Raw genomic sequence first — 144,179 nt, 5'->3', positions numbered from 1 at the left:
TTTAACACACATTTTGGAAACACCTAGGACAAACATTTTGTAATTGTAGAGTACGGGGAGATACATACACACACTTTTGGAGTCATCTGCTGACTATCTACAACTCCGGTCCTGGCCTACAATGGCTAAGCAAGCCCAGTGACATCATGTAGCCCAGGGCTAAGCAGCATTTACTGTGATGTAAGCCACTATGAAACGCAACACACCACTGTGACCTTTTGAAGGGCAAACTACTTGTGCATGATGTTCAGACACCTTTAAATTCATGCATATTTAATTGCTGCATATGGTCCAAAGAGGCAACTACCATGGTACAAACTAGACCCTAAGACTTGGGTGACAATGAAGGGGCTGACATGGGTGTCACTGAAAACTTCTTCTCTGTGGAAGTGTGGACATGTGATCTACCTAACTGATTCTCATACCACTTCTGAGTGGGTTTGTGTGGTATGTACTGGTATCACAGGAGACACCTTCGACCATATCTGGAACTCCTAAAAAGAGATGGCATTAAGCATGCCAAGGTATGTTTGGTCTGACTGGTTGCATGTAACAAAGTTAGTGATTCACGTCATGATCTCCTCTAAATTAAACAACTATCTGCACTGTGGGTTTGTCGCTCTGGTAATAGGCCTGTACTGCACAAACAAGACTTATGGAAAGGAGACAACAGACCTGTGGGAGTAAGAGGCCAGTCTTAAGTAAATGACACACATTGACAATGAGGGTCAATGGAAATAAGTATCAGGCCAGGTGGTTACCTCAGTATCTATTCCAAATGTAGCCAATGTTAACGCAATTGGGCCAAACTTTGTTTCTGAAGGCTCATTCTCGCCATATCCGAAGATCTGTAGGTCTGCAGGGAGTGGGCCTGGTGCCTCAGATGCACAGACAGTTACTGTGGTCCAGCCTAGGCTATGTTGCATGTTGGGAAAAGGCTTTGACAGGCCTTGCTCTCTACAGGCTAAGCAGACAGAACCTACATGAGCATCACATTTCTATCACTTCCATGCATGGCAGTACATCCTGTGGCATCCTATATGTGCATTCATGGTTGTGTTTCACTCTTCAGGGCTCATTGATTTTACGTTGTTCTCATGCGACAGTTTGCCAAGACCTGATCTCTGCTGAGTGATCAGTGGGACTTTACTCATTGCTAACAACATTCTCAACTGACTCCAAACAGTATACATACACAATGCTGTAATGCAAATACATTTGCTGTGTCATTTACCATCACCAGATATATTGTTTGGCTTTAAGGTTTACTTGCATAGATGTATGAATGCAACAGGAGGAGGATCTAGGGATCATCACACAACACAGTGGTCATTTGAAATATACAGAGTACAAGGTGCCACAGTCCACAACCAGCACATCCTATGTATGGACCACAGAGTGTGACAAAAGCACTCAAATAACTCACTGAGACTCAGAGGCACACTGTGGACTATGAGGAAAGAAAGGAAGGTGTTGAATAGAATCAAGGATGCCAGTGAGGTAGTTATCTGCCTCTGGTGAGCCATAAAGCGGTCAATACAGGGAAAGGCATCTTTCAAGATTTTCTCCAGCTCCTCTGGAGAGAAGGCAGGGGCCCTTTCACCTGCTCTGGCTGGCATGACTGCTCACACAGGTGGCACACAGCAGCTGAAGTGCTGGAGGTGTTGGTGACCGCAGTGTCAGGAGGCAAGCAAGTTATTTTACAAATTGCAGCATACATGTAAGCCACATATGGGGTCATCACCGTCAATAGGCACAGCCATTCGACTGCGATCATCGCTGTCAACAGAATTAGCCTATGGCTGTATCTAGGTCTCGGATGAATCTGCCCAACCCATGGCTGACTTCTGCCGGTGGCAGGAGGTTGCTGAAGTCCAATGAACGAGGTTAGGTATCCGCCATTTGGGCAGTTGCAACTTCAATTTTTGGTGACTGTAAATGTGTCACAACATCTATAAACGTATAGTAACATCAACATATGTAAAGTTCCCTTGATATGTATATACTGTCAGACCTGACAGCCTTAGGGTGGTCACCCCTAACATTTTGCCTGCGTCCCTCAACTTTTTGGACACTGTTTTTGCTGGTTTTAGAACTCTGTGTACTTTACATTGCTAACCAGTGCTAAAGTGCATATACTCTGTCTCCCTTTAAAGATGGTGACATTGGATCATACCCAATTGGCTTATTTAATTTACTTATAAGTTCCTACTAAAGTGCACTATATGTGCCCAGGGCCTGTACATTAAATGCAACTAGTGGGCCTGCAGCATTGATTGTGCCACCCATTTAAGTAGCCCCTTAACCATGCCTCAGGCCTGCCAGTGTGTGCAGCTTCACTGCCAATTCGACTTGGCATTTAAAAGTACTTGCCAAGCCTAAAACTCCCCTTTTTCTACACACGTCACCCCTAAGGTAGGCCCTAGGTAACCCATAGGGCAAAGTGCTGTGCAGACAAAAGGCAGAATATGTATCTGTGTAGTTTACATGTCCTGGTAGTGTAAAAATCCTAAATTCATTTTGCACTGCTGTGAGGCCTGCTCAATTCAGAGGCTAGCATTAGGGCTACCCTCATATACTGTTTGAGTGGTAGCTTCTGATCTGAAAGGCGTAACAAGGTCATATTTAGTATTGCCAAATGGTAATACACAATCCTGCTGACTGGTGAAGTTGGATTTAATATTACTATTCTAGAAATGCCACTTTTAGAAAGTGAGCATTTCTCTGAACTTAAATCCTTCTGTGCCTTACAATCCATGTCTGGCTAGGTTTAGTTGACAGCTCCCTTGTGCATTCACTCAGAAAAACCCCAAACACAGGATGCTCAGTCCCACCTGCAAACATCTGCATATTGAATGGGTCTTCCTGGGCTAGGAGGGTGAAGGGCCTGACACTTGCATGTCAAAGGACAGTAGTCTGCTCTCACGCAAAGGACTGCCACACCCCCTACTGGGGCCCTGGCAGACAGGATGTAACTGAAAGGGGACCTTGTGCACTCTTTGAAGTCTCCCCCACTTCAAAGACACATTTGGGTATTTAAACAAGTCCTCTGCCCCTACCAACTTAGACACTTCTGAGGTAGACACTTCCACTTCACAGACACTTCCTGGAGAAGAACCTGAACCAGAGTGTGCAACCTGCCAAGAAGAACTGCCTGGCAGCCTAAAGGACTCATCGGACTGTTTTTCTAAGAAGGACTGCTGCCTTGCTGTTGCCCTGCTGCCCTCTGACTCTGCTGAGAAGAGCTCTCCAAGGGCGTGTATAGAGCTTGCCTTCTGTTCCTTGAAGTCTCAGGCCAAAAAGACTTCATGCTGCAAAGAACTTGTGCAGCAAAAATTCGACACAGCCTGCCAGAAAAGATGCACAGCCTGCATCGCGGTGAGAAAATCACACGCCGAACCAGAACGACGCAGCCCAGCTCCCCAAGAGGAGATTGATGCAGCACCATCGTTGTGACCAGAACTTTGATGCACAGCCTCCTGGACCGACGCATAGCCGAGCCAGAAAGATGCAGCCAGTCTTCCTGCGAGAAGAATCAATGCAGTGGGTTCAGAGTGACAAATTTCCCTGCATCGCCCACTGGATCGACGCAGCTCCTGTGACTTAGTCCTGCATGGTCCCCAAGACATCCAAATACCCCCCAACCCGAAGAGGATCCAAATCTTTGTGCTGGAACTAGAGGCAAGGCCATGACTGCGTGAAAAAATAGAGTGTGCGCCCAGAGAAACCAACGCACATCTCCCCATTTTCCACGCAACTCCTCCTTTGCGGATAACTTCGACGCAAACTAGGTACTTTGTGCTTGCAAGAGACACTTGTTGCTTTTTAAAGACTAAAAACTCCTTTTATCATTCTCTGAAATATCACTTCAATGTGTACTCAAATCGTGAACATTTTGACCTGCATTTGACCAGATAAATATTCTATATATTTTTTAAACACTGTGTGGTGTATTTCTGTGGTGTTATACTGTGTTATTGCATGCTTTATTGAACAAATACTTTACACATTGCCTTCTAAGTTAAGCCTAGCTGCTCAGTGACAAGCTACCAGAGAGTGGGCACAGGATAATTTGGATTGTGTGTAACTTACCCTGACTAGAGTGAGGGTTCTTGCTTGGATAGGGGGTAATCTGACTGCTAACCAAAGACCCAATTTCTAACAATTCTCCTACACAATCATCAGTGTGAGGCGTTGCTGGTCACAGATGCCATATAAGCACAGTGCAATGTACCGTGATGGTATTTTTGGTGGTTGGGAAATACTTTACAATATCATAGGACACAAGAGGAGCAGATGAGTGTTGTATGTGCATATGCATGTTGTATACACGTCTAGACAACCATGGGGATCTTAGCTGGACCTTGAGTAGTAGACAGTTTTGATTTGTAATGTATTTTCAGACAGTGATGGCTTTGGTCTTAATCAGATTTGTTTGTCAGTACACAGTGACTAATGTTCCAACTCATTTTGTAGTGTAGTCAGTTTTACGTGTCCTTTGCGCATTAGCTTCAGGCTTTAGGCCTTTGTGCATTTTGCCCTGGATGTATTTTATTCCTTTGCCCGCAGCTTAGAGCCTCCATGCACTTTGCTCTAAATGCTTTTTATTCGGCTTCGTACTGTTATTTTTCAAATAGCCAGTTCTACGGTCTTATTTTATATTTCATATCACACTGTTTAGCCTACTTCACACATTCTTGTTCACTCTGTGCTTCAGTCAAGGATACAGTCTGGGACATTGCCGATAGACGTGGTAGGAGTTTAGTCTTTGACATTCCTGCGTAGGGACATTTTGTGATCACGCTGACATGTTAGTTATAAAAACACTTCCTTGTCCCAAAACACGCAAGAGGGAGATTCCAACCAGGGAACCACAACCAGACGCTGACTGCCTCTTTGCAGATGCTGAACCAGATCACAGGCCTTTGCTCAGGTATGAGGGCTTATGTCTCCCGAGGGATTCAGAAAGGCAAGTTAGAAGCTTAACATGCTGTGCTCGAAATAGAACTAGCAGAGGGAGAGTAGAAACTGTTAAACAACATGATAGCATTTTTCTTATGTTTTACTCTCCTGGTGACTATTTCAATCCTACTGTGTTGTATGGTTCTGGTTATTGCGGCTCACGCCTTAATATCTAAAATGCAGTCGTTTTATTAAAACATTATATAAAACTTATACTGCCTTTGTCATTTGTATATGAGATCATACTGTAAATGAGAGAGTTGGTTTGGATCTGAGTGACCACGACTTCCCTGAGAAGTTCCAAAGATGTCATGCGCTCGGCTGCCCAATCATCTCTTCCCTTTGGAAGAAATGAGGCACTGCTAGTTAGCCGGAGCAAAAACCGGATTTAGGGTGACAGAGTTCCTTCCACGTGGGTCAGACTTAGTCCCCCACACCGTGATCGATCCTGCTGCCTAGAAATCCAGTAGTCTCATTTAGGATAATGAGAGCCCACGCGACATGGCGCCGCCAACGATTGGTCTGGCTCAAATTTTTGGGTCCGGCTGACTCTCTCGGTCTCATATATATTTTGACTCCTCGGCTCTGTAAGCGGAGACGTCCGTGGGGCTGAGGATTTCCGCCGCCACAAGATAGGTGCATCCTATTACTTAGTGGTCGGTAGTTCAAGCTTGAACTTTGAAAGGAAAAAAACCCTTTATTGGTGTGCCTTCTCTACCCAGGTGCTGTTTATGGTCTAGATGGCAAATCCTCTAGTGGTGCAAGTAGCGCTTAATATGCGCCAACCGCTCACTGGACATCTATTAGCACATGGCCTGACAGTCCAGGGGGGTCCGGTCACTTTTGTGGTGGACGCCCATGCAGCCTATAGAACAGAACCTTTTTATTCTTGGGTCGTATTTCCAGCAGTTGATGGGTGTTCAAACACTTTTCACGAATACACTGTTGCGAATGTCCCTTGACAGTACAGTGCATATGCATACTTAGAGATACCTTTATCTTATCAAGAACACCATAATTGGCTTGATGGCGCCCTCCCACACACTGTAGCACATGTAAGGTTGGGTCCACTGAGTAATGATGGTCCGACCTGGCCTTTATTGGCTACTTACACACCATATCCTGCGGTTGCTAATTTGGCAGTGGCTGACGTGCGTCGTTTATATATAGACTTAGCAACTACATACAGAGGACTGGTGCAGTTTGTAATGCAGGCATTAAATACTAATGCAGCGCGTGCTGCTCCGACGCACCCACAGGCAGTGGTTCCGGGTATCAATCCGGCCACTGTACACTCAGTTATGGGTAAGATGCCAGCTAAACGTGAGGAAACACCATTTTGGCTGGCGCAAAAAATTAATAAGCTGGAAGCAGTATTTCCCCATACGGGACCTCAGGATAAACAGAGTATTGACGATGTGTTTGTAATACCTGGGGCACGGTGTTTGCCGCGCTCTATACTACAGCACACGGTACACCAACATTAGCTAATCTACCGGAAGTGCTTAAACAAATTCAAGATGAATATGGGGCTGCCCCCGCCTTAGATTTAGGTATGCAGTTGATGGGCAATTTTGCCGCAGTTTCTTCTATTATTTTGAGTAATCTCAAGGGAGAGGCAGTAGCACTAGCAGTGCGTATGCGTCTTCGGGACGTTCCGCAGATTAATCAGGAGCGGGAACTCACGAGAATAACAGCAGAAACTTATTCCAGTATTGGCCGCGATAGCCTAGGGGCTAGACCGCAAAAACCCCAATTACAGGGTAAAAATAATAAAGATAATGCTAAACAGCAGCAACCTGAGGGTACTAAAAAGCGCTGGGAAAAGAAACAGCAAACGCCTAAGAAAGATGGGGTACAATCTCCGCAACCGGAGACCCCGCAGACTAGGTATAATCTCAGGAATAGGGATAATTTGAAGACGCCCGATAGATATCAATATACTGATACACGCCAATCTCGTTCCTTTCAGGACTCCTCGGACAAGAGAAGTGAGAGAGGTGGGCGGTCAGAGCGGAGAACTGAGTACGTGAAACCGAGACAGGAATCGCAACGCTCATCAGAGGTTTCTATTAAACAGGAAGAGAAACCGCTCCAACAAAAGCAACAATTTAAAAAGAAGAAGGTGGCAGCAGTCTCAGTTAGACATGCCACTCAAGAAGAACAAGACATGGGCGTTAGCACTGTTAGACAGCGCGGCAGAGGTCACAACAGTTCGCCGGAGTCTTCTAGAGCATCTGGAGGTGAAAGCAACTGATGACTTCATACAAGTCGAAACGGCAGATATGCGGGTCTCTGATCCTGATAGAGTATATAAAGTAACTCTGCAATTAGAAAGGGACATTGACCGCATTGTACATGCCATCTTTTGGGACCATGTGGTAAAATCATGACGTTCTGCTGGCCGAACATGATTGGCCACCTGACTTTGTTCGCGATTGTCCAGTTGGGGAGGAGGTTATTGTACCTTCGTTCTCACCGCTTGTTCTGCGAGAACTGACGGAGTCCTATAGTAAATCATGGGCTCTGGCACAAGCTCCCGCCCTATATAGAAATAACTTGGGGTGGGATAGACAATCACCTTATCATGTAATTCCAATAAAGGGCGAACCTCAGCCGCAGCCTCAGTATCCTATCAAATTTGAAGCAAGAGCATTGGTTAGGAAAATTCTTACACAATTAGAGTACCAGGGTGTAATAGAACCCTGTGTCTCGCCAATGAATAATCCCTTATTTCCAGATGCTAAACCGGACCATTCATATAGGATAGTGGTGGATTACAGACACTTAAGTGGACATACACGCACATATGCAATACAGAATTCACACAGCGCAGCGCTTATGAATAATATAGTGCGTAAAAAATACAAAACAACATTAGATATCTCGAATGGATTTTTCTGCCAGAATATAGCGCCCGAGAGTCAGGACTATACCAGTTTCAGTGCATTTGGCTCTCAGAAAAAGTTTTGTCATTTGCCTCAGGGGTATAAGAATAGCCCAGGACTATTTTCGGCTCGTGTAACTGAAATTCTGCATGAGTTGGACCCTGAGGCGTTATCATATGTTGATGATATATATTTGACAGATGATGAGATTCTGCAACATCTAAGGTGTGTAGCACGCATTGTTGTGGGGTTTGCTGAAATTGGATATAAGTTTAATTTTAAGAAATCAAAGATTGCCTTCCTCAGCGTCATTTTCCTGGGATATGAGTTGTCGAATGAGGGCAAGAGCTTAGTGCCACTTTTTTGGAGAAATGTGCTCAATTGCAGCCTCCTAATATGGTTCGGAAGCTCCAGTCATTATTGGGGTTTCTGAATTTTGGCAGAACTTACATTCCTGAATATGCTACACGTATAAAACCCTTATACGAGTTGATTCGCCTGAATTTTTCGAGTTGATTTTGGACGATTGAGCATACACATATACTTCGAGATTTGCAAACTGATCTCTTAGCAGTTAAACATTTACACACACAGGACAATAAAACTCATTTAGTCATCAGGGTGATACCTGGGGCTGTCGGGTTTACATATGTCACCTTTAATGAGGGTGAGACAGTCCCGATAGCATACAATTCCCACTTGTATTCTGCTGCAGAACAACGATTTGCACAAACTGAGAAAATACTCACTGCAGTACAGATGGCTGTGATTAAAGAAAGACCTCTTGCCAAGGGCCAACGCATTATTGTTGTTTCCCCGATTCCAGCCTTAGAGGCTGTTACAAAAGCGAGTGTTCCTAATTCGAAAGCTTTCAATGGGCTACGTCTTTGACAGCCACTGATGTAGATTATATATTTGACCCTAAACTGCAGACTCAAGAATTTCTCCAATATGAAATGGAATACCCAGTTCCCGCTGACACATTGCCTATTGACCAATATCAGGTGGTCATGTATACCGATGGCTCTGCGCAACCAGCGGTTGGGACTAAACACCAGTATTCTGCTGCATGTGCGGTAGTGAGCGGCACTATGGAGGGGGAAGTGTTCTGCCCCCGACATACTTATACGAAAATCTTGGGAGATTGTACGGCACAGCTGGCTGAGCTCAAAGCTCTATTGTTAGCATTGGAATACGCGGATCCGGCGACTTTAACCTTGCTGGTCTGTGACTCCTACTACTGAGTTCAGTCTTTCAATGAATATCTACACTATTGGAGGTTGAATAGGTTCAGAGATTCTAAAGGCAACACCATTAAACACAAATTGCTGTGGGGTAAGGTTGCGGATCTGAAAGAAACACTTCCTAAAGTCCATGTTGTACATACACTTGGACACCAGCGCGTTGGAATACACGTTACTGGGAACACTTTGGCTGATGAAGCCGCGAAGTCGGCAGTGGCTGTTGCCACTGTGGCCGCAGTGACTCCTTCGAGTTCCAAACCAGACACAGAGATTTCGGCTGCCATAAAGGCTACGGCTGAATGCACGCCATTTCCTAAAGGATTCCCTTCTAAATATAGTTACTGCTTGGGTAGTATGCTAAATGCTGTTGTTAAAATTCCTGGCGTTGGTGTACGTGAAATGCCCAATAAAATTGAGAGACCTCGATTGATTTCTGCAGCACATGAGGGGGCGGCATCTGCACATGATGGTGTGGCTGCCACGATTTCACTTTTACAGGCTCGTTACTGGTGGCCTGGTCTCTATAAGGAGACAAAGCAGTATGTCCTTTGTTGTGACGTCTGTCAGCAAATTGAAGCTTCGACGGCTAGGCGCCCGCAGCAGACGCCCCTTCTGATTTCAAATAAACCTTTACAGTGTGTGTACTTGGATCATTGTGGTCCGCTGACGCCAGATAGTGCATACAAATATATTTTGGTTGCTGTAGATTCGTGCTCCAGATTTGTGTGGGTCTGGCCACAGCGCTCGGCTGACGCTTGGACTGTTATTAAAGATTTGCGCATCTTTGTCGATTCATTTGCAGTTGCGGCTTTTCATTCGGACCAGGGCCCTGCTTTTGCCTCTAAGGCATTCAGGGACACCATGGCTTCGTTGGGGGTCCAGCTCCAGTTCTCGTCTCCATTTCATCCCGAGGGAAATTCTGTCGTGGAGCGTTTAAATTGTGATTTAAAGCAATCCTTAAGGGCCAGAGTTATAGGTACGGGTCGTAGTTGGCTAGCCCACCTGTATGGAGTACAGAAAGCACTTAATAACTTGCCTAGAAGGTCCCTGGGGGGTCGTACTTCATATGAGTGCCTGTTTGGAACACAAATGTATGTTCCTGATCTAGATGGTCCTGGTGTGCAGGCGGCAGATACGCCCTTTGACATAAATGATCGTGTCACTGTTTTACAGGATTTACAACAATTCCGTGAAGATAACTCTTCTGCAAGTGCTGCCTCCACAGGAATTAAGGATGAGCCAGTAACGCCTACTGGTTGGATACCCAGGATTGGGGATCTAATGCGTGAAAAGATCGCAGTAAAGAAAGAATTTGTTCCTTCTTATCAAGCACCAGTCCCTGTGTTAGGGGTTAGCGGCACGAGAACTGTGATTTTACCGCCGCTGCACGGGGCCAAAGGAAATAGCTTTGTTTCCATTGATAATGTCAAGTTACAACATGTGGCCGATTCTGCACAGCAGACCAAGAGGGACACCCAGTAGTTCCGGAATCATTCTCACTACTGGGGAAGAAGTCCTGCTGCAGGTGATTTGCACCGATGCGGTTTCCTCTCCAAGCTTGGGGAGGGTGGAAGCTGATCTTGCGATTGTTCCACAGACGATGATTAATTTGGAATCTTTTGATCAAGTTGCTGTACTTTCTACTGATATTTCTGAACATGTGGTTTATAGCGTGCCAAGGCGAGAACCACCATCTGCTTCTTTGTTCACGGTTGCAACTTTTGCAAGAACTGCCTCTGGCTGCTTCAACGACACTGATGATGCCATGTCAGACTCCTCGTCCTCACTATCTTCAATCCGAGGTCCACGTAAGCTGCTGTGTTGGCTTAAACGCACATATTTTGTTTTTCCTTGGAACTATTTGTGGCTTTTTATGGCTGTAATGAATTTTTTTGTGGTTACTTTTTTTTTTTTTTTTTGTGATACATGGTCATTTTCTTCCTGAACAATCTGACATTGAGCACGTGGAGACGGTGTTGAAACCACATTTTTCGTCTCATATGGTTCGAAGAGACTTGTCCAATGTGAACATTTTTGCAATACCGATTCCGGATGGGATTGTGTGGGATAAAGTGATGTTTGATATATATGGTCCCACTGAATTAATTCAAATACCGTATGTTCTCAAATTATCAATGAATGATATTGTTATACCAGGCATTGTTTCTGATGATTGGGATGTGAAGACAGTAGATTCTATGCTGACAGAGTAACAATATTATACTGTCTACGACGAAGAAGATGCTTACCTATTTAGAGATAATCATGGTGACATGTTTTGCTGCAATTATTATGGACACCACTTTATTCATAAGGCGAGTAGCCCTAAATCGATAGTTGAATATGTGCAATGGGAACATTGCCCGACTCCTCCACTGGGGAGTTCTAAAACGTATTATAATAAATTTGCATATTTTTCTGGGCATACTCAACAAAATGCTAAGTCTTACTATTTTAAAGTTACTCCGTATGCTAATAAGCAAATGTTATTGACCAATACTAAATTACTGTATTCGAATTTGTTTGTATCTAAACTTTCGGTTGAGGGGTATGAATATTGGTTTAAGACTGTTGATTTAAAAAGTGTCTGGGGAATGAAAAATTGGCAAATGCAAGGCAAGGACACATTATTTAGGGCATGCATTATCCCTGTGAAGATGATTTTCCTCAATGACACAGTACAACAGACTAGCTGTTTTGGCTTAGCAACGATTAGAGAGTTTAATTTGCCTGGTATACCTGTCTCTTCCAAATTAAACGATTGGCAGCGATAATTTAATGTCACGTTTAGTGAGTTTACACACTGGGTCCAGAATGGTACGCTTAACACTTCATTGATACATCCGGGTGGGTGGTTATTATGGCCTGTAGACACTAATAAGTGTCATCAACGTTTTGTCACCTCTTCAGAGGGGTTCAGGACTAGTAGGGCAAACCCTCGCTATATATCACCAGAACATGCTGATATCATAACTACATACAGCGTGGGAAAGCTTTGTCAGCAATGGTTAAAATCATCCACGCTGGAAGCAGTTAAATCACATCTCACGTTGCTGTCTAATGATACTGACTTACAAGATTTTTTGTCAGGACCAAAGCTGCCTCGGAAGAAACGTTTTTTATATGAAGTATATCATGAGATTTGGAAGCTTTCACAACAAGAGGCAGCAGCCCGGTTGAGACAAATTGATCAGGAAAACCTGATACAGGCTTTGTCTGTTGTGGATAATGGGATACATACCTTTTCAGACCGTGTTTACACAATTGACAACATCGTTTCCTCTGCTATAGACATTATTAAATCAGACATGTCTTCTTTATATCACGTGCAGAATCACACGCGGTCCATCATGCAGCTGGGTTGGACTCTACAGACCTTGGAGGCAGGTCGTGTCCTGTGGCAGCACATTCGTGCCAGGGAGATATTTGTTTCCTTTAATTTGACTCGTCAACAACAGCTGATGGCTAAAAAGGAAGCTACGTATGTTATGTTAAATATTGAAAAATTGTAGAAACTGCCTTTTACGGTTGCTGAGATTCCGTCAGCTGAGTGGTTGATTCATGGGGTTATTAATCTGCCTATCTCCACTCTGCAATTTACTTCTTGTTTGAAGCCCATTCCGGTAGGTAGATACGAACGGTTGGGAGACAGTTATATACACGAGGTGTGGGAGCTTCCCTTTCTATACAGATGTATTAATGGTTTGAGCGAGGTTTTTCTTAGCGGTAGCGAATGCGAAACTTCTGTCAGCCAGTCCATGCTTTGTAAACAGCTGTCCTTGCACGGGTTAGGTAATGCTTCGATTGCTAACTTAGCTTGTTATCTGAAAGGAGTTCCAGTCCCAGTTATTAAAAACACTTTCCAGGTGCTTTCTAACGGCAGTTACATTCTTCTTAACAGCGAACACTGTTGTGGCATGCATGCCAGAATAGTTTACATCGTTGTTGTCACCAAGGCAGTTACGTGCTGCGGGAATGTGTTGTTTCCCCCCACTCAAATTAGGGAGGTAGCAGACATCTGGCCTCATATTGCTGCTTCCATCTACTAAGGTAAATTTCGACAAGTTGAGTCGATTAAAGGCTCTATTGTTTCAAAAGCATGTGGCCCTTACATCTGCTAGCGAGACCTACGCACTTCAGGTGGCAAGGTCATCAGCAGAAATACAGTCCCTTTTGAATACTAACTTTCCGAGTCACTTTGGTGAACTTGTGGGACGTATATTTAATGCATCCAGCACTACTGGAATTGCACATTTTTTCAAAGCCGTTGGTGTTGGTTTTGCTCACACCTTCTCTTCCATATTCGGTTTAATACCTTTGGCTATACACTCTATTTTCGGAAGCATTTTTGGGGGTTTCCCGATTACTTTGGCTTTATTGGCTGGAGTCTTGCTTTTGCTGCTATTTTTCCGCAATGGCTGTCCCGCCGCGACGAGATCCCATATTGGCGCTCCCGTCAGCGCAGCTGTGTCTTGAACGCATGATGCAGCATTTTGGAGCGACACTCCTGGGACAATTGGAGTGTGACTGGTCTCTGACATTCCGTCCGGTTTTGGATTGAGTGCAACCCGTGTTTCGGTGCCTCTGGTGCTCGTTTGAACATGCACTGGCTCTTCGTCTCTCACTGCAGCACCCCCCAGTGGTCGATGCTGATCTGTTGATGTTCCCGATTAGGGCTCATTCCCAGACTTGTGCACTGCGGTTGCGTTTGCTTCGTGAGGCAGTTTATGAGATTCCCTTCCTGGAGGAAGATGGTATTGTCTCATTCATAGGCCCTGCACGGGGTGCCGCCCTGAATGGTTTTGGGGCTTTGGAACACACCTGCTCCATGGTACTTTTTGGCGTGGATCTTCCGATATTGACATATATCGAAGTGGAGGAACTCCTGCTTTCTATTGCTTCTGTCTGACAATTGGATTTTTTTTTTCTCTTCTCAATGAAGCAAAAATTTACATTATATTGGATTTGACTTTATCGTCACATGCTTCCCAAATTTATGACTTTGTTATCCTCTGACCTTGTCGAATTGTATCTTTTTAGGTTTTGTTTATATCTGGGGCATATTTTTATTTTCTTGGAACCACTTGCTACCGACAAGGGGAGGGTGTAGTGTGGTCAGTTTTACGTATCCTTTTCGCATTAGCTTCAGGCCTTTGTGCATTTTGCCCTGGATGTATTTTATTCCTTTGCTCGCAGCTTAGAGCCTCCGTGCACTTTGCTCTAAATGCTTTTTATTCGGCTTCGTACTGTTATTTTTCAAATAGCCAGTTCTCCGGTCTTGTTTTATATTTCATATCACACTGTTTAGCCTACTTCACACATTCTTGTTCACTCTGTGCTTCAGTCAAGGATACAGTCTGGTACATTGCCGATAGACGTGGTAGGAGTTTAGTCTTTGACATTCCTGCGTAGGGGCATTTTGTGATCAAGTTGACATGTTAGTTATAAAAACACTTCCTTGTCCCAATACACGCAAGAGGGAGATGCCAACCAGGGAACCACAACCAAACGCTGACTGCCTCTTTGCAGATGCTGAACCAGATCACAGGCCTTTGCTCAGGTATGAGGGCTTATGTCTCCCGAGGGATTCAGAAAGGCAAGTTAGAAGCTTAACATGCTGTGCTCGAAATAGAACTAGCAGAGGGAGAGTAGAAACTGTTAAACAACATGATAGCATTGTTCTTATGTTTCTCTCCTGGTGACTATTTCAATCCTACTGTGTTGAATGGTTCTGGTTATTGCGGCTCACGCCTTAATATCTAAAATGCAGTTGTTTTATTAAAACATTATATAAAACTTATACTGCCTTTGTCATTTGTATATGAGATCATACTGTAAATGAGAGAGTTGGTTTGGATCTGAGTGACCACGACTTCCCTGAGAAGTCCCAAAGATGTCATGCGCTCAGCTGCCCAATCATCTCTTCCCTTTGGAAGAAATGAGGCACTGCTAGTTAGCCGGAGCAAAAACCGGATTTAGGGTGACAGAGTTCCTTCCACGTGGGTCAGACTTAGTCCCCCACACCGTGATCGATCCTGCTGCCTAGAAATCCAGTAGTCTCATTTAGGATAATGAGAGCCCACGTGACAATTTCATTCCACAAATAGGTATCCTTGAAGAGGAATGAGGCAACAACCTCCAGTCTACCCTCCATTTCCAGATCTTAACACCATGGAAGAATGCGATGTAATAAAGCAAATCCGTTTGAATAGGCAAACAATACAAGATTTATGTCATCAGTTGGAGACAGATCTCATACCTCAAAACACTAATCCGACATATATAGCACCCATTGTGAGACTCATGGTAGTATTACACTTCCTGGCAACAGGGTCATTTCAGTATACAGTGGCTATACCTGGTGGTATGTCACAACCTATGTTCAGTTTTTTTTTTTTAAAAGAGGTGCTATCAACAATGATGAAACACATTGACAGCTATCTCAGGTTCCCCAGGCGTGAGGATTTAGCCAATGTTAATGTTGATTTCAATGGATTTGGTTGCTTCCCTCATGTTGTGGGAGGCATTGATGGAAGCCATATTGCATTGGTACCACAGTGTGTCAGTGAATAAGTCTCTCGAACCAGGAAGCACTTCCATTCTGTCAACATGCAAGTTGTCTGCTTTTCAGATCTGATCATTTTGAATGGCTGTGCCCCATTCTCAGGTTCAGCCTATGATTCCTTTGTAAGGCGGAACAGCACCATACAGCAGCTGATGTCACAACTGCAAACGGAGAGAGTCTGGCTTACCGTTAAGTCACATCTGTCCTGACCTTGTGTGTGCGTAATGTCAGGTGCTACAATCAGGAAGTGAGTAACTCATTGCAGCGCTTACGACTCATTGCAAAACAGGAGACTCAGCATATCCCAACCATCCTTGATGGTTAACACCGCTGAGGATTCCAACTAGACCAGGGGAAGTCTGCTTCAATGAGGCCCATAGAAGAACACAGCGACCAGTTGAGCGGGCTTTTGGGCTTCTGAGGGCCAGATTTCTCTGTCTGGACAAGACTGGGGGAGCACACCTCTACTCACCCGGGAAGATGTGTCAAATCACTGTGGCCGGCTGCATGCTCCAGAACACCTCCCTGTGAAGGAACATCCCAGAGGAGGGGGAGCCTGCAGTGCCACGGGTGAGAATACGGAAATGCCAAATGAAGAGGATAGTGGTGAAGAGAAAGGAGCTGACTTGCAACAGAATTGTGACAAAGGACCTCTTTTGACATAGCCAGTGCCCCAATTTGGGCCTGGTAAATTATGTGGTTTTAAACTGTAAGTGCCTTGGGCCTCTGCTAAACAGGGCTGGATCTCTTTCCCCAAAACAGTGCTATGTTTGGCACTTCAGCCACCCTTATAAGTCCCTAGTAAATGGTATCCCTGGTACCTAGGATATGGGTGCTGAAGAGGGCCTCCCCCAGAGCTGCAGCACCAATTGTGCCACTCCGAGAGGTCCTACACCAGCCTCATACATACTGCCATTGCAAGTGCATGACAAGGTGTACACAAAACTGAAAACTCAACATGGCCCCCACCAAGATCGCCATGTCCACTAACACTGCCACTACCTGCAGTATAGGTAAGTCACCCCTCTGGCAGGCCTTACAGCCCCAAAGAAGTGTGCACTATAATGCATGTGAGGGCATATGTGTGTATGAGCAAATATTCCCCTAGTATGCCTTTGTCAATTCTTAGACATAGTAAGTGTACAGGGAAGACATAGCCAATGCATGTGCTGGACACGGGTCATTATGAATTTCCCAGCTACATGATAGCCTCTCTGAACCCTAGGTTGTTTGGTATCAAACAACTTTGTATAAAGTATCCTGCACTGACCTCAGTGTGGGTTTATTATTCTATGTGCACCTTAGCGATGCCCCCTGCAACAGGCCTGGCATGTTTGCTGACTGGTCTTAACCAGTCTACCACCACCAGACATGATTCTGGACTCCTGGGGTGAGAGCCTCTGCTCTCAGGAACCAGAACACAAAGCCTTTCCTGGGCATAGGTGTCACACCTCCTTCCCCAGCCAGGCACTGTGCAACCAGCAGTCAGCTTCAAAGGCTTTGCACCTTTGAAATTTGACCCCTGCCTCTGCTTCTAGCAGCAGATGGCAGCCCAATGGTTTTACCCCTACTTTAGGTGGGAACACCAGTGGGAAACTTAGCAAGATAAGGGGGAGTGGCCACCCTCAGCCTGCACCACCCCTCAGCTGTGGCAGGCGAGGTGATCAGTCCATTTTATTTTCATCCATCTTGGATGGTAGGAAAGATAGTCAATCAAGGTCAGGCATGTGTCCCCTTCTCACAGGAAATGGTCACTTAGTGGGCGTAGACATCCTAAGGTAGGTGGCCCATTGGCCACTACCAGGTACTCCCCCAACATCCCCTAAATGCAGTATTTAGAGGGCATCTCTAGATCAAGAACTTTAGGTTCAATGGACAAAAGAAGACCTGGCCAAAGAAGACCAAAGGCACGAGAACTGAAGCCGTGGTGCACAAAGATAAAGGCACCACACGCTGTCTGCTGCTCCAAGGACTTGACTGTCATCGCTGAGGTGTCACCAGGAAACCTGAAGGACTCTACAAAACCCCAGAGCACCTACAGCCTTCTAAAAATAGCCAAGACCATCCCTTTGAGTGAAGGTATCACTCTCCTGTACCCTGCAGGCAAGGAACCCATGAAGTCCGGTTTACGGACCAGCTGCTGACCAATGACCTGGACCAAGAAGCCCAGATAAAATCTGGGCAACAGCTCCAGAGGACAAGACCTGCCACTGTGCCAAGTTTGGTGGTGGCACCAGGTCTTTCAGGGCTGTTGTGTACCACTACCCTGGGTACTGAACCACCTATGTCAGACACCATAAAGAAGAGTCCATTTTGGACTCCCAAAAAAACAGGATCAATCACCATTTGATGGACTTCAGGACCCCCGAGATCCACCCCCTGAGTGGCCAGCTGACCTACAATCCACCCTCGAAGACACCTGCCCCTGACCACGAGGACTCCAAGACGCACAATGCCTGACTGACCAATCTGCATTGCACCCAGCCTCCCTGGTCCCTCCACTGACCAACGAGCTATGATCTGGGGTTCCAAAGCCATTGGGATCTCAACCCTCGAAAAGGAAACAGCAGGCTTACCTTTAAGTCCCTCTGTGCAGTGGGCTTCCAAGTGACCCCCTTCTTTGTTTGCCTGCTCCAAGACCTTCAGCCATTGCTCCTGCTGGAACCAGGAACCACCTGAACTTCTCCAGCTGGCCCATAGCACGCATCCACAACCTTGAGCTAAAAACAGAATGTGACACTAGTTGGAACATTGCCTGATTTTATTTTAATTTTTTACATCTATTCCTATGGTCAATAATTACTCACAAAAACAGAACATTTTCTAAACCTTGAAAAATTATAACTAAAAAAAGTACTTACCTTATATTGGTGATCTTGGTCTTAAATTTTATAAAAATCTGAAGTATTTTTGTAGATTGGTCTCGAGTTATTTTTCTGAGCGTGTGTCCACAATTATTGATACTGTGAGTACAGCAAATGCTTAGCACATCTCCTGGATTAACATAAGTGCTTGCCTATACTACCACAAAAACAGAGCATTAGGCAGTCTGCTTGTTACCTCCGGATACCAAAGTGGGGTTGCTTGGAATCTACACAGTGCATGCCATTTTCATACACTATATAGAGAGACAGCCTCCTACAAAGATCTCAACAGCTTATTCACATGAGTGTATGCCATAAAATGTCATGACTGGCTGTACAATTAACTCTTGTTGTGATGATGTAAGGACTATATTTGTTGGAAATGTTAGGAAGCTGAAGCTCTGGCAAATACACAAATGCTAAACTCCCAGGGGAGGGTACTTCATTTAAGAGATGGCACACAGGTGTCTTTGGGCAAGTGCAGCATGGTTTGTTTGTTTTAGTTACAGAAACACAGGCCTCCTGGTAGTTGTAGGCATGTCACTTGCTGACTCCTCACACTACACGAATGCTAAAACCTCGGGGGAGGGTACATCATTTGAGAGATGGCACCCAGGTGTATTTTGGGCAAGTGCAGAATACCTGTTGGTTTGAGTTATAGAAACAGGGTCTCCTGGTAGTTGTAGTCAAAGCAGCCTCTCGACTTCCCAACACTTGACAAATATTTAGTCTTATATATTTGTTGCCACACTACAGTTAGGTTGGCCCATATATTTACAGGTTCACATATACCATGGGTGCTAGGATGATCTTTTGATAATGAAACACTTACAGACCCCATTCCAACATATGGCATGTAATGGGGATTGATACGTGCAATGTTATGTACAACAATATACATTGACAAGCTTACATCTCTGCTACTCTGAGTATTGCATGTTGGGAAAATAGATGAACAATGCAGTGGCAAAAGGTGCGATGTGAGCATGCAGGACACTGAAGATTTGTGACAGTTTTTGTGTTGTAACTTACCAGACTCCGCCTCCCCATGGTATTCCTGTCAACCCCTCTGGATGCAGGATTGCCAAGACCTTCTTCTCCCAATGAAGGAGTTGTAATGGGGCACTGGGAAGACATCCACCAGTTTTATTGGCATCCATGTGTTGCCTGGAGGACAGGAAATGCACCTTCCCCATCAGGTCATTCCACCTCTTCCTAATGTCCTCCTTTGTGCACAGGGTGGTGGCTTTAGCATTTACTATGTCGACTATCCATTGCCACTTTTCCATATTCCTACTGAGAGAAGTATGCTGAACCTCCAAACAATTTTGGCTCTGTTCTTATGATTTCGTCCACCCTAACAACTCATCTTCAGAAAAACAGGGAGTTTTGGGACGTCACATGTAAATTAACGTGTTCGACAGGGACTACTTAACAAGAAAAGTGATATAAAGGGATAAATGGACAAAAAAGTGTGTGAAAGCTGTTACATGGGATGGTGATAAAAAAAAATGGATGTATTATCTATCAATAAAACAACTGGTCTCTGGGCTCCTGCTTGCAGTTCTGTAAAGGAGAGGGAAAGGATCATGGACTGGGAATGGGGGTGTTTTGCAATGTGATTTGCCCGTGTCCCCACTGGTCCAATGTATGTCAGCTGTGTTGTTTTTTTCAATTCATCCAATGGGCACTTGTCTGTTGCTTTGATGAACGAGTACCACGGGTGCCGACCGCCGCCAGTTAACCGCCACAAGGAAATCGCCACATCCACTGTGTTTTTGTAATGGGCTCGGCTGTTCCCTGTGGCCATGACGGTGACAGAGTGCACACTGCCAAGATTGCAGGCAGTGGCATAGATGGCATGCCACCATCTGTTATGAGGAGTGGTGGTTCAGCCTTCATGTACCGTAATACGGTGGTCTGGAGACCGCCGCTGCAGCAGTCTTTTTGCAACCACCCCTGCAGTGGTTAGGCGGTCCAACAGCCAAACTCGTACTCTAGCCCATAGATTTAGAATAGGACCCGAAACAAATCAAGACACTTACTTGGTGATGCACAAATGATTTAAAAAAAAAAAAAAATTAATAACAGGATTTTAAACACATGCTAGATAGCAAATTTGAGAGCTATACAGTTTTATCAATGTCATGTCTATGCAATTTTAGTGGCAATTTCAATGGAAAATATGCTATCCTCAATGACAGTGTGATGCTTTAGTAATATACTTGTGACAGTGTGCTCCAAAACGGACAACACCCTACATGCTACACCATTGCTGTGGGAAACTAGGATTTGTTACAATCCCTGTAATTTCAGTGATGTAACTCATGCCAGCACCACCACTCTGAAAACTCTTCCAGCACGATTGGTGCAATGGTGCTGAACTGTGTCATGTCTGGAAGTCCAGTTTTAAGACAAACTCTCGCAAATCCTCCCAACAAGACTCTTGGTGAACCTTTAAAATAATTACTGTTGTTTTTTACTTCACAAAGCTATTTCAACAGAGAATATGCTTGCTCTGTGTAATCAAACATAATTATCAAACTTTTGTTCCGCTTCCACGCCTAAATTGAGAAACATGGATGTGGAATAATGACCTGAGCAACCAGGTTCAAATCCCAGCGTTTGCTCTGGGCAAATCAAATAGGGCCTGAATTAGATCTTGAGAAATACGTCACCGTTGTGATGGAGTAACTCATTTACCAAGACTTACACCATTCCCTTAATCTCCTGTAATGGAAATAAAATGATTTTGACCATATGTAATAAAATCTTGGTGCTCATATAAAGCATGGTTCGAGTGCCAGTGTCAAAAGTATAGGTTGGCAGGGGGAAGCCCTGTATAGTTCCTCTCTGTAGACTAATAGGTATGAATAGGCACCTCCTGGTATGTACATGGGCTGACGGGCTAGTATATAGCAGACCTATCCAATCTAAGCAGGTAGGCATCCTCATTCTCCCCAGCAAGGTGAGCAGAAATTCCTACAACAAGGAGTAAACTGTCTTGGCTGCATCCAAAAATAATGCTATAGTGTCCAGCTGAGGATGCAAAAAGCGCAAGAATAGAGAACAGAGAATTTGAATTGTGGATGGGCTTGTACAGATTCCAATGGGCCGGTAGTGTCAACTTCAGGAGCACAGACATCAGTCTGGTGGCTATTATTTTGGAGACGTGTTTATGAAGGACATTGGTCTCTATGGACCACAATGGTCAATCAATCAATCAGGGATTTATAAAGTGCACTACTCACCCGTGAGGGTCTGAAGGCGCCGGGGAGGGGGGAGAAAGCAGGGGGTGGGGGAGGAGAACTTTCCTGAAGGTAAGGAGGAGTTTATTCTGGTGCAGGTGGGTGGGAAGAGTGTTCCACGTTTTGGCGGCGAGGTGCGAGAATGACCTACCTCCGGTTGTAGTTCTAAGGAAGTGTGGGACAGTTTCGAGGTCGGCAGAGCGGAGATGCCCGGTCAGGGTGTAGAAGGAGAGTCGTCTGTTGAGGTATTCTGGTCCTGTGTTGTGCAGTGCTTTGTGAGTGTGGGTGAGGAGTTTGAAGGTGATGTTTCTTGTTGACTGGGAGCCAGTGCAGGTTTTTCCAGTGGTCTGTGATGTGTCTCTCCCATGCCTCACCACAGACCATCTTCAAATGGGGCACCAGCATGGATACAAACTGCTTATAATACTCACTTATTGGACAATCCTAGTCAAGAGCCTTATTAACTTCCTGTATGTCTTCTAATGAGACAGGTTGTGTCAAACATTCACACCAACTACTGCTTAGCAAAGTCAGAGCAATTCCATGCACAGTCAGTGATCTCCTTACTGGCAATATATAGGCATGAGTCATATAAATCTGTGTCGAATTTAGTAAAATCTGCAGCTATTTTAGTGAAATCATAGTGCTCTATGCCAGTGAGTGATGGTATTTGGATGGTGCTATGTGTCTAAAGTGTTTGCAGTATATTAGCTAGGTCCCTTTCTGGTTTACCCCCCTCACTCTAAGACCTTGCTGTACATCATCTGAGCTGGTGGATGAAATTAGTTTCTAGCATGTGTGAGATGGTTTTTTTTATGCCTATTGAAATATGCCAGTACTTGTCTCATATGTTTTGGGCTGCTGAGACTCCTAGCATTCCATGATATTAGTGATGTTCTGTGTCTATGTAACTCTGACATCTCTCATGTCTGTGTAAAAAGATATCAGCAACACTGTCATCCTGGTTGTATGCCTGCCAAGAGCCGCAATTATGTAAACTCATGCTGTACTGATTTTGCAGCACTGACATGCTCTTGTATCAATGCAACTGACATAAACAAACCCCTCCAAATCCCTCCCTCCAACCACATAGGCATCTCAATCATGCTAATGACATATTCCATTCCAACAGGCTACCAGAACAGCTTGCACAACAATAAACAATCAAAATTGTCCAATGGTCGAGGGCCTGCAGTACTAGCGAGGCCAGAGGGCAATGTCCAGTTGGGTGGCTATCAGAGCTGGGCAATCCCTCCACATGTGCAGAGGTGATTGGGCCATAGGAATATGGGGGTAACTGAACCAGACAGTCATGCCTAATATTCATTACTGGAACTGAACTGAAGATGGCTGCAAGAGAAGGAGCATCGGAGACAAGCTCCTGAGGGACGGGACCACTATTTGTGAAAATCTTGGGAATCCCATGGACATCATCTCAACAAATGTCAATAAACTGCACAAAAGTGAAAATACTGCACAAAAAGTGAAAATACTGCACAAGAAACTAATCTAGTAACAGAATATCTGAGTATACCTAACTGGTGACTCACCTAAGGGCCCTCCACCATCTGCTGTTGCTGCTAAGCCAATCTGAAGCCACGAGTTGGACACTCGTCAATGCTGAATTGAGGGCCATCTGCCGTCGCCGCAGGGCCGACCTGGAGCCACAACTTGGACCCCGTCCATGCTGAAGTAAGAGCCCTCCGCCATCTGACGTCACTGCGGGGCTGACCTGGAGCTACGACTTGGACCACGCTGCAGCCTCTGCGTGGCTGAGATGGTGAAAAAGCTGAAGACCCCAGTAAGGTAGGGTGATCGTTTTGGCCAAGCCACTACATCTTAGGGACTACATCTAGGCTCCATCTTAGTTTTCTCTCCTCTGTTGGTTGTTTTTTGCCGCTTTTCGCTCTTTCGTTTTTTGCTTTGTTTTACTGGTTATATATAACGTTTCTTCCTTAACAGATTCGCTGCATTTGTAGATTACTCCCTCTCTCCTAGACTTTAATTTCCAATATATTATGGGCTAATGCCCTTTAACATTCAAACTGATGATTATATTACCTGTCTTACTACTGCTTATTATGTGTTCTCTAAAGGTAAATCATTTTCACAGCTGGTTATAATGTATCCCTTGCAGATAATGACCATACCAATTTATATACACAATGACTGCATCATAATGCTGAACTTTATCTGCAGGGTATGTCTGTTTCATAATTATACATTTTTCTTTAAATATCATTAGCTTAATTATTAACCAATTTTTTCCTTGCACATTTCGGGCTACTCTCCCGTTTCTCTATCTGATTACATGTTTGCATTTACTGGCACTACCTATCGGTTTTATGGTTTGATTACTCACCCTTTAAACTTTTCCCAGTTCCGAAGGTTAAGCTTATCACATCTTTTCAAGACTTCACTTGGCCTACCAACGGACTTACATTCTCTCTTTAATCATCTCTCTATAAGTTCCAGAAGCTATTGAGCATGTGAAGTCTTGTTTTGGTTTCCAATTCTTATCCTATATTTTTCTCTCACCTTTCATCACCATTGGGCTCACGGATCTCTTAGTCTTGGGACCAAGTGCATCTGAGAAACAAATATTTTGCACGTAATTCAAACTTATTCACCTCTCGGTGTTGCTTCACCTAATACAATCTTTCTTTTCTACACCATTGCATCATTTTAGAATTGGATTCTTCTTCTTTTCCAGCCTTGAGAAAGACCCAGCTTATGCGCCTGAGGGGGCGAAACACGTGTTGGCTGACCCTTCATGTTACCTTTCTGGATTCATTTTTGATGCCTTTTGTCTTGGAAATATAACGTTTTCTATGCAACAAATAAATAAGTTTAATTTGTTCAACTACGACGGTCTTTGTACCTCTTGTTAAATTGCATCTACTGAATTCATGGTGTTTGGACCTTAAATCATGACCTAAATTAAGACTACTTCAGTGGGACTTTACCTTTTTCTACAGTGTATTCTCTTTCTGGAGGACGTGGGTCCTTGTCCCCCGGCAAAGTTCCCACACCAACCGTATGAACCAGGCATTCTACACAGGAAGATAGTGGCACTGGACCCTCTCCATCCCTTGGAGTTAGTTTGTAAACTAAACCAGGGATGACCTGCAGGCATATCAGTCCCAAAACCGTCAAACCATCATCCCCTGAACGGCCGACCTTGGGAGCCTCTGCATGACCCTCTCACACGTCCAACCCTGACCTGTGGCCCTGTGGGTTGTCTGATTCCGCCGAGGCTCGGTATAGGCTCCGAGGCCCCCCCTTCAGCCACAAGGGAAGCGAAGAGGTGAGCTGTGGTCGATGCAGGGCTTCTTCAAAGCCACCCAGGCCCTGGAGTCAGGCTCAGTGCGGGTTTCTCATCCACTTGCCGAGCTGAGCATATCGCAGGCTCTGGGGTGGTGCTGTATGACCTCCATCTCAGCCCTGGTCACTCCCTGTTAAAGATGAGAGGTCCTGGCCTCCTCATGGTGTCTTGGCCTACGAAGAACTGAAGAGGGAATCATAACCACCATCTTTATTTTATATATTTACATTCTCTTTTTGTCCTCGATACTCCCCAACAACTCGGGGTCTAGTATCAACAAAAAAAAAAAACAGCAAGACTCTGGAATCACCAGCTTCACCTCCAAACAATAGAAACAAAAAGAGGACCAGCTGATCACAAGCCTTAGCAGCACCATGGAAAGAAAAAAGGTCCACCTGAATACAAACACCTCCTCACTCCCAGATTGGTGGCCATCTTTGAATGGGCTGACTTTTGTCCCTCTCCACTAAAGTACACTACCCTCAGTAGCTCCTCCTTTCTCCAAATAGACTAATATTCTTTAATGGAGAGCATACCTCCTCTCACTCCAAGTACATTAACATTCTTTAATGGAGAGCCCACCCCCCTACTCCCCTCCTATATACTGCCCGCACAGCAGAGCATAGTAAAGCTCACAAACCTCCAGCCATAATTTACATCAGACCCTCTAAAGAGTACCTAGGAAACTTGCCAGTCCGCTCTCAGATAAAAGTACAAGTTCCACATAATAGGAACTAGGATGGTGGCCCCCACAGAACCGCCCAGCCCTGCATTATCCCCCCTCCTAAAACCCCATGGTCCCAACTCCTTCGCCATCACTCTTCCCCCAGTCTCTTCCCCACAGCAGCAAAAAATCTCAAACACAAACTGATTAAACACCACCGAGCTGCTAATTGCTGACATTTATTTCAACACTTCCAAATGCCTAAAAAGAACAGACCTCATTTTCTACACCACACGCCATGCGAGATGGAATACTTTCCTAACTAATTACCTTTGTATCTCCAAACCCACCAACATACCGTATGGTCACAAACTTAACTACCTCCAACTCGCCCACGCTACTGGGCAATGCCAGCATTACCATCTTTAGAAATGGAACTATCATGATACAAGCTAATGATGCCAACCTACGCCTCTTTTGAATCTATATTCCCTACACTAAAAAGAGACATATCACAGTCACAAACCTCTCTCCCCCAGAGACCTCCCCCACAGATCTCTAACCAGAACAAAACAATCACCAGTCATCCCACAAACTCCACTCCCTCCGCCACAACTCACAGTGCCCTCACCCCTGCCAGTAATGAACAGAGCAGCTCTGGCCACCCACAGGTCCACATCACTACAACTCTCTTGCATAATATGGTCTACTCTCTCACCAACACTTTCCTTATCCCAGCCCAAACCTGCCGCCCAGTCCTGAACTCCTACAAAAATCCCATCTCCCTATCTAACAAATCCCCCAACCTCCGTGCCCTCACACAAACTTCACCCTCTTCCCCTGCCTCAAAGACCGCGCAGGAGGTCGATAAAGTGACTCATGCTCCGAACTCCTTCTACCTATCCTCCACTAGTACACTAATGTCCTCAGCTCTAAGAGAACCACAAGATTCCCCCCCACCCCCAAATCTCATCATTAAAAATAAAGGTCCTTATAGCATTTCTAACGGCACTACAGCTGTTACCTCAATTCTAACTCCCACCTCTGAAGAGCACCATCTGACTCAGGTTCATCACACCTCATTCAATATGAAGTGAAATACGCATACTTCCCCATCAAATCACACACCCATTTCCAAACTAAACGAGCGACTAATTCACCTAGAAAACCAACCAGAGATAGGGTATCAACAATATCACAAGGAACCTAAAGCAGTATCCAAATCCTACACTTACATACAACAACACACTATACCTTGGTAGAGCCAAACCACAGTCAGCTGGACCACAACGCCCCTCAACTTCAAAGCTCTGAGACATAAAACAACGAGTGCAAGAATGTCGCAGAGCGAAGCCTCGGAACTAGTCCATTCGTATAACCAGGAACCTTCCAAAATCAACCCCTCATCTAACACCCAGGTCATCATGGGACTAGGTCAAAACCACGCACCATCGAGCTTGACCAGGCCTCCAGCACACCTCATCAATATCCCCCTGACGCCAGACACTCAGGACCTTAAGAACAGAGGATAAACCAAATGCGTGCTCAAACTGCAGGTCTGCAGTCAATCATGTAACAGAAATAACAGATGCAATCCTGAACCACAACATTGACATTGCTTTCATCACAGAAACTTGGCTAAATCAATACTCACAACTGATCATGGACATTCTAGTCCCACCGGGATTTTCAATCATCAAAAAAAGACAGGAAGGACTGTCACGGTGGAGGCATCGCTATTATTCACAAGAACAACATCAACATAGGGGTAAAAGACACTTTCAACTACAACTCATTGAATATCTCAGCGCCTCCAGAAGGATGAAAGATAACACCAATACGATCTGTCACCTGCTCTACCACTTGCCTGGCAAAACTCTCCCCTTTGAACACCTTGCAGATCTAATAACACAAAGCTCACTCTCATGCACCAATAACATCACCCTTGGGGACCTCAACCTCCACTGGGACAATGAAATCAATACTCTAATCCAATCCTTAAATGACCTCTTACACAGCAAAGACCTCTCCCAGCTCTGCAAAAGTCAAACCCACAACAAAGGCTCAACACTGGATGCTAAAATAGCTCAGGAAGAAACAATAATGATCGAAAACATCCTCCCTGTCGACTGGCCAGATCACCACATTATTTTATTTCATATCAATAAAGCATTCTAACACCGAACTGGCACGCAAAAATCCCTCCAATGAATAAGAAACATAAGACAAATTCCAATAGGAGTCCTAGAAGAAAGAATTAGATCACTTTTTCCCCCCCTCCATCTTATAACCTCCCAACAACTGAACTCACTGCCCACCAAAACTCAACAGTATCCTCCATACTGGACCAAGTAACCCCTATGAAATTGAAAAGGGTGAGAAACACACCCTCAAGAGCTTGGTTCAATAAATCTCTAAACACTGAAGGAAGGCTATTGAGAGTGGCTGAAAGACTTTGGAGATTGAACCCATCCACAATGCACCTTGAGCAACTCAGTAGAGAATGCAGAAACTACAAAAAACATCACAAATGAAAAAAAAACACATTTTTCTGCAATGTACTAGATAGGGCCAAAAACTTCCCAAAAGAGCTTTTCAATGCTCTTGAAACAACAAACATCCAAACAGCCCCCAATAAACCCGCAGGCCACCAAGGAACAGTGTGACAACTTTGTCAACTTCTTCAAAGACAAAATCACAAAGATTGAGCTCTCCCTCGAAACTCGCAATTTGTCAACCACGGAGAACCTTCCTCCCTGAAAGGAAAACAATATTAACAATTCTTTTTTTTTCTCTCTTTTTCTCTCCCTCTCTCTCATACAAGAGCCTATTCTAACTCCCAGAAACTGGAAGGTCTTCAACACACTCTCGGAGGTGGACATCTCTACTCTGTTGGCTACATCCAAACCATCCTCTCACCTGGCAGACCTCCTCCCTGGCAAAAAAAAAAACTCAACCACACTCTTACCCCCATCTGGACTAAGATTATTAGCAGCTCCCTGCAGACTGGTGTGATACTAGACTGCCTCAAGCTTGGTCAAGTCACGCCACTGCTTAAAAAACTGGGAGCAGACCCGAACGACCTCAACAACTTCAGACCTGTCTCCAATCTACCGTTCCTTGCCAAAACTCTAGAGAGGTGTGTTCTCTCTCAGCTAAACCAACACATAAAGGACCCTCTTCAATAAGGATTTAGAAAGGGATGCAGCACAGAAACAGTGATTCTGAACATACTAAATGACCTTCACAAATCTCTAGATACAGACCGATGCAGCTTGCTCATTCTCCTAGACTTATCAATGGTCTTCGACACGGTCGATCACAAGCTTCTCTTGGACTACCTCCAAAAAAGCATTGGCATGGAAGGAGTGGTCCTACACTAGTTCTCATCTTTTCTATAGAACTGCTCTCAACAAATAAAAATAAACAACATGACCTCTGACACAACTGCAGTCACCAGAGTTGTTCCACAAGGCTCTGTCCTCTCACCTACAATATTCAATATCTACATGAATCCCCTTACCGTCATTCTCAACCGAGCAAACATCCCCTTCCATCTATACGCAGATGACACCCAGCTTTACATGGAAATCTCCTCAGCTAAATTCCATCCTCAAAGAAGTACAACTACGGCTATCCTGCAGCCACCCAAAACTCAACCAATCCATAAATCCATAGACTCTCTTAAATGCAACCTTACTCCAACAGATTCTGTGAAGTCCCTAGGAATCACACTGGATAGCAATTTGAGTATGAAGGACAATTTAAAGAATAGTGTGAAGAATGCTTTCTACAACCTGAAACTGCTAAACAAAATCAAACCATTCCTACTGCAAGATGACATAAATGCCACACAAGCGCTGGTGCTGTCCAGATTATTCTACAGGAAAGCCATTCTCACAGGCATGGCAAAAGTCCATCTTGCACCCATGAGATCCACTCTCCATGCAGTGGCCAGAATGGTCACAGTAATGAAAAAATATTATCACATCGTCCCCATGCCCTGAAAGGTCTAAAGTGGCTCCCAATTGAAGGTCGCTGCAGCTTTAGTACTGCCTGTCTAAGCCACAAAGCCCGGCTCACTGGGAAACCAGCATACCTTGCCTCTAAACTCAATAAGGCAGGACAGACAAGTAAACTAAGAAACTCAGACACCCTACTCCTTATCCCGCCTAAAGCCCAAAAAGAAAAAAACCAAGACATATTCCTTTACAAGCAATGCCCCTAAAATGTGGAACTCCACTCCAATACACATCAGGTCAAACCCCTCCTTCCAGCTCTTCAAGAAGCAGCTGAAGGAGCTCCTTCTCAACCAACATCTTAGCTAGAAAGTCATCCATCACCCACAAGACCTATTTCCATCCACAGCGATTTCTCCACCTAACTCCTATTTACACTCCAATATGTGTAATTATGGGAAGCTATACTTTTTATACAATCGATTTGTTGATAACATATACTATTGTAAAGCGCTCTGATACCCTTGGGTTTTGCCAGCGCTATAAAAAAAAAAAAAAACTCCAATTAAAATAGTCTATGGTTAAAGATTAGTGGCGGTTTTACCATGAAGTATTGTTGATTAGCATGTCTCTACAGTGTGTACATAACCGATTATATATTCAGAAGATGTGGTGGAATGCCTTGCTTTGGCCTACTGGCCATCCTGCATTTCCAAATGTGATAAATTCATTCTTAGTCCCTATGCTAGCTCAAGGGGGGAAAAAAAAAGAAAATCAGACGCACGTCCTTTCTAGATGTTATCTCTGTATAGAAAGGTAAAAAGTGTGTGCAGATTGTTGTGTTGTATGTTGTTTGCAAGCTATGGTGATTGAGTTGTGCGGACAGAGCATGGCACATTCATTTCCGCTTGTTCTAATTTCTTCTTAACCAGTAAAAATGTACTTCTTGCCTCCTGCATCGCAAGTGTAAAATCCGGGAAACATTTTATGGAGAGATAGTTAGTATTTCCTTTTTTCTCATGTGAGATGAAAGACTGTCCCACTCCCAAAAGTTCAGAAGAAGGGTTATTTTTGTTCAAGCCAGAGCTCCAGGTGGAGGGTGCGGAGCTGGTGAGCAGTGGGCCTGCTCCACTGCAAACAGCTGGCTGAGGTGTTCTGTTCAATCATGTAACCTTTGAACTTTCCAGTAATCGCCATTTCTGTAATCCCGCAATGTGTAGCTTATTCCTGCATGATCATGCTTCCAGATCTTCAGACTATGCTTCGATGACTGTCCCTCATTTGTTCTTCCTCACCTGGATGCTGTCTTCCATATCTGATATATGCTGTTCTGTTGCATTGATCTTGTTTATCCATTTTTAGTCTCCATGAGATCAAATCTATTGGTTATAGCACCAATTGTAATATCAATGGAGAGAAGGCTAAGCTGTATCGTTTGAAGGAAGAGTCAGGTTGTTGGGTACTGCTTGAGATTGGTCCTTACATAAGTCCATGGTGTATTTCGGTTGAACCTGATCTAGCAGTTTATTTGGGACTGTCAGATCAAAAGTCAGCCTTGACTGGGACGACTAAGCTAGTCCCTGTACATTGCAGCTACAAGTGCATTGACACAACATGATTAATGCAGACACTGTACGACTCATGCGCTCAAGGTATGTGATAAGGTAATCGTAACTGAAACTAGATAAACCATTTACAACTTAACAACAGAGCAGATTGGTGCCAGCTGAGAATGCCAGCCAGTTGGGCTTCGCAAATCTGGCTCGAGAGATCTTGCCTTCAATCCGTTAGCTCACAAGGAGAGGCATGAGGAGGTCCAGACCATATGTAATCTCACAGCACCAGAAACCAGAGTTAGTGGTTAATTCAGAGGAGCGCCTATGTGTGTTTAGATTACAATCTGCCTGTGATGTCCTCAAAGGCGTGATGGTCTCACCTCAGATAAAAGCACTTTACTAAAAAGTATAAACAGTAGCACCACGCTAACTGTTGCAATTTGTTGATACACAGACTGCCAACTGTAATAAAAGGGCTGGTCTAGTGGTAATCGCTCCACCTCTCCTTATTGTATTCCCTCTTGCCCCACACACATATGTGATTTTGGGCCAGATGTATCAAAGGGTTTTACCCATTCTATGTCTATGGGAAAATGTGTTCGTACATATGGCCCTTTGTCTTTTCAGAGTGGCTACCTGTGATGTCACACTCTAGTCCAGCACAGATCTGGCAGTCCCAGCAGGTTTTCTCCCAGCCTCATTGGGGCCTCTGTGGCACTTCAGGCAGCTGAAACTTCAGCGTCACGGCCAGCACCTCGACTCCCCCCCACCTCTATCATGCCCTGGAGAATCCAAGCATTCTAGACCCATTTCTTGGTACCTGAAAGCCGCCGCCCACTTACCTCCCACCCAGGGCAGTGTCTCCAGTAGTCCAGGAATGGCCACTCTCTTGAGCTAGCTCTTCTTCCACTTTCAATCACACATGCCAGCAGTTTTCAAGATGTAGCTACAGTAGGGTCTTGTACAGCTTTAACTCCAATGCAGCACAATTCACAAGAAATATTGAAAGTTAAGAAGGGTTGAAAGGGACTGTGCTCAATGCATTATTCCTGTATCTGGACAACTTCTTCCAATCTTTAAAAAAAAAAAAGAATATATATATATATATATATATATATATCTTAATGCCACCTCCAATAATATTTTACTCCATCAAAGTGCCCCCAAGGCTCCATTCTCACCCTCTCCATTTTCAACTTCTTCACAGAGCCACTCGTCCCCTCTCTCTAACTTCTCCAACATCATAGTTCATTTATGCTGGCATCTTTCAGCTGTATTTGAAAGTTACTTCAAGGGATATAGAATTCATTGCGTGGATACTTGCAAACATACAGTCCTAAATGCCCCAGCATCACCTTAACCTGAATCTCTTGAAGACGTAATTCAAAGAAATCACTCTTATATCCTGGCTAAATGCGGCTAGTGCCCTCAATGGCAGACTCTCCATTTACTGCACAAAATTGCTATGCTTTCAGCTAGACAAAAACCTGAACCTTCAATCCCAAATAGAGTACTTGATCACAGAGCTGCAACTTCAAATCACTCCTTTATGGAATGAAACACCTCTTCAACCAGAAGGATTTCAAACAGGTGGTTCAAACAAATGCCCACCCAAGATGGACTATGGTAATGGCCTAACATGGATTTCAAGACTCCAACTGACTCCCATGAATGAAGCTCTCCATGCTGCTGCCATACTAATATCAGGTTTCACCAGGCCTAAAAGTGGATGAAAAAAGTGTGGAAGTCTCTAAAAGATGTGTGCCCTGTGTAACTAAGGGTGTGGCTTTAACAAGTGGACTAACTTTCAGTGACTCTGCGTGCCACCCAATCAACATTTTAGTTCATTTTAGTTCATCTCTGAGCTTTCTGCTACTGCATCCAGATATATAGCACAACCGATATACATCTCAAACCAAGTAGGACCATTGGTTTTGTCAATCGTTATTAGCTGTTTAGACTGCTCATTGTATCTTCCATGTCACCCCCCCCAAAACACAACACACCTACTCACCTGTAGCCAATGCATTGCCTTTTTCACAACTGTGTATACCTTCTGCATACAAAGTGGCACAGAATCACAATTGCTACTGGAATAAGTGACCAATACTCTGTGCTTTCTGCAGAGAGGATAAAGATATGATGACCATGTATTCTGAACTACTAAACTAGTCGTACCCTCTGCTACAACACTTGGAGATGACTTGGTTCAAAGTATGCACTATACAAGACTAATATGTTATCCCAAAAAAATACAGAAATGCAACATTTTTGAAATAGCCAATGCTCTTAGGGAATGCAAAAATTAAAAAACATGAACTAGAAACAGGATCAAAACTGCTGATGTGGATTACCTTAATCTTTTTACATTCAATGTTCAGAAATTGATCTGTGTTTTTGCCAGTAACGGACATGAATATAGGGCACCATTTCAACGTTCATTTGCAATAACTTCTGTTTCTGAAATCTAGGGTGACCTGGCCCACTTACAGCCCTGGGTTTTACTGAACGGGCTACCAAGTGAAACAAGAAGTACTCTGAAACTGGACTGCATTTTTTACAAGTCTTCACATGAAGACCATGATCCATCGCTCTAAGAAACTGGTTGCTTTGGGAGGTCAACATCTCCATTGTAGCACCAATAACCTGCTCCTTGAAGTTCCCTACTGTCTCGGAAAAAGAGCCCTCACACAAACATACAAAGGATGTGCTCCCAGGTTGTGAATTCAACCATCCCATCAAGCAGAACAAACCTAGTCTAAACCATCTCTTGAGGTCTTCAAAACAGAGATGAAAACGCTACTCTTCCAACAATGCTTCCCAGATGGCTCCATTACCTTCTCCAAACAGCAAGCTTACCAGATCAACAACAATGGCTGCATAATGGGACATTCCTTATCATACTACTTTCCCATCACTAAGGTTGGATTTGATATGATTATGTCCGTTTGCCGCCTTTATCCTATTTCTTAGGAAGCGGTCACTATGAATATTATTATTGTATATCGAGGGCAAGTTTCCTTATTGAGTGGATGGCCTTCACCCTCTTGGTGCCATAAGAGACATAGTGTGATTAACCTCCTTTACCATAAAAATGTATTTTGCATAAATGAGCACAATCTACCAATCAAGAATTTTCATCCTTAGCATTTGCATTATAATATTTTATTATTTATTGTTAAAATGAGTAGTCTGTCTTAAGTCTTGCTGTTTCCGAAACTTCTTTTTCAACAAATCTTGAATTGTTTCGTGCCATCTCTTTGAAAAATACCCAAAAAGTATATTATGTTGAAGTGAAGCTGCTGCAGTCCATACTGAAATATCGTCTGTAAAATGTGATCTTTCAAAGTTGTGGTCTGTAGTGGTGGAGCTGTGGTCAATTGAACATTCCTTTTGGACCTTGTTAAGTATTAACTGTGATTACACTGCTTTTTTTATTTTATGCGATGGATATATGGACATTAACCAAGGTTTTTTATTCACCACAGAACAGGAATAGAATGTCAATTTACAGGCTGCTTTTTCCTATTCACTGTTACAAGAAATCTCAGGTCAAGTCCAGATAATTTTTTGTTTTCAGAGACTCGTGTTACTTCTATTAGACAATATAACAATGGTATTGCGACACTAATTAATTTGTGTTTGTCAGTGGCATTTCTGATGGCGCCTCAGATTAGAGGACTGACTAAATTGCTTTCCGCATTCCGTACATACATAGGGCTGTTCCCCAGTGTGGATCATCAGATGCTTTGACAGATCAGTGTTCTGTGCAAAACTCTTTCTACACTCTGTACACTTGTATGGCTTCTCCCCAGTATGAACTCGCTGATGTCTTGTCAGATCAGACTGGCAAAGGAACTGTTTTTTGCACTCTGTACAATGGTATGGTTTCTCTCCTGTGTGAGATCTCTGATGATCAATCAGTTGTGATGCCCACTTAAAGCGCTTATCACACTTCAGACACATATGAGGACTCTCCTCTGTGTGACTCTTATGATGCTTATACAGACTGGAGCTAGAGGTGAAACTTTTTAAACACTCTTCACATTGATACAGTTGCTTACTCAGAGTGGTTGTCTCCTTGTGGGATCTTTGATGTCGCTTCAGATTACACATCTGACTGAAATGTTTACCACACTCAGAACACTCATGGGGCTTCTCCTCCGTATGGATTCTGTGATGCTTACGTAGGTTGGAGCTACATGTAAAACTTTTAAAGCATTCTGTACACTGGAACGGTTTCTCTCCAGTATGGATCATCTGATGCTTGTGCAGATAGGAAAGCTGAGTGAAGCTTAGACAGCATTCTGTACAGCCGTACGGTTTTATCTCTGAATGAGATTTCTGATGCCGCCTTGCGCTCGACATCTGACTGAATTTTTTGTCACATATAAAGCATTCATATGGCTTGTACATAAGTAACGAGGGAGGATGCTGCCAGTCTTCTACAGACACCATTTCAGTCGGAGGAACGTCTTCATCTTTTACAGGGTTCCTCAATTTCCTCTGGGCATCCATTGGTGCCTGGTTCATTTGGAAGCCCTCTGTTGTCTCAACGGTCCCACTTTCTGTTGAAAAAAGCAGATGTTTCATGTATTACGTCAGGTAATCATGTAGCCTAAAAACAAGCAGTCTATTTAGAGAGGAGTTATTTCTTGTGGCTGCTTTTTTAACCCCTTGTCAACATCAGTAAGCTCAAGAGAAACTGAAGTATTTTCTATCAAGTCCACCGTCCAAACTATTTAGTTTACCCCAAAAGCTTCTTTGCTAACCGAAAATACTCACCATTTTCTGGGGGCTGTGGCATCCCTTGAAGGTGTTGCAAGATCATAATATAGAATAAAACATAAGGGGTTTTAGGCTAAAAAAATTATTTCTGTTGTAATACTAAAACTTTATATGAATATTTACACACTAAATTTAGCAAATGTTACAATTAGCCAACTAAACATTTGTTATGGTCTTTGGAACAATACAAGGCTTTGAACTTGGTATTATACAAAGAGCAGTCTACGCCTGCTGTAGGCTGAACTGGTTGCCCCCTAAGGGTTGTGTGTAGGCAGTGCTTAATTTAAGCCGGGGTTGCAGGTCGACTCCTTCGCACTCATTTTGATGGCCAGCACTTCGTTTTCCTAATCAGACTTTGAGCCACAGCAAAAAAGAGAAAAAAAAAAAAAAAATCACGAAAGGAGCAAAGGACGGTAAGAGAAGGGAGAAAAAAACCCACAAAGGAGGTTGATAGCAGAGATAAAAAATAAAAAAAACGTTAAAGAGAAATACAGGAACAGGAAATGAATGTCGATGTAAAAGAGATGCACGAGGTAGAATCAAGACTAGGCAGCCTTGGTATTTGGCAATCCTGATAGTCATCAGCGCCAGATAAGTGCTTCTGAGAAAATCTTTAGACACCAGCACTTAATATTTGATCAATGGAACAGAAGAACAGACACCCATGACCCCTCAACTCAGAGGAACAGACCGACGATAGTGCTCTCCACGCAATTGCAAGTAACAGGGGTGCGAGGCTTGGTGCCCTTCAGAAACAGACCTTTCTTTCAACAGAGGGCGTAATAGGACACCGTGCTTCTACAGGGGCAGTTTGGTTATGTCCGTCGGGATTGTTTAATCTGTGAAATGTTGATAAAGGTCCAGCAAAGATCAGGTTGATACTTCAGTAATGGAAAAAAACGTTAATCAAGGTTTGCGCATGGTTTTCAGATTAGTAGATGCCCACATAGCCGGTTTTTAAATATCCAATGACGACATCTTCATGTTTTTAGGCTTACAATGTAAAAGTCACTTTGTTGCACCACAGCTGTTGGCGAGTGGACCGTGCACGATCATAGTAAGAGTGTGATGGCCATTGCGCAATTATAGCTAGGCCTCTTGCCACTGTGTTTGAAGTGCATATCTACAAAGTTTACAGTTTTCTTAACTGTGACAGTTTCATCTTTTTAATGAGTATAGGTGTCATTTCTGTGTGTAATCTGCAAGACGTGGACAATAATGCTTTGTTTTACATAGAATATTCAGATAGTCCATTTCTTCTTCAAAATAGCACATTCATTGAAGACACCCTACACACGTTCAAATAAAAAATGGTTACCATCCATTCTGGCTTACCATATCGCTCCATGACTAGATTCTAAGGCTTTTCTTTTACTAGTAGTATTTATTGGTTCATGCTCAAGGGATTTTTTGCCCTATAAAAATAATTTTAAAAAATAGTGCCAGACGTATTGCATTTCTCAGTCTTAGTTTTTGTGCTGCTCCCAAAACGGACTGCCTTTCCTGGAAGTTACAGGATCCAACAATATTTTAATAAAAAAATAAAATAAAAAAAAAAATAAAAAATAAAGCCCACCGCATACATGAAAGTGGGTGGGAAAAAAAAACTTTCAAGGACTGATGAATGGGGCTTTGTAGGTTCTGAATCAGACACTGCAAATCAGTTTGTCAATTTTTGCTTTTCATGGCACAGGTTGTATGTTCTATTGTACTGTAGATTTATAGAACTCTTACTACCTCTGACAAGTGTTGAAGTGAATGGGATACAATGATGCTTTTAATCAAACTAAAAAGTGACAGTTACCTTGCTGTTGAAGTGATGGTGCTTCTTTGGCCAGGCTTTCGGGGCCACTTCCTGGTAGTGGGGTTACTTCTGTGTCACTTGATCATTGTGGGCATGTTGCGGTGAGTGGTCATGTGACATTGCCTTAGTCAGGTAACCTAGTCCAATCACCTGGCCCAGCCTTGATGTCACCCATGAATCTGGACCTTCAAGATCATGTAACCGGTTTGAGATCTAACCCACAAACCCAGACCCCTGAAGACCATGTGACAAGGATGTTATGTAGAGGAGTGCGCTCGCTTTTGGTGGAATGGATAAATAAGTATCTCACTATGGAGCAAATGCTAAACCATGAAGTACCTCCAGAAATGAGACCCCACCATCTATATGAAGTTATTCAACTACATTGCTAAAAAGATGACTCATTCAAACAGCAGAGCCGTACTAACGACGGGGGTCACAATGTTGCCGATTTTAATGAGGAGCTCTGCAGAACTTAGCCACAAGGATTTGCTGCAGCTGATAACCCCTATTAAAGGCTACAACCGCAGTGAATACTCCAGTAACAATACACACGAAACAGATGATTCAAGAGAACCTATAACAGTTCCCGACTCACCTATATATAAATGTATGGGGTTTTTGGACCAATCGTCTTCTGAAATGGTTATTGTGCAAGAACCCAGTAAGCTCATACAAGCATTTTGCATTGATGGATCTGAACAATTCTCAAGATGTCAGAACCACCATCAAACACACTGAATGTGGCTCTGTTAGTAATGATCTTTACCAACTGTTATGTATACAGTATACATGTGTATATTTAATTATAACCCATACATGGTCTTTCTTTTCTGAACTGCAGAAAGCATCAGCGAAAAGAGCCATGGTGGAGGGTATGCAGTTGACTTAATTTTTACTGGTTAGGATGTTCCAAACAGACTGAAATGTCAACAATCCAAACAGAGAGCTATGTAGGAAATGTGCTTGGGTCCATCATAATAAGGCTGATTTTGAAAAGTAAGCCCCAGGCATTCCCTGTGAAGAGCTATGGCTTGTGAAACGTGTTTCAGCAAGTGATGTGAATGCCTGTCTCAAACAGTGACTTATTTACTCTGTTACAGTCATAAAAATCAATGATTTTGCAGCAAGAAACTCCCAAGTGTCTATACACCTCATACATGTCAAGAACCATCCTTTATAACAGTTTTTCATCAGACCCACACAAAGTGTGTAATTTGATAAGGCTGCAGTATCATTTAAAAAGGGGAAAACATCAATTCAGATAGATTTTGGGTGATGTAAAATAGATTCACTGAGATTCACTGCACAAGCACCAGGCACAAAACTTGAGCACATGGAAAGTTAATGTTTGAATTTTGCTAGAAGGATGGTAGAAAGATCTGTAGAAAAGCAGGTGTGCAATGTTTTTTTCATCAATGTGTGACTTGAAGGCATTTTAGTTGCCCCAAAACCTTTTAGAAAAAAAATGCTGAGACTGCATCATCATGGGATTATTGTGTTACTTAGTTATTCCTAGGACAAGAAGCAGAATTCCGGTGTGCAAGCTGACCTTCAGCACATTCAGCAAAGGCTGAACACTTCAAGCAGACAGACATTGGAAAATAATTACTAAACAAGCTATTTCAGAAATACAGTATCCATCATTTTATAGATTCACATGGAGGTCAAAGCAGTGTTGATCAAACATTTAACAGAATTTTAATTTCTAAGATGTGGAGCTATTTCAGGCCTTACACCAAAGACCACTAGGTGGACATATTACAATTGTTTACAGGTGTTTATAATGCCAGTTACCACAAAGCCATCAACACCGCACCAATAGCTGTAACACAGCATAATTCAATAGCAGTAAGGAAAACCATTTATGAAAAGTGGTTCACAGCCAGAGTAGAGAAACATGTTCCAATAGAAGGTCATTGTGTCAGGGTGTCTAAATAGGAAGGTGTTTTTGCAGACTACTACAATTAGGCTTTTAGCAACACATTTGTTATAGTGATGAGTGTAGAGCCTAAAGAAGGTATGAATTCATGGCTCAGATTACAATGGCAATGGGTAGCTTTTACAACGAAGAGTTACAAAAGGTGCCGGCCAATCCATACTGGGACTACTCGGTAAAAAGGTTCTGAAATGGAAAGCTGTAGGAGCGAAGACCCAGGTCTTAGTAAAAATTAAGGGTTGGTCCAAGAAATGTAGTATCTGGTTGCAGACTAGCTCTCTAAATGATGAGAGAGTATACAGCTGTCTGAAAAAGAAGAAAATAAAATATGGATACAGCATCATTTTATTTCACCCTGGCTTCCAACGCATCAAATGACAAATTTACAATTTGCTGTGAAACTGGCTAAGCTGGGGAACTTAAAAGAGAAATGGGAGGTTGCTCTGCCAAAACTCAATCTCCTTGAACATAGAATACATTTCCTAGGTCAGAGGCTGAATTTACCCTACGGCGTGACTAGAAGATGGAGTTCCTCTACTTGGGGTTCTCCCACTGCTACTACCCCAACATCGCAGAAGTAGCCAACTTCATCAAGAAATCTCTAGCCGAAATCAAAACATATTCAGTTCCTTTTAGCTAACATCACAGAAAGGAAGGTGTTTATTAGAATTCCCAGATGCAGTACAAAGTTTATCTGTATGGGTATAGGGGGCAGTGTTTTGAGGAATATACAACATATAAAACGCACAGTAGAGTCAAACCTCAAGTGTCCTGATATTAACCACAGGTTCTATTCTCTATATCATGGGTTCCCAACCTTTTGACTTCAGTGGACCCCTACTTTATCATTATTGGAACCCAGGCACCCCACTATATCATTATTAGAATCCAGGGACCTCCCACTGCATTATTACTGAAAGCCAGGGACACAGGCCTATACATTGTTGATGATTTGAACCGCAAAACAACACACAAAAATACAGAAACAAGCATTCATCAAATACATACACAAATGATAACACATTATATTTCATTTGGAAACAAGCAAAATGTAAACAATATAAAGGTTTGAGCTTTTCTAAATCCAATTGAACCCTCACAAGATAGATAGTATATTCTATTTGATGCCTCTGCACCGCACACATGAATCAATTTTTTGGGATGCTAATTACATTTTTAGCCTTGAATTTTAAACTCCTTCACATTTACGTTACATTTTAAAATGTATTTTTACATTTAACCACTTTATTTATATACACTTTATTAACATCAGTTAATTTTCTAATCCGTCATGGACCCCCTAAGGAGGCTTCACAGACCCAAACGGGTCCCCGGACCACAGGTTGGGAATCACTGTTCTACATATATACTGATATTATAGAGCCACACAGGGTTGGGAATATTTGTTTCTACTTGTTAAGGTGGATACAGGTAATGGGTGAAAGTAACACAATGGTTAATATTCAATATCAAACACAACTACGTACAGATTTCTAAAAATCAGACGACTAATCAGAGTCGGTGTCCATTAAATACAGGAAAGTATTGTCATGCTTCATTTTAGGCCACAAAGCAACGGAAAATATTAAAGAAGTCAGCAGGTCGTCGTGAAAACTTATTGACCTGCCTCTATGCAGGGAATATTACTGTTTCCAGGCTGGAAATGGTGGACCCCTGTTCTTTCAAGAAACCCTGATTATCTACAGCACGGGACTGGGAATTTTTTTCCACAGTTTGTCTAGAAGAGCTGTGCTTTTCTTGAGAAGACGATAGGAAATTACAAAAACCTATGTTAAAGTGACCACAGCAGACACTGCTCAGAAAACGACTGGGTCTGTGAGAGGCTGCTAAAAAAATCAACAAACAGACCCAAGAAGGAATAGGACTTGTGTGAAGGCAAAACAGGTTGTAAAAAAAAAAAAAAAAAACAAGCGAAAAACAAAAAACAGTGGAGGGGACTGCCAATGCCCTATAATAATAATACTGTATATTTTTATTTTTCTAAAAAAGGAAGGAATATATCAAAGATGCACCACTGCCTCAGAGTTCAATTTTCTTCAAAAGGTTTATTTCCACAAGTTTCAGACCACCAACCCTCAGCAGCTCCCTTGGCAAACTGCCAGAATTCAAACTAAACTCTCTCACCAGAGCTAGGTGCTTCATGACATCATTGTCATCCCAGGTACACTAGTAACTTAAGCAACATTGACATATGTAACATTCCAAGCCCTTGGTAAAAAGACAATTACTAGATCATGACACATGTTTTCCCCAAACAATATTTTCATTTAAAGGAACTGAACAGCTTATTGTCCCACAAAATATTTCCATATAATGGAACTGAACTACTTATATAACGGAAGTGGTATATCAATTGCACTATATTAAACAAGCTCTATATGTATGAAACATAAATGTAAATTCTAACAGTTATGTCATTGCCTACACTTTGTGCCAAACTGGTTTGTTTCTATATCTTTTAGCAGATTAAATACACATGGAACTTGCACAGGCTTCATTTGGGTAAACAATTGTAGTCTCATTCATTAAATCATCATAATCTCCAGACAATTTATCATTACTCAATTTAGTCAAACTTGCCATATTCCACACATCATGTGAATCCAGAACCACTACGTTTTTTTACCTAACAATAATGAAAGCCCCCTAAAAACTTAGAGTAACCTCTTTTCTCAAAATTCCTGGTTTCTGGATCCACACCTTATTACCTACCTTCTATGGATTTTCACAAGCTGAAGTTCTCATTACATCTAGCTTTCCATTTTTCCTAGTGTGATTTTCTACAGAACTTTAATGTAGCCTCAGAAAAATTTAGATTTCTATTGCCTACATTTAATCGTTAACACATTTTTTTTAAAAACATTTGGTTTGTAATGCCTTCTGAGCACAACTTTTCACAAAAATATTCATACTTTCCACCAAACCATTGGCCCATGGGGAATATAAAGCGGTTTTGTAGTAAACCACTTATAAATCTGAGAAATGAACACATCGCTTGTGAGACAAACTGAACTCCATTGTCTGTCCTCAGACAATCTGGTACACCCTTGCATGAAAATTCTTTAGTAAGAAACTCAATTACTGTTGTGTGTTTACAGCTGGTACACATTTGGTGACCACCCATTTGGAACTATGATCAAATAATAATAAAACATATTGCTTGTCTCTAGCCATAAGTTGAAAAGGCCCTGCAATATCCTTTCCAATTTGCTCCAAAGTTCATTTGGAATCTCAACCGGTGACAATGGGCTGTACGTGTTTTCTCACACTTATTGTTTGCACACTGCCAACTGTCCTTCACAACCTTTTCTGTTTGACAATCCATTCTTGGTCACCAGTACCATTCTAGCAACCTAGTTTTAGTCAAATTCCTTCCAGAGTGTCCTTCATTTGCCAAATTTATAAACCTTCAGACGCAAGGTGGTATCATCCTGTAACCCCTCAGGAACTTCCCTTCCACAATGCAAAGTTGCTCCTTAACATCTAGATAACCACTTAATAAGTTTGGAACATCCTGGTTATCTGGCCAACCATTGACTACTTAGTCCTTGAAGATTACAAAATCTGCATCCTTAAGGTTAGCTTCAAGCCATTCTTTATCATCAATCACAGAGTTGTGTACCCACCCGACCAATGTGGTATCATGATCAACATCCTGTTGCTGCTCAATAGGTAGCCCTGACAAACAGTCTGCAACTTCATTTTGTTTTCCTGGAACATATTCCACAACAAAATTGAATTCTGTTGAGCTATCTATCCATCTCTTTAGTATGGGAGATTCATTTTCCACCCCTCTACATGTGAAAATGTGACACAGTGGATGATGATCTGACCTTATTAAAAACTACATACAGCCAAGATAGAATTTGAAATGATGGCTTTCCAAATTTACAGCCAGTGCTTCCCGCTCAGTTACGGAGTAGATTTCTTCTGCAACCTTCAAGACGCATGAAGCAAAGGCTACCACCTCAACCTGACAATACACCACTTGGAAAAGCACTGCTCCTAAATCCTGAATGCTGACATCTGCTGTCAACACAGTCTTTTTGCAAGCATCAAAATGTCCTAATGTGGGTAGTTCGTCAGTAATGTTTTTAATGTCACCAAAAGCGAATGTACATTCCTTCGTCGAGTCAAATTTGGAATTCTTTTTCAATAGCAATTTTAAAGGTAGTGATAGACCTGGCAAAGTTCAGGATAAATTTAGAACAAAACTCGGCTAACCCCAAAAATGAGTGCACTTTGACTTTCTTTTCTGGTGCCAGTGCCTCAACAATACTGTTTGCTAAATCCAATTCAAACCTATTCCTTCACCACAGATTGTGTGTCCCAAGTAGGTCACCCAAAAATTACACTTATCTTTCTTTATCACCAGCCTCCTGCAAGTGACTTAGTACTGCCACAAATGCTCATCATGCTCCTTCTGTCCCTGCAGAGGCCAATATGTCATCCTGGAAAAACAGTACCTTATGTAACCCTTCTAGCACCTTGTCCTGCCATTTGATTAATTTTGTTTGACCAATGACTTTGTGTTTCACCATTGCGCATTTTAGTTGCTCAATGTTCACCAGTAGCACATTGTATGTTTTGTTTAGTTGAGCCGCCTATTGGCTTTGACATGGCATTAGCCATTACTTTCTGTATCCAGTTTCGCCACCTATTGGCTTTGACATTGCATTAGCCATTACATTCTGTATTCTGCCTATTGGCTTTGACATGCTGTATTCAGCCTAGCCGCCTATTGGCTTTGACATGATATTATATATTACATTTTGTATTCAGCTCAGCTGCCTATTGGCTTTGACATGATATTATACATTGCATTTTGTATCCAGCTCAGCTGCCTATTGGCTTTGACATATTATACATTGCATTTTGTATTCAGCTCAGCTGCCTATTGGCTTTGACATGATATTATACATTGCATTTTGTATCCAGCTCAGCTGCCTATTGGCTTTGACATGATATTATACATTGCATTTTGTATTCAGCTCAGCTGCCTATTGGCTTTGATATGACATTAGACATTGCATTTGATATTTAGGTTAGCTGCCTATTGCCTTTAACGTGAAGTTAGACATTGCAGTTGAGAATCCAAGCTGTATTTTTCCAAGCTGTGTTTTTGCACAAGATGAACCAAGATGTTTTTCTCACAGTAGACTAGACCTGATAAGAGAGGGTACATTGGTTGTTTTTCTCTCCGCTTGAGCTTGGGAAGAGGAGTAGTCTAGGAGATCTGGACAGTCTCCAAAGGCTTGCGTAGTTTTCCCGAGTCTGAGAGGAGGGGGCACACCTTTGTAACGAATGTCACAGGCTTCAGAGAATTAGATTCGGATCTGCCTGACTTCGTGCTGGAGCTTGGCGCCAGTTGCCAGCATCCCGTGTGGGTAGATAAATCTCTTTCTTGCAGCTGACAAGGAGTCATCAGCTTGCAGACCCTAGAAAGATGAAGCTGTAAATAGTTTCTCACACGGTGAAGTATTTGTTTTGCTTTGCATTCAATATCTTATAAATATACCCTGCTGTGTATATTGCAAACTGATATATTTTGTTTTCATTAACGTGTGCTTGAAATCTAATAATCCGCCAGTTACTAAAGTTGCGGTTGGGGAAGAATTAACAACAATAAAAGTCTTCTTTGAACTCAGAAGTGCATTCTTGATATGTTATGTAAGTGCTTAAAAACTAGATAAGAGCAAAAGCACTACACACCTTCTTCATTACTCTCCAGAAACTAGCAGAAACTAGCCCAAAAGATATGCAAACAAACCTATAAGGCCCCAATGAAGCTACAAACTATGTTAGATATCTGGACTCAAGATAGAGTAAAACCTGGTGGTAAGAGGACAAATCGATGACACTGAAAAATGTAGCATCATTAATCAAAGCTAAAGATTCTGAAATGTTGGTTAACGGTTGTCTATCTACCCAAATATGTTTGTTCAGTTCCCGTAAATCCACACACATGCTAAATGCTTTGCCACCATCCTTTGGTGCCAGAACTACCAGAACCAACCATTCTGAGCACTCAATTTCCTCGATCATTCCAGCATCCAGCAACTTGTTTATCTCCTTTTTCAAGGGTTCCATCAGTAAATGAGGTATCTTTCCATATTCTACTTGTAAACAGTGTTGCACCATTTTGTAACACAATCTTGTGTTCAAAGTTCTTCATTAATCCTAAGTGGTCACCAAACACCTTGGAAAACTCCAAACACATGTTTTCTGTTAATCCTCCTAGTGAGTAATAACACTTTCTGTGGCACATTGGGATTAAGGGCAATTTCCATCTTTCTCTAGTGTGTCTATCCTAAAAGGTTATTACATTTCCTGTCTCACGATCCAAGAATTGTATATCCATTGCAGCATAACCAAGTACATCTATTTTGACACCACCATAACCCAACAGGTTTATATCAGGTGATAACTCAATTTCGTCTCTACCAAATGCCTGATCCCAATTTGCGTCACCCAGCATAGTATCTAGTGACCCTGAATCAGCTAACAGGGACAACAATGTTTCCTCCCATCATGATCTCACATTCAGGAAACTCAAAAGATTCACAATCTACTAATCCATCTTCTCTCACACTGAATACAAACTTATCTTCTTCTACACAATGTTCTCCTTGATCTTTAGCTCCACAACACACAGAAGCATAGTGTCTCTTTTTCCACATTTTTTGCATATAGCAAATTTTGCAAAACATCCTAGACTATTTAAAAGATGTCCTTCACTGCCACGTGTAAGAAACCTCAGAACTGAATTTTTGCTACTTTCATCATTTGGGAGTTTCTTAACTTTTTCACCATATGTATTATTTTTTTTTTTTTACTTTCCCACTTTTTAATTTCCTTTCTTTAGATCTTGCACACTACCCTTCCTCAACATGACCATCTTTACTTTTGTCTTCTCTCGTCTCTTGTACCCACATACAGGTGTTCTCTATGCTGTCCAAAATGGCAATCATCTTCTTCAAATTAAGATTTTTTGCCAAAAGTTTTTCTTTAACTTTGTTATTGTTTGTGCACCTAACAACTTCATCCATTACTAAAGAATCCATAAGCTGATCACCTTCACATGTGCAGGGGAATGTTTGCAATGATGCAACATAACTCCCTATCTTTTCTTTGCTTATCCTGTACTCTTCTAAAGAACCTGTGCTATTCTAATACTTCATTTATTCGAGAACCAAAATGATTTTTCATCATCATGACTGACATGTCCTATATATTATAAGGCTCCCCTCCACCATGCCTGATCATAACCTCTTCCAAGCTCCAATATACATTTCTTCCTTCAAGACCTAGATTATGCCATAATATAGCTTGTTTCCTCATGGCAGAGAACTTTTCCCCTCCTATCGCAAACTAATAGGAGTCAAAAAGTTGTTTCACCTCTTCCAAGGTAGGGTTGGATCACTCTATCAGTCAAAAATTGTGGTGGCTGAGACATATTTGCTGTTGCCATATTTCTACTACAGTGAGGTTGAACTGTGTGCAAGACAAACTGCTTACTGATAAAAGAAAAATAATTTTAACAAACAGTGCACTATATATCTCCAGGTTCACAAATTCAAGCGGCTTCTTTTATATATATATATATATATATATATATATATATATATATTTCGTAACCAAGTCCCGGAATGCAGGTGCTCCACACAGCGGTCCTGGATGGGTTCCGAGAGACCCTAATATAACCTTAAACACTCCTACCAATATCAGGAGAACCAGGACACCTCCAATATGAAAATTCAGTTTATTTCAGCACAAAATCCAACGCGTTTCGGCAACAGCCTTACTCATGGACACCACATAAATAAAGTGCTTCACATATATACAGCCCAAGTTGGTCATAGAAATAAAAATAAGAGTGAAAATACAAGTAAGAATAAAAATAAAAAACAGACAAATCCTGATACAACCACAGCAGAACACGTATTTGTGGTGCCCATCTTTAAAGTGCACATTCAATCTTAATACACTGTAATAAATGTTAAATAGTTTTTAAATCACACTGATATCACTCATAAGGTTTACATTATCAAAAAGACTTATTCAAAGTTACTTCTCATGATGTTACTTTACAAACAAATGGTAGAAAATATAATAAATAAATAAATATTTGATACACTATTGCAAATTTATAAAATAATTCAATTATTAAATATCTCAAATAAATATTACAATTACATATTTCATTTCCATGACGTTTGAGTAAAAATATCTATATATATTTTTTTATATATATTTTATCAAGTTAAAATCCAATATATTTTATAAAATATTTCATATAAGTATTTAGTACTCAAACCCATATCTCAATTACTACCATTGTATCTTGTACTGCCCAAGTGGGCATATACATTCGCAAGTAACTGTCCTAGAGGATACCATATCATTTCTGATGTTATACATAAACGACCTCGTTCTACTAGTGCATCATGGCTTATTAACCCAAATGGGTGGACATACAAATTTCATTCATAATAGAAAATTAACACCTCTCCCTATCTTAATGTACATTGAAATAACACCAACACTACAAAATACTATTGTGGTAAAAAAATGCTCATTGTACTACAAAACTTCACATATCCTCAAAATATATTAATTACTCAAGATGGATGCTCAGTTCCTCACTCGAATTCAGCCCTACAGGTTCCAATGTCTCAAACTCAATTATGTATTTGGAATCCAAAGTACGTAACGTCCTTACTCTATTGCCACCCCTTTCGTTGATCTTGACTTGATCAATGACCACAAATTTCAATAAATTCTCATTACCAAAATGTTGCTTAAAGAAGTGCCTCGCTACCGGATAGTTTTTATCATAATTCTTGATAGCTCGTCTGTGTTCCAGAACTCTTTTCTTTGCACTATGTATCGTGCTCCCCACGTACAATTTGTCACATGGACATATCAGACAATAAACACAATAAGTTGTGTTACAATTAAAGTTCCCCCTAATTGTAAAACTGTCTGACATCCCTGGAACATTTAGTGTTCTACAATTGTTACTAGTTCTGCAAGCTTTGCATTTCATACAACAAGCAAAACCTGCCACTTTAGTATTCTCCATATATCCCTTCAATGTTACATCATTGCGACATAAATTATCTTTCAAAGATCTATTTCTCCTGAAGGTTATTTGAGGATTGTCACCAATCCAATTGTTTATAGTGGAGTCAGTCTGTAGAATGTGCCAGCTTTTGCTAAGAATAGACCGTATTTTATAAGACTGGTTGTTGTATGTCGTAATGAATCTGATTGGGTCATTTTCCTTCACCTGACTCTCATTCGTCCTATACAAAACATCATCTCTCTTCAAGGACTCTACTTTCCGTCTAGCTTGATTAATAACTTTAACCCCATAGCCTCTACTTCTAAATCTTTCACACATTACCTCACATTCCTGTTGGAAATCTGCTGTCTCACTACAGTTCCTCCGGGCTCTCAGCAATTCCCCATATGGGATGCTGCGTATCAGGGTCCCCGGGTGTGCACTATGGGCGCAAAGCAAGCTGTTACCAGCTGTCGCTTTCCTAAACAATTTGGTCACCAATCTGTTATCTCTTACATAGACTTCCACATCAAGGAACTCAATACAATTTGGATTCAAATGTTCAGTAAATATCAAATTGTAATCATTATTGTTCAAGTCTTGTACAAATTGTCTAGCTCCTTTCTCATCACCCTTCCAGATTACAAAAATGTCGTCAATAAAACGGCACCATAGGACCACATTGACATCAAATTGAGTGATCACTTCAGACAACTGTTCCTCCCACCAGCCCATGAACAAATTGGCATAGCTGGGGGGCGAAGCAGGTGCCCATAGCTGTCCCTTGCAACTGTTTGTACAGATGATCATCAAAAATAAATAAATTATTCTTGAGACAGAACTCAATCATAGTACATAACATTTCTGAGTGAAAAAGGAAAGACAAAGATCTCGCTCTAAGAAAATGTCTAATAGCTCTTACCCCTAAGTCATGATCTATACTTGTATACAAGCTGGTCACATCTAGGGTCAATAATAAAAAGTCATCATCCCATTGAATGTCCTCAATGATTTTTAGAAAGTGTGTAGTGTCTCTCACATAGGAGGGTATTGACTCAACAAAGGGGCGTAGAAAATAATCGATATATTTCGATGTATTTTCCAAAAGAGAATCCATAGCCGAAACTATAGGTCTCCCCGGTGGACTAACCATATCTTTGTGAATCTTCGGAAGGAGATATAGCACTGGAATCTTCGGATGATCACACTTAAGAAACAGGAACTCGTCCCATTCTATCATACCCTGATCTTTCCAATCTATAAGCATGGCATGATATTTCTCATTCATTAATCTCACATCACCCCAGCTCACTTCCTCATAACATTGGACATTACTGAGCTGTCTCACTCCCTCTGCCACATATTTAATGGTATCCTGAATAACCACATTGCCCCCCTTGTCAGATTGTCTAATGACAATGGTGAGATCTTTTTTCAGTTCTTGGAGAGCTTGCCACTGCTCACCCGATAGATTGCTATTATTCACATTAAATACACCATATTTCAACTTTTTCAGTTGTTTAGTCATTTCTCTTTCAAAAACATCCAGAGCATCACACTGGATGGCAGGAAGAAAGGTCGATTTCGGTTTAAAATTGCTAGGACATGTACTGTCTAAGGCGATATCTAATCCCATCAAATTTAGAATAGGATCCTCATGAGCATCCACCCCCTCACACAAATCCATTGCTGTGTGAAGTACATCAATATCCGAAATGCATAGTTTGCTCTCATTATCTCTTACCACCACTTTCTCATCACTTTTAACTTTAGTGTGGTACCACTTTTTTAATTTCAATTTTCTGATGAATTTGAAGGTGTCAATCCTAGTTTGAGTATAGTTGAAACCACCAGTTGGGCAAAAGGATAAGCCAAGAGAAAGGAGATCCTCTTCAACAGCAGACAATACTCTGCTGGAGAGATTGACGACACAGAAAGGAATTATCTAAATGGTGGGAGGTGGAATCATTACAAAGGTATATTGATGTAGGGCGTGTCCCCAGAGGTTTGAGAATTTATACTATACCAACGTATGAGGATCCCGACCCAGAAATGTTGGAGGAGTGGGCTGAAAATTCGAAACAGAGCTCACTCAACATGATGCGTATATTGATTAAGTATGCAATAAAGGATAGAAGTAAACTTCTGGAGGAGATGGAGAAAGTGAGACTAGAATTACTGTCATTGGTTACGCAAGAAATGTTTGATGAGTATATGAAGGGTTTAGAGAAGAAATTGTGCAAACTAGAGGAAGAGATCACTGGTAAGAAGCAAAGAAAATATATACGAAACTTTAAAGATCATCAGGCTGGTCGAATCTTAACCTTTCAACGAAAATACGACCATATGTATGAAAGTAGCACTGATGTTGAGGTAAGGAATACTGAACGAGTAAGTCAGCTAGTTGAGGAACAAGAAGAAAGTGACATTTTGGATGGGAACCTCTCGGATGTGCCTGACACGGTTTTGTCTGGGGCTTTGACATCAGACAAAGAAAAGGATAGATCGAATTTTTTAAAGCAATTCAGACTGTTGAATCAGGGAAGGTTGGAACAACACAAAGGAATCCATCCCCAGAGGGGCAGAGGACGAGGAGTCAGAGGAAGAGGAAGAGGAAGAGGAACAGACAAGCCAAGGAGAGGGGGCGCAGGAGAAGACGCAAGGCCCTTGGGAGTGGTAACTCGTGCACGCAAGTAAAAACTATGAATGTCGTCAATCTCTCCAGCAGAGTATTGTCTGCTGTTGAAGAGGATCTCCTTTCTCTTGGCTTATCCTTTTGCCCAACTGGTGGTTTCAACTATACTCAAACTAGGATTGACACCTTCAAATTCATCAGAAAATTGAAATTAAAAAAGTGGTACCACACTAAAGTTAAAAGTGATGAGAAAGTGGTGGTAAGAGATAATGAGAGCAAACTATGCATTTCGGATATTGATGTACTTCACACAGCAATGGATTTGTGTGAGGGGGTGGATGCTCATGAGGATCCTATTCTAAATTTGATGGGATTAGATATCGCCTTAGACAGTACATGTCCTAGCAATTTTAAACCGAAATCGACCTTTCTTCCTGCCATCCAGTGTGATGCTCTGGATGTTTTTGAAAGAGAAATGACTAAACAACTGAAAAAGTTGAAATATGGTGTATTTAATGTGAATAATAGCAATCTATCGGGTGAGCAGTGGCAAGCTCTCCAAGAACTGAAAAAAGATCTCACCATTGTCATTAGACAATCTGAAAAGGGGGGCAATGTGGTTATTCAGGATACCATTAAATATGTGGCAGAGGGAGTGAGACAGCTCAGTAATGTCCAATGTTATGAGGAAGTGAGCTGGGGTGATGTGAGATTAATGAATGAGAAATATCATGCCATGCTTATAGATTGGAAAGATCAGGGTATGATAGAATGGGACGAGTTCCTGTTTCTTAAGTGTGATCATCCGAAGATTCCAGTGCTATATCTCCTTCCGAAGATTCACAAAGATATGGTTAGTCCACCGGGGAGACCTATAGTTTCGGCTATGGATTCTCTTTTGGAAAATACATCGAAATATATCGATTATTTTCTACGCCCCTTTGTTGAGTCAATACCCTCCTATGTGAGAGACACTACACACTTTCTAAAAATCATTGAGGACATTCAATGGGATGATGACTTTTTATTATTGACCCTAGATGTGACCAGCTTGTATACAAGTATAGATCATGACTTAGGGGTAAGAGCTATTAGACATTTTCTTAGAGCGAGATCTTTGTCTTTCCTTTTTCACTCAGAAATGTTATGTACTATGATTGAGTTCTGTCTCAAGAATAATTTATTTATTTTTGATGATCATCTGTACAAACAGTTGCAAGGGACAGCTATGGGCACCTGCTTCGCCCCCCAGCTATGCCAATTTGTTCATGGGCTGGTGGGAGGAACAGTTGTCTGAAGTGATCACTCAATTTGATGTCAATGTGGTCCTATGGTGCCGTTTTATTGACGACATTTTTGTAATCTGGAAGGGTGATGAGAAAGGAGCTAGACAATTTGTACAAGACTTGAACAATAATGATTACAATTTGATATTTACTGAACATTTGAATCCAAATTGTATTGAGTTCCTTGATGTGGAAGTCTATGTAAGAGATAACAGATTGGTGACCAAATTGTTTAGGAAAGCGACAGCTGGTAACAGCTTGCTTTGCGCCCATAGTGCACACCCGGGGACCCTGATACGCAGCATCCCATATGGGGAATTGCTGAGAGCCCGGAGGAACTGTAGTGAGACAGCAGATTTCCAACAGGAATGTGAGGTAATGTGTGAAAGATTTAGAAGTAGAGGCTATGGGGTTAAAGTTATTAATCAAGCTAGACGGAAAGTAGAGTCCTTGAAGAGAGATGATGTTTTGTATAGGACGAATGAGAGTCAGGTGAAGGACAATGACCCAATCAGATTCATTACGACATACAACAACCAGTCTTATAAAATACGGTTTATTCTTAGCAAAAGCTGGCACATTCTACAGACTGACTCCACTATAAACAATTGGATTGGTGACAATCCTCAAATAACCTTCAGGAGAAATAGATCTTTGAAAGACAATTTATGTCGCAATGATGTAACATTGAAGGGATATATGGAGAATACTAAAGTGGCAGGTTTTGCTTGTTGTATGAAATGCAAAGCTTGCAGAACTAGTAACAATTGTAGAACACTAAATGTTCCAGGGATGTCAGACAGTTTTACAATTAGGGGGAACTTTAATTGTAACATAACTTATTGTGTTTATTGTCTGATATGTCCATGTGACAAATTGTACGTGGGGAGCACGATACATAGTGCAAAGAAAAGAGTTCTGGAACACAGACGAGCTATCAAGAATTATGATAAAAACTATCCGGTAGCGAGGCACTTCTTTAAGCAACATTTTGGTAATGAGAATTTATTGAAATTTGTGGTCATTGATCAAGTCAAGATCAACAAAAGGGGTGGCAATAGAGTAAGGACGTTACGTACTTTGGAGTCCAAATACATAATTGAGTTTGAGACATTGGAACCTGTAGGGCTGAATTCGAGTGAGGAACTGAGCATCCATCTTGAGTAATTAATATATTTTGAGGATATGTGAAGTTTTGTAGTACAATGAGCATTTTTTACCACAATAGTATTTTGTAGTGTTGGTGTTATTTCAATGTACATTAAGATAGGGAGAGGTGTTAATTTTCTATTATGAATGAAATTTGTATGTCCACCCATTTGGGTTAATAAGCCATGATGCACTAGTAGAACGAGGTCGTTTATGTATAACATCAGAAATGATATGGTATCCTCTAGGACAGTTACTTGCGAATGTATATGCCCACTTGGGCAGTACAAGATACAATGGTAGTAATTGAGATATGGGTTTGAGTACTAAATACTTATATGAAATATTTTATAAAATATATTGGATTTTAACTTGATAAAATATATATAAAAAAATATATATAGATATTTTTACTCAAACGTCATGGAAATGAAATATGTAATTGTAATATTTATTTGAGATATTTAATAATTGAATTATTTTATAAATTTGCAATAGTGTATCAAATATTTATTTATTTATTATATTTTCTACCATTTGTTTGTAAAGTAACATCATGAGAAGTAACTTTGAATAAGTCTTTTTGATAATGTAAACCTTATGAGTGATATCAGTGTGATTTAAAAACTATTTAAAAACTATTTAACATTTATTACAGTGTATTAAGATTGAATGTGCACTTTAAAGATGGCCACCACAAATACGTGTTCTGCTGTGGTTGTATCAGGATTTGTCTGTTTTTTATTTTTATTCTTACTTGTATTTTCACTCTTATTTTTATTTCTATGACCAACTTGGGCTGTATATATGTGAAGCACTTTATTTATGTGGTGTCCATGAGTAAGGCTGTTGCCGAAACGCGTTGGATTTTGTGCTGAAATAAACTGAATTTTCATATTGGAGGTGTCCTGGTTCTCCTGATATTGGTAGGAGTGTTTAAGGATATATATATATATATATATATATATATATATATATATATATTATTCACCAAAAGTATTCATTGCACTCCATGAAGTTTCAATAGTGCCTATTTATTGATGCCAAAAGAACAACCATGGTGGTTGTTATTTTGGCATCAATAAATAGGCATTATTGAAACTTCATGGAGTGCAGTGAATACTTTTGGTGAATTGTATTCTTCGAGATTGGTCCTCTCGGTCACTAGCACCGGCAGTGGAGTGCACCACCCAGCAACCTTAAGACCATCCTTGTTTGAAGAGATATATATATATATATATATATATATATATATATATATATATATATAATAAAATTGTAATGCCATGTGCATCACCATTTCTTTTCCAAGTGGTGCACTGTTTATACTTAGTGTGTGCATCATCAATTTCAATTGATGAGAGCGTTCTAGTATGCCGTACACACGTCAAGCCATTACTAAAAACGTAATAAAAAAAAAAGAGATGTGTGCGGGTCCCTGCACTGAGGATATACACTGTGTTGAAGTCTTTCCCAGCACCTTTAAAGGCTTTCCTTTTTAAAAGAGGCACATGCATCACACATAAAAAGGAAGTGTGTTTGTCGCAGTGCCGAAGATATTCGCCACATCAAAGTATTTTGTCTTTTAGGACTTTCCCTTTATGGTATGATGTGCATGTCACTGTGCCGTTGTCCAGCAAGGAGATCATACTGAAGAACATGCACTGAAAGCTTTGCTCTGTGGTGCGTGTGTAGGCGTCAACCGTCTGAGACCTTCTAGATGATCAACACAGGTGATTTTTCACGCACTTCTAGCCTTGCTCTGAATGTAAGGTAAATTACACCAACCGGCCAAAGTTTGGCTAGCGCGTCACAACTAAATTATCTATTTAGTAGAAATTCAGCCTATATCAGCACAAACTGTACACACGTTTTAATACATATAGCGCTCCTTAGAATCGATTGCAGATAATGCTACATAGAAACATGGCTGACTATAATAGCTAAAACGCTACTCTGTAGTTAATAGTAGCAAATACGCAGTTACCTCCCCAGTATACCATGGTGAATGAATGTATTGTCCTCTAAATTCTGGTGCGACTGGAATCCAAATGTTTCTTTCAGAAGTGAAGTGTAGGTTCACGGGGAAGTTGGTGGTTACATGCCTGTCCCCAGCAGGCGCTCATCGCCAATGTTAAGTTCAAAGATGCATCACACATTTTGAGTTGAATTTTCTTCAAAGGTTTACTTCCATAAGTTTCAGACCAATAACCCACAACAGCTCACTTGGCAAACTGCCAGAATTCAAACGAATCCCTCTCACCAGAACTAGGAGGTTTATGACATCATTGCCATCCCAGGTTCACTAGTAACCTAAGTAACCATGACATATGTTACAATCCATACAATCCTTGGTAAAGAGAAAGTTAGTGGATTATAACAAGAAAGGGTGGAGGAGGTGGCATGCTTCAAAAGTCATTAAAAAAAAGAAATCTAAGTCGGACGAGAGCTTCAAAAGAACAAGAAATCTGCAACTAGACTACAAAAACTAAAAAAAAAAAAAATAAAGACACCAGGAACCATGTCCTCATGTGCCTCTGGAGAGTGCAATAAATCAGATTAGATGTATTTTATCTCAAGCCCATGCAGACCAGCATCAAAAGTAGTTTTTTCTTGGAAGTCTTGACTAAGCTGCTGGAACTCCACTGTCTCTAATAGAGTTTTTTGTTTTCTGTCAGGGTCCGCAGACATGTATCTGGACCTCAACAATACTGTACTGCATCTGGTCTGTAAAAAAAAAAAAAAAAAATTGTACTGCATCTGGTCTGTAAAAAAAAAAAAAAAAAATCAGACAAGTAAATGGTATCAACAGAGCCAACAATGCTAAAGATGCAACAATACCTTACATCTTAGCAACCATGTTCAACCAAGTCAGTATTACCCTTGGCCACTACTTCATTGTGAGAAAACAGGGCTGATTGCAGAGGCCCCATAACTTTTTGCCCCCATTTTCCACTTTTTGCTGGTGTTTTCCTGACTTTAAAGGTGCCCTGGGTACTGCTAACCAGTCCCAGGGCCTGTGCTCTGTGTAAAATGGATATGCAAATTAGGCTAATTATAAGTGGCTAAGTTAACCTACCTATAAGTCCCTAGTATATGGTAGGGCATGTAGGTTTAGGGACCACAGCATAGGTGGTGCACACCTAGGTGCATTGCTGAGGTGCTCAGTGTTATTTTAAAAGCAAGCCTGCCTTGCTGGCTGCTTTTAAATTAAAGTTATATGCAAATTCGACTTTGGAATTAAAGGTACTTCCAAAGTCTTAAACTACCTTATTTTTACATATAAGTCACCCCTAAGGTGTGCCCTATGTGCCCCTAGGGCTGGGTGCCATGTAACTATAAGCAGGGACTTTATAAAAATAGATTTATAAGCCCTGGTGAGGTAAAAACAGCCAAATTCGTTTTTCCCTCATTGAAGTAAATGGCCTTCATAGGCTAGAATGGGCAGACTTTATTTTAAATTTTAAAGTCTCCTTAAATGTTGCATACCAAGAATTTGGTATCAAATTAATTGTTGTAATAAATCCTACAATTTCCAGTTGTTGGATTTAATATAACTAGTTCAGGTAAAAAGTTTAGACTTTACCTAAAAAGTTGCCAATTTCAGCTCTGCATTGTTTTTGCTGCTGTGCTCTGATTGGCCAGCCTGCAGCAGCTTCTGCCAGGCTGCCTTGATGAGGTGTGAAGTGGCCAGGCTTCACACAAAGGAATGTGCTTGGGGAAGAGAATCTCCCCTCAGCAGATGGTGAGGCAGGAAGGGGGGAGGGCTGCCAAACTGGTCTTCAAAGGCAGAGAAGGACATTTGCAGCACCCAGCAACACCCCCACATCCGGCAACCCCAGACAATTAGGTGCCCCCTTGATTAGATTAGGAGAGGGCAGGAGAGGGGTGTGTTTATGATTTTTAGCCACACCAGTGGGTGGGCTCAGCCAGATGTAACCTCCAAAAATCAGATTCATCCATGTTGGATTTTTAGAGACTGTTGCCTTCTGGGATGGATTTTTGCCACACTTCCCAGGAAGTGGTCATCACAGGGGGACGACCCTGTCCCTGATTGGAGAACCAGGGCCCCCCTGCTTTTCACCCAGGAGCAAGGATAAAACTGGCAGACCTGCACCCACGCCTCAGATCCCCACCAAATTTCAAGAAGAAAGAACTTAAGGAGAAGAAGGACTGCCCTGCTGGACCCCTGGCCTGCACCTGGAACCTGCACTCAGAAGGACTGCACCAGCTGCACACTTGGGCTTCACCACAAGAAGGACTTTGCCTGGCTTCAACTGGTTCAAGGAGGGACTCCCTGTTTGCTACAGGTGAAAAATTGCTAACCAGAGTCCCCTGCACCAACTCCTGAAGAAAGCGACCAGCTGACCACTGTCCAGTGGCCAAAAAGGAGTTTGCGCCAGGTGCATTCTGGGAGTTGAAGTCCACACCCCCCAAAGGACCATCACAGAACTTCTGGACCCTTGGGGTCAGAGGATAGGTATCTGACAAAAGTGAACGGTCTAAAACTGGAATGGATCTTTCCTTAAGGAAAGAAGAAAGCCAAGAAAGAGCAGTACCTCCTATCCCCATCTTAGAGAGTCTGTGGCAGAGGAGGTTCTGGTCCACAGTATCAAATGCTGCACTAAGATCGAGTAGAATGATGGCAGCATGACCCCCTTGATCTAGAAGTTGCCGGGCAGATTCAGTGACTGCTAAAAGAGCAGACTCAGTACTATGTTGGGCTCTGAACCCTATTTGAGAGGGATCAAGGAGCTCCTGGTTCTCTAGATAGCTGGTCAATTGATGATTAACATGTTTTTCTAGGACCTTTGCTAAGATAGGGAGAAGAGCAATGGGTCTATAGTTGTCCAGAGAAACGGGATCTAGTTTGGGTTTTTTCAAAAGGGGTTTGATGACGGCGTGTGTAAAAGATTGAGGCAGAAAGCCCAGAGATAAAGAACGATTTAGAATTTTTGTTAGTGGCGGAACAATAATGTCTGAAGCCAATGACAAAATGGCTGGAGGAGCGGGGTCAAGAGGAGAACCAGATTTAGTATTAAGAAGAGAATTGGTTACCAAAGTGTCTGTAAGAGGTTGGAAAACATTTAATGCCATTCCCAAGAGAGATCAACGGACTGACAGTCCAGGGGTTCTTGAGGTAAAGGAGGAAACGCAGAGTATATTTTAAGGATTTTGTCCTGGAAATGAGCAGCTAACAGATTACTCTGTTTGATAGATGCCTCTATAAGACAGTCAATTTGAGGAGCCAAGGTAAGTTCTTTAAAAATCTGAAAGATTTCTTTTTGGGAGTTAGATGATTCTTCTATTTTGGTGCTATAGTAAGTAGTCTGGGCTGCTTTCATATTCTGATGGATTGCCTATAAACCTCCTTGGAGAGAAGGCTATAATTCTTCCTCCAAATTCTTTCCAGTTTTTTACAATTCTTTTTAAGTTCTAGCAGAAAATGTGAGAACCAAGGATTAGTCTTGTGAATGTTTTTCTTTAATCTTGTTTTAATGGGCAAAACAGAGTCCAGGAAAGTAGAGATCCATTTATCAAATGACTCTGCGGTAGTCAAAGCCGAGTCATTATGGGTCATAGGAGAGGCACGAAGTGCATTATGCCATTCAATGGGTACCAATTTTGACCAGATTCGCCCGATATTTTAGTCCCGGGTTGTGCACCTAAAGAGTGATTATCAGAGGGAGAGAATGACAGAAGATAATGATCTGTCCAAAGTAGGGGCAGGGGAGTGAAAGTCGCAGAATCAGGAGCGTTACTAAATATAAGGTAGATAGTGTGGCCTTTAAGGTGTGTGGGACCAGTCGAATATTGGGTCAGATCTAAAGCAGTCAGAAAAACTAGTAAGGATTTGGCAGAAGGACAGTCTGCATTCTCGGAATGAATAATAAAATCTTCGAGAATGGTTAGATTGGGAGTTTTACAGAGGAGACTGGCCACAGCATCGGGTAAGGCCTCTAAGAAGCTAACATAAGAGCCAGGAGGCCGATAAAGAAGAATGTCAGAAAAGGTGAAGGTGGACGATAGATATAGTGTAAAAGTCATGCTCTCACAACCTGGAATATTAAGTGATGAAGTGACACATTTAATCGTTGTCTTATGGATAATAGCAATGCCACCCCCTTGTGTGAGGTCTATCTACATGAACTATTGAATAAGTAGATGGTAAAGTTCTACAAATATCGACAGACAAATTTTCCGTCAACCCTGTTCCAGTAAGAAATAAAGCATCAGGTTGGAGATCTTTTAAAAATGGTATAAATATGTAGGTAGTGTGCCGGCAAAGAGCGACAATTAAGCAAAAGCATTCTGCCTAACTGATGAGAGGAATTTTTAGAAGGAGGGGAGGTAGTAGGTCTCCAAGAACCACTGGGGCATGGTGAGGGGTCACAAAAACAAAGTGTCCATAGGGCCAGCTCAAATCATAGGGGTTCTAAATGCAGGTAATTGTGAGGGAGACTAGACTAACCTATTAGTGTTGAAAGGAACAGCGTTTCTGGGCTCTGGGCTCTTCTGGGCGCAGACGGGCTTGCTTCTGCTTCTGCGCGGCCGGCAAGCAGAAGGCTTTAAATACCCCATCTGGGGAAAGCCTGAAGCCGAGAAATCTAGCGGCTGAACCGCTAACAAAAATGGCGGGCAAAGATGACCTTACGAGCGGGAAAGAGGAGGAAAAATGGCGGCTGCCGGAACCACTGAACACGGGCGCCAGCAGCTATTAAAGTAGAAAAATGCCCCCCAAATATTAAAATACCAAAGATAAAATGCCCAAAGAGTCACCAAAAAACATTCAAAACATTTTGATACACAGAAGGGTGTTAAACGCATGGGGTCTGTAGCATTGGGGACAAGTATGATTATGATCAAAGCCTGTTGGCATGCCGTTAATTACAGCGTACCAATTTAGGAAATATGATCCCACACAGTATTCACTGCATTGCAAGGTGTGCTGAATAAATATGTTGTCCTTTCAGAGATTCACAAGAGTCATCGGATATGCGATATGGAATAATTCTTATGTTTACCATTATATGAGGTCTGAAGGCACTAGCGCTATGCTTTCAGACTGTGAAATCATATGCTGGGATAGTCATACACATAAACCAACCTCACATGTTGAATTGGGTCAATGTACTCGATGCATTTTAACATCTTGGGGGTGTTGGGGTTTAAAACCTTTTCTTGTATTGTAATCTGTACAACACAGTCTCTAAAGAGGTGGCAAGATTTTCTTCAGATTAACACATCTTCCGGACATTAAGCTTTCAACTATGCTTAAAAATTAAAGGTCTTATTTTGTTTAAAAATCAAAAGATAAGTAAAAAAACTACCTCTCAATGAGCATCGATACTTAATGTCACAGTGGTCGGGCGACAGCATGGATCCCACATAATGTTGATTCACCGAGGTGTTAAAAAGACATGGGGAATAACATTTAGACCCTGGAAGACGAGGGGGTAATGGGAACACACTCAATTTCATGGGCAGAAAATCTCAAGTATTTATAAACCTTTAGGGGAAGGAACTTCAATGAGCAGTATCAGTTTCAAATCTTGATTGAGGAGTTATACAGGCATCTTTTCGTGAATCATATTTTGCAAAATGAACAAAGTCATATGCTTCATACTTCTGGGCCATCAGCGTATATCCCCCCTCAAATCTTATTTGCTAGAAGGAGTTCAGGGAATCCTTTTTGCATGAAGCTCTAGAAAACTCCCAACTGTCATCAGAAATTAGATGCTGGGTGAACATATAGTTGGGCTGTTGTACAACATTTCCTTGAGTACATTCTAGGTCTATATCAAACACTACAGTATTTCCTGTTCTGGCCTGGGGAGGCCTTGTAACATGTTCTTCTCCAGGAGGGAAATGCTCCATCCCACCACAGCTGTAGCTAACAGGGGTGTAGTGGCTTCATTCTGAACTGTCAGCTTTGAGAGTGCACTAAATCACATCAACACTAGCCATTTGTTGGTAAATTATCAAGGAGCTTTGTGAGCGATAGTAGATTACAGCACAGGCATCTTACTTTTGGGTCCTGGTCTACTATACAACCGTCCCTCTGATACATTTAACAATGCATTTCACACTTGGGAGTGAATCATATGTTGTAGATGTGTTTGCAATTGCACACATGTACTTACCCCCCCCCAAAAAAAACATTTAAATTAAAGATTTTGCGAATCATGATTGCCATTATTTAGAATGCGAACAGTCTTGCTTCTCACAGGCTCTCCAACACGAAATACTACGACAAGCTGCTGTCGTACAGCTCTTTTACAGTCACACTGTAATAGTTTTGAAACAAGGCTACATTTTCAATACCCACCAGTCTGTCGTTCAGTATTTCATGATAAGTGTAGGCTTGCACCACTCTAGTCCGTATAAAAAAGACTGTCAAGACACGGACTGTGGAAACAGTTGGAAAAATAATTTGGTCCCACATCATGTGAGAAACATTTATAAGCGTTTGATGGCCTAGTGAATAGCTAAAATCCTGTGATCCACAGATGTGCGTTTCAAGTTAACAAACCGGAATTATTTGCAATACTCTGTCACGTGAAACCTCTACATTTCTGCAGTACAATGTGGCGCTCTCTAAATGCGAAGTTTCTGAATCTGGAGTTTGGGAGGTTCTAGAGGAGAGGCCGCGCTCGCCAATGAATCATGTTGGGAGGGCACAATCTGATTATGATGAGCATCCTTTTCAATCTGTGCAGTGATGGAAATGTTAGCTTTCTTTCATTTATCAATTGAAAGCCTCCACTTCTTGGCACTAGTAGCCCACATTTGGTTCTTGCTAGCCAACTCCATTTTTGACTAAAGGCCCGATCATTTTGTACCACATCACGAGTATTTGCCAAAGACTGACTCCTTGAAACCCCTGCTATCACCATACCTCAAGCGTTTACGATTGTGCCTAATGTGTGTATCTGCCTCTTTGCTTTGTAAGACAGTGAAGGCTTAAACACTTGGAACTCCTGTCAATACCAACTAATTTAGTATTAGTCCTTCCCAGTGACATCTTTGGGTGCGCAGGCATACTGTTGGTACATTTCAGAACCAAAGCCTAAGTGGCATTTTAAAACAGGTGATCTTTAGAAATGATCTACCACACCTTCTTGTTCTATGTGGTTTTTGGCTGGTGCTATTAAACAACCTCATGCCCCGGCAAGCTAGGGCTTGCCATTTAGGCTCAGTATTTTAGGCATCAATATGAACTATTGTTCTACGCTGATTCACTGGCTTTGAGAACCTCATTTCTACACTGCTGTAACATACAGATCATCTCATGATAATTGAAAACTGTGGAATGTCTTGCTCAACATGGCAGCTGATCATCAGAAAACGTTTTAGGCTGAACAGTTAGCAGTTACAATGTGGCTCAACTCATTGTGTTTGCCTTTGGAGTCCTAGAGCAGCCCTTTGATGGTATGCCAAGTGAGATCAACAGCATACTCAAAGGAATAGGATGTCTGAAAGGAAAAAGTATAAAGTTGCATATTGACAATTCAATCCAGTCATTTGCTCTTTAGCACAGGGGCATACCCTTCTATGTAATAGACAAAGTAGACAATGGACTAGAAAAGTTTAACAAAGTGAGAATCATCTAGATGGCAGAAGGTCCAATCTTCTAGGTGTCCCCAATAGTGATAGTATTTTACCCCAAACAGCCAGAAGGGGTCTAAATATACATGGACATGAGATGCCTAAATAAGCCATTGAACACATGTGCTGCATTTCTCCAACTGTTGACATCATTGCAAAAGTGAAGGGAGCAAAATGATTTTCGAAATTTGTCTTGAAGTCAGGCAACCACCAGCTGCACTTACAGGACACAAGGCATCTCACTATATAAAAAAGTTCTCCGTACACATCAGCCTTATGAGATATAGTAGTCTTTATTTTGACATCTCCCTCACAGACAAACGTTTCCAAAAATTGCATGAAAAAGGTACTGTTATGATTCGAAGGCATACCAAACACCAGCTCTAATATTCCAGTATTTTCCAACACCACTAGGAGTGACCTCAAGCATTACACAACAGGACAAAAGAAATTGAGTTTTTCCTACATAACCAAAAATATGAGTCCGTCAGGCAAGAAACAGAGCTCTTCCGATGTCAATCATAGCCCATAGAGCAGTTTCATACAAAACCTAATGCTAACTGTACAGCTGTGGGACTTGATGAATTCCGAAGCTCAGTAGGTGTGGTCTGAAGAGCAGGAAGCTGTGTTCCAAGTTCAATAATAGCACCATCAGCGGAAACAACCATGAAATTCTATGATCCCAAAAATAAAACGCAAACACAGAACTGTCAGACACGAGCATCATGTACCACAGGCTTTGGAGCTGTTCTTCTCCAACAGTGAAATAATGAACAGTGGGCACCTGCTGTTTACACAAGCAGGGCCTTCGTAGAAATGAAACTGCATTATTCACATATTGAGAAGGAAGCGATTGTAGTATCATGGGGGTGCAGACTTTTCCACAATTATCCATACAGGCACTGCTCACAAATCACTGATTCTGTTATTCCAAGAGTCCAAATAAAAACCACCACTCGGGCCTCATAGGTGGTGACAGTCCTCTGCTCTCAGCACACTGTTGTTATTAGACTTTTAAAGATTTTTAAAGCTGATTAGACAGTTTCTATTTTAAGTCTGTTTCTATTTATATTTCTTTTTCATTTTAATTTGAAGTTTGAAAGTGCAGTGTGTGTGAAGTTGTGTGCTCCCTGGCCCGTGTTCAGTGGCTGGGAGGTGCCTGTACAGTATTTTAACCCTCCTCTGATCTTTTTTCGATTCCTGCCTCGGTTTCCTCGAGGTTGGGGGTTCTGGGTGAAGGCAGCTGCCATTTTATTCCTTCGCCCGTCAGCACACTTAGAGGCGCCATTTTGAGAGGGAAGCGGTCCAGTTGTTAAGACTTCATCCCCAAATCCTTTATTTACCGCGATGCAGCGGGCGCGCCTCTGTTGCACCGAAGGCGCGCCAAAGGCAAGCCCGTATGCGCCCGTCTGCGCCAGACCTGGCCTTAGGGCCTGTTCCCCCTGACCAAATTCCGACCTCAGAGCCCAGTCCTCCACCTCTTAAATACTCTTCAGATATCCTGCGTATGCTCAGAAAGCCTGCCTCTAAAGGCTGTCAGGGATGTTTGGATCTAAGCAATAGTAGATGGAGTTGTTCTATCTGTCAATGGTCACCCCACCCGAGTAAAATAAAGACACAGCCAGTACTGAAAGCTAATTTTTCCTTTTATCTCATTAATTGCCGCTCTATACGTCCACCATAAAATGGACATAAATCTTTTTCTGAGTGAGGCGCAGCCTTCAGCACTGTTTCTCACCGAAACCTGGTTGCATTAAGGGTCAGGTCCAGATATCAGGCTAGCTCTCCCCCAAGGATATCAAATAGATAGAGTGGATAGAACAACCTCCAGAGGAGGTGGCATTGCAATAATTTATAAAAATACATTTGAGATGATGTCTCAGCCACTGCAGTTAGTAGAAGGGGAAGGAATGTGGTTCTCCCTGGCTTTGGACTCTTTATCCACTTTCTCAGGAGTATTATTGTATCGCCCTCCAGGTCCTCATGAAAACTTTTTAACTCCCTTCCCGGATTTGATGGCTGATTTGAATTGTGAAAAACCTAATTTCACAATATTGGGAGACTTCAACATCCACGCAGAGAATCTTGATCTTCCATTGACTAAAAGGCTCCTAGGAGAAATGGAAGCAGTGGGGCTTGAACAAATAGTGAAAGGCCCCACACATGAAAGGGTTCATACAATTGATTTGGTGTTTAGATCTAAGGGAAGTCAAATTGCTAAACGCCCATCTCCTCTTCCTTGGACTGATCATTTCTTAATCCCCTTGCAATTAACTATGAATTTGAGGAACTCTCATTCGCAGCCGGTTAGACACATGGGCAGGAGTTGGCAGAAGCTCCCCACCAAAGATTGGACTAGAATGCTGGAGAGCCGAAAACCCATCTTTCTTAATGGAACGGACTGTGAGCCAGAGCATTTCAATGACTGGATCACAGATTGCCTCGGCCTTACACTTCCCTGTAGGATTAAAGCAGGGATCCGTAGGACTACAAGGTCCCCATGGTTTTCTCCACACCTTCACCTGTTGAAAAAAAGCTGTAAAAGGTTGGAAAGAAGATGGAAAAAATCCTATGAACTAGCAGATAAGGAGGCGAACAGAAAAGAGATTAGAGCCGATCTTTCAGAGATAAAACTTGCACAAAAGAACTATTACGCAGAAAGAATTGAGGCAGGGTCCCCTAAAGTAGTATTCCAGATTTTAAAATAAATCATCCAGATTCCCAGTGAGGAGAATTCCACAGAAGCCTCAGTAGAGAACCACAATAAATTTGCAATATTCTTTCAACAAAAGATTTGAAACATCTATTCCAGTTTTCCGGACTCCACCTCTAGGCAGGATGGACTGGACCCCAGCCCTCCTCATGATGGGGGTCACCCTCTCTCAATTCACGTACATCTCCTGGGAGGAAGTTACCTCTTACTCAACTACTCTCAAGACCGGCTCTCCTTTAGCCGAAGCTCCTTGTGCTAGTACCTGGGGGGGAGCAGGATCTATTGTCCCTGCAATAAAAGACATTCTGAATAAGTCCATATCCACATGTGTAGTTCCAGAACTATGGAAACCCGCTATGATGAAACCATTGTTGAAAAAGTCTACCTTTGACGCTACTGACCTGAAAACCTATAGACCTATCTCCTTGCTACCCAGTCCCGCTAAAATCCTAGATAAACATATTAATAAGCAGCTGTCCACTTTCTTGGAAGAAAATAACCATCTGCACTCCTCTCAGACAGGTTTTAGACCTCAGCACAGTATGGAAACAACGCTCATCGCCGTCCTGGAAGAAGCCAGGAAGGGCATTGACCAAGGAAAGGCCACAGGGGCTATACTTTTAGGTTTGAGCGCTGCTTTCGATACTGTGGATCATGAGGTGTTGGGGCTGAGGATGAAGAATATGGGAATACGAGGACAAGCCTTGGCTTGGCTTCTGTCTTTTTTAAAAGATAGGTCTTCTCAAGTCCTAGACAGATCCCACCTCTCAGACAAGTTCCATAATATTTGTGGAGTTCCACAGGGCTCATCTCTCAGTCCCATGCTTTTTCATACATACATGGCCCCTTTGGCTGAAGTGGTTGAACCCTTTGGACTATCATTGATCTCTCTTGCTGACAACACGCAATTGGCAGTCTCCTTTAATTCCATTCTTAATCTAAACGGGTCTTCATTACCCGCCTGCTTACAAGCTGTTGCAGACTGGATGGCGAGTAGCAGAATCCTATTAAACAATGAAAACACGGAGCTGATGATCCTGGGCCACAAACTGGGGCCTGATAGGCCTCTGGAGCCTGGCGTTCCCATGGGGATTCTTCCGGCTCCAAAGGAATACATCAAAAGGCTAGGGATTTGGCTGGATCCATCGCTTACGATGGACCATCACGCTAAGCATATATCAGCTACTTGCTTCGGTCTTCTCAGACTTTTAAGGAAGGTCTTGCATATTCTCCCTCTGATTGCTAAAAAGCTCATTGTTCAAGCTTTAATTATCTCCAGACTAGATTATGGAAGCAGCTTATTTGCTGGGTCTCCCGCATATGTCAAAAATAAACTACCAAGGGTCCAAAATGGGGCAGCCCGACTCTTATTAGATATTCCCAGAAGAAGTTCGGTAAAGGCTGGACTCAAACGACTACACTGGCTACCTGTGAAGCAAAACATTAATTTTAAGGTTCTATGTTGTATTCACAGATCCCTCTATAACAAAGGCCCCCAGATACTGAGAACCCTCACTTCTTTTTACAAGCCTAATAGGGAGCTCAGATTAGCCTCAGGGGCCCTTGCCAACCTCCCCAGCATAAAAAAAAATCTAGATGGGGAGGTGCCACTCTTGCATACTTCGGGGCCAAGCTGTGGAACACCCTTCCTATTGGTCTTCGCAGGATAACCAATGAATATAATTTCCGGAAATCCCTAAAAACTTGGCTGTTCTAGGTGCTGGTTCCGCTCTCACTATCCATGCTGGTTCTTTGTCCTTTAGCGCTGGGAAGCCTGTTGGTAGCCACACGCTTTATAAATAATATAACATAATATATACAGAAATTGATCCTAATATTGCAGGAATTCTCTTTTGAATTGGCTACAATATCACACACTAGAGGTGAAGAGTCAATTAAAGGTATCATACAATTTAAATGATGAACTCTCAGCAGCTGGAGATGAACTGATATTGCAAGGGAGTTGAACTGTTATACCACATAGCCATTCACTTTGATGCTACAATTGGTGCATTAGAGTATGCAAGACAAAGTAAAGACTAAAATGAGACTCAGCAAAAGGTATAGTTAAGAGATATTTCTGCTCAGGGGTAGCAAACCATTGCAATCCGTTGCTTAAGTCAGACTGCAGGGACCACCTTAACTGTCTGCCCCTATACAGTCTGAGGAAACACCACCAAACCCATGGTCATGCTTAAGTGCAGATTTTGAATGTCTTACAGGTGTACATGACCTTCTTGTCATTGCAGAGGACTACTGCAAAAATACCCAAGATGAAGTTGTGAAGTCAACTAACCGAAGAAAATATGTTTGTCACCTAAGGAATCAAACAAGAGAATTGAAAGGACCATGGACCACCATTTCAATGATGTTGCATGGCTTACTTCTTCCAGTATCTCAAAGTTAAGCACAGAAAAATAATGCCCAGAAGGTCTCAAGTCAAGGTAGAAGCAGAGTGTTTCATGAGAAAACAAAAAGCATTTCAAGATCTGAGATACTCATAGTGGACCATTTACAGATTTCTCCACAATTACAGAAACACTTTGCATATCTTGACAAAGAACAATCCAGCTGCAATACTGTTCAAACAGCCTGCTCACAAGATACCCACCCACTCCTCCTGGGCTAAGACAACTCACATAGGTCAATAAAAAAAATAATAAAAAAAATACACACACACCAAAGTAAGCAAAAGATGAAGGGTGAAAAATCAAGACTAAAATATAGAGGACCTAGTGTTACTTAGGAACAGTCTGCTAGACAGGACATACACAACATAATTTGAACCAGAACCTTGGACAGTGCTAGATCAAGGGACCTATGACATCTCCCACAACAGGTGTCTTTGTCACATGCAATGTATCTCAATTCAAGAGAATTGCCCCACAGAATGTGATGAGAAACATACAAGTGGACTATGTTGTGAGTAGGCAGCCTCAACGAACACCAATGGGCAAAGCACACTTGGCAACCATCAGAGCACTCAGGAAAGAATGCTGTCCCTCAACTACTAAACATTAGACTCTCAGTCAAGAAACCACCAGTACTTCTTAAGAACGTACTCACATCAAACTCAGAAGTACAAAAACTGTAAGTACTAATCTTTAAGTTAATAGAATTGTGTTTTCAGTTAGTTTTGTAATGTGAATTATATTAAACGTCCACGTTTAAGGAGGAATGTTATGTCAGTAACCACTTAGACTACAGGGGTGTCTACATGTTAATCCATGAGGACACCCAGTGGCATTGAACCTTAGTCTAGTCCTAGTGACATCATGCTCAGGGTAAATGAACGCAACATCAAACTCGGGATAAATGAATGTGCCATGTCTGCCTCTTGCAGAACCTGCACCCAGACAAGCAGAGCCCTTGCAATGTGTCTTGTTATTCCGTGCTGTGGTACCAGAAGTCCACAGCAAGGCCCAGTGGATATGCTGCCCCTTGTAAGGGCATGCAGAGAGGCAGAAAGCACATTGGCCCAGCACCCATTACTGCCATCAGGTACTCATTGACGCAGAACTTAACAATGGTGGTCTGATGGCACATCCCTGACAAAAGCGACGACAAGAGTGCACAATAGGGAAAAACAATGATGAGGAGCAATGGGGGTCGGCACGGACAGAGAAAAAGCACTAACAGCTCAGCAGAATGATAAGAGGAGACAGAGGAAAAAATCAAAATGGAGAAGGAAATCCTAGCCATGATTGAATGGTGGGCGGGTGGTGGTGGCAGTGGGCCTGCATCGATGGGAAGTGAGGATAGGGCTATTTCTTGGAGAACGTAAGCATCTGGAAAATGTCATAGCCTTGACAGAGGCATCATTCAAGCAACGGCAAACCATGAATAACACACAAGAGCAAAGGCCTAAACGAGGTTGCCTGGAAGCCTACTTGGACTATAAGTCTTAATATACTTTTTTTATGTAGTCCTGACATGAGAATTCCGACACAAATCTATCTGAAGTAAATCCGAAAAATGGCTATATCTTCTCACTAAAGATGTTATCAACTGCTAGTCAACTGGTACAATTGTTCCTTCAAAATGTGATTAGACTTATGGAATAGTACAATTAAGGTAATCTGCCTGTGTATAAATTCACGTCAAATGCAGAAAACCTTCTGAACAATCTTGATCATCAATTTTAATCGACCTACAAGCAGGCACAATGTGCCAAACCCTAAACTATTTACTTGATTGTGTCCTAGTTGTCAATAAAAACACATTGTCAAAATTTATACAAGCTGTACCTGGACAATTTAGGCCCAAGTGGGCAGATCCATGCTACATTTTCAGCATAATCACACAAGATATATTTAAATGCAATTACTGCTAATTGAAGTCATTTATATAATTGGAGGTTATCCTGAAAATCTGGAATGACCTGGCCCTCCTAGGACCCGTGCACCCCTGGAATCTGGAATGGAATTTAGGAGGGCATGCATCTGTATCAGAGACATTTCAAAATCCAAAGCATGTCAACGTTTATTACTTAGAGTATAAGTCCCCTTTTCTCCCCTTCATTGCTAGCAGATTTCTGTGGCATATGTCCGCTTTAAAAACAGTTATTTTTCCTCCTCATCCGTTGGAATAAATTCAGGCTCCTTGCAATGACAGAGGGGACTTGAAAGCCACTGCATGATTATGTGTACACACTATGTCCAGGTAACGCTTTCCAGTCATCGAGCAGCAGTCTGACTGCAATCTAAAAATGGACTCCATCAAGTTGCCTACTAGAGAATGTTCCCAAAACAGAAACACTGGATTTCAGTCTTAACAACTATTCCCCATGTTAGTGTATTTAACTTTTCTCTCTCAGGGATAAAACACTCAAAGCTCATGGTTAAAATCCTTAGACTGACATTGCATTAAGATCTAGCTCAAGGCAGTGCTTAGTGTTCTGCCCTGCTCCTTTCAGGTCAAAAAGAAGCATATGGTTTGATATCTAGTATTATTCTGGTTTCACAATGATTATTGCATTCAAAAGGCTTCTTCATTACCCACCATGTTGCTCTCCTGTTTCATACACTGCAACTAGTCTTTAAACCAGCATTAAGGTGCTATACCGGCATATCTCTTGGCCTTTGGAATTGAATACATGATTGTGCAATTGTTTAAATAGGTCAACGGCTGTATGTGTCTTGCTTTGTTTGTGCACAGATGTCTGTAGGCGGTTTACTCTGTCTTGCATATGTGCACCTGTCAACCATAGGCACCTATATCAGCTTTGGTTGGGCAAAGCCTGATTATCAAATACTTTGCTTTGGGTGTGGTGGCATAGCACTCTTCCAACTAAATGGTCATTTCAGTCTTAACATTGGGAGATGTACAGAATAGCTTATCACTTCTTCTCCAACCCCTTGCACATAGATTTGTTCATTAATTATTTTTTTCCTCACTAAACCCATATAAAAGTCCACCCTGACTAGTGCTTTGAAAGGATGTCACTGTCTTATTCTGATCATACATCACTAACTTTCTACTGTTGAGAGCCAAACAAGGTATGGGAATTGAGTGATAGTGGGGACCAGTGTTTGTCATGCACTCAGATTGATGACCCGGCATTCCTACTCAATTTACTCTTCCTGGCATACTACCCCACTTTATCCATCTTTTAAAATGTCACGCAATACAAGATATGACACAATGAGCAAAGAAACAAAGAGGCCTATCCCCACAGAGAAGAAATAGTTTGGTGAAATTACCAAAATTACACTGTTATTCCACTTCACATAATTTCGAGTCTGTTCCAGAAAAAGATCCTATTGCAGGAGCACAGGAATAATGCAAACAGAACATGAGCAGCTGCTGCTCTTAGCAGTTTTTCCAAAATTTTGCATTCCTCAAAAGGAATTCAAACAAATTTTACACACGCCTAATAGTTTTTCCACCAACTAGCGGTTAGTGTTTTTTAGTATTGGTCTATGGGCTCATAATATCTATTGCACATTAGTAATCTCCAATGTTTCAATATACACTACTGCTCACCAATATAGGATTTAAATAATTTATTTTTTTCTACGAGTGAAAATTGTGATAATTATTCAAAGAAAAATATTGTTCCTCACCAAAGCCACAGGGGTCCACACGTCCTCAGAGTTTCAAATGGATAAATAATGCCAAGAGATTTAAAAGGATTGATGATTTCAGCTTTCACTTGCCCTAAAAAAATAAAAAAAATAATTTAAAGAAAATTAAGTAATATTCCATGAAATCTCAAACACAAATATGCCAGTCATGTCAGATGCTGTCTGGAAAGTTTCAGGGTGATCCGCCCGGGTGGGCGGAGAAAAAGGGAGGGGGGGTCCAAAACACATTTTCCCCTTTCATTTTTCCAATGGAATTTTAAACAGCAATAGCACTGAATCTACTGTACTCAATTACACCAAATTTGGTAGAATGGTGGGTCCTGGTCTAGAAAGCGGCCTTGTTTTGTTCTAAATTCAGTCAGTAGTTTCAGAGAAATTAAATGGAAAATAAATATGTATATATAGGGACGTTGATCTGTCGCAACTCCAACGCGCCGCAGATTTGCGAGCCACATAGAGCAATGTGATTGGCTGGGCGCAAGCTTTTCAGAAAGTTGTGGCTGCCATTTTATCCACCAGCAACAGTCCTGGAGGATGAATTTCTAGCAAAAAACAATACAAGGGGTCAGATTAGAGAGAGATACACTGACCCCAAAGGTGGAATGAATAGTTTACTGACAGATTAATTATAAGTTTAAATAGGTGAAAAGGCATCTTTTGACCCACTAAGTTTTGGCGCTCAGCCGCCCCCGTGTAATGTCACGATGGAGTCACTGTTACAACCATTCACAGACCACTCACTCACAGACCCACTTACAGCCCCAGTTAGACACTCACACACCCACTCACACACTTATGCACCCACACAGACTCCCTAAGAAACAAATTTACCCACTTACAGAGCCACTCAGAGACCCACTCACCTACACACCCAGTCATAGATACACTAAGACGCTGACACACCCACTCACAGACACTAAGACTTCCCCACCAATTCACAGACCCCCCTCACACTCATGCACCCACTCCGAGCTACTCAAATGCTCATGCACACACAGATCTAATCATGCAGTTAAGCACCCAGACACACACACAGACCCACGCAGAGACTCATGCACCCACTCAGACCCTGTCATGTACCCATTCATATTACCCACTCACAACTGCACACACTCACATACCCACTCGCCGAATCACCCACTCAGACACATTCATGCACCCAGTCACAGGCCCACTGACACTTATACAACCACTCAGAGACGCTCTGAGACCTTTATGCATCCCCTCAGAGACTCACCAAGACCCTAATGCACCCAGTCAGAGCCTCTAGCACGCACTCAGACTTCGTAACACTCATACACCCACTCACAGATGCACATAGACACTTACACAGCCACTCATAGATCCACTCAGACTCTCACACACCCAATAAGACACTGTTGCAGCGGGTCAGACATTCTGACAATTATACACTGATTCACAGACCGAGTTAGACCCTCAAGCATCCACTTCGGTAACTAGTGACACTCATACACCCACTTACAGACAGTACACATCCAATCCCAGACCCAGACAGACATTGAAACACCCACTCTCAGACCTAGTTCAACTCTTATGTATCCAGTTACAGCCCCACTCAGTTACTCCCACTTGTACTCACAGATCAAGTGGTACTTATACAGTCATTCACACAACCATTTAGACAGAGATGCACCCAATCACAGACACACTGACAGTTAGTGAACCACTTAAAGATCTACTTTTCTACTTGTCCATTGAGTAATAAAAATTCATTTACAATAAATAAATCAGATTTGCTTTACAAGCGAATACACAGTTTTAAATTACTAAGAAATACTATGTTACCTTCATCTGTAAAGTGCACACCATCTCTCCTGTAAATCCAATAAATGTCAAAGTCAAGGTTATTATTGTTGTACATTGAGCCCATGTCATGGTCTCTGAGAAATGATGAAACAATTTTATTACAGTTTTCTGACTTTGTCTATTTGTGGACAGAATTGAATTGATCACTTCCATTTCTGCCTCTGGCATATATTAGAGAACACAAAGGCAGCGAGAGGGAAAAGGTGCACTAACTGAACAAAGGTATCCTTCATTAGCATTTCCACTCCTACACCAGTCAGTGTGCCCAGGTCATTATTACCACCACAGTGCACAATGAGGAGGTAAGGGGGCTGGCTATCTCTAATGCTTTCAACCAATGTAAGAAATTGCTGCCACCTTAATCCTCTCTGGCCAATCCAAGAAATATTAGGCAACCCGAGGTCCCTGTCAATGCCACCTTTTCTAGCATACTCACTAGCCCAATAAACGTAGCTGTGACCTAAAATCCAGACTCCAAACATGTTGGAGGGAAGAAGCAGTAGCACAAAGGAAAAGGATGCAGCTGAATGAAGGATGTTTGAAAATGTAAGGTGGTTAAAATGGAGGGAGTTGCACATTAAAAAAAATTATATGAATTGATTGGATTCTGTAAAAAGAGTTATAGATAAAGGTAGTTTGCGACTAACAAATAGAACTTAGTCAATTTGTGATTGGTTCTTATGTTTAACACCAGTAATCTCATTTTGGATATGCTTACATTTAATAGTTGTAAACCCCACCTGCACAGGGTAAAGCTAGACTGCTGCTAGCAATAAATATATAGTGAACTTTTGAACTCCTGGTACAACACAGTGGTCTGAAGGAGGCTGCTATGGCAATGACTCAGTGTGCAGGGGAAGAGCAGCTCTTAAAGGAGACAAACATTTGTCACTAAAGGAGATGATGGAGTAGGTTTTGAAACAAATATTTTTCTCAAATAAGTATCATCTGTAATTTCACAATGTACTGAAAAATGTACAAGAAAATAATGGGAAATATGTTTTTTTCCAATCCCCGATTGACTGGAGTCGTGACTCCATTGCAAACACTGGGGTCTGCGTAGGAGGGACATGACCGCGTAGGGACTCTTGCAGCATGCAGTAAAAAAATTGGGCTTTTGACTAAGAGCACAAAATAGAGTTAACACACAGTGACCATTGAGAAGTAGGCTAACATAAAAGATGAAACATAGCTTGTGATTTCATACCTATGACAGTATCACTGAGGGCAAAGGTAAATAGGTTGCCATTACTGGTTCCTTGGAGTAAGAGTGTTTTACCATTCTTATTCTGAGTTTTTATTCAGCTAACAAAATAGAAGAGAAGTGTCAATGTGAACCTATTTTATCTGTCTTCAAAAGTATTTACAGGTATGTAAATTTCACTATTAATTTTAGAGCAAGCTCTGTCCATTAATACAACTAAAAACAAAATGTACTAATATGTAAAAATCTATTTCAACTAAGGTGTAGTGAGATAGATGTTGATTATGTTATAATCATGTTTATAATATGATAGGTTTTCCTGGGTAAATGTTTGAAAATAGAAAGCAACTTTTTATGTCAAAAGGCTTGTGACAAACTATAGTTTTATTTTGACTCACTATGTGTTACGTTTGAAATATGAGGTACATTAGGTATAATATGTGATTATAATAGGTGCACATTTCTAAAGGCTATGCTGGAAAGACGTGTAGGCACTGGTTGTGTAGTGCTGTCCAACTGTATTTTAACAATGAAAACAATTACAGTATCTGTAAAATTATCATGAGTGTCTCGTGTTTGCTGTTGTGACGATGTATACATTTGTGGGTAGTTCTGATGCAGAGAATCAATCACCATGGTGCATGGCTTGTTGAGTTGTGGAAATGAATTTTTTTTGTGATGGAAATGGGAGTATTCTAAGGAGAAGTAATTCTAATATATATTTTTTTTATTTGTATAGATCTATTTCTGCATAGGAAAACGTTTGAAAAATGCCAAAGAAAATACACAGCAGAAAACGAAAGTCTGGAAATTATATTACCTACTTGCAAGTCATGAAAAAAAAAAAAAAAAAACAATTGGACAATGTCAGTAAAGAGAAAGAAGATGTAAGTTCACAAATCTTTTTAAAAAAAACGAAATGTGTGAAACTTGAATATCTGCAAGATGAAGAAAATAAATAAATAAATAACTTCTAAATCAGCTGTTCAAAGTTTAAAAAAAAAAAAAGTGATAGAGGGAAGAAGTCAAACAAGAAAGCTAAACACTCAACCAGAAGACAATTCAAGGAAATTAGACTGAGAATGTTTTGTGCTAGAGTAATTCAGAAACGTATACAAAATATGACGAAATACAGAAGGAGAACAAAAGTATTGAAACAAAAAATTATTTGAGGATATAGGCCCTTATTACGACTGTGGCAGCTTTTTTTTTTTTTTAAGACCACTGCAGCCGCCAGAAGACCAACCGTATTACGATGGATAGCCAGTGGCATTGGCGACTGTGGTCGGCGGCGCTTAGGCGATTCCACTGCCAGCACCACCACACCAGAAAAAGACTGCCCACACAATTACAACCTGTAATTCTCGGTGGTGGTCTTCTGGTGGCAGGGTGCTGCTAGCTGCTCGAGTGACCTGTCCCATCCGTCACAAAGGAACACCTTGTCGGATGAGGTAAGTGTCATCCACAAGGGGAGAGGGGTGGGGGTGTATGAATGGGTGTGTGGGAGTGTGCGAGTGTGTGTATGCATGTCATGAACGTGAGGGGGGAGTGTTTGTGTGTGCAAACATGGTGATGCATGTGTGGGTGAATGTGTATTGTGGGTTGGGGTGCGTGTGTATACATATGGACGGGGTGAGGGGGTGTGCATGGGTGAATGAGTAAGGAGGAGTGTGAGTGAATGCGTGCAGGTATGTTTGTATGTGTATATGGTGTGTGCGCATGCAGTGAGGTATGATTGGGTTGGGGATGTGGTTGTGTGAAGATGAGTGAGGGTGTGAGGGAGTGTGTGTGTTGTTTTATCCCAGTGACAGAAACAACAGTTCCTGTCGTTGGGATACCTTTCTGCCAGCATTCTCCTGGCAGTGAAACCGCCAGAAAAATGCTGGTGGTGTCATAAGTCGAAACAACCTCAGCGGTTATTTGACTCCTGACAAGCTGGAGGCGGAGAGGAGAGTGACAAGTCTGTCATCTCTTTTATAGAGCAGTATGCCACATGTTCGATATCAAAACAGACTGCTGACAAAGGTCTTAGAGAACCAATTTAGCATTTTCAAACACATAGATGTGGGAAGTATTGTCATGTAGATACAGGTCCAAAGATATATATATATATATATATATTTTTTTTTAAGACTATGTCGATTTGTATTTCCATGACCGGTCATTTCAAAAGGAAGAAGAGTAAACAGATTCTTGCCTTCAGTGAGACATACACGAACACGGAAATCACCAAAGAACACATATAAACTTAAAAAGAAGTGAAGAGTCTAACTATATTAATTTACCACAATCCTGTGGAATGCTAACATGGACATTTGTTGCAGACAACTTCATCGTGGTGGCTCATAACGTCACATCATATGTCACAAAATCTGAGAAGACTGAGATGAAGGAGATGTGGGAGGAGATTTCTGCAGAAAAGACACTCAGCAAGAAATTGTTTTCGTTCAGCTTGAACATGCTTTCCCATAGGGAAATGGGGTGTTACAAGGCCTGTAACAGGTTAAGTTCAGCACTTTTGTACTAAAAATCCCCAAACATTGTGTAAATTAGTCTTGGTCTGTGTACTACAAGAAACAGGTATTGAAGTCTTTTCCTGAAATTCAGTACCTGGCAATGTTTTCCCCACAAAGTACAGACATTGTAAAATCAAATATGTTGGATACATACTATCCAAGAAGAAGTCCACCTGTAGAGGAGAAGTGAATTCTTGAAATTCTTCAAAACTACAGATATAAACGTAATTTATCTGAGAACACAGAAAGAGGACAATCTGCAGTTCCTGGATGTAGTGGATGCTTAGTGAAACATCAAAAACAAAATTAAATTAACCATCAAAAATTGACCTGTCAAACTCATGAAAAAATATATTTTTTTATTTAGCACTCCTTCAATTGTTCAAACCATGGCATAGTAAATTTGAAGTACTTGGAGATTACATCTGCTGTGAAGACAGTTTTAATGCTTTCAAAAGATAGTATTCAGTGTCCTATGTTCAATATCTACTTCAAAATGTAAATGTTAAATGATGAGACAACAGGAAGAAATTATTGCTGCTGCGGTAGCTAAGGATAGCTCTCAAAGCAGCCAAAGCTCAGCAGCTTCAAGTCAGGATCCTCTTGGAGAACCTATTATTGAAAATGAAAGTGCAATAGCTAATAATGAAGGGGAAACTGCAATGGAACAAGATAGACAAGAATCTGTAGATTTCGAACAGTTAGTTGGTCAACTGAACAATGAGCAGAACGAGATTTATACTGAAGTACAAGGTAAGATAAAACATGGATTACAACATGAGATGAAAGAATGCAATTGTTCATCTTTCAAGAAAATACTATTATATATTAGTGGTCAAGATGGCACCAGAAAAAGCTTCTTAAATAAAGTTCTCAACTTATCAACAGAAGGCTACTGTTTCTAACTTATGTGTGGTAACAGCACCTACTGAACTAGGTGCACATAACATCAATGGATTTGCCTTACATAGACTACTAACGCTACCAGTTGAACATGGCAATAAACTTGAATACCAGAAGTGATCAGGTGAAGCTTGTCATGAGGTAGCAAGAGATTTGAAGAAAAATTAAGTGTTTGATTATTGATGAGGTAAGCATGGTTTCAAATCTAATGCTTGCCTTCTTCCACCTTTGAATGCAAGAGACTTTAAAAATGGAATCCGACTTACTTTGGAAGAAATCATGTGATTGTTTAATGAGACCTATTGCAACTTACTCCAGTAAAAAGGACAGCCTGTTTTCAAAAGTATTACATGAAGAGACACACAACTCAGTGGGAAGTATTGGTATTGTGAAAATTTGGCTATATTTTCAATACAAAGACCTTATGTTAGAAATGGGGTTTTTGGTTGGCAGTCAGGTTACCCTCTGTCCAAGCAAGAACCCTCACTCTAGTCAGGGTAAGTCACACACAATCCAAAATTATCCTGTGCCCACCTTCTGGTAGCTTGGCTCGAGTAGTCAGGCTTAACTTAGAAGGCAATGTGTAAAGTATTTGTGCAATAAATCATACAATAACACAATATAGCACCACAAAAATACACCACACAGTGTTTAGAAAAATATATAATATTTATCAGGATAATTTTAGGTCAAAACGAATAAAGATGCAATGTGAAATTGTAGAGATCACTGAAAAGGGATATAAAGTGTCTTAAGTCTTTAAACAGCAAACAAAGTCTTTCAAGCACAATGTACCTGATTTAAAGTGGAAAATCTCCGTAAAGGGCCGCAGAAGAAGAGATACGTGGAAAAATGGTGTGTGCATCGATTTCTCCTCTGCACACACGGACTTGCGTCGTTATTTTTCACACGGGGAAGTCGTGCGTTGTTTTCCGGCGCGCGAACAGTCTCTTTCTGTGGGTTGTGGGATTACTAGATGTCCCGGGGTCTGTGCGTGGATTCTTCGGCTTGTTTTCCGGCTGCGCATCGTTCCGGGAGGCTGTGCGTGGAATTCTTGGTCTCACGGCAGGTGTAGAGTCGATTTCCCCTCTGGAAGTCGGGCGGCGTTGTCCATGCGAGGCCGTGCGTCGAAGTTCCGGTCGCCCCGGAGGTGTTGCGTCGATCAGCGTCGGTGTGCGGCGATTTTCTCGCCGCGGAGAAAGCTGTGCGTCGAAATTGTCAGCGCACGAAGAGTCCAAATGAAAAAGAGAAGTCTTTTTGGTCCTGAGACTTCAGGGAACAGGAGGCAAGCTCTATCCAAGCCCTTGGAGAGCACTTTTACAGCAAGACAAGAGTTCAGCATGGCAGCAGGGCAACAGCAATGCAGCAGTCCTTTGTAGAAAGCAGTCAGGTGAGTCCTTTAGGCAGCCAGGCAGTTCTTCTTAGCAGGATGCAGGTTCTGGTTCAGGTTTCTTCTCCAGCAAGTGTCTGATGAGGTAGGGCAGAGGCCCTATTTTATACCCAAATGTGCCTTTGAAGTGGGGGAGACTTCAAAGAGTGGCTAAGAAGTAAACCAGGTCCCCTTCAGTTCAATCCTGTCTGCCAGGGTCCCAGTAGGGGGTGTGGCAGTCCTTTGTGTGAGAGAAGGCCCTCCACCCTCCCAGCCCAGGAAGACCCATTCAAAATGCAGATGTATGCAAGTGAGGTTGAGTACCCTATGTTTGGGGTGTGTCTGAGTAAATGCACAAGGAGCGGTCAACTAAGCCCAGCCAGACGTGGATTGTAAGGCACAGAACGATTCAAGTGCAAAGAAATGCTCACTTTCTAAAAGTGTTATTTCTAGAATGGAAATATTAAATCCAACTTCACCAGTCAGCAGGATTTGGTATTACCATTCTGGATATACTAAATATGACCTTCCTACTCCTTTCAGATCAGCAGCTACCACTTCAATACTGTATGAGGGCAGCCCTAATGTTAGCCTATGAAGGGAGCAGGCCTCGCAGTAGTGCAAAAACTAATTTAGGAGTTTTACACAACCACGACATGTAAACTACACAGGTACATGTCCTGCCTTTCACCCACACAGCACCCTGCTCTAGGGGTTACCTAGGGCACACATTAGAGGTGACTTATATGTAGAGAAAGGGGAGGTTTAGGCTTGGCAAGTACTTTTAAATGCCAAGTCGAGGTAACAGTGAAACTGCACACAGGCCTTGCAATGGCAGGCCTGAGACAAGGTAAAGGGGCTACTGAAGTGGGTGGCACAACCAGTGCTGCAGGCCCACTAGTAGCATTTAATCTACAGGCCCCAGGCACATATAGTGCACATTACTAGGGACTTATAAGTAAATTAAATAGTCCAATCAGGTATGATACAAGGTTACCATGTTTAAAGGGAGAGAGCATATGCACTTTAGCACTGGTCAGCAGTCATAAAGAGCGCAGAGTCTAAGAGCCAGCAAAAACAGAGTCCAAAAAGTGGAGGGAGGCAGGCAAAAAGTTAGGGGTTACCACCCTAAAGCATGCCAGGTCTAACACCTTACAACAAATAGGCATCAAGGCTCCGACATGGAGTATGAAAACATTCTGAAGGACCTTAGAGTAGGTGTTCTGACAGATGATGGAAAACTTATGTTGGAAAGTTGACCCGTTGAAAAACTGTTTTCATCTAACAAGACAGCAGCAGAGGTAATGTATAACTTTTGTAAAGAGGGTAAACAGTTTCTTTGATGCCTACCATTCCGGAGTGTGCTGCATGTAATGAGGAATAAAGACATTTCAGAGATTATGGCAATTGACAAGATGGAACATCAAGGAGTACCTGTAGTTGTGAGTGAAAAATTACAAGATGAATTAGACTCTTTGGAAAAATCTGTCTCCTGGACTGCTGGACTAGAGAAACGTTTACATGTTTGTAAAAACTGCAGAGTAATTTTAAGACTTAATTTAATGTGTGGAAAGGATTGGTAAATGGTGCCATGAGTAAAGTTGTTGATTTCATTCATTTTCCTAACCATGATCAGGTTGAATTATTGGCTATAAAGTTTGTTCAGGTTGATGGTGCGAAGCAAATTGGATGATGTGTTGTATGCTTTTTGTTTGTGAAAAATGTGTATGCAAGTCTAAAAGTTTCCAGTTTGCTTTGCATGTACTGTACCGATATACAAGTCTCAAGGGTTAAGTGTTGATGCTGCATTCATAAAAATCATAAGTACAGTTTTTAACAAGGGAATGTCATATGTAGCATTGTCACGAGCACAAACGTTATCTGGTTTGTTTCTGGTTGATTTTGATGAGAACAAGCTTAGTGCAGATTGCGTGACAGAGTACACCAAACTACAAAGTAAATATGCTCCTCATTTAGGACAGTATCCAGTTTATGGGAGAAAAAAAAAAGAGTTGTGCCCTAAGCAGAAATCAACAAAACGATCAAAACATATTATACAAAAAGCACAGGTGAAGAAGAAGGTTTGAAGAAACAACCAGTGGAAAAAGATTGAGATATTGTCGGATGCCAGTTGGATAATACAAGTGGTATTACCTGCTATGCTAAAGTTATTCTCAATGTTCTCTTCCATCTACCACATTTTGTGAATGCAATCCAGGAAAAAACACAAAAGACTTTGTGCACAGTACTACTTAATTGCCTTAAACTCTAATGTCATAACAGAACTGTAATACAACCTGCTTCAGGAATTTAAGAACTGGTAGACAAGCACAGTGGACCTGTTGTATTTACTCTAAATGCTCCACAAGATGCACAGGAGTCTATTATAGTAATCCTTGGAATTTTAGAAGAAGAGAATGTGAATACTGATGATATATTTGGAATCAGATTTACATGGAACCATGCGTGTGAAGATTTCTCTTTCTCATCTACCACTAAAATCCAATCTGAGCGATTTTTATACTTTACTCTGCCAGATTCTAAAAGTGTGTCTTTTTAAAAATTAATAAAAAAAAAAATAAAAAAAAAAGGAGTGACCAAAATATGAAGTGTCCAACTAGTAAATCAATTGTATTCTCTACATTGCCTATACACAGGAGTGGTAATTGCATCATAGCAATGTTTCAGTGATGCAGAGTCGATGGAACAAAATGGATATTGCAGTTAACAACTTTAAAGCTGGGCAAATTTCAACATCTGGTAGAACATATTATACTATGGCTATCATGTTCCATAAAGGAATAAATATTACTTCTCAACACTATACTATATGCTTGAAGAGTCAAAGTGGATGGACAGAATGCAATGACACCAGTTTCCAATTTAAACAAACTACTTTTCAAACTTCCTAACTCATATTTATTGTTTCTTCAACCAAAGTTCTCATGTGCATCAGTCAGACAGTATTGAGTACGGTATTTTTTTTTATCTGGATCATTACAACTACAGACATCATTTGGCCTAACAAGGGTGATGTCTTCAACAACATGTGAAAAAGAGTTGCATGCTTGAAAGGTTTCATAATACTATTTCAGAAAAAAAATCAAAGGTACACAGCCTTCTTTGTTCATTACTGATCACTGGTTAAGATATCATTTGGCCTAACAAGGGTGACATCAAAAATTATAGAAAAATCAACTGTGGATTAAGATGTTGATTCTGTTTCTATAAGAAGTACTTTTGTACCAGGTATAATAATTATCAATATCTTTCTAAGATCTGTAGTTTATTTTAGTGCAGCAATTATAGGATTATGTTAATCTTATTCAGAAGTTATAGTGAGTGCAAATTATAGTTATTCAAAGAACAATAATGAAAATTTAGAATTGGTATGCATAGTATTGTTAATTTTAAATAACATACTATGTGCTTATGGGGTTTTTGTTTAAAGTCACATAACTGTTTCCCCCCCTCTCACTGTTCAATGATGAGCAGCTACACACACTTCTTTTAAAGTGAAAAAAGAATAGCAGCTGAGAATATTGGAGAAGGAAACATAGTATGTCTATTTAATGTGTGTAATTGCTGTTTTACAAATTAAAAGATCTGTCAACATCAGGGCAGTGCGCGTTCTATGGGCGACTAAAATGCAAAAACCCAGTCTTTATGCGAGAGCATAATTCACACATTGTGTTTGTATGCAGTTTGTTAACCTTTTGCATTGCAGAGTTTTACCTTGAAACCACTATTAATGATGTTTGCAAATAGTGTTCTTTTTCAAGGTATTGCTGCAGGCTTACAGAGTGTATCAGGGTGTGATCCCTTTCTAGGGCCTTCTAGAAGCTTCCCCTGCAGCATGACTGGGTGTGGTTTGTGGGCTGGGCCAGACTCTATATAAGGGAGCCAGCCCAGCTCCACATGCTCACTATTAAGAGGTCCCGGTGCAGAGCAGCAGCAACTTCCTGAGCTCCTGTTCCGGAGGCCTACTTTGACTTTCCATGCCTTGCCCTTCATTGTATTGGTGATCCTTGAACAGGGAGGTAAGACGGAGGTCGGACTGGGCCCCCGACCCGGTTTCCAGACGGCATTCGCGTTTTTGGGCCTAGCTTTCATTGTTGAAAGATTGTCCTTGTGCATGTGAATGTGCTCGTAGTTTCTGGCATTTACATGTTGGTATTCGAATCGGCAAGACGCGCAATTCATTCTTGGCATTTGACTTTTGAGATTCGGGTCGGCAACAGTGTGCGCGACCAATTCTTGACATTTGCATATTGGCTTTCGAATCATTCCTGGCATTAAACTCTGGTTATTCAGTGTACGCTACCATTTCTTGGCATTTGCATGGTGGCAGGGCCTTTTCTGCAAAAGTGCTAAATTCAAGATATTACATTCTTTGTGCATATTAAGTCCTTAGTACAATTCCTATTGTTTTCCAGGGAATGTTTCAGATTACCTTTTGTCCTCATGTAAAGATGCAATGTTTGTTCTGAAACATTATTCTAGACGGTTCTTATATTCCTAGCCAGTATGTAACAACTCATGAAAAGGTAATATGAAACATTGTATTAACCATTCTTGATTCCTTTCCAGGTACCTAGATTTCTTGAGGCCTAGTTAGAGTATTTCTAGGCCATTCATGTTTCTTCAGTCTAAGTGTTATTTCATGTTCTGAGTATCATTGAACCCTAGATTCAACAGAGTGTTATTTCATGTTCCGAGTATCATTGAACCCTAGATCCAACAGAGAGTTTTTATGAACCTCAATGTGATTATATCTTGATATTGTGTTGTTTAACCTTTGCTTCCTACAGGTCTCCTTCCCAGCTGTTCCCTTCCTAATCCCCTTTACCCCACTTGGACTCTCTTAGGCTCTGTGATATTTCTATCAGAGTTTTGGAGCTGTCTTGTGGTGGACATGTTGGGAACGTGCGCAGCCCCGACGATCTGGTCTCCCTGACAAGATGCTGTGTTTTCTTAATAATCATACAATTTATACTGCAGGTTAGCAAGTTTCAATAACTATTTTAATTAATGAAAACGAAGTATTACTTATGTTGTGCATTATACAGATCAATTTTTTTTAGAACAAAACGTAAGTAATTACTTTTCATTAGTATAGAAGCCATATATATACTTATTCACACAGTCACTCACTGGTAGAGGCAGTTATCCACCCATTCAGCCCCCCTGCACCCATCGACTCACCCATACAGCCCCTCATAGACCAAGTCACTCACCTACACATCCACTTGCAGACGCAGCCACTCACCTACATATGCACTGATTCATGCTGTCACTCACCTATACAGGCACTCAGGTACTTGGTCACTCACCTATACTCCCCCCCCCCACATATACCCAGTGATTCACCTGTACATCAACTCACACACCCATTGTCTCAGATACCAGCAGTCATGAGCCCACATACTCACCCACTCAATCACTCATATAGCCACTTACACAACCAGACACTCGCCCATACAAGCATGCACACAGCAAGTCACTTATACATACAGCTGCTCATACATTCACTCATTTAGGCATACACACAGCCACTCACCCATACAGCTATACACAGCAATTCACTCACCTGTAGATCCCTCATGGAGCCAGTCACTCACACAAACAACCACTCACATACCCAGTCACTCAACCAGTCATCCACTCATGCACAAACACTTAACCATCCACTCACAGATGCAGCCACTCACTCATGCACACTCTTGCACTCACTGAACCATATAGCCATTCACTCATCCAGACACTCACCCATTTAGCCTAGCCACTCATGCACCCATCCACTCACCCATAGAACAAGTCACTCACCTGTATATCTACTTGAAGATGCAGTCACTCACCTACACATACACTGATGCAGTCACCTATACACCCACTCATGCACCCAGTCATTCACCAGTACATAAACTCACAATGATATCGATAGTAATGGACAGAGATACTCACCCAATCACAGCCAGTCACTCATTTAGCCAGTCACTCACATGAATAACCACTCACATGCCCAGTCACCGATTTATCTAATTGTGCACCCAGTCACTCACCCAAATACACACTTGTGCACCCAGACACTTCACTATTCAGCCTCTCACAGATGCAGTCACGCACCCATGCAGACAATTACTCACTGAACTATACAGCCATTCACACATCCAGCCACAAACCCATTAAGCCATTGTTGCACCCAGACACTCACCCATACAGCAACTGATGGACCAAGTTGCTTACCCATACACCCACTTGCCTGTGCCGTCCCTTACCATGCACTCATGCACCTAGTCACTCACCCATACAGGCACTCACACTGTCACACAGTCATACATCCAGTGGTGCATAAAGTCACTCACCCATATAGTCACGTACACACCCAGTCACTCACCTCTGCAGCCATTCACACACCCAATCACTTATCCATTCAGGCACTCACACATCCAGTCATTTACCCATGCAGACACTTCTGCAGCCAGAAACTCACCGTTCAGGAACTTATACATGCAGCTACTCATCTATATAGTGACACATACAGCTAGTCACTCAAACATACAGCCACGGATACATCCAGTCAGTCACCTATACAGCCACTCATGCAGTCACTCACCTGTACAACCAGTTATTAACAGTCACTCAGCCATACATCCGCTTGCACATGCAGCCACTCACCTATACAGACACTCATGCACCCAGTCACTCACATGTATAGCCACTCACACAAACTGTCAATGTTCAAACAAGTCAACACATTTGTATTTTTAAAAGAAATATGTGGTCCTAACAAGAACAGTTTTTTTGGAAAGTTTTTTGTATTAACTGTTTTTGTGTTTTTACTTTTTTTTTTTTTTTCTTCAAAAAAGAACATTACTTGCAACAGCAAGTGCAACAATTTCTAAGTTTCAACAAAAAAATATATGTTTAACATTTGTACACACGAATAGTATTATTTAAGAGTTGAAACAATATCCCCTCCAACACTTAGAACTTTGTTGCACTGTTTGCAGAAAATTCCCACTTCACCAAACTCAAACATGCTCTGAAGAATGTGTGATAGCATATCTCCAGCAGATATTTGAGCAACTTGTCCCCTAAGAGGTGCTAGCACCACCTTCAGCTTCCAACCTCTGCCTTTCGGCATGAGCTAACCCCGTTGAGTGCATTGTACTCAAATGTTTGTACATGCTGGAGGTTCAGCAAGAGTACTTGTGCTCACTTCCCCCGGGATTAGATTTTTTTTTTTTTTTTTTTGCACAGGCTGCATGTAACTTTCCTGGCATTACCTTTCTTTTCACCTTCTGGAAACATAAAAAAATTGCCACACTATGCTCACTTTTCTTTTTGGGGTCATTGCCTCTTTTTCATACCAAAGCACAGAACCTCCAACCTACTGGTCCTGTTGTGATGCTGCCATCATGTAAGAAAAAGTAAAGCAAGCCAGAAATGCAGAAGCGTAACTGTAATTGAGCTTCATAAGTGTGAAATCATAGAGCCACAACCTGAATAAGTTGGTATAGGTGGGACATGTCAAACTGTGAAACATAAAAATGATTATAGCCAATAAAATTCCTTTTTTAGGCACATGGGATGCACAACGCTACCTCGTATGCACCACAATGTAAGCGCTACTTCTTGAAAAACATTTAAGTGTTGCTAAAAATTTATTTACATTATGAAAATATTAGTTTTAAGAGCATTTGTAGTGAACCCCTGTATGTAATACAATCATTTAAAAAGAGTATGTGTGTGTTTAAGGCTATTTTAAAAAACAAACAACGAATATGCGCACCCAGCGAGAACCCGGAAATAGGTGCACACACGCTGCGCGGCAGCATTACAATTTTCAAAAAACAATTATCCTTCTTTAAACCAATTCACAATTAGTAGTATGAAAGTTAAAGAAAAATATTACTAATCTATCCATCTAAAATGGAATATACAGTATGTGAGTATTTCCTAAACTTACAACTCATGCTAGAAATGCGCACTGTGCGCAAAGTTTCAAGTACGTTATGCAAATCCTAATCTTTGATTTAAAAAAATATATTAATGGTCTAAAAAACAAACATACTAATTCAGTGAAAAAAAATAAAAAAATTACAGGGATGTCATTTAGAGCTGTTCCTCTTAAAAAAAAAAAAAAAAAAAAAAAAAAAAAGAAGAAGGTTACAGGAACGTTATAGTTAGGAATGCATTTCAGACATACAAAGCTAGTGAAATTCGGCCGTTACAGATACCTCATCTAATTCTAACTTGCACCCCTGTAATGCACTGCTTATGACCTCACATAATACATCACTCATGACATCATCCAGTTAGTGTAACTGGTTGTATCGATGTGTGAGTTGGTGTGTGTTTGGGTCTATGGGTGAGTGAGTAGTAGAGTCAATTGCTATATGGTAGAGTTAGTTGATGTGTAACTAGCTGTATGTGTGAGCAATTGACTATATGTATAGCTGCATTTTGTTCAGTGAATGGGTATGTGAGTGGCTGTATGGGCGAGTGAATTGGTGTAACTATCAGTGAGTGAGCTGGTGAGTCACTGACTCTATGGGTGAGAGTGGATGTAGGAGTGGCTGTATGTAAGTGACTGGCTCTGTCACGGACTATGGGAGAGTGGATGTGTGACTAGCTATTTAAGTGAGTGGGTGTGTGAGTTGCTGCATGGAGGCGTGAGTGTGAGAGTGCCAGTATAGGTGTGTGGGTGTGTGAGAGGTTGCATGGGTTGGTGAGTGGCTTTGTATCTCACTTTATCGGTGAGTGAGTGGCTGTGTGAGAGACTTATGGGTGTGTGTGTGTGTGTATAGTGGTCTGGGTCAGTTAGTGGGTGTGTGAGTGCTTGTATGGGAGTATGACTGGATATGTGAGTGACTATGGACCCCAATTACAACCGTGGCACCAAACCGGTGGTCCGACCACTTTGGGAGTGGTCTGACTGCCACGTTATGACTGCAGTTTCTCTCCACAGGAGTGGCTGGCAGGGCTGGCGGTCCTAATCCACTAGGGATTATGATCTCCCCCTCTCCATTAGATTTTACATGGCGGTGCTACCGCCATGTAAAGGCTGGCAGAGACTGGGTGCAGTGTGCACTTGGCATGTGCAGTACAGGGGCCAGCCCTGTTGCGATGTTCACTGTAACATCGCGACGGGTGCTGGTGCACCCTACATCATTGTCACCGGCTCTATTAGGAGCTGGCATCAATGTTGTAGGCCGTTCCCTGCTGGGCCAGCGGGCAGAAACACAGTTTCCATCTGCTAATCCAGCAGAGAACTCTTAATGGGGCCCGCAGGAAGGTGGCCGCCTTAGCGGCAACCTGACAGCAGGACTTCAGAGGGCGGTGAAACTCATCCGCCGAAGTCGTAATGACCCCATATGTGTCTGAGTGAGTGTGTGAGAATCTGTATGAGTGTGTGAATAGCTGAGTTAGTTCTATGTAGAGGTAACTGAGGAGTTGTATCAGTTGCTGTTTGAGTGATTGAGTGGGTGTGAGTATTTTGAAAGGTTTGTGAATGATTATGCAAGTAGGTGATTGTGAATGCATGACAGTTTGGAAAAGAGAATGAGTAGGTGTATGAGTCATTCTGTAAATGAGGTTATCAGTGATATCACTGACAATGCCATGAGTGATGTAATATGTGAGGTCATGTTCACGTGAACAAGACTTGTAAAAAGTTGAAGTGCGTTGGTGGTGGTTGACTGCTTGAAATAAATGCGACATACAGGACCCTGTGGAGTGCGGTTAATCTTTTTGTGTAACAAGTATTTTTTATAAGATAGATAGATAGATAGATAGATAGATAGATAGATAGATAGATAGATAGATAAAAATAGCCTACTGATGGTCGTCTGTAGGTAGTTATACTTAGGATCTGGTTTCCATAAAAGCATTTTTGGGCTTGCCTATATCTTTGGCACCATTTGACAAATCTTCATGAAACCATTAAAAAAGTGCCTTCTAGGGTCTTGTGGTGCATGGAAAGTTTCAGCGTGGTCCGTCAGGTGGGGGCTGAGAACAAGGGGCATTCAAAAAAAATTTAATTTCCCATGTCAATCCCCATAGACTCTTTAGACCCTCCTGCAGCCCAAACTGCTGGATGGAAATACACCATATTTTGCAAAAAGGTAGCTTTTGGTCTGCAGACCACACTTTGTGTTATTTAGTGTATATCCATTCAGTACTTGGAGACTCCAAGCGCAAATGCCGCCAAGCTGAGAAAATATGGCGACTAGAACCTTCCAGAACCAACTTCTCCACCCTCAAAACCACCATTCGCACCCATCACCAATTCATACGCACTGCCAAAAGAGACGCCTTGACAACAACTCTCAAAACAGCAAAGAACTCTTCACCATCATTAATGAACTTGCCAAACCCAAAGCCAGCAACATAGACAGCGCACACACACAGCCCCTATGTGACACCCTTTCCAACCACTTCCTCCACAAAATCCTGGACATCCACAACAGCTCCATACCACACACACCCCTGACTCACCCAACCCAACCCCCATTCTTGACCCCCCCACCACACTCTCCACCTGGACCCCCACCACACATGAAGAAAACGAAAAAACCATGAACTCCATCCACTCCGGATCCCCCTCCGACCCCTGCCCACATTGCATCTACAACAAAGCCAGCCCAACCATCGCCCCCATACTCTACAACATAATCAACTCCTCTTTTGACTCCGCCACCTACCCAGACCCCTGGAAAGACGTGGAAATCACTGCTCTCCTAAAAAAAAAAAAAAAAAAAAAAAAAAAAGCCGACCCGGAGATCCTCTGCAACTACCGCCCCATCTCCCTCCGCCCTTTCCCCGCCAAGGTTGCCGAGAAATTAGTCAATGCCCGCCTATCCCACTTCCTCAAAGCAAACACTCTTGACCCTTCACAATCTAAGTTCTGCAAAACCACAGCACGGAAACCGCCCTCATCGCATGCACTGACGACATCAGGTCCAAAGTCAACAAAGGCGAGACTGTTGCACTCAACCTCCTAGACCTCTCCGCAGCCTTTGACACTGTCTGCCACCACACACTCTACACACGCCTCCACAACATAGGAATTCACCACAAAGCCTTAGACTGGCTCAACTCCTTCCTCACCGACTGAACCCAGAGAGTCCGCCTTCCACCCTTCCACTCCAACACTACCAAGATCACCTGTGGAGTCCCCCAAGGGTCCTTCCTCAGCCCCACTCTCTTCAACATCTAGATGATCCCCCTAGCCAACATCCTCCGAGCACACGGAATCACTATCCTCTCCTATGCAGATGACACCCAACTCATCCTCTCCCTCACCAGCAACCCCACCACTGCTCTCCTCGACACCGCCAACTGGATGACCACTAACCACCTCAAGCTCAACTCCAACAAAACCAAGATCATCATCTTCAGCCCAAACAAAACCACATGGGACAACTCCTGGTGGCCCACCGCCCTAGGCCCGCACCCACCCCCGCAAACCACGCACGCAACCTCGGCACCATCCTAGACCTCTCCTTCTCCATGACACAGCAAATCAATGCTCTAACCTCATCCTGCTTCCACACAATTCTTCAAATGGATTCCCCCAGAGACCAGGAAGACAGTCACCCACGCACTCATCAGCAGCAGACTGGACTACAGTAACGCCCTCTACGCCAGCATCAAACGCAAACTCCAGAGAATCCAGAACACAGCCGCACGCCTCGTCCTTGGCCTCCCCCGCCACAAACGAATCTTACCACACCTCAAATCTCTTCACTGGCTCCCCATAGACAAGAGAATCACATTCAAGATCCTCATCCACGCACACAAATCCCTCCACAGCACCGGCCCAACCTACCTCAATGAAAGAGTGAACTTCCACACTCCCCACCTAGCCACAGTCCCTCGCCATCCAACGCACCACCACAGGAGGCAGGTCCTTCTCCTACCTCGCCCCCAAAACCTAGAACTCCCTCCCCACAAACCTTCGCAAAACCAAGGACCTCCTGCTCTTCAGAAAGAACCTCAAGACATGGTTGTCCGATCAGTGACCCTCCCTGCCCCCCCCAGCACCTTGAGACTCTCACGGGTGAGTAGCGCGCTCTACAAATTTTTTGATTCATTGATCGATTTTAAAGGAAATCCACAATTGTATATCTAGAAGTATGAATACTTCACATATAGTCCTGATCTCGTGGTGAGATTTGAATGGCTGTCAACACTTAAATAGGAAGAATTGGCAGCCATTTTGAGACCCAGCTTGAGCCGAGGCCACCCCAAAAAAACAAAAAACAAACAACAACAAAAAATATACAATTACCTTAAACTCATTGACTTGGACTCCGGCAGTGCAAAAAAAAAACATGGCAAAATTCATGAACTTTGTTGTGAATGTAAAAAAAAAAAAAAACACCACACACAGCAGGCGGGGTCTCTGACACTTGCTTTTAATTTTGCCCTGGGTGGGCCAGGTCCCCAAGGCATACGATTTTTCTTGCTAATGAGGTGGGTGCACAGACAGGCCCCCCCAAGGCTGTTACATACCCTGAGACCACCTCCCTGAGGCTACGTGTAAAAGCCATGTGGTGGGGGTAGTGTGGACCCCCCCCCCCCATGCCTAGGGGGTAATTTTAAAATATGTATGGGGTCCTTGCGCATCTCCCCCCCATGTGCCAGGGACAACCACCTCCTCAGGGTTAATTTCAAAATATGTGTAGGGGGGCTGCAGACCCACAGGAACTGCCACTTTCCTGGGGCAAGAACAAAGACAAACGCAGGAGTGACGGTCCAGACCCCCCCCAGGCCCCAGAGATCGCCATCTCCCTGGGGCAACAACAATAAAGGTGATGCGGGGGCCAAATGGACCCACCCGCCCCTCCCCCAGGACCACCACCTCCCCATGGCTATAATATAAAATGATGCAGGGGCCAGAAGGGCCCCCCAGGCTCCAGGGACCACCACCACCTCTTCAGGGCCAACTCACTTTTTTTTTATGTCCTCCTCCTGGGCCATATATGGGGCTGGGAACCACCCATGTGCAGAATAGAGGAGGGACACCTCCTGGAGTCATATATGGCACTTGGGACTGCCACCCCCCAGGGCCAGCTCATGCTAACTCCCAAGGTGCCACTCTCTGGAGGTATCTGTTTGCTTTTGTTTGGCAGAAGCAAACATAACCCCGCTCCCAGCAAGCAGGACCTTTAAAAGGGCTCCTGCTTGCTGGCAGAGAAGTTTCTACTCTTTCCCTGCCAACTATCATGGAGACAAGGAAAGAAATGAAACTATTGCTCCCACATGCAGGGAGCTGCATTTACAGCAGCTCCCGGTGTGTGGGAGCATTGCCTGCTCCCGCAGGAGGCAGTTAGCTGGCTGCGATCACGGGAGCTTTGAGGCTTTCCCCTTGGTCCTTTGCAATAACCAAAAAAACACTTTCTTCTGTGAAGTATCAATTATCCAACTGTGTTTTCACTGCAGTTCCATCTTGTAAAGGTATCCGATGGAGAAGCTCAAGGAACAATCACATTGACAAAGTTACAGAAACACAAGGTCACTAAAGATATTAAGGCAGCTTTAGTGTAGGAGAAACAATATAACTTTACTCAATGAGGTAGCACTTACTAATTGGCCAGCAGAAAGTACTCCATTTGGGCAGACATTCTGCACAAAATGCTAACCTGTTCTTGGATAAATACACAGGTCAGGATTCATTCTGGCATGATGCTAATTTCACAGAAATTAAACCTCAACGGGGAAGCATTTACAGATATAAACAAAGCAGGTTCCCAAATTGAAGCTCCCCTTCTGTCAAGCGCTAATCCTTCAAATTTCTTGTGCATGGTGAAGTAAATGCAAGTTTATTTTTCTTGGAATTTCACGTTGAAAAGTTATCTGCAAACCTTGCTGGAAGGGTTGGGTGGTTATAGGGGGTTGGCTGCAGGGCCTGGTACCAGGCCAGGCCCTGCTGCCATTCCTCACCACCCATAGCCAAAGGCCATGTATTGCACAGGGTTGGGTGGTTATAGGATGTTGGCCGCAGGGCCTGGTCTCTGGCCAGGCCCTGTGGCCAACCCTCATCCCGCACAGCAAATCCACCATAAAGGACATTTTAACATACAATAATTTTATATGAGGGGTGAAAAAATATGAATAATTGCATGAGACATTGGTAGAACAGCCAAGCCTCCTCCCCGCCCCCGACAGGGAGAAACATGCAGTGCTTCATCCTACTAAAAAACACACTCCCTACTTCACCCAGAGGTCCAGCAATACATTACTACATGCTCAAAGGAGGGGGCAAGTGTATGTGTTAAACCTCATGGAACTGGAAAGTCGATGTGTTTTTATGGAGAATGGGGGCGGGGGAGGGGACTATAGTCCTACACAGTAACTTGCTATTTGATTGCGTTCAAATTGTAATTGCATGTTACTAGCCAGCCCACAAAATATCTAACCAGAGATAGACTGAATATGGGAAAAATGCCTAGAGCATTCATCATGAGAACAATAGCTATAATTTTTTATTTTATTTTTTTAAATCTAATAAATTATGAAACCGCCCCCCCCCAAAAAAAAAGAAAGGAATTTCAATTTAAATTGCTCTTGCTAAAAAAAAAAAAAAAAAAAAAAAAAAAAAAAAAAAAATGTAATTAAAAATACAATGAATCTAAAAGAATCTCCAACTAACAGCCGTCACTTAAATCCCAACATTAGTTCCTTAGTGAACTCTAGTAGACATAGTACATTCGAAAATCTTAGACTAGTATGCAGTAAGAAAAAGCTTGCTTAGCTCACATATTTTGTAAAGCAAAATGTGAATTGGTATTACATTCCAACAAAAGATTTAAGGCTTCCTTTTTAGTCTAAACAGTTAATTCTTCTATTTAGTGGTTTCAACCAGGTCCTTTTTTCACCATAGGAAACTGCATTAATTAATGTGAATTCTTCCCTTTACATAGTCTTCGAATTGTCAGTGGTAAATCCCTTCTCTGTTTAATAAATCTTAATTTTCATGATCAACAAAAACTTTAATCGTATATAGATACATCTAAATATTTTCCCACTGTATTAACTGAATAGCTATAAAGAGCAAAGATTCAATAAGACTCAGTAGTTTGCTTTTCTTATTATTTTATAGGAGCTCCTTTTCATGCGTTGGCCAGCCCAACAAATCTCCCCCACTTAACATCTCCATCCAAAGTAGTTCCCAATTAAACTTCCATCTGCAGCAATTGCTTACAAATCTTTTAAACATATCCTTCAAGTAAAGTCCACCAGTAAGTAATTTCCAAGTTAGTCAACCAAATCCTAATCTGACAAAAAACAGATTGTCAAAAAAATAGACCTTACAGCTCTAGACAGTTCAATGTCTAAGCATGATGCCAATTGTTCTCAAAAACCACTGTACCGTAGGTCATGCAGAGTAAAGATTTGAGTGAACCGCTCATATTAACATCTATAGAAGGGGAAGGAAGTTTATGCCATTCTATGCTTCAATCGATTCTCCTCCCAGAGGACATAAAAAGCTGCATTACTTATGGACACAATTCACCAAATGATAGACCAATCATTAGTATCCACTCATTTGCTAGCCTGCAATGTATTTCCTTTGCTAACATTACCTTTGAGGGAATGCTTCTGCTTCCTAACTGAAGGTTGACAAGTTCCCTACCACTCCAATGGTCAAATGCAGCATTATCGATTGAAATATTGATGAGCATTGCCAGCTGCAGCAAAGGCAAGCCAATCTGTGTCCATCCATTCCAGTATGCTCCCAGTAACCACAGACTGTGTACATTGAGGGGAAGGAAAAGATAGTTGCCATACTCAGGAGGTATTATTTTCTAAACTAATATTAAAGCAGAGGAACAAATTCAAGTTCTGAAAGCTGTAAATCTGTACCACCCAATTTCTCAGAACTACATGGTGTAAAATATTCACACTAGATCAAAAAGTATAGCCCGTAACCCTTTTAAAGGGGGTCTTATTTAATGCAGGTCTGCAATTGAGCAATGACCACCACCTTGCTGGGTTAACAGACTACCTGTCTTGATGGTGTACAACTTCCAGAAGCTTGGTTCGTGTGGATTAAAACCCAATTATCTCTGGGTTAGTTCTACAGAAGGCCAAAATCTTCAGATGGTACTGAATAGTGTAAAAGGCAGAAATGCAACAATTGTGTAACAGTGCTTATGTATTTCACACAAAGTCAACCCTTGATCTGAAAATAAAATAAAATGCTTCTGGTCATTAAAGTCAATACAGCCTGCACATGCAACTTACATACAACTGTGTTATATTTTAAGAATGTTCTCTTTGTCAACTTGCCCCTAGGGCTAAGCATGCAATATTCAAGGAGAACTTAAACCCTTCACTTGTTAACCTGATAATGCAGCAGTCATCATTCTGGGGGTTATGTCAGAGATTTAGCTTGTGCTTTTGATCAATAAGTGGGCACAGATGCACTGACATCTGCTGGGTCTCATTGTGTCCTCCAGGGATGGTATTGTGGTCTTATGCTCAGACCATTTAGGAGTTCCATTTACAATCTCTGGATTAACACATCTTGACCTCAGTCATGTAAGCTATTGTAAGGCTGAAGGAAATTGGTTGAAGTTTGAAAAAGGAAAGTTTTTCTTAATTGCTCACTGACACATGAGAACCCTAAGAACAGAGGTTCTATCAAATGAGCAGCTGTTAGGGTTATAGGCAATTACTGGTAAAATAACTGGTGCTATTCCCACTTCAGCCTCTAAACAACTCACCACATAACTTCTAATATGATACACAGTTGTAACTGATGTTGTGTGATTTAGAAACTCACATCACACAGGCTAAAAAGGATGAAAAATAAATCATCCATACCAGATCAAGGTCTTGAAATAAGGTAACATAGGCACAGACAGCAACAGAGGCACATGGACACAACAAGAAAGTGAGACAAGAGCCCGACAATGAAGCACTAGAGGGCGGTTTGGACGTGAGGTTGACTCCACCACACCACACTCCCGATCTTGACTTTAGGTCTGCATAGTGTCTGTTAGACACCAAACAAACTGGGCTTGCTGTCTGACTATTACCTAGGATAGCTAGAGATGCACTGTGGTGCATATAGCAAGAAACTAGTGTCCTATTTTGAGCTTGGCAGATGGGTACTCCATAACAAATGTGATGAATATCCTGTCCACCTTCTTACAACTGCCATAGGATAGAAGGCACTTTTAATAAGCATAAGCCTCCTGCCAGTAATGCAGATGATGAGGAACTCTACCCAAATTTCCCGATGTCCTTCTCCCTTTGAGGGATTACCCTGGTCCCACAGGTAAATTAAAGGTACATGTGCCCTGCCTCCCAGCTCATTTGATTAACATTAAACAGTTCCAGCATTGGTGAAAAACCTACTAAAATCCATCACAAATTACAGATGGTCTTGAAGTAGATATATAGAACTTGGCAAGTGTGAATGAGTTGAGATTGGTAGTGTCAAGTGAAGTGAGGTGCCAGTTGATAGTGAAGGGTGGTTAACCGCGACAAGCCCCTTCAGCAGAAAAGGCTGGGTTGCTGAATGGCATAATGGAATGCAGCCGGTCAAGACAGATACGACAAAGATTGCAAACCATAGCCAAAACAGAAAAGGAAAATCCCCCAAAGATACTTGAGTATACGCTATACACTGAACTAGCTCCAGAAGTTGTAAGTGTTGCTTTTCTGCAGAGATTGCTACCTAGCATGCAGAACCAACTGCACACTCTCAGCTGGCAACCTAAGAATCTAGCAGAATTAATAAATGTGACCAACCATCGTGTGGCTGTTGAGGGAGGAAGAAAAAAAAAAAATCTAAACTAATGATTTTAGAAATGCACCCGATGTATTCCTGTACCTAGGCTTGATGATCTGTCTGTTGCAGAAGCAGACATCTAACGCTGAAAAACAGATCAGAACTAAGCAGAGTTGTAAAAGAGATCCCCGATGGAGTGCGGAGGCAGAGCACCAGGAGTATAGTCGCCCCAAACTTTCTGCTCCCCACCAAGGCCTGCCTGCATCCTGGTGTTGTCCATGTCAAAGGGATAAGATTCTCTCCACAGCAACCCACAGGTATGTTCCCTTCTGTCCTCATATTGTCTAGAACTATTATCTCTCCTGGGCCATTTCCCAAGTTTGTGAACCATTTGTCCATTTGCAGTGGATCTTTCAGATGCTCAACTGTTGTGCCTTCTCATACGTGATTGGGTAAATGTTCTAACTGTGAGTGGAGTTTTATCCAGATACCCACAGAAATACCATTAGAGCAGCTACGAGGCCATTAAGGGATGTCACTCCCCCCACTTCACTTTGGGGCACCTCTAAAACCATCTAGTGATTGGATCACCACTTCATTTTCTCATTAGCTGAAACCTCGAAGAGACAGGATTGCAACATCCCCTTTGCAAACTAGACATTATATAGAATGTAGTAACTAGAATAGTTCCTAATCAGTCAGGATTCACTTGCATTTTCAATAATGATGACAGACAACACAGTTTACATATAAATCACATTTATATTTTGCAGCAGATGTAGGAGAGTAAACACATCAAAGGCAATTATGGCAGATCAAGCTGCAAAATCTGCCATACAATTCCAGGTATGTACAGTAACTGTGGTTAGTCAGTGGAAAACTACGATTAACCTTGTACTCAGCAGTCCAATTATCAAACAAAAAAAAAAGGCTCCCTCTCTTGGCTTCCCTTAAAACTACAATTACTTCCTGGGGCAAGATGGGCACCTCGAATTAACATTCCCAAAATGGGGAAATCACAACCTAACTGAGTCTAAACAATCAACTCTAATTAAAGCTGCTCCTTAAGGGAGAAGATCTACTTACTTGTAAAAGACTATCAATAACGCTTCTGTGCATACATTGTAATACATATTGCTTTTTCAAATTTAACAACAATTAAGGTATACTACGATTGAGGGACTACAGCAAACTCCATTAGAAAAGGCACTGCCTCACTTCCAAATAGTGTACCTGGACATGTTGGTCCATTCCAGGCTGTCGATTGATACAAATACATCCTGGTAGAGTTTAAATCATTCATATATTTTAAGTGGGTGTGGCCACAGTATCTGGATACAGCTTGCACAGGTCCAAAAAATATATGAAATTTAAAAAAGGATGGAAGTTAATTTATATCACTTTGATCAACAGCGGTTTTTCCTCCAAGAGTTCTGGTTGAGGCACGTGTTGTGGTGGGAGCAAGTCTCCAGCTCTCTCAACTCTCTAGGCCCGGACCAAAACAAAAAGATGAAAGAGTAAACTGTTAAAAAAAGCCTTGGCTGAGAAGGTTTTGGATAATAGTGTACCTTGGCTAAGGAATTTAGATAGTGAACTGAGAGCTTTAAACAATATGCCAAGGCTTGTTTTGTTGAACTGTACGCCTTATGAAATGCTGTGTATTGTCAAAATATATGTACCAGACCTTCCAGAAGGGAAGGGATTTGCATTATGAACCACATCTTGAACTGTTAAACAATTTTCAGCCTGCCTGGAATGGAATAAGTCAGACTACAGTGCCAGAGTAATACCCAGTCACCAGCTGATTACCATATGCTGGCAAACTGATGATCGAGGGATTGGGATTGAAGGAAGTGTTTGGCCTTGCCTGTCAAGAACCTGTGACGGTGCTAATGAGGGCAACAAAAAATGGTGACTGTAAAACAGTTACCTTGGAGGAAGACCAAGACTGATTTCCATTGATACAACAGAGCTGTATCATGTTGATCATCCCGTACAGCAGACAAGTGCAAAGTCACCACTAAATGTGACATTGCTGAAAAAGTTGCAGAATGTGTCCCATTAGAAAATCCTAAAACAGAAGCATAATCAGGTCCAACCACTAGTCAACAAATGATTAGCAACAAAATGACTGGTAATTAATTAACTTTACCATACGCACCACCTTTAGAATCAAAGTGTAAATGAACATTTGATTATTTCCAGTGTTAGAATCTAACAAGACTCATCAGAATGTGAGACATTTCATCCATAGGAACCATTTAATTGAAAAGTTTGAGAATGTAGCAGAAAAGACTATGCCAGGAATGGCACAGCAAAACAGATGGTAAAAAAAAGTTAAATGCAGACTAAGATTGTACGTGAGGTTACCCTAAATTTAGGCTTGGATAGTGTTACCATTTATCACTCCTGTATGGGTTTATCATAGTTATATTTCTGTCTGAGAACTGTTACCATTAAAAAAGGATAGATACAGATCGCAGAATACTTACTTATACCACGCTTTTGATGGGTGCTGTAACGTTTCATTGAACACTTTGAAGAAATCTTACATTGGATTCTACACATAACATGACACTATGAAGGACATACAAGTAGGAGCCCTGAATTGGACGTAACACGTTGGCTATTTATTGCAGAGATTCGAGGATCACAAAATAAATAATTTTCATAAATAAAAAGTGGAGACTCTTCTGGAATTTCTTATATAAAAACACTGATTGAGAAGATCACGGATAGATATGAGAATTGAATGTGAAAGACTCAGTGTATTTAATCCATATGATTAAATGTAATTTGCTTTCTGTGTTTGGGTGTTTGTTAGGTTATAAAGTAAGGACACTTGTCCTATAGAGGGGTGAAAAGGATGGACCCCTTTCCCAGTGCAGCCATTGTAAATAGCTAATTCTCCTACAGTGGCCAGTGTGGTGAGATTTGTGGCACAGTCCTATGTAAATAATTTGTTATAGTGGTATTTCTTGTTCGAACGGCGAATTGTATATGCTTTCTAGAAGTCAAGGATCCAATGTAATAGCAAAAAACTGAACACCGAATTACAGAGTCATCAGGAGCATGTCAAGCAAATATGCAAGTTAACTCACAGCAAGATGGTGTATTGGTAGGAATTAAGATATCAAAATATAAGACGAGTAGAGACCTTTCAAGTTTAACACACTTTTTGTCTGAATTTAGAAAACACCTTGCTTTCAGATACCTTCACAAGTGACTAAGATAGAGAGCTAGTCAAGGATGTTTTACAATCACATGCCTCCATGAATGATGTTAGTCCTCCTCTTAGTGGAAAATTATAAGCAAATGTTTTGCTGCAGTAGATGTGCCCATTGGGATCTGCATTTTTCAAATGCTACGAAGATAGTATTCCTATATCACTAGTGGAAAAAACTGCCCATTCTGGGAGCTTATACCTAAATTTATTGCAGACATTCCTCATTACAAAGTTACACTGAAAGGTCAATATGATTCTAAAACAACATTACCAAATTGTTACATTAAGTGTATTTCTTAAATGAAAACACTGATTACAGGTTTAAGGTTTAGAATAAAACAATTCCAAATATGTCACTCTGTGGTACCGAGGGTTGGAAAATTCAGGGTTTTGAAACATTTCCTGCATGTTGCTTTCCTAAATTTGTTGAATGATACAATTCAATAGACTACCTGCTTTGTTTTTTATGATATTGATCAATTGTTGATACATTAAACCACAAACAAATGTATTCTCACTTTTCAAACTGGGAGCGCAGAAGAGGACAGAGTAATGAAGAAATGTAAATGTTAATTGCCAATAGAACATTTAAAACACGTCTCTGTGGAATCTAAAGTACCTTCGGCTTGGAATTCGCTCAGAAACTTACATCAAATATTTACTAGAAGTACACATGACCATTAGCAATCAAAGTGGATCCTGGGTATAACAGAATACACGCTGACACTTGAAGGGCAGGTGAGCTTTGTCACAACTGGGTCAAAACGTACTCATTTTACACTATAGCGCAACATATAGACATTTCATTTTTTAAATCAAACCTCCAAGAAGAAAAGACACAACAGAGACTTAACTGCTCTAACTGCAACGGTCAAAGTGCAAAAAGCTGCCAGGGAAGCAACTAAGAAAATTAGAGAAACAGATGCAGACAACATTTAAAGTAAGAAACATTACATTAATAAAATACACTGATTTCATGGTTGTAAACAGTCAGTTTTATGCATGAATAGAACACTATAAAGCGATGTTTGCACTGCACTCTTCCTTGCAGGTAATGAAAGAGTACAATCAAACTTTAGGGATGACTTTGTTAATTCTAAATTAAGTAATTTAAGTTACCATCGGATAGGGGTGGCTCCTTCACAATGGTGAAGACGTGTCGCCCCCTGGCTAAGAGCCAGCTAAAAAATAAAAAAATAGTTTATTATGGTTTTATTTTTCGGCTAGTGGCTCAACAGGCATGTGAAGGAAGGGGCAGGGATGGGCCATGAGAGGAGGGGAGGAGGAGTGGAGTCAGTGCACTAAGGCCAAGGTCTTAGGCCGGCCAAACAGATATGCGCATTTAGGTTTCTCCAACCCGTTGTGGAAACTGCACAGACTCCCATGCAGTGTCTGAGAGGCAGAACAAGCCGCTCTGACCAATCCTGGTGCTGTTCTCATGCTATTTATAGCATGAGAGCAGCCCCATGATTGCATGGGGGAGCGTATGCTGGTGCCATAGGGAGTGTTGAGACACAAACGCCACCTGAAGGGAAGAAGAGGAGCGAGGCGGCTGACAGGTAAGTTTTTTTTTATTATTATTTTAATTATTTATAATTATTATTTTTTTGTTTTGTTTGCCCAGTCACCCTCACTGCCCCGTATCCCCCTTCGAGACTGGTGGTGGCACCACTGCCATCAGAGAATATTGAGTAAAGAGATTTAACATACAGTTTAATCTCAGTTCAGGAGTTTGAATGGTCTTTTCCTCCTTATGAAAATACAAGTATTGTATAGTATAGCTAATTGAAGGCTCCTTTAAAATACCAATCAATGCATTACAATTTTAAAAAGCCTATTGAAAGAAGATGCAGGATGGTACACACGATAAGAGAATTCACTTGCCAAATATACTTGAGAAATACAGTATTCCATCTTTTGCTTTCTTCAAGAATAACTAGTGTTGTTGGATTGAAGACACTGTTCTAATCCTTAGTGACATCTCTCATGCAAACAAATAATTATACATAAATGATGTGAGAGCCATTTTTTCTTTTTGCTCATGTTAAATACATCACAAACTGAGCTTATGCTAACAAACTGTGTCTACAAGGTCCTCCATCTTCAATTGATGTAGTAATACATCATGTGATGACTAGTGCTGTTGTTAATTGGTCTACATAAAGAATTGCCAGCTTTACACAAATAAACAGATTGTTCTCAGGAACTTCTCCGCACACTGTACCTAACTAAGGACATCCCAACTGTGTCAGGCTATCATTTGTACAATGTATAAACTATAATGCTTGAATAAACTGTGAGAAAGACAAAATCCAATGCAATAGAACTAAGAGAATCTTCAAAGGTATTCTGAAGTAAAATATTTATTCTTGTTTGTTCCTCATTGGGGTGTATCGTATGCCCCAAGTATATGTATAGTTATGCATGAAAACCATTGCCTAAAGTCCTATAAAAGGATTCACTTTCCTCTGTACCCTGGAATACCCTATGTTGCCCTCTTACGAGGTGAATCGGCCCTGGAGTTTTCATAGATCATTACTGAGTCCCTTTATACTTTAGGCATATATGCTTTGCTGCTAAACTTATTGCTGGCACATTCTATGTATTTTGCCTATAAATTATTATGTAAACTTTTGAACCTTTGACCCATGTCTATCATTCTTAGGGCGAATGTCACAGTTCTGATCATTGAAAGTGATCTCATATGTACTAAAGATTGGTCCAATAATGTAGCACCAAAGTCTACGTCACTCCAAGACATTGGTGTGCTTTTGGGCTTTATTAACAAACACTGGTTTATGCACTGACAATTATGAATGTAATAACATCTGTAGACTGAAGGTTTAGCAAAAGCAGAAAGTAATGAAACTACTTACAATGGAAAAAAAAAAGAGAAAAAAAAAAAGTCAATTAATCAGGTTTGCAGAAAGTTGGTGTTCATCCACAAGATGTTATCTTTCTGTAGCAACTGTATAAAAGTATTTAATGTTGGTATATATTAAACTTACTAATACAAGGGGGAAGTACAACACTGTTGTCTGATTACCAACAAATTTGTGTATGCAACCTTTGACAAGTTACCAAGCATAGTATAATTACTATCAAACCAAGACTTAGGTGCTCATTGATTTTGCCGGTCCCAACGAAGAACTGCCAAACTCGCGGGGAGGACGCCACTGCCATGGCACCATGACCCCTACATCCTATTACATGGTTTACACCGGTCACTTGGGAAACCTTGTAATAGGGTGCAGGGGTCATGGTGCCATGGCAGTGGCGTCCTCCCCGCGAGTTCTGCAGTCCTTCGTTGGGACCCAAGTGACGGGTGGAAACATTGAAATAGAGCGTTCCCGCAAGTCTGATCAGTGGGAACAGTGCAACGAGATGGCACTCGGCTCCTTTAAGCGAGCCGAGTGCTATCTTGTAGCACAGAGGGGGCCGACCAGCACTTTCGGTATGCACACTGTCTGCAAAACAGACAGTGTACATTCCAAAGATGTTAAGTGGGGGGGCCCTGCACTTGTTCTCCGCCAGCCTTTTCATGGTGGGTAAACCGCCATGAAAAGGCTGGTGGAGAACAAGGTTGGAATCAACAGGGCAGTGCGGAGTTAAGCACCTCCCTGGCTGTTTACAACCAAGACTGCCGTCAGCCTGTCAGGATCATGGATCCTGGCCGAGACGGCGGTTAGTTGGAGGTCTGACCACCAATCTTGTAATGTGGCGGTCCGACCACCTCAGTAACAGCTGTCCGACTGCCACAGTGAGTTCACAGTTCACCAGTTTCTCAGAACGCTCACTGTAATAATAAAGGTTGTTTATGTGACACATACTAGGAGAATTAAGGAGAAAGGAGCAGTGGTGTGGTGGACAAATGTGTAGCAAGAAGTATTTTTTGAGAGGCCTGGAGCTTCAGCCTGCCCGTTGAGGGAGCCGGCCTGCTGCCACCTCCATTGCCGATGCAGTCTTCGTCTTTGTTTGCCTGCTAACAGCTTACTGCTGTTCGCCCAATGCTTGGCCACCCAGTCACAGATCTAGTGGACAGAGAGGAAGCCAGCAGCCAGTCAGAACTCTCTTGTAGTGAAGCTCCCTCAACCCCAGATCCTGTCCTAGTTTATTACCAGCTTGCCGCCAGCAGCTGTGCCTGCTTCTTTCAATGCCAGTGACACAGATCTGGGTAGGAGGTGAGGTGCAGGTGACAGGCAGGCACCACCTTGTGTGAAGTGGCCAGGAGGGCTAGAGGTAAGGAGAGAGCAGTGAGGGTGAGGTTGTTGTGTGTTAGACCCGGCACTACAGGGTTGAGAGCTGTGACAGGCGGAGGCGGCCTGCCTAGGTGCTGATGCAGCCTGCACATCAACTGCTCCTCCATCCATTCTTTTGTTCAGCCCCCCTCCTTGGAAGGAAATCACAGACTAGCCTGTGCCATCACCAACCAAATTTTAAATACTAGTACAGGTGCCCAGAGGACCCCAAGTTTTGGAGTTTGAGGCCTTGAAAGACTGTCTTGCAAAAAGTCTGGACAAGGCTGACTGAATCAGAAGGATCCCAGAGAGGAAAAAAAGGGAGGCAGACAACTGTGAGTATGACCATATTGATCATCGCTGGGAGCTTCAAGTATTAAGGAGTGATCATGGACGCCTAGGCCCCCATTATAGCTCCCTTTCTTGTGCATCGTTATTACAGACAGCAACATTGCTCTCAATAAGGACTTAGCAGTGCAGAGAGAACGATCAACTATTAAGTAAGCTAACTAAACCATTAAATAAAAACAAAAATAAGTTAACTCATCCAGAAAATAGCAAGGAGAAGAGAAGCCAAATACAATAAAAGGGAAAACGAAGGACTAAAGAACCAAAGCTCTAAGGACCTTCACAATAACTAGACAAAACTTGTGTCATAACCACTATTATAGGCATTGCATCAAACTTTCTTACCTCAGTGGGCTACAAGGGCATGATGTGTGAAACAACGGGGAAACTAAGGGCAAAAAAGGCAAAGGCTGACCAAATGTGGCTTAACACTTGTACAGAAAGTCTAGAACCTTCCAATTTGCTGGCTGTAAGGCCCACTGGGTCCTTGCAAAATGTATCCCAAAAGAACGTAGTGATTCCATCGTCCCCTACATATATCACTCGTTCTATTATTCCAAGCTTGGAGACACAAGATTTGGACTCAACCACACCAGCAAGCAGAGCTATATGCAAGGCCGCCGAAGGCAATGCTAATTGTTTCATAGACTGCATTACTCCCTTCAGAATGGGACAAAATCTCCTCAAGTAGCACATAACGAAAGGCTCCAACAGACTGCCCTTAAAATCCTAGCCAACGTTTAAATTACCATTCCTTTCCAGGAGCACTGGTCAACTAAACATCATTGACAGTAACAGTCATGACGCTCTAACTGGAATTCCCCACGAGGAGCACAGAGCTCATGCACCCAAATCGTTGCCTCAGCCATGTAGTGAGTGAAAAGCGCAAAATGCACAAGCTACAGCGGTTGTCCCTGGAGCATTGCAACTCACATCATCTCAAGAAAATACAGGTTTCAAACAAGGTAGCAGGTAGAGCAACATCATACCAGGTAAAACTAGAAACACTTCCAGAAACTTCACCTCCTTTAAAACCTGGTTCGGATGTGAACAGATGTATGCCCTGGGTACCTTCAGGATCCCTTACAGAAATTGCAGAATTCACAGAATTTCACTAACTTCTGGCCAAGTCAACTTTTCTGGCTCAATCTCAGATATAAATGTCACGGATATTGCATCAACATGCCTAAACTTGGCCCCTACGATAGCACCCTCATGGTAAACACTACTGTCCCATACTTCTAAAGCTGAAAACAAATCTTATTTTCTTGATATACAGCACCTGGATTAATCTATTCTTTCTAATGAGGAGTTTCTTGTATAGAACAACCCAGGCAAAAAAAGGGTTGACTCACAATTGGGAAGTATAACACCTTTTGATAATGACTTGCCCGACAACAGTCAACGGCTACAACATGCAAGCTATGAAACAGGTGCATAACTTTTGGATCAAGGCCCCAATGAGTATCCATTAGAACGACTGATACAGATCATTATAAAGGTCATGTGCAAAAAAGTTGGATAGAATCGCTGAAGAGATTACGACAGTCTTCAAAAATAAATGAGTAATTGGTGATCACAAAGCAATTTACATTTTCAATAGTGACACAGCCCAACCAAGGGACGCAAGAAAACCAAAGCTGTGTTCCCCTGTTTGAAGTTCAAAAGGTTATAAATTACATCATAGACGATTGCAGGCAAAACTTGACAAACATTTAATATGCCAGCCAAGAACCAGCTGTTGCTAGTTCAACCACTATCTTCAAGGTAGCATCTCCTACGCAAAAGACAGTGAATCAGCTTAATACCCACACCAGTAAAGGGGATTCAACAGCAATTTCTGAAAAGTCCCACATGCCTATCATGGAGACACCTCCTATTCCTGACAAAAAGGTAGGAAGGAAGATGATTAAGCCAACTCCAATGCTAAGCACCTTTGGAAACAATTTCAGAAATAGTGGTTCAAAAATATTAAAGCCCCTTTCCATTCGTCTATCTCCATCGCAATCTTTCCATACTCGGTAGGCGTAAAAACCCAAGAAACAGGTGAAGGCACAAAACAGATATGCAGAAAAGCAATAATAGGCGATCAAACTGAAGATTTTGAAAATTACAATGCTGGTCTGATGAGTAGCAAAGAGTGCACCCTACATTCACATAGAGTACCAGTAGGATTTAGGATAATTCCTCCATCAATATACTAACCCATATTGGGCTAATACGTTCTAAAGTGGAGGATATAATGTTGCCACTGCGCACGAGGATGAACAGCAACACGAAATAGTCATCGCTCAGGTGACCAAAGAAACTGGGCCTGATCAAGTTGAGCAAGTGAGCTACATAAACCAACGAAGTAACACACGTAAAACACAATTGTCATGCGGAACTACAATCAGCTGAAGCCTTTGCTGCCCAGAGTCACAGCTTAACAACTCACATAAGAATGCACCCTGAAAACGAGGGATCTTGTTTGCTAAATAAATCAAGGTTGAAACAATTGCATCCAAACTATGGAAACTCCCAAGATCAGACCCGACTCGATTTAACAAATATATTGACCTGCTCAGCTAGTGCTGACACTATACACCCTTGGGCAAGAGAAATAAACCAGAGGTTTGATAGGGCCCAACCATCACCATTGGACATCAGGAGAAAAACATCAATTGAACCTAGGCGGAATAACAAGCAGTTAAGCACCCCACCTGACGCAATTCAGGGTACCAATACCATGACTAAAGAGCAGTTGTTTCTATTCGCCCCAGAAGAAATATCACAAGGGAGTCAAGACATCCTTAATAGAGGGAATATCCTGCAACTTGTAAGATCTCTGCCAGACCTGCTAGATATAAGATTAAATTATATGTTGGCAGTAAGCTTTGATCAAACAAATAAGCATTGTGGAAGAGAATCCACAGATAGAGTAAGGTCCACTCCGAAAATTACAGTTGAAATCCTCAATCATGCAAATTTGATTAAAGCATGGGGCATTCTAATAGAGTCACCAAAAACAGAACTGTATCCATCTGTTTTCTTAGAGCAACCAAGTCCAAATATACTCAAAAAGCATTACATGTCTGGATAAACCGCTTTACAATTCTGTACCAGAAGGAAAGGGCCAATGTGCTGTCATTGTCACTGTAAGTGCATATTTACACACTTGTTAATTTTCCTTTCAGAACTATGACACACTTTGGAGTTTGTTCTGTGCCTTTTCCAATAGGGGTAGCCCTTTTACTGGCTCACAACTTATCTGTGATCCTCAGACGAAGAATAAATATTCAGGAAAATACCCAAGCACCTGCACTTTAATGAAGGAAACCAGCACCCAATCTAGCCAACCCATTTTGCCACCTATATGCCCAGTGCACATAATTGTAGAGGCAAATTAATGGTGGAGATATCCCCATAGAGTTTTAGTCCATGCTACTTCGTGCAATAGGGACGGTTCATCTGAGGGACATCACCAAAGTTAGCATCAATGCCGAGCCTCACAGTTGAGGGAAACGCCCTTAAGGCCGACTCCTGAACAACGAAGTCCTGGTTAACGAAAGCGGAACAATGCTTTCCTTAACCACGACTTCATTGTTTTGTGCCTTAACCACACGTGCTGAATAACGCACATGCGTGGTTAAGGCACAAACAAGGGAGTCGGCTGAGGAGGACGACGCGACGACTCAGGTAAGTGGGGTGGGGGGGTCGGGGTATTTTCTGTTTTAGGGGCAGGTTTTAGTTTTCGGGGCGGGGTACTTTAAGTTTCAGGGATGAAGAGGGGGTTGGGGTTGTTTTAGGTTTTGGGGGTAGGTTGGGGGTCAGTTTTAGGGGCGAGGGCGGGGGGTTGGGATTTTAGGGGTGGGTTGGGTAATTTTAGGGGTGGGGTTGTTTTAGGTTTTGGGGGTAGGGGTTTAGGGGCGGGTGGGAGTAGTTTTAGGGGTGGAGGTTGGGGTACTTTAGGTTTCAGGGATGGGGTGGGGGTTGGGTTTTTTGTTTTTGGTTTTGTGGTAGGGTGGGGTTTGTGGTAATTTTAGAGAGGAGGTGGGGGGTTGGGAGGTTGCGGTAATTTTTAGGAGTGGGGGCGAGGGGGGACGCATGCAAGAACAATGGATGCCTATCACTAAGGCCTTTACAACGGAAAATCGTTGTTAAGGCATTCGTGGTAAAGGCATTAGTGGTAACAACGAGGTTGTTGTTCCGACCTCGTTGTTCAGGCATTCGTTGTTCCAGCAGGCGTTGTTCAGACATACATTTCACAGTAGATAGTCAACTCTTTTCTAAAAGCCTAGTGCAATAATTTATCAATCCCAGTGGAGTACAGTCTGTTGGATTATTTATTTGCCTTTGCACTTTATGGTCTTAGCGTGTCGTTTTTGAGCTCCAGTCACAATTCATTATTTTAGGAAAGATAACCTTCTCTCCTACTGACCCTCCACTGACTGGCTGCCGGGCTACCACCACGGGAAGCACAACTGCGTTTGCACTTTTAGTTCTATTAATTTTGACCTATCTGCGGAAGGACCTTGTCCTGATGTTCTTTAGTACCAAGACATATTGTCCTTCTTTCCAGTAGACACTGGGGGCCTTATCCTTAAGGGTAGGGCCAAGGCATTGCATTGTATGATTTCAGTATCTTAAAGTGTCCCCAAGCATTGAATGCTATCACCGGGAGAAAGCATCATCTGCATTAGTATCTTACCGGAGTTTCCTAAACTCCCTCCTAACTTTGAATGCTCCCACCGAGGGAACTAGACCTGCATTGGCATTTTATGCAGGTGTCTCGACAATGACCTCTTAGTTATAACACTTTGTGTCTTTATGTCCCCAAGATAGGTGGTTTGTGTGCCCATCACACCCTGGGGGGAGGGGGGGGGGGGAGGGGGTTCAGCTGCTGAGTAAAGGGTCAACTATCTTGAAACTCGCGTTTTCAGCTTTTTAAGTTGCCCACAAGCATCAAAAGCCTTTGAATTAAGTACACACTTTCCTTCATTGATACTGTAAAAATGTACTAAGTGCCCTCTCCAGCGATTCCTTTATGGTGCTAGTTGCCTTTAGAGGCAAATGATGGGAACTTAGGGGTGGCTGTCCGAGGGGCTAATTTGAGTGTACCATGACTTTGCACTTTATATTCACGTATTTGACTGATGTAATGTACGGACATGGTTAATTCTTTTTAAAGAAGAAATTGTGTGCTAGCAGTCCGGTTAGAAGGTCAGGCATAATCATAACTTTTAAAACTACTTTGAATTTAATGGGTTATCTGCATTTTATGCAATAACAAGGGCTAACGGTTAACTATATTGTCATTGCATGTAAAAACACAATGTTAATTGTTATGGACCACTATGCTGCTATGGCTGAAAAACAAAGATTTGATTCGGACAGTAAAGGTTCAAGTATTAAAGATTTAAACATACAAGTCTGAACAATTTTTATACGTGAGTTCAAATCTTGGCTTTAGAGGGAGACAACCCTCTTTCTCAGATCCGTACCATTCCACCTTTATTTTGGCAGCTAAAGTGGTTGTACTGCACGGAGATGGGCCTACTGATCCAGTGGACAGAATAAACATGAACACTTGGCGTCCATGACGGCAAACAATATGTCCCAAGTGTTGCGCGATGGGAATGTCACCTGTGCTTTCCACATTGACAATGAGGTGCCTGGTCTGCCTCCTGCACTGGCTCGGACCATCAAACTGCTACCATCTCGATCAGATGGCTTCATACAAAGCCCTAAAGCAGGGCTGACCTAGTTTCTTCCAAAGAAAACTGCTAACTACAAACGTTATATATATATTTCACTGAACTATGCGAAAACCAGGAGAGACTATTGACACTTGTTTCAAGATTGAAAGAGCACAATCAACACAGTGATTTCAACAACTACAATGAGGTTCTTCACTTTCACACCATTGCAAGCCGTGAATCTGCTGCGTTTTACACCATGTTACTGCAAAAACTTAGAATACCTTGCAATGGACATTGGTGAATATATAGCCGAAATAACGACTCCACAAAAATCAGAAAGGAAACCGAGTTAATCAGGAGTGTTAATGAGCTGTGTCTCAGTGAGATATATATATATATATATATATATATAAAAAAAAAAAAAAAAAAAAAACCACACACACACACACACGCACGCACGCACGCACGCACGCACGCACGCACACACCCCCCCCCCCCCCCCCCCAGTTCAGTACTACCTCTGCCGGAAAGGTGTTTATTTTTAAGGACATGGACATGTGATTCAAGGAATACAAACGTTGCCTAATTTACAGAAAGGACATTTTCGTTTTGTAGAGTCCAAAGAGGACACTGATCAAAGCGGTCAGGAAAGTTAATCTTATGCTCAATCATGGAAAATGTCGTTTTGGAAGGGGTGAATCTGACCTCTACACAACAATTTGTAGTAGACGCAAGTGCTGTTGAATTAGGGTACGTGCTAGATCAAAGAGACACAGGCCACGAAACTAGAAGTTGAGTTTTGTGGTATGTCAGCCACAGTCTCACGAATCCTGTAAAGACTTCCCTACAAGCTGAAAAGGAAAACCTCACTGTTTAGGCCTAAACACAATTCGTCTATTTCACGTTATCAAAACTTTTATGTTATGAGGGATCAGACGTCACATGTAATTTTCAGGAACTTGAAAAATAAGATGCCACTGAGGATAGTAAGACTGTGACTGCAGTTCAAGATACTCCATCATCTATCAAAGGATACCATCCTTGGTGATTTTGTATCTAGATGTGACCTTGCCAGTGCTGACGCTCTGCTATCAAAGACAAAGGAATAGCTCAGCACTTCAGGACCATCCTGAAGAAAGAACTTCAAATTGCTGAGACGACCCACAGTTCCGTCTCTGAATATTTTTGCCGGGAGCTACACAATTACCAATACATGTCTCACAGCACAACAGGTGTATCTCCTCATAACTAGAGACGTTTAAAGGCATGGGCAAAGTGGGCTCTGGCCCAGGCCCCTAGCCTTTCAAGGGGCCCCCAGATAGAGCCAGCCCTGACCTGCAGAGTCTTGCCCTAATGACTTTGAATAGTTCTTAAACAACTTGTTTTAAATATCGTTTTCCTTTAATTTATTTTTAAGGTGGATGATTTATGGGAGTCTGTTAAAGATATTTTCCTGAGAAATGCTTATGTTGTTCAACACCATGTAACAACCATACAAAAATTCTGGTTAGATCGAAACAGGAATTCACATGTGAGAAATGGGAGCAATCACAAATGGTATTTGCAATGATATTGGTATGCAGCTGCTGTGTTATAATAAAAACACACGTCACTATGAATATTAGCTGTGAACACATTTAGAATTTGGACCAGTGTGCATGTGCACTGTCAGAAAGCTGGCCAAAGAGAACATTTAAGAGCTGAAATTGGATCATAAATTAAAAGCTGTTCTGAACAGGGGTCCCGAAAATATGGTTGCCTCAGGGCCCCCAAAACAGGTGCCTCTCCTCATAACCTTATGTAAAGAAGGCAAATACACACTACAATTCTCAGAGAAGAAACAAACCCATAAATACAGGTAGATGCATCCCTGTGATGCCACCCAAAAGAAAAAGCTGAATTTGTTCACTTAGAAAGGATGCACAGCTCAGTCTTCCAATCTGAGCAGAGGAAGACTGGTGCTCATCAAGCATCAAAACGCTTGTAAATAGGACTTCAAACAGGACCCATAGCCTTGCCCGTCATTGACATTAAGGAATTCATGATCACAGCTTGGAGAGATTGTCACATCATCACTCCCTGTTGATCACATTTCCACCCACTACAAAGTGATACCTAGAAGTTAACATTCACAGAGGAACCATTTGATCCAGATGATGGCTCGGAAGAAGAATGCTCACCCAACCGGGGGATGTCACCATCTTTTGTTCCTGGTGACCCTAAATCAACCTCACATATTACTCCTTCAACTTTATCTCCCCCTGCTGCTAGTTCTTCTGCTGTCTCTTCTTTATCACCTTGCCTTCAACCAACCTGCTCGGCACAGATGAAACATCAAGCACACCAAGCACCTCATCAGTACTTGGACTATGTTTCATATGGGATGAGAGGGAGGAACACAGAGGACTGGGAAGAAGCACAAGAATAGCACATAATAAAATAGATGACCCCTGACTGCTCCAGACACGGGCCCATTCAGGGGCATAGCTTCAGGGGTGGTGTTTGGTGTGTTACACCCTCATAATAAATTTACCTTCTGATGAATAGTTGGACACAGGTGATTTTAGTTGGGTTTGTTATCTGTAGGATTTCACCTGACATTATTGTGTGGATACAGTGATAAAAACACACACACTCTCTCTCATCTGTTTTGAAACACCTCAGAAATTTTGGTTATTTTACAAAATATTGTGTTTTTCTCAGTTAATACTCCTACCAATCCTCCTTCCTCTCCCTTAAGCCTCTCCTGTGCACCCTGCTTTGCATATAATGTATTTTAACATTATATTCCAGTGTGATTGTTGGGAAATCTGAAGCTCACAAACCTCCCCCAGTGTTCGTGACTGAGTTACACCCCTGGGCCTGTTGCCCTTAATCAGGTTTTCATTCTTATGATCAACAGCATCACTTTATAGACATTTTGGACCAGATGTACGAAAAATATAGTTTATTTCCTAGTTGCTAAACTTTGAGATTCCCCAACTAGGAGATCACAAACCACGATTTACTAGAGTGTGTTTAACACGGTTTGCGATTCCCACATGGGTTCCAAGGGATCTGCCTCCTCAATATTCATGAGGCAGTGTCACAATTTGAGACCCTTTAGGAATGGCCAACACTTACAGGGATATATGACAAACTGAATGCATTTCATCAACATCAATTTTAACTTGTTTTTGCTGCAGATATTTCAGTCATTCCCTTTCACCTCATAATATGAAGTCCCTTGGGTACGTTCCCTTAGTTTGCACGAAGTGGAGTTTTATGCAATTTTTGTAAAGAAATAACGTTGTGGCATTTGTTTGTTTTCGTCTGCAGTTGATGACTGACATTTCTGAATGTATTAGAAGTAATCATGCATTGGCGAAGCAAATAGTGCCATCAGCCACACCATGTTCCAGTCCTGGTCTTTACGTTTTAAAAAACATAGTTTTCAGGTGAGACGTCCAAATGGTTTATCTAACATGAACCAATACAACTCCCAGAATGCAATAGTTTAAATGAATGCCAAAAATTGGTAAATGGTGTCCGGTGTCTTGGAATCTTGTGTTAACTTACTTACAGAGGGTGCCCTCAGAACAAGATTTTAAAATGTGTAGAAACATCTCGAAAAACAAGTTTGGATTACACATCAATTGATCGTTTGCACAAAAAGTTAGCATTTGATGCCTTTTGGTTGATAATATACATCTTATCACACTATCAGCTAAAGCACTTCTGATTCACAAATACTAATCTCTAGATGCAAAATACAGTGAGTCGACCTCTTGTAAGAGCTTCAATTTATCGGCAAAGTTTAATCATGCCACGTGTGTACTCTCGGTAGTCAGCACCTAATTCCACGCTGGGTTTCTAAATCCATACTTACAACAGTGAACAAATTCCAGAAAACAAGAGGAGGGTGGCCAAAAGATAGAAAATCATAAAGGAGCCACACGTGATAAGAGTTCATGCACCATTCATAGCCCCTCAAGCGTTGGGCTCATTAAGCTCTCACAAATATTGACCAGATGTCTCCTGGTCATGGTGATACCACCGCACAAGTCCCTGATTTTGGTTTTATATATCAGTGCATTCTGGGACTTGTAGTCCTAGTTCATTTTAATTGGACTAACTCACCTGATAAAAATGATATGCAAATGTAAAGTACAAAAATGAAAAATTGCGACCTGGCAAACTTCCGCTACCTGGTCATTCTACCCTACCTGTGTTTTTTTTTTTTATACAGCTGACCCCCGGATTCCTCCCTTTAACGCGGGCAAGTCAAAGCATACATCTTTGCACACAATAAAAAAAAAAAAAAACAGAGTGTTACCTCGTATAGACCTTTTTGGCAACGGAACAATTCAGGCGGTCTCCGTGAAAATCAAAAGAGCGATTCTATTAAAAGTGAGTAAACTCACAGCAACACGCAAAGTATCTCAAACGAATTAGTGGAAGGGAGCTGTGTATTCCTGATTCACGTGTTTCTGATCAATCAAGCCGACGTTGAGGGAAGTGGGAGAGACAGAGGTACGAAAAACATTTAACATTTGAGTGATCCGGAAGTAATCATTCTGCCACCACTGGCTAATACAACAAACATTTTGCTATTGGTATTTAGTTATTTTAAGTCTGGTGATATGGTGCGTGTGGAAGCAGGTAAACTAGTGTGCACAACGACGCCCATTTATATTTGGTAGGAACAACTAGATCGTCAGTCTACACTACGAGAGATCTCGCTAGTTTCCGGATCAGTCCACCTTATTCTTGGCATTCTGGTATTTGTAGTGTATTGTCAAATTAGGACTGTAGTTTTGTTTGGAAATATTTTAGACGCAGACACATACTATGGGAGAAACAATCAGAGGCTCAGACTACCGCTAAAGTAGCTTCACGCTCCAGCTTTTGTGACAATCACTCCAAGATGTGACTGCTCAGAAATGTATTCCAGTTCAAGCTGTAGCTAAACAGATTCAGAGGCATGAGAGAGATAATTGGACCAGACACACTCCTGGAATTACATTTTAAAGAACTAGGCCACGGTTTGGAATGTCGGAGAAGAAATATCAGGCCCATATATTAGCAGAACCAAACCCAGGCACAGACTATGGAGAGAGAAATTTGCAGCTGCAGGTTGTACAAGAGCAGATCCAAGCCCCAGACTATTGCCACCTAACCCATTGTAAACCCAGTGGCAGAAATAATTCTAGCATCAGTTTATAATCTAGCAGAAATAGCGTCATATTCAGTTGCGAGCAAACAAAACAATTTCATGTCTCATTATGGAATAATTTGTTTAAGTAATGGTATACACCAATGACACATTATAATTAACTAGACGCTCTATGAAAAGGACACACCCTTGTTGGCATATATTTATTATATATTCAAAACAAATATTTATTTATTTATAAATATATAAATAAAGCCTTGTGTGTGCTGGAAGAACGTAGGCCCTCTTGTATGCTGACAGGCAGATTGCAGTCCTCCCTCTGTGTCCCGTTTTTACACGTGGTGTTAAAAAAGACCTTTTGGTTTTATTACAATTATATGTATAAAACACACATAGGGGCTTTCATCCACTACTCTGTTCTGTCATTCACATTTTAATTCGACCCACAAAGGCATCTAGCGTGGGGCAGTGGGCCAGCCCAATTCAGCCACTGGCTATAACACATTGTGAATTTGAGGTAGTTTGTATACCATACTAACAGCATGCAATTATTTCTGTTGCACTTTTAGTCTGGGATGATTTCTCCCACACCTAACCCTTTATTCTTCCAGGATGTAGTGTAAACATTTGACTCTTTTAATTATCAAACATTACCACCCTAGAAATTATGGGCCTAAGAAAGTTTCCTCTGTGTGAAGAAATCAGTAATTTGAAATTAATATTGCAGAACACTGGAAACGTGACGCACATATTATTAACGAAGTTTAAAATAAGACTTTAATTTGTCTCTCTATTTAGGATTGCTTTTTGGAGCTATGTAATGAGCAACTCAGTACCACTAACCCTAACAAAGTAGTACAAAAGTGTTTTGCAAACCAATGACTGTCCTGGTGAATTATCTTTCAATACGAACACCAAATGAATATCACAAAAGAAAAACAGCACATATGATGCTACATGAGCAATGCATTTTGTACATTTTCGAAATTGACAGTATTTTGTTGAGTGGCATAATGCAATATGATAAGGAGCCCCAGAGTCTCCAATACCTCACAAATATGCATAGGCTTTCGGCTGAATGGGGTCTACTGAAGGGTCGGGGCTCCCCTGCGCCGAAGTAGCTGTAGAGGCCCTTGTTACCAACAACTGAGATACAAACCTGACATATGCATTGTACAATTGACATTCAAGAGTAACTACATGGTGTGCAGGACTGCAACTAGACACGAACTTCGGGGAAGGCTAACAGATCAGCTAAAGCAGACCGGGCTTACACTTCACATAATGGGGTGGAGCTATCCTTAAAGTCAGTACAAGACAATAGAACGATAATTTGCACATTTTAAACATATTGAACCAACCCGACCGAATACAACAGTGGATTTGACAATATTTATAGACTACCGACAGATATGTATTAAAAGCAGCTTCTACATATTTAATTACAAAGCACCATAAACAAGATTTTGAACAGTTAGTACAATCCATAACCCTTTTGACAATTCTTTAAAATTCTTTTTACAACATAACAGTGACCTCATTAAACATTTTTTTATTCCATCTGCAGAAACATTCTTCTGTCTGCTTGTAGACCAATGAGATGTTTTTATTCTTCTCGTCTGGTCGTTGCAGCATAAGCTTGAGGCTGCACACATGTACCTGCCTCAGAATAGTGAGCTTACTGGGTTAATGGACCTGGTTTTGGGATGTGTGATTCGCAAGATTTTGGCTTGATTCTTCATGAACCTTCAATTGAATAAGTGAGTGCCAATTAGATGGCAATAATACCTCAATTATTTAGTCTGCTAGGCATCTGCACTCTTCTAAATAAAAAAATACTTGATTTTAGCACCTCACACTGACAGTTGTTATATGTGATGAATGATCTATTCTGGGAGCCACCAGGCCTAAAGAACTGGCAAAACATAGGTAACTGCTTAGAAATAACTTTGCAACAAATGGTATTCCATCATGCAAAGGATGCAAGTATTCCTTCAAGCTCCAAAACCATACAGTGTGTGGCTCACGGCAATGTCCTGCACACACAAACAGTGCCTCCTAATATCATGTTATAAAACAAAATGTGTTGCTTGTAATACTGCTCGAAAACCCCTATTATATAGTGTCAAATCCACTGAAATATCAATGTTTTTCAAATTCTGCAAGGGCAATTGGCGTTATAATATATGACATTTGTTAGGAATTTCTCCAAAACTCCTTTGAGAAAGACCATAATCTTTATATCGACTGTTACTAAATGTCTACAATAATTTGGAACAATTATCCTAGCCTTGAATGGGGCACAAGATAGACATCAGGCAAACAACATGGTTACCAGTTTGTCACTGTTACAAAGTGTTTTCATGGGCAATGCATTTGCAGTGGTAACCCTTTGTTCAGAATATCAGAGTTTTGTGCTTCTGAGACATCCAGGCTTAGTTTGATATCAAAATAAGGGTTCGCAAGCCTTTGTTTGCTCCCGAACTTCCCTGGTTTGAAGAGGTAGGACACAACATTTCAATGTCTACCTAAGAGAAGAGTGAGTGTGCTGCCTTTGCATAGATACCATCCCAGAGAAAAACACACAAGGTGTATGTCAAACCAAATTCTCCATCTGTCTTACAATGCACTCTGATAAATGTATCATAGAGGAGTTTGCTTTAGCTGGCAGAGGTATGACTCTGGTAAGACATCAATGATATATTCAGGCTTCACATAGCTGGTCTGTCTTTCATTCTATTAGGTCAGACATCAGACACTAGCGCCATCACCAAAGGACAAGAGCCACAACCAATGGTTCCTGCTTGATTTTGTCTAGGATTCCTGCCAGCCCTGCGTCATTGAAAATCTGTACATGCAAGATATGATGGCTATTGGTGTCTCAGCCAGGTAATGCCTCATTTGCCACTATTGGTGGCCCAAATTAGTGGACAGCTTGAGGGCAGTATCAGAGTAAAGAAGCTACTGGACACCTTTTATGCATGCTGCTCGCCACTGGCTACATTGCATGTGTGCAGGCTACAGCTTCATGCTTTCCTCCACTGTGTCTGCCCAATTGCGGAGTTGGGAAATGTGTGGTAGGGTGTGCCAAGTCTGGAAGCTGGCATTCCAACGCTGAGTATAAGCAACAGCGACAAACAAGAAATAAAGCCATTAGACATAAGTGAACTTGGACAATTTGCTTCCGAAAGTTAAGTCAGTGGACTTAAGTGTGGCAGCGACTGCAGCAGCAATCTGTTGTTTCCATGAAGAGTAAGCCTTTACCACCACCAAGTATACCCCCCAGTCGCCGTTCCAAAGAAAACCTAAAACTCCTTGCACAACCACAGCTTCTAGAAAAGTGAATGTTATACAGATAAGGTCTAAAGAATACATCAAAATAACTTTTTTTTTAGTTCAAAATATTAATGTTGTAAATGACGGATTATTCTTAATAGTCTGTGGTGTTTTTCTCATGAGAGTTTTATTATTTGCAAAGAGTGTGATATAGAATAAACTCTTTCCACAGAGTAAACATTGTTTACAGTACCCAGTTCTCTGCTGATCTCAACTTAATTTCTTAAAGTAGGTTCTGTGAGTTTTGAGGGTTTTGACACAGATGAAAGCTGTCCGCAGTAGTAATTTGTTTTAGAACTGGCTTTCACTACTTTGGCCTTTTCTGAACAGCTGTATGCAGATTGAACACCATTTTTAAAGAGGATTTTTCATATATCGGTGGTTGATTGTTAGTGTGAACCATGCTACCTGTGCAGTGTGTGCTCTATAGGGTCAATTGTTTGTACCTAATGTTTGTTTTCAACAACTAAGGGAGTTGTATCTGGATTACACACAGATGGCTGACATTCTCTGGAGCTATTTTGTACTTACTGTCAGGTCTCTAATGCCATAGTAAGTTATAGGGCAATATGCAGGAAACGTCCTTATGCAGCCAACCCCACAACTTGCACGTCCTTTGGCCAAGCAGAGTGGGAAGTTGGCCACACAGCCTGGGCCTGGGGCCCCAACTTCCAGGGTCTTTTGTTTTTAAGGGAGAGGGGTACAGGAAGCCCCCCTCCCTGGGCTGATTTCAGCCACAGGGGACCACATCCCCGGGGCCACTTATTTATATAAAGGGGAGGGGGACACACCTTGCTATGACCCCATCCCCCAGAACTATCGTTTTAAATAAAGGGGGGCATGAGTCTTGGTGCACCCCATCCTCGGGACCCAGTGACATGTACATAGGGATGTGGACACAAAGCCCTCTTCCCTGGGCTGATTTTGGCCCTGGGGACCCCAACCTCTTGTGGTCTGGCTTCAATATATTAGGGGGGGGGTGGACGTTGCCTCCTCCCTGAGCAGATTTCTACGCCAGTGACCCCATCGCCTGGGGCCAAATTCATTAATGGGGGGGCGGGCACACAGCTCTCCTTCCCAGGACAATTTTGGCCCTGGGATCCCCATTTCAGTGTTCCAGCACTGATAAAAGTGGGTGCCCTGGAGCCCACACATGGCACCCACCATAGTGTAATTGGGAGCCGTGGGGGAAACCCCAAGACCCCTGTGCCCCCAACTGACTCCCCACATACAGCGAGAACCAGCATTTCTCCCACCTGCAAGGAGCAGGTACTGATGATGCTCCCTGCAGATGGGAGAAATATTTAGATGTTTTTGTGCCCACATCACTGCGGGCAGGGAAACAGATCTAAAGTTCGCTCCCAGTGGACAGGAGCATTTTTGAAGCTCCCACCCGCTGGGAGTGGACTTGGTGTTTGTTCCTGCCTGGCATGAGATTTGAAAATGCTCCCACCAAGCGAGAGCAAACACAGGTTTCCCGGCCCGCGCCACTTCGGCCAGGAAAACTGCTATGTCCCAGGTGGGTGGGCTTACTGGGGCAAAGCATCTGTGTCATGAATTTCAGTCCATTTTGTGGTGGTGATATGGAGAACTAGTGTTTTGAATAAAGCGAATGCTAATTATGCCAAAAGTTTAGTAACATTTCTAACTTATTAGGTGGACTTCTAGGCAAGTGACTGCATCTTCTATTCTTTGGTAGAAAAACCATGTGCTGAACTAATTAGGAAACACTGGCGGTTACGTAACCACGTAAAGCCATCTATAAGTACGAGGTGAACTGTCTGATGTGCTTGTGATTCAGCTTTTCTTCTGGCAGCTGGCGATGATAGATGAGCTTCTGAATCACAGTAAGAACTCTTGATATTTTGTCTAGAAAAGCTTCGGGTGATTCATGGGCAAGAGGCAAGGGAGAGTTGCTGTTTTACAATAGTTTAGAAACTGAGATGGTTTAACAAAAATCGAAGGAACAGTTTGCTTGAATTATCTGGGGAAAAATCACAAGAATGCCAAGTCACAGTTACTCTATAAGAAACAGACTATTTTTTTAAATGTGATACCAAGAGTTTTGAAAGGCTTTATGTGGAGATTATTAAACCTTTATGTTTTAGAAAAAAAAGGAACAAGAGTGAATTTGATATTTTGTCTAGAAAAGCTTTGGGTGATTTATGAGCAAGACACAATGGAGAGTTGCTGTTTTACAATAGTATAGAGACTGAGAAGGTTTAACAAAAAAAATGGAAGGAACAGTTCACTTGAATTATCTGGTAAAAACTCAGAAGAATGCCAAGTCACAGTTACTCTATAAGAAACAGACTATTTTTTAAATGTGTGAGAGAGAGTTTTGAAATACTTTGTTTAGAGATTAAACATTTTTCATGTTTTAGAAAGAAAAGGAACACAAGTGAATTTACAAGGCGTTGACCAAGTTTGAAAGCGACTGTATTTTGGTTTTGTTGAATAATATTTTGATGACTTTGTTTGCTGGTATTTTACAAACCTATTTTGATATTTGAAGGTTAAAGTTACTAAAACGAAAGACTGAACATCTTTTTGGACAATGAGAATAGAAATCCGATCTCCACAATTCCCCTAAATTACTGAACAACTGAAATTAATCCATCAGACTACAAATTAGGTGCTGCCAGAAGGTGGGCATTTGAGGGTACTGCTCCTGAGGAACATGCTCCTGAAAATCTGAGCCGGCCCCCAAGAAATCAGCCCGGGGTGACTCTCTGGGGCCTCTCAAGGCATGCGGACCTGTTAGCGTGTCTGACCTTAATAAGTAAACTTACAAGGGGATGCGAATAGGCCGAAGAAACTTTTGACTCGCAATTAAGATGTTCTTACTAAAGCTCCAGGTCATGCAGATTAATAATCAATAACCAATACGCAATATCAATAATCATCAACAATCAATAACAATAATAATCAATAGAGTCAGTAATTATCACACACCATGACCTTTCATTCATGAATAACCACACCATTTAGTAAAAGTTCGAATATTTATTTCCCTATATTAACAATGCTAAGGTCATGGAGATCAATCTCAAAATCAAATGAAACACATACAGAAACAATACAGGATGTCCAAAGCGGCGGAAGAAACTTAATCTAATCACAGATTTAACTACAACACATTCTAAGGTTACAGTGCAAATTGATAACAAAGTCAACTGTGTCTGAGTAATTATGTACATTCAAATGCAGCAAAAATATTAATCAAGCATCATTCCCTCTTAGCATAATTTCATTAGTGAGGATCCTTAACTAACATCGGATTAGCATCAGCATGTAGGGCTTCATACAAAATAATTTAATAACACAAATCTGGGAAACATCTAACTATGGCTCTATCAAAACAGTGCAGTTGGTACCTAGAAAGGAAAAGCAAATAAGTATAATAATCAACAGTCTAATTCCTGATACCTATCCTCAATGTGGATCAGCAAGCAGAGTCAGTCTTCGTCTTCAGGACATCAGTCGATCAGCAATCAATCTGGATTCAGCATAAAAATTCAGAAAACGCAAAGGCTTTAAGCATTAAAGTTAGGCATGTGTCTTGTCAAGACGCATAAGAAAATATTGACCTTTCGGCCAGCAAGAAAATGGGCAATGACCTGTCTTCTCTCCATGCAGAGTCGTTAAATCAAAACTACTAAAACTATTTCCCAAATCCCCATTGGTCAGATAATCGCATGTTCACACTTTGTCCAATAAAACTAAAACTCAAAATTTATGAATTCTACCATTACTCTGTTCACATGTCATTGATTGGTTGCCCTCCAATGTCCTCATCATCCGACTTGTCAGGTAACAATATTGTTGAAGCTTCTACTCCAGTCAGTGTCTCCATTGTTCTCCTGAGAAAGTCAGTCTCACACGCATTCCACACAAAACGTTACATTACCAAGAACAGCATCTTCTAGCAGTCATTTCTCATGAGAACCTTCCTTTGTAAGCACATTTAAACAATGCAAAATTAAAATCACAGTTTAACTCCCTAGGACAGCCATTTATTAAACGTTTAAGAAATACAGCTTTGACATGAGGCCTGGCAACTAGGCTAAGACACTTGCTAAGTTAAGGCCTACAATCAAAAAAGCTAGGACATGATGCATAACCCTTAATATGATGTATTACTACAATAGTCAAACATATATTCAACATTTCACAATATTAATCTACTAATAAGTACACTTTGTGGACATTGGCGGCCATTCTTCGTAATCACATTTTCAAATGCTTGCATTTTTTTTCTACATTTTTATATTTTCTATATAAACCCATTATTCAGACTAAATGAACACTTGTTAATCATTTTTATTAATACACCTGGGCTAGCAGACCCCCCTCCCCATTTTCTTAAATAGCAACCCCAGGTTGGACTCCCATGCTTGCTTTTTAAAACCGCTCCTCGGGATCGGCCAGGGCCTGGGGACAGGGGGTTGAGTTTTTTTTGGGTGGGGAGTGGTGCAATTGGCCTCTCTCCTGAGGCCACTTTCAGTCCCGGGGACCCCGTCCCGGGGCCAGACATTTTATTTAGGGGAGGGGGACACAGGTTCTCGTTCAGCCGTGTTATAGTGAGGCCAGTGAATATTCAGGAATATAGGTCTTAATTAATTATTTTCTTCCTAATACAAGATTGCAGAACCTTTTTTTTTCCTTTCAATTATGTCATGCTCTGTTATCTGCTATATAAGGACGCAATTTTCAGGTCCAGTTGCATTACATCTGTACCTTCTGCTTGCTCATTGGACCTCGTAGCCCCAATGCTCTGTGCTTCATCCTTGTTGCCTTTCTGTTTGGCCTGATCAGTCTGATAGGCTTTTATGTCCTCTATTTTTTCCCTTCTTGTTGTATTATGTTCTGGAGCACTGCTGGAATTCCTGTTCCAACCTGTAATCTGGTATTGCCTTTGAGCATAAGAGACCCTAAATTCAAACTAAAAAAACACTTGAGGTGTTGCTCCAAAGACCTGCGCTTGACAGTGGTAAATGTTTACAGAGTAGGGCAAGTTTTGTGATAATTTGTTACTCAAATTGTGCTTAAGCACGCAAGGTGGCATAATGGCATAATTTCAGGAATTTCATGTAGGAGAGCGTAGCTTATATAATCAATATTAACATGAAATGTTTATGAACTAATGCATAATAATGCTGCATAGAAAATGTGTTAATGTATTTTTGCTAAACGCGTGCTTGAGATGTGCCCACGGGGAGTGGCCGTCAATATATACGATGACTAATGAAACTGACTCATAATGATGAAATGTTATGTTAAAGTATGATTTTGCACTAATATTAAAGGGTTATATGCTAAAGTTCTGCTAATAAATCATTGAGCCTCAGTTACCATGAGTCGAGGCCTAGCTGCCTGGTTTTCATATTAATTGTGTTTTTCTAACGTGCAGTGTGCTGACTTGCTGAAGGACATGAACTCTTGTTTTTCTAAAAGCTAGAAGATTAATGTAACTGTAGTAGATCCGTTCTCATGAAATTCGACTTGCTCAAGGGAACATTTTAGCTGAATGCAACAGTGTTGACTACTCCCAGGTACAAGGTTGCCTGAACCGGTACAGACAATGGAGCCACTGACTGAAGATGTGCAAAGGACCACGAGAGTATGAAATCATACTGGACATTCTACCCGCTGAAGACGTCAATCATAAGGACCAATAAACTACGTGAGAACTGTTATGGGGTGACAAATTTGATGAGCTGCTTGCAGCGCCGCCATGGGGATTCCGACCCCCTTCCCGCCAGCCTGTTCCTGGCAATTTACACCGCCAGGAAGAGGCTGGCGGGAACGGGTGTCGTGGGGCCCCTGGGGGCCCCTGCACTGCCCATGCCACTGGCATGGGCAGTGCAGGGTCCCCCTAACAGGGCCCCACAAAGATTTTCAGTGTCTGCTTTGCAGACACTGAAAATCGCGACGGGTGCCACTGCACCCGTCGCACCCCTGCAAATCCCCGGCTCCATTCGGAGCCGGCTTCCTCTTTGCAGGGGCTTTCCCGCCGGCCCAGTGGGAGAGTTGTAATGACCCCTGCGGTCATTTGACCGCGGTGCGTTCTTTTGGAAGTTTTCGCCCGCCGCCGGGGTCGGAATGACCCCCTTTGTCACTCCGTTTATTGAATTGCTAATTTTTACTTAAAACCATCCTTGCCTTTATATTGCCCGTTTATACTTTGCCTCCTTATGAGGGAAGTACTTTTTACCCTTTTACCCGACTTGCTGAATTCCTGGCTGATGGCGAATCAACTGATGTCCTGAGGAAAAAGACTGAATCTGAATGCTGACCCAATACTGAGGGTAACTATATGACAATGAAATTGTGATTGTCTGTGTCTGTTTGCTTTTTCTTTCTAGGTACCAACTGCTTCTTTTGACAGAGACCATAGTTAGGGGGTTTCTAAATTGATGTTGCTAAATTGTTTTGCATGAAGCCCAACATTCCAATGCTGATTCAATGTTAGTTGAGGGGTTCACTAAACGGATGCAAATAGACAAATGACTGAATCTATGCTTTGTTGAATTGATACGCTAATGATACTCTGCTAAGGATAACCTATGTTGACGTCGTGTTATGCTCTAATATTTGTGATTTTTGCTTTGATGAAGTCTTATTCGATTTGCCAAATTATGACAATGTTGATGGGCATTTTGCTATTGAAACTAATAAACTAGAATTGTAATCAGTAGGGAATAAATATCACAAAATCGTACTAAACTGGTGTGGTTATTCATGACTGAATGGTCATGGTAGTTCAGAGTCTTATTAATGCCTTTGACTAATGTGAATTGTCTTGTTATGGTAAATATTGATGACGTTATTGACATATTGATTGACATGCTGATTAGCTATCTGGTCCTAAGGTGTCTTCCATCAGGGTCGAAAGATTCATTACCCTAAAACGAGTCCCAGAGTGAATAAATTAGTCATAAAGGGACGCGTTAACATATGTATAACACGAACTTCCTGAAATTACACAAATTACACAGGCATAATCTAAATTTCATTCAGGCCTAGTAATAATTGCAGATAAAGATTTTAGAGTCCAGACTGGACACACTTCATTGTGGCTATTAAAGGCTATGAAGTTACAGTAAATGGAAAAATTGGCAAACTAAATGTACTTAGTGAACCCAAACTGAGACTAATATGTTATAGTCTATTTACCCATATGTATATCATGAGAAAGGCACAAAGACAGATTTGGAGACTAGGACCATAGTTCCTGGTTAGGTTACAAGTGAATTCCCACGGAATGGGGAATTACGGTGTGGACCTGGATTTATCAGGTGGTATTTTGCATGGTACTCCCTTTTCCATGGGGTTTAAAACACACATTTATCACCTGCTATGAACAGTTGGCTTGTGTTCAGGGGACAGTGGTAAATGTGCAGGGGACTTTTGTAAGACAGGGATGGTGGGGAGGTGCTGAAGGGCGTAAAGGAAGGAGCAAAGAATGTTGGCTGTCGTGGGGGACCATGTAATACTCCCTATGTGCCTTGTTGAGGTTTGGCCAGGAGTCATTAAAAAAGAAACCTGGGTACAAGGCAGCCTTTCCCACAGTGGTCACAGTGATATTTCCTATTCGAAATTTCAGCCGATACAATTTTGTTTGTTGTATCTGCACCCATAAAATCGAGGCCGATGTAAGTGGGCTGATTAGACATACAGAGCCCAACATCATGAGAATGCCTTCAGCGGTGTGTTAAATCTACTGACAACAAAATTCCCAGTCTTTCTAAATTCTACAATAACAGAAGCCAATCTTTTGTTAAGAAAACAAATTTCCAGGACAGAAAATCTGGGCATTCGGCCCGAAAAAGAAGAGAGAAGGCCTCCTGATCGTGAAGCCAAGGTGGAGGCAGGCAGTGAAAGAAAAAAGCTTTTACACCATGGTGTGTGCTACCTGAAAGAAATGCAAATGTGTGCAATTGGATCAGCAAATATAAAGGGTGCTAATGAGCCAGTATACATTAAGTGATGGGATCATTTGAGGCTTTATGGTGGCTAATATTTTCTATTTTTGAGAGGTAGTGTAAGGGTTTTAGCAGCTGAGTTCTAGAGTGTGATCTTTTGATGGAAATCTAGAAAAATCAGAAATTGCATGTAAATATAGAAATGCAAACCTGTCATTTCACACTATATTTTAGTGCAAAATGCATCTCCACATCAATTTGTGATACAATGACACATTTCAAGGTAAATATATATTGCCAAAAAACAAACGTAATGTGAACTGTCTCTCGGGTTCTGTTGTTCTCATGTGCGCCCATGGTAAATTTTTTCCACAATGGCGCACTCTTAGTAATGTTTTACTATGAATTGCAAGTAGTTAAAAGAAGTTGTGTAAAGGTATAATTTGGGGAATTTTGTGTTAGAAAGGGTAAGGTGTAATTCCTGAAGTTATGCCAGTGTAATTTAAATTTCACCCAGGCCTACTTTGCACTAGGTGAAATATGATTGCGTATTGCTGAAGATATTTATTTTTTACCACAATTGTTTTATTTTAAAAACTAAGGCCTTGGTTCTGAATATTTTGGAATCCTTGTGCTTTATATTCCACCAAGTAAATAATGATATCCCGGGGTCTGTTATTTATTGAGTGCGATATATAGCACATATTAAGGCGGTCATTCTGACCGCGGCGGGCGGCAGTCGCCGCCCGCCAAGCGGTTACCGCCGAATGACCGCACCGCGGTCAAAAGACCGCGGCGGTCATTCCAACTTTCCCGCTGGGCCGGTGGGCGACTGCCAAAAGGCCGTCCGCCGGCCCAGCGGGAAAGCCCCTGCAACGAGGAAGCCAGCTCCGAATGGAGCCGGCGGAGTTGCAGGGGTGCGACGGGTGCAGTGGCACCCGTCGCGATTTTCACTGTATGCAAAGCAGACAGTGAAAATCTTTGTGGGGCCCTGTTAGGGGGCCCCTGCACTGCCCATGCCAGTGGCATGGGCAGTGCAGGGGCCCCCAGGGGCCCCACGGCACCCGTTCCCGCCATCCTGGTTCTGGCGGTGGACACCGCCAGAAACAGGCTGGCGGGAAGGGGGTCAGAATCCCCATGGCGGTGCTGCAAGCAGTGCCGCCATGGCGGATTCCCTGGGCCAGGGGAAAACCGGCAGGAAACCGCAGGTTCCCCTTTTCTGACCGTGGCTTTACCGCCGTGGTCAGAATAGCCCAGGAAGCACCACCAGCCTGTTGGCGGTGCTTCCGCCGCCCTCCGTCATGGCGGTCATGGACCGCCAGGGTCGGAATGACCCCCTAAGTCTTTCTGGGGAATAACATAAAGTCTTTGTTGCTACCTACACTAAAATCCACATGGTACAATAAATACCATACTTTTTTCCTCTGTTAAGTTCTGGTAGGTTTGACCTCCTCAAATAAGGGTGGGAGATATTAAAAAACATCTGGTAATTACCAGAGGGAGCCCGAACCACCAAACTCATAATTGTGACTCGTGCATAAACAGAGGTTTACACGAGAGTCAGAATACAGTTTTAAATAATGAATGGCATAGCCACTGTGCTTTCAGTGATAGGCTGGGACCTTGTAGCACTATAAATACATGTCACTATTCCCCAGTGCACCAATCAGAATTCAGTTCTGTCACTGACCGGTCACAGACAGACATCTTCAGGGATCATTAAACTTCTGAGCTTTCATAACATAAAATAATGCTTTTCTCACTGATTATTTTAAATGGCACTCATTTTCTTTTAAGGTGTGTGTTATATTTTGGATCAATCTTTCCTAGGTATTTTTTTGGTTCCCCTCCTCCTTTTAACTTTATTATGGTTCTGCCTGTCTTGTGCGTAGAACGTGGGATAGCTTGAGATTCTATGTATGACAGTTGATTAATTTGTTATTTGTACAGGCTGGAGGCAAAACGTACTAGCAAAGAGTATGCCTGTATGGAGTTTGCAGAGTCCTGTGAAGTAACCAAAAAACTCTGCCTCGCTACGTGGAGTTCCGCAAGCAGCGGAGTGTGTTAGGTCACGATGTTTGTGCTGAATGTAAGCGCCAGGTGTTTGTCCTGCGCTGAAACATCAGTGTGAATGGCACCACATGCAGCACAAGAGGGCACTGCTTCTTTTCTGCAGGTCAAGTAGATTTTCTACTCAAGTGGCAACCACCTCAACACGAACTGAAGAAATCTCGCTGGGAGGTGGTGATTTTCCTTGCTCACACTCGCCAACTTAAAGATGGCAATCGCGAACCGGGAAAAAAACTCCATGCTGTAAGCGAAGTGCTGAGTGGGAAAAACTCTGCAAACTCCGTGAGCGCAGTGGAGTTCACCACCCACCCCTAGTAAAGAGTTCCTCTCTGTATTGATACCTGTGCATTGAGTTGCCATTTTCCTTACTGTATCATATGTCACTTATATTTTGTAGTATTTACCTGAATATGAAAAGCCAACAAATGAGTTGTAGAACATTTTGTTCTTTTTTTTAGCAATCTTTCTGGCCATATCCACATTATATGCAGGATGACAGTTCTAAATACTTTCTCATGAGCTTCAGCCTCTGGATTGTCTGTAAAATACCTTATAGGAGGCTGTCATTGGGGCCCCATTTCCAGCAAAGTCTAGCACACATTAGTTAAAGAACTGCGTGTGTCCTGGAAGTTGCAGCAGCTGGGCTGAAACACGCGATGCTAGGGCCTTTTAGACAAATGGGTATTGCAAGCAGCGGGTTAGTGCCTCACATGCAACACATTCAGTGGCACTGGCCTTTTTTTTTAGCGGAAACACATTTGAATACCAGCTTTTTAAGTGGTTATTTATAAGAGTAAAGGAAAAGAACAAATAAAAAAATGCAATGTTGGGTTTGCCAAAAAGAAAAGACTGTCATACGCCGCCATGCATGATGTGAAGGCCTGACATTAGAGAGGTTTCAGTAGCCTTTAAGAGTGGTTCTTCATTGGAGCATTGAAGCACTATAAAAACCTCTGAATCTAAAGATGGAAAACTGTATGTCCGGAGTGGAGCGAGCTGTCCAGCAACCTGACAGCTATATGGCAGGAGTCTGGAGGCAGGGAGATTTACACACATGCAAAGAAAGATCTTGCTATAGCAACCTGAACGCATCTGAAACCTGAAAGAAGAGCTTGCTATATGTGTCTGAATGACCCTGAAGGTATGAAGCAACTGTGAGCGCACAGGGAAGTGTATTTCAGTCTCCATGTAAAGTCATCAAAGACTTTTCCGCATTGACTGTATAGACCTTCAATGGTTGACATGAAGCATTGAAGAGGAGTAAACATCAAAAATACATTTCTGTCTTGCGCAGCCAGAGTGAGTCCAGAATTAGGACCGGGAATAAATAACTGTGGTTAACAGGGATTTAGTCAGGGGTGGCTCCTCCATACAGCAGAGGAGCGTTACCCTCCCGCCAGCAGCGGCAATGGCAAACCTTTTCCCCAAAAACAATCATAAACTGTGTTTCTGATTGTTTTTTGGGGAAGGGGCGGAGCCGCAGGGGTGATAAACAGAGGGGGAGTGCACGGCACTCCCCCCCCCCTCAGAACGTATGTGTGTTAAGCTGGCCGTCTAGGGCCAGCCAAACACACATGCGCATAGGGCTCTCTCCAGCCCAGAGAGAACCTGCACAGGCTCCCAGACTGCCTGGGAGCATCATCATCTCAACATACTCACTCAATAAGCGATAGAAGACATTAGAAGAAAGTTCTCCTTGGGCATTATCTACATGCAGATACTTCTCATCTAACCTGAACTTCTCTATTGCTGTTAATGCAGTGGTTGTCTCTAAAGCTGAAGTATGGTTGGCTTCCCTCTTGTCAAGAATAGTCATAACCACAATCAGTAGCACGCACAATATCACACACACAATTGCCAGACGAATACTCATATATTTACAGCACCTGTTCTTCCTACTCTGTTGTTTAATGTTACCCATGATCTGTAAAGAATCAGAAAGTAGAAGAGAATATCTAGAAAAATGCAGCAAAAAACAAAAACAAAAATCTTCTTTAAGTAGTTATTTACAGCTCTCAGTCTCACTTCCAGAATCCTTTGTCAAAAGGCAGTCTAGCAGATTGTCAAATCAGGATATCTTGTAAAAATCAGGTTATCAAAGTCTCTTCCGGTTACTTTCAACAGTCTCTTTTTCTTTTGCACTTTTCACAGTTTGCCTCAACAGTTCAGTTCATCAGCTTCCTTCAAGTGCCAAAATATTGACATGGAATGTCTCGATCAAAACAAAAAGACATAAATTCTTTGCCATTCACTTGTTGATGCATACGCCCATTCAGGCCCTGTGGATGTTCGACCTGCTATTCTCTTTCTTTTCAACTTTCATTAACTATTCAATTCTCCCTCACTTAGATCTTCTCTCTTTGTTATATCTAGTACTTCCTCAATTGCTGTCACAACAACTGCTTCCTTTCTCCTTGCTTGTGATTCCGGCCACTCATCTCCTTTCAGTGGACCTTTGGTCAATGCTCTTTTCAGTATTGAACTCGAAACGTCTTCTTGGTGTGCAGGATTTTCACTTGACAGACCTGTAACCTGTTCAGGAGGAGTCAGATCACATAGGCTTTGATCCGCCTCAACTCCTTAACCCTCGGGGTCTGGCGTTTGCTCTGTCTGTCTCTCAAATTGATCTACTTCTGGGAGTGTCCCCTTCTGACAAGACTTTCCTGTTGCATCAATTGAGATTGGCTCACTGCCACCCTCATGGAGCTCTTCTCCTTTGTCTCTCACAGGAGTGACTGAACCGTCCTCAACGTGTTCAGTTCCGGTCTCAGTTCCTCTTTCTTCTCCTTCCTGTTCTGAGACTTCTTTAGTCGTTGTTGGCACTCTCAACAACTCTTCTTCATCTCATCTAAAGGACACGCCCCTTTTTTCGTGTGGCTGGCGTGGATCCAGTTCGGAACTCCAGTGCACTTCAAGGCTGTAGTAGTAGCCAGAACTACCTGGAACGAGCCTTTCCAGCGAGGCTCCAAACACGATTTCTTCACGTGTTTCCAGACCACAACCCAGTCACCGGTTCTCAGTTTGTGTCCTGGGTTATGGATCGGTGACAATGTGGTGGTTTCCACCTGCTGAGAGAAAGAGCGAACCCATCAGCCAGACTTTTCCAGTAGTCCAACACCATATCATCTGTAAAGTTCACAAGCGCATTTGCAGGCAGCACTGGCAACCGCATTGCTCGGACCCATGAGGATTTCATGCGGCGACAATACTGCCTTCCTGTTGGGTGTGTTTCTCATTGCCATCAGAACTAACGGCAGCGCGTCAGACCATTTCAGATTTGTGGACACACACATCTTTGCTACTCTTGATTTCAAAGTACCATTCTTCTGTTCCACTAGTCCTGATGCTTCAGGGCGGCAACTACAATGCAACTTTTCTAAACTTTGTATTGAACTAATTATGTTTGAATAAACGAATCATGGCATCCCTTCCAACATGTGATTGTCCATGATAACATCTAGCTATTTGGGACAACAGACTGTTGGGCAAAACTAATAGACTCTCTTCTGAAACCCACAATTCATCTTTTTGCTGTACACATTTCATTTTGCTCCATGAACGTTTTTCCTCCAGTTCAACATTATTCTGCAATGTTTTCAATTCTTCCAATGTATCTATTACATTCAGTGCAAAACTTGAACATGTTTCATGTTCTTCAGGTAACAATTCCCACTTATCTTTGAACGATATAGAGTTCAATGCGCAAAACCTTGCGACTTGATCCGCATATACATTTGGCATTGACACAAAATCTTGCGATTTCAGATGTGCACTACATTTCACCATGGCAATCTTTTCAGGCATTTGGATAGCTTTCAACAATTCTCTAATTCTCTCACCATTTCTCACTGGTGAACCAGAAGAGGTCATGAAACCTCTCTGTGACCACAACTGGCCAAAGTCATGGACTATTCGAAATCCCTATTGACTATCCGTATAGATGGTAAGAAACATGACAAGCTCTCGTAAGACTACCAGTTTCGCTAGCTGTGCAGAATATACTCCTCGAAGCCAAGACACTTCCAGGATACCAGTAATTGTACACCCAGCATATCCTGCTCGCAGTGTTCCTGTATTGTCTCTTAGACACAAGCCATCAACAAAGATAATTTGGTCATTTTCTTCCAACTGGGTGTCCTTAATGTCAGGTCTTGGTTTTGTGCACAGATCAGTTACTTCAAGACAGTCATGCTCAATCTCTTCCAATTTTTCAATTTCAGCATTTTCATTTGGAAGCAAGGTTGCTGATTTAAGCACTGTACATCTTTTCAATGACACATTTGGTGAGCCTAGAAGACTCATCTCATATCTGGTCAATCCTGCACCTGTCAGATATTGAGTCTTCGTCTTTGTGAGTAGAATTTCAATAGAATGAGGTACCATGATAGTTAAGGGGTGTCCCATCACAATGCCTTCACACTGTGTGAGGCTCTGTCCAACTGCTGCAACTGAATGCAGACAGCCTGGTAAAGCTGCTGCAACTGGGTCCAAAGTACCTGAAAAAATGCTACTGGGAGGTTAACACCTCCATAGACATGCGTCAAGACAGACAAAGAGCATGCATCACGCACATGACACAACAATGTAAATGACTCTTCGCGGGGGATGCGCGATTTGACCGCAACATAGATGCTGCAAGGAGGAGGAGGGGCTGTAGCTAAGCCCGGGAGCCCTTTAAATTTTGTCTTCGCGCTCCCGCTCGCGGGACGCACGATTTGACTGCAACACAGACACTGCAAGGAGGAGGAGGGGCTGTAGCTAAGCCCGGGAGCCTTTAAATTTTGTCTTCGCGCTCCCGCTCGCGGGATGCGCGCTTTGACCGCAACACAGACGCTGCAAGGAGGAGGAGGGGCTGTAGCCAAGCCCGGGAGCCCTTTAAATTTTGTCTTCGCGCTCCCGCTCGCGGGACGCGCGATTTGACCGCAACACAGACGCTGCAAGGAGGAGGGGCTGTAGCCAAGCTCGGGAGCCCTTTAAATTTTGTCTTCGCGCTCCCGCTCGCGGGACGCGCCCTGGCAAAGCCCGGGCCAAGGGCGGGCCCGTTCTTGCCCGTCATTGCCAGGAAGAGGCAGGGCAGGGCCCCCCCCTGACATCCCTCCAAAGACTTCTGGATATGGCAACTTATAGGCGATGGCGGCCTGAAGGTACTGTGTTGGTGCTTTGCTTTTTGTTTTTTTTAACCTCCTTTGCCACCCTGTGACTGGATTGATTGGATTTGACTTCTTGTATTAAACAAAGTAAAACTAAAATCAGCACCATTTCGCTATTAGAACTAGGGCAGGTTGGCTATTGAAACATAACTGTTGTGGTACCTATATCCTCTTCTTCTCCCCTTCTTCCTTCTGCAACAACCAATTGAGGACAACAATTCACTAGGATGGGAAAAAGGAAAGCCAGTAGCAATCCCACCGAGCAAGGAGGGGAAAAGAAAGTACCTCGACATGCGGCCGAAAATTGTACACTAACTCAAATTGATGATCTTATAGAGGAAGTGCAGAGCTTCTTAGCCACCAAACCCTCAAAATCCCGTAGGAAAGATGCTTTTGCCACTACGAATGACATAAAATCTTTTTTTTCCCCTGTGAACAGAGAAGCACAGATACCTATTTCTCAGGGTCCTAATTTAGAATGTAATAGGACAGAAAATTCAAACAATCTAATAGAGAGCCTCAAACCAAGTCCGCTTAGTCGGCAAGATGGTGTATCCCCCCTTATAAACTGCAATAACCACTTTTCACCTCATGCCCTATTGACGCCATTTGAATCAGAGAGGACTATGCCAAGGGAAACAGAGGAGTCAATACCATTCTCAACCATTCAGAAGGAACATCCTGCTGATACGCAGTTAGTACAGATAAGAGCTGAAATTCTGAGTCTTAGAGAGTATCTCACATCCTTTACCCATATGATATATGAGAAGTTGGATGGTATATCTGCGGTGATTGGGGACATAAAGAAGTCATCATTAAAATCTGACCCTAACTCCCTGGTAAAGCCAATCCTACTAGCTGAAACATCCATGACAGGGAGGTGTAGGGGCAAAAGGGCTGAAGTGGTGACCTGGAACATTTACGAGGGCAATAGCGTACCTCCTGTAGCAGGTGCCTCTATCAAATGTGGAAACATTTTGAATAAGGGAGTTAACTGTGAGATGCACAGGAACAAACTCTTAGATAAAAGGTCTATATGCCCTTTGAGAAATACCCCCCAAAGTCAGATTAGACATAGTGATTACGATATATACATGATAAATGTCCCCAAGCTAAGTAATGGTCAGCAAGAGCAAGGCGAATCTCTTAAAAATAAAGTAATCCATTGGATAAGGGGGATAAAGAAGTGCAGGTCCATTATAAGGGATGATATAGTTACCGCACAGAGATACACAAGAGTAGGATTAACAACATATTTTATAGGGCTAAAACTGACCAGCCAGAGCCTAGTTAAGGGCCTCATGGCACTTGATGCAAGAGTGAGACCCGGTGCTCTATCCCAAGTGGCACTTGCCCATAAACTCCCCCAATCACTGATAAACTTGTTTTTCCAAGAGAGAAATAATACCACAACGGCCCAGCATATATGTACCTATAGTAGGGATCACAAGCACAGCCCAACTTCAGCTATAGATTGACGTGAAGTCTCCGCGGTGAAGGACGGAAGAGATGGTATATCCAGTCTTGATTCTTTTATGTCAAGCAACCACATACTATATACCCTGGGAGCAGAGTCCAAAGCACATTGTGGCAACTCATTAGAGGAGAAGGACCAGGGGGCAACGCCGTGTTTAAATGAAATTAGAAAGAAGCCATCAGATAAGGGGGATGGTCTCGATCTACCGATCAGGATTTTATCTTGGAATGTGGCAGGGCTGCTTCAGAAGACAGCTAACCCTGAATGGTGCAGTTGTATAGATCAACACCACATTATTCTCTTACAGGAGACATGGGCTTCATCTGCAATGAACAGAGAAGGTTATTGGACCTTCCAGAAGACCGCGCTTCCATCACCATCGGGCAGGGCTTCAGGTGGTCTGATAATCTGGTTAAAACATGATTTGTTTCCAAAGGTGAAGGAGCTAGCAACCCCTACGAGGGATCTATTAGCTGTTGAGGTTGAAATTAGTACTGCTAGGGGTCCTGTTAGTATAATAATTGTAAATATATATGTTAGACCTGGCACCCAAAGGACTCAGACTGCTCTGATAAGTATGCTATCAGACTTTCTTAACTGTGTTCCTGGAGGGCGGGGTTTATTTGCCGCAGGAGATTTTAATATGCAATTGAATTGCAGAGATGACAACCAGCAAAGAGGAATCCAGTTTGCAGATTCATGGGATATCTGGGCCGATGCAAGTTACATCTAAGAAAGAAGGAGGAGCATTAGAATTATTCGAAGATCTAATAAAAACGAAGGGATTAAGAATAGTAAATGGGAACACCAGATCAGATACCCCAGCGTCCCCTACATATAGGAGAGGTCTATATTCTAGTCATCTGGGCTATGTTTTAGTAGATGACGCTCTCTGGAAATCTCTTATTGACATGGTTGTTCTCCCTCGTATTGATAGTGACCATCAAGCTCTGAGTACTTCCTTTTCTACTACTCTATTCAGCTGTAAAACATTGACAACATGGGCCCAAAGTAGTGTCCTAACTATGACCAATGACTATAAAAATTTGAAATGGGAATGGGTGGAAGATGATGTAAATTTCCAGCTATTAATTTATAGAATAGTAGTATCAACGCTTTCCCCACTAAAGCATATAAATATGATATTGATGGATTTGATCAATCTGCATAGCATCCTGATCACCTGGTTAAAAACGCATTTCCAGATAGTAAGGAGGCGGTCAGAGATTGGGACTAGAGCATTGAGGTGGTTTTCTAGCTCTTGCCGCCAGGCCAAAATACAGCTATTGGGAGTACTAAAGGCAGGGAACTGCCGAGAGATAAGAAAATCCAGGGTTGCATACAAAGTCGTACTTAAAAACGCAAAAAAAGAGTGGGTAACTAAATATTGGAATAGGATGGTTGATGCACTTTATGAGAAGAATTTTAAATTATTCTGGAAATTAGTGGCAGACAAAAGTAGTTCTCAAGGTGCGGAGAACTACCCTGTAATTCAGCCAGAAGTTTGGGTGACGCATTTTACAAATGTATACAGAAAACCTCAAACTAGTAGTACTACTATTTCTCCATTAAAACCTAATGATCGGTTTGCCAATACCCCAACGGACGGGAGAGTTATACCACCCAAATTTGACCTGGACCTTTTCTCTCTAAAAGAAACAACATTGGCTCTCCAATCAATACGTAAAGGGAAGGCCCCTGGTCTTGATGGCATCCCAGGTGACTTATATTTGTCCCGACCGACAACCTGGTCTCTGTATCTAAATGCACTCAGTAATGAGATACTGAGGGGGGGGAGGACTTCCTTCCACGTGGCAAGGAGCAATCATAGTCCCTATTTATAAGAAAGGGCCAAGGGAACAACCTACCAACTACAGGCCTATTAGCCTAATTGATGTTAGTCAAAAGATATTCAGCAAGCAGGTACTGAATAGACTACAGACATGGATAGAGGACTCTCAAATTCTCTCCGATTTTCAGGCAGGTTTCAGAAAAGGAATGAGCACAATAGATCAGGTATTTAGGTTTAACCTTCTCTGTTGGAAATACTTGTCACTTAATAGGAGCCATCTGTATGTAGCCTTAATTGATTTAAAAGCTGCCTTTGACATGGTTCCGCAGGATATATTATGGAATGTTATGGAGAGTTATCAACTTGATGGAGAACTAATAAGATTGATTAGGTACCTACATGAAGGGACTTACGCTCACTTACGTTGGTCAGAAAGTGGCGATTTAACGGAAGCTATACCTGCCAATAGGGGGGGTCAGGCAGGGGTACATTTTGGCACCAACACTGTTTAACCTTTACATCAGTGGTGCGGCGGACCAATTGTTACATTGCAACCATGATGCCCCAAGGCTGGCTGGATCCCCCGTCCCTATTTTAACGTTTGCTGATGACACTTTATTAATCTCAAGAACACCCATGGGCTTACAAAATGAATTGGATGCCTTTTATAACTTTTGTTTTAATAGAGGTCTTGAGATAAATCCAACAAAATCGAAGTTCATGGCTTTTAAACCACACAAACTGTTTGGGGGGAAAATGACCATAGCAGGCCAACCAGTGGAGAGAGTCAGCCAATTTGATTATTTGGGGATCAGGTTAAGTGATGACCAACATTGGGCGGCGCAGATTGGGAAGAGTCTGACAGCCCTTAGGCAGAGGTCAATAGTGATAGGGAGGAAAATTGCTAATATTTTGGAAGGGGAGATATCACCCGCCATCACTGTTTACAAAGCAGCGGCAGTTGCAGCTTCAATCTATGGCGCCGAGCTTTGGGGATACACTTCAAACGGAATTTTTTGAGGTTGCCGATGAGCAGCCCCCTTAGATATGACCTAGCCTTAAACGAGATCCATAACGAAATTGCATTAAGACCACTCATGTATTGGATTCGTCTTTGGACTTCGGAGTATTTGTCCACCCTCCATGTAGCATTAGACGAGTTTCTCGTAGGTGACTTTCCACTAAAGATCCCTTGGTTTAGACACATTAGAGATATGTGTAAACTCCTCAAGATGGAGGAGGTGTGGAGTGCTCCTCATAATTTGACCAAGGAAGTAAAAGGGCGTGTTAAAAGGTGCCACTGGGAGAACATTCTGGCTCAAATTTGGTTTAAAAATCATGGCAGTCGGACTCTACAGTTCCTAGACCATAAATGTAGCCCCAGATTTGAGGCCTATATGGACAATGTAAATCCTCCCTATGCTAAAACACTATTCATCAAGTTCAGATTAGGGATCCTCCCGCTCAAGACATTCACAGCGCGATGGAGATTGGAGGACTGTAACTCAATATACTGTCATTATTGTAAAAAAGACAATAGAGTCACTTGCGCACTTTATGGGGGTCATTCCAACCCTGACGGTCATCGACCTCCAGGGTGGATGACCACGGAAGCACCTCCAACAGGCTGGCAGTGCTTCATTTGGGATTCCGACCGCGGCTGTAAAGCCGCAGTCGCCCAGCCGGGTCCGGCGGTTTCCCACCGGATTTCCCCCGGCTGGGAGAATCCTCCATGACGGCGCTGCAAGCAGCGCTGCCATGGGGATTCCGACCCCCTTCCCGCCAGCCTGTTTCTGGCGGTTTTTACCACCAGGAACAGGATGGTGGGAACGGGTGTCATGGGGCCCCTGGGGGCCCCTGCACTGCCCATGCCACTGCCATGGGCAGTGCAGGGGCCCCCTAACAGGGCCCCAGCATGATTTTCACTGTCTGCATAGCTGACAGTGAAAATCGCGACGGGTGCAACTGCACCCGTCGCACCCCTGCAACACCGCCGGCTCCATTCGGAGCCGGCCTCTGTGTTGCAGGGCCTTTCCCGCTGGGCCGGCGGGCGCTCCTTTGGCCTCCGCGGTCTTTTGACCGCGGAGCGGCCAAATGGCGGTGACCGCATGGCGGGCGGCTTCCGCCGCCCGCCGCGGTCAGAATGACCGTCTATGTTTTTTTGTCCTAGATATTTGGTACCTAGGAAGAAGTGGATTGCTCCGCTATGTAGGTTAATTGGGATAAGGGAGTGGAATACAGCATTACGCCTTTTGACAACTGACACAAATAATAAAATAGTTTTTTCAGTTGTAAGATATTTGCAAAGTGCATGGGCTATAAGAACTAAAGAATTGCTATAATTGTTTGTTTTTGACACATTGGTCTTAGATCATATTTATTCAACATAACAAGTTTTAACTGGTTGGAATTAAGATATAATGGCCTAACATTTTATAGTTAATATTTTGGGATCTTAAGATTTTAAGAACAATGTTTGCTTGCACTGTTTTCAACAACTCTGTGATCCTACAATTTATTTAGGACTTTTGAAGTAAACTGTGGTATCTCTTGTTTAACTCCTCTCTCTTACAATCGACAACTGTCACAAATGACAAAATAGTTTTCTTAGTTGTGAGATACTAAGAAACAGAGAAATGCCATAACTATGTGTTTTTAACACATTGGTCTTAGATTATATTTATCCAACATAACAAGTTTTAATTGATTGGAGTCAAGATAAAATGACCTAATATTTTATATTTAATACTTTGGGATTTTAGGTTTTTAAGAACAATGCTTGTCTGGCACTGTTTTATTTAAAACTATGTGATCTTATAACTTATTTAGTGTTCTTAAATATGGTGTTTTATTGTTTACTTTTATGGCTTATAGCCGAAATAAAGTTACTATTTGTTGACTCTTCGTAATCAGGCATACCTAAAGCCGGAGCTTTGCACAGGCTCTCTCTCAATTCAGAAACCATTCATGCAAGCGTGGTCTAATACTATGGGGTCAGTGACCTCTTTGTGGGTTAGCTTTTGCAGGGGCATGGAAATGACTGAAAAATTGGGAATCTATTGGAGACAGTAGCCCACCATCCCTAAGAACATCCTGACATCTCTCTGTGTGGCTGGGGGACTCCTCTGCAATATGGATGTGACCCTCTCTGGATATTTTTCTTGATCCCTTCTCAATATCGTGACCCAAGTATTTATCTTCCTTCTGACAGTACAGCAATTTAAGTGGAGACACTTTATGGCCATTCTTTCCCAAATAGTTCAGCAAGGCAATCATGTCATACTCATCCCTCGTTTTTGACGCTATGAATAAATCATCAATGCACCATAACATGGGTGATTGGAAAGGCAATTCCAACGACTCCAAATTCTTTTTTCAAAATATGATTGAATATGGAAGATGACTCTGAACACCCTTGAGGAATTCAACACCAACAGTAAACTCGGTCTAACAATTTGAAACAAAATAGGCTTGTGACAAATCAATGACGGCGAACCATTCAGCATCACATGGAATCTGGAACATTATCACAGTTGGATTAGGCACCATGGGGCAGCATTTGATCACAATGTTATTTATTTTTCTCAAATCCTGGACAATTCGAACTTTCCCACAGCGCTTTTTCAATCTCATTATCGGTGAATTACATGGACTGCTGAACACTTATTTCAAAACCCCTTGTTTTGTAAATTCTGCAATTTTTTAGGCAGCCTTTATAAGAACATCCTGTGGCATGTGGTACTGGGGAATTTGAGAAAAAATTGTGTTCGGCTTTACAGGAACTTTAACTGGCTTAACTCCCTTTATCAGACCTATCTCTTTCCCTGTTAGCTCCCACACTTTCTCTTTAACCGTTCCCTGCAAATCAGGAGGAAGCTCTTTCACTGTGAACACTGTAAAGAAAGTAAGCATGGGGTATTCCTCATTCATCGTCTTACACTCTGTTTCTGGGTCATCTTCATCATCACTATTCGTCTGTGTCTCAATTCAGTCATTTGAACAAGTAATCAAGCACCTCGTTTTACACAGCAGGTCTCTTCCCACTAGGGAAAGCGGACTTGAATCACTTCTTACTGTAGAGCGTGTAGCTCCTGTGTCAACAAGGAATGAAACTCTGTGACCCATAACTTTTCCCATCACATAGGGACCTTTCAGATCTATTTTCAAAGAAGCTGCAAGCATGGATTCCTCCTCATCCGAACTATCGCTCACCCATTCATCGTTTACTCCAATCTCACTGTGTAACGAGAATTTGTGTACTATGTTATTACTTTGGTTAAGCTTCTGACCTGTTGAGGAAGCATCACCTACTGATGTTCCATTGGGGCTTGAGGTATTTGGATTTGCTGTCTAGGTACCATGGGAACCTGCTGTTGCATTGGCTGCAACTGTGTCATTTGTACATGTTTACACATATTTGCATGTTGATGTGATTAGTTTGCTGAACGACACCTTCTTGCACCGTCATCGGACACTCCCGCTTCCAATGTCCGACCATTTCGCAAGTGTGACAAGGCAACACGCTCCTCATTCCCTGTACATCATTCTGGACCACTACAGTACTCATGTCTGGACCACGATTTACATTACCATTTCCTCTGCAACCTCTATCTCTCATCTGATTTTGAAACACTGCATTTCCCTCCTGCTGTTGCTGTGGAAAATGTCCATGCATCCCTGTTTGTGCAGCTTTAATCTGCATCACCATCGCGTTCTCTTTCAGCTTTCTCTGATTTATTTCCATCTCGTCACTACAGTAGTTTGCATACTGCAATAACACCTCATCAATCAGCTTTGCTTGCCAGCAAATCAAATGACTCTTAATCATTTGGCTAATTTCATGTTTCAATCCTTCCACAAGTCTGAACACAAAATGAATCATGTCTTTCGGGCTCAATTGTCTCTGTACCACTGTAGTGCTTGAATGCCTTCAACAATCTTTCACTTTTTACACTCCATCCATAGATCAGCTGGAACTACTATCTCTAATAGTGTGTGCAAGTCTTCCCACCAGCACTTCACAAGTTTCACATGTCTGTCTGCTGCTACCATTCTGCTGGCTTCTCTCTCAACCTTGGATAATAATTTGTAAAGGACAGAATGTCACTTGTGTTCCTAGGGACATATTATGTTATGTTATACAATATATAGAGCGCATGGCTACCCTCGGGTTTCCCAGCGCTACTAGGCCCTAACCACAGAGGGGATGAGAATGATACGCAACGAGAAAGGAATAAGAAAAATGAACCTAGAATAACCAAGTTTTCAAGGCCTTTTGAAATTCCAATTCTTGCTCCATCAGCCAAAGATTAAGGGGAAGCGAGTTCCACAATTTAGCTCCTAAAAACAGAGAGGACGCACCCCATCTTGCTTTCCTTATTTTTGGTACGATTACCAAAGCTAGAGTAGTAGATCTCAAATCTCTATTTGGCCCATAAAAGGTGGCCAGATTCCTAAGGAGTATAGGTCCTCTATCATGCAAAGACCTGTGGATATGACATAAAGCCTTAAATTTGATCCACTGTCCAACAGGCAACCAGTGCAAAGAGGCCAATCCAGCCTTCACAGAAGACCTTCTCGGGATGTTCAGTAATAAACGAGCTGCAGAATTTTGAACTCTCTGTAATTTCTTTTTAACATATACTGGGCAACCTAGGAAAAGGCCATTCCCATAGTCTAGCCTTGAAAGAATAATAGCTTGCACAATAAGTCTTCCAGCCAGTGCTGGGAGAATAGCAAAAATCTTCCTAAGAAGTCTCAATAAGGCAAGACAAGTAGTAGATATGTTTGTAGCCTGCAGGTGTAGTGTCAGAAGGGGATACAAACTGATACCCA

The 144,179-nt window shown here is 42.0% G+C and overlaps 1 long non-coding RNA gene across 1 annotated transcript; it reads right to left on the bottom strand.

Annotated features, from left to right (window-relative positions):
- Positions 1–34,458: 34,458 nt before the first annotated feature.
- Positions 34,459–116,143, bottom strand: LOC138266629 (uncharacterized). Its single transcript, XR_011199586.1, has 3 exons — positions 115,752–116,143; positions 72,352–72,445; positions 34,459–35,843 (listed from the first exon to the last, which is right to left on the bottom strand). It is a non-coding gene; the product is annotated as an uncharacterized lncRNA (long non-coding RNA).
- Between the last annotated feature and the right edge of the window lie 28,036 nt (positions 116,144–144,179).

The sequence above is a fragment of the Pleurodeles waltl genome, chromosome 11 (genome assembly GCF_031143425.1).
Source record: "Pleurodeles waltl isolate 20211129_DDA chromosome 11, aPleWal1.hap1.20221129, whole genome shotgun sequence".
In the NCBI taxonomy this organism is placed as follows: domain Eukaryota; kingdom Metazoa; phylum Chordata; class Amphibia; order Caudata; family Salamandridae; genus Pleurodeles; species Pleurodeles waltl.
Note: the sequence above shows the minus strand (reverse complement) of the source record. Positions and strands in the feature narration are given on the sequence as shown.